The sequence below is a fragment of the Pisolithus orientalis genome (genome assembly GCF_024613125.1).
Source record: "Pisolithus orientalis strain OTSU chromosome Unknown F5J12scaffold_22, whole genome shotgun sequence".
In the NCBI taxonomy this organism is placed as follows: domain Eukaryota; kingdom Fungi; phylum Basidiomycota; class Agaricomycetes; order Boletales; family Pisolithaceae; genus Pisolithus; species Pisolithus orientalis.
Genome location: NW_026260803.1, coordinates 356,776 through 483,819, shown reverse-complemented (window position 1 = coordinate 483,819; position 127,044 = coordinate 356,776). Strand labels below are relative to the sequence as shown.

Here is a 127,044-nt window from a genome sequence, read left to right as displayed (position 1 = left end):
TGAGAAGACGGCGGAAACAACTACATACACGATAGACAACCGCTTTTGTGGGGCTCGAGAATTTGATGCGATTGAGCAATTGGTACCATTTAGTGAGTGCGGGGCCAAAAACGGCACCTAATATCACCAATAGTTAATTTGTCATCGGCCGAGACGTAGCTTGAGTACGGACCTCCGTAAAAGGTGAGTCTAGCAGTCCGCATGAACTATCCATAAGTGTTGGTTAGAACGGTCGAAGTGCCTGACGCCGGAAGCGAGGAATCTTACATCGTGGTTCTTCCCCCTTTGTTCGATAGCTTGTTGTGCGATAACGTCCCCTGCGCCAAACAGGAAGGCCGCAGTTGCGCACTGTGCCAACATGGGGCGGCGAATCAACGCTGCACTGAAGATGGAGTAAATTTCAAACAGCAAATCACGATGTGTGTGCACCAGACGGACTTGTAAAATTTCAGGAAAGATGCCATGTCCTGTCAATAACGCGAGAGAAGGATGGAGCTTGCACCGGTCGTCGACAATGGGCCTCCAACTTCGTTTTGTGTGTATTGGTTGGAGGTCAACTTATGAACAGTGGCTCGCGGAGGGCCGTCGGTTCCCATTTGGACTTTGGTCCGGCCGCTGAACGCTAATCACTTCAGCCGGCTCCACACCAAGCAAGCTCTAAACCCTTTTGAGGGTCGACCACCTTCATCCCCGCAGAACATTTGGTAAGTATTAGTTGCACATATCGTCAGTTTACTGGTTCGGACTACTATGATTGAAATGTCAATATTTGACAATGCTAACTTACAACCCCATATACCCGCAACCTCGGACGCTTACCAGTGGTGAGTGAGTTCAAGCGTCCAAGGTTGCAGTGGTATTGTGTTATGCTGTCTACAACTAATGCCGGCGGATATACTATATACTGCAGACAAACTGACGTTGCCCTGTGGCTGTCTAGTCTAGTCACCAGACTAGAACCAGTAGTAGTTATAACTTGGGCAAGTCCGAGTCCCGCTTTCCCAGCGTATGCCAAACGTTACATTCGGAGTGCAATTTTGAATTGACATATCTGCCCAGGTTTGCCCATGGGTGAGAGGTTGGTAAAGTCTTTGACTGTCTAACTCCTTCTAGGGATGTTGCCGGTATTTCCCATCATTGAACGGGGGAGACGTGGCAATTTGATTTCACAAATTTGCGCTCATTTATGTTTGGAAAGAATGGACTATGAAAGAGAACATTAAGCAGATATGTGGTCGTGAAATGAAAAGCCAAGAGGAAGTGTCCCAAGCAAACCCGGAGTCCTGTGCCTAGTGGAAAGGTATGTATGATAAAGTAAAGGTGAAGAATGATGCAGATCCACAAGAATCAAAACGTAGGTTTCTATGTAATGCGAAGTCCAAAGGGTGTATGTCCGTGACCAAAAGGGTGGTCCAAAACGCATAATGGTTCATAACTACAAAGTACGTACCGTAACGAGGCGTATCCATGAGCATGAGCAAAGGTCGCAGGTCCCGATTACCTTGCAATCGCCGCAGAGATGCCAATACAGCGTATTCTCTAGGATTATGCACAAAGCATGCTGCCCACTAACGCGACAGTGAGGACTAGCCAACCCACTGATTTGACAGGAACAACTTGAGCAGCATTCGTTCCTGCAGTAGGAGTGCTTGATGTCGCAGTTGCGGTATGCGAGGCAGTCGAAACTGTTGTATTTGCGCTATCACCCGCTGTCCCATTGGCACTCCCAGTGATCGACCCGACATGTGTGCCGTTGACGTCTGAGGAAGAACGTTCGTGTCGATACAAACACGCATTCCATTTGAAAACTAATACTTACATTGCGCAAAAGTGGGTAAGGTGTACCCATCCTCGACGTATGGCTTGGTTATGTTGAGCGCCACACCTACAGGAACGAGGTGTTTGAACACGGATGTTAGGTTGCTATACCACTTGATTGCCTCAGACATCGTAAAGTTCGATAGTTCGTGGGTAAGGAAGATCGTGCCAACCTGCAGAATGGAACAGGTGGAGGGCATAAGATTCATTTGCGGTGTTAAAAAATGGTCACGTACATCATCGAAAGTACCGCTTGCCGCTGCGTCGACGAGGGCTTGGTAATTGCCATCGGTTACTGTGGCATTCCCAAGCCAGTCACTTGAATCATACTGCCAAATGATAGTTCGTAAACCCATAGCGTCCGCAATTGCCCTAATGCGATCGTCGACATCGCCATAGGGTGGCTGTAGCCTCGTACTTCAGTGAGCGAATCGTCAAGCAACCGTGCAGTCCTTACCCTCCAGCAAGTTGGCGTTACGCCAATAACCAGCTCCATCAGTTGCATCTGGAACAATGTCAGACGTCGCAGGAGTAATCATATACATATACCGCACAGCTTAAAATTGTAAGACTGAGCAATGGTGCAAACAAAAACGATGTCTTACTGTAATAGAGTTCAGCGAAAGCCTCTTCATTCGTCAATGCAGTCACTGTATAAAGGCGGAGTCAAGGAACATCACGTGCAAGCATCTAGATTTACGAACTATACCGGTGGGACCAAGTATCTGTGTGCACTTTCAGCGCAAATACGTATGTAACTTAACAAAAGCACTCACGGACGCAAATTTCGTGACCATCAGCTAACCCACGTTGAGCTTCTAGGGGTACGTTCATGATGTTGCTACCGATGTAGAACATAGCTATGACACTATCATGAAGACGGCGTATCTTCCCCAAGGGTTGCAACTCACTAGCTGTCTGGTTCTGCGATTGCAAAAAGTCATAGAACCCGTTGTGTCCACAGTATGGACCGTCGTCAAAACCGTAGCCCAAAGTACCCGGCTGGTTGTGGCACGCGTGCAATTAAATTGTGTGTCCAGTTGCGTCGATAAGACACACTAACCTCTGGAACGGTGACGATATCATCCGGAATTCCTGCCATTTTTGGGGTCACACAATGACTAAAAGTCCACCAACAGTCTGGGTCGTTCGAAGGGTACGAAAAGCCACCGAAGTCGCCAGAAAGGGACTGTGGCTGAGTTCCCTTCGGCGAGATGTTTGGAACCTGGCTCTGAATGCTGTTGTACCGATTCTGTGCCGCAGAATCATTGGGCAGGATGGTGGCCACCGTCCAAGTCGGGGGAAACTGGTTTTGTGCTTGAGCAACTGGCGGGTAAGTGTAAGGGGTACATTCTACGTTGGGATCTAGTGTTGGAGTGTGAGCGATAAGCTGGTAGAATCCATTTGAAAAACGTAATGGCGTGAGACCGACGCGCGGACACATTTCTGTCAGCATATCGCACAGCCTCATAGCGTATACACGATCACGGCGAACTGTCCTTATGAGTGATCATCAGGCGCAGCACCGCACTTGGATCCGATTCGTATTGAGCACGAGTTCTGGTAAGGCAAGAAATACGTCCACTCGTTCTGGAGCCACATCACCGAGGGCGCAGCGATGACGAGAAGTGACCCACGAACATGAGGTGCGCGACCACCAACTAGCCAGGTCGTCCCCTCAACCCACTCTCAAAAGAACTCGTCAAGAAAAACCATCACAAACCTGAAATCTGAGCCTCTCCCTCCTCAGTAGTGCGATCCTGAGCGACTGTCTGGGGCAGAAAAGCGAGTGCACCGATGAGGATTGACAGTGCTGATGACGAAGCAAAGAGTGACAGGAAATGCATATCGTCCGTGCGGTCGGAAGTCGCAAAGGATCAGCACAAGGGAGAAGACACCTGGTACGTGGAACCCGGGCGAGGTAGAGGTGGGGGGGACCAGAAGGAGAAGTGACAGACATACTGGGATAATATGCGGGGCGTCTCATCGGCGGCCACCCGTCAGGGCCGGCATCATGTCTTCCGGGAAGACGTTCACGATGTCACTTGAAACTTACGTGCATCGATCGAGTAAAACTTTAGCAGATATGCAGTCCGGGGGGCAGGTCCTATGAGGTCTTATGAGGTCCTGTTGGTTATGTGATAGATGTCGATGAGATGCGGCTGCCAGTACGCTGCTTCGGCAGTTCGATGGCTAAGCCCGATCGGTACCTTGATACTGTAGTTCTAAGGTACATTATAGTCAGTGGAGGCACGGGCTGTGTCCTGTCTAAAGTCTAGACACTTGTTGATCACCGGACAATGATGTGAGAGACACGCGCAAACCACCTGGCGTTGGGCTGGTCAGGCAAAGCCAGAACAATTTGCAGCCACTCACCCGTGGGCATACTCAGGCCCTCAGACGGAAGGACATCGTAGGCCCAATAGGCCTCTGGACGACCTCCAATGCGTGCCGCTGGGCAACTATTCCCAAGCTCGGGCCCTTCTCGCGAAGTCGACGTCGTAAAGGTTGCATAATAAACGTTACGTACACAATACGTACCGTGGAGGTTGCCTCAGGTTACATAATTTCTCCCAGCCTTCGTTCGTTATATTCATTCGGAAAAATATTTGCGCATCATGCGCTCAGCGGGACCATCGCGGGTTCCCGACTGGCCAGACTGCTTCTATAAGTATATAGAAAAGGAACGACATGCACCCGCAAATGGTGCCGGCGATGTCCGAAGGCTCTGCTCCTGTACGACTGATTCGCGCTTTTTTTAACTCTCTGCTCAGGTGACGGTGATCGTTTCCGACTGCCATCATTCGCCATATTCTATGATGGAAGGATGTCAACTGTATGAAGGGCCGGACTGGGCAAAAACAAAGAATCTGCGTAGTCCGGAGCCACTATAGAACTGCAGGTGCATGAGCGACAATGTTCTAAGGGTGTATTGGTATGCTAAAGTTTGGTTCACGAAAACAAGAATACTGTCATTTTAGAGCCAGAGCGACCACGACAGGTCAACGAACGTATACACTCGACGGCTTGCGCCTTGCCTCAGAATTCGCCAGGTTCGTTTGCCAGATGACGTAGTCATTGTTCCATGGTGCCTATTTACACTCTTCCATGGGGTCGGGTCCAGGGTGACACTTTTGTTCACCATGTGGGCATTCCATATATGCAAAGGTGAGTCCATCTCTGTCAGGATTACACCCTTTTGTTGAACATGCAACAATAGCCTGGGGTCGCGTGCGAAAATTGTGTGCGTACATGCTCGTGGATCGTGGTATGCCAAGTGCAAATGAATCTTGGCACAGAGTGCCGAGGTTGCTCTGGTTGTTTACACGTATGTGGCCTTCATTTCAGAGGGCATCGACATTTCGATACAGTATAATTATGGAGTATACGTGGTCATGAAGACAATGACGAAACTACATCTGGAAAACAGCTACGCGACGCGGCTGTTAACAGCTCTTTCGCACTTGAGCGAGCCCTCTCATTGGCCAACAGGTGTCTTAGCGAGTCTTACGACAAGTCACTTCCAAACGGAGGCAGGTATAACCTGCTCATTCCCTCGGGTAGTTTTGCAGATGTAACTTTGACATGAATCCATTCAATCAGACTGCAGTCAAACGATTTACTGCATAGGTAAGTACTATTTAGGTGTCGACCCTGGGCTTGGACTGTGCGGTCAAGTTCGCACAGCTACGTGAACATAGTTGCCTTTGCTGTAACCTAGAAAAAATTTTCTGCAATGTGCCGAGGAGCATCCGATGATATGGCCGCCAGAAAGAGCTGAGCGGTTGTGGCAGTACCCGAAGTTTGTGGTCCGTTGTTCATACTGCATATTCTATGATTTTTTTTTACCCAATCAACCCTTCACCAATCAAAATTCTGCGCCAGAAAACAGGTGCTTTGAATAACACTGTCACAAAGTGGCGGGATCCCGTGTGAACACTCACCAGCTTAGGAAGACATGTTGAAGCCAAAATTTCGACATACAACTGGTGAATGTATAGTATGACAGATGCATTCCTTATCCAGGGAGCTCCTTGCAGATCTTTGGTTAACACTTCCACTGTCACATTGTGGGCCTCCCATCCAGTAGACGTGAACAGGTAGCAATGCAGTCATTGGGAAGAGTCTGCCAAATGAGGGATGTGACACATGCTTCATGCAAATGAACATTGTCAACCTCCAATGAGACTGTATGCATTACTTCCTGTGAATGTTGGGTGCAATCACTGGACAAGTGCTACTGTAACAAGTGGCAGTAGTGCCAGGATGAGTGAACCAGTGAATGTCAAGTGTCTGGCAGGCTTGCATCTGTATAACCTTGAAAAGAAGTGGTACAGGTTCAATTCCTGCCTTTCACCCTTGTGATTGCTCTTCTCTCCTTTGCCTGCCTTTGCTACACAAGTTCTTCGTCATGTCTTCCAGCTTGATCACAGCAAAGAAGAGCATGGTGGACAACTGTTACATTGAGACTGTGGACATCAAGGCTGTGATGTTGGTATGCTCAGTTATGCAAGTGTTACTTTGTGTTCCTCCCTTCTAACCCTCTGTGCAGGGAACATGTACATTCCAAACTTGCTTCCCCTTTTTGCTACCTGGTAAGAGTAAGTTTGATAGCTTGGCAGGTGGCATTTCTTCTGACATGATTTGCATAGGAACATTTTGCACTTGTGAGATGGCTAACTCTTGATTGTTTCCAGATTGGTTTTCCTGACTTTTGGTGCATTCAACTTCAGCTTTGGTGCACTTTACATCTTAAGCTTTGGTATATTGTCAGTGCAAATAATTCACCCCTCTGGCATTCTGCTAACACTTGTGCAGAGCTACTTATGCTCCCAATGGTATCCCTACTGAGGAATATTACCATGCTATAGGGCTTTTCCATAGTGTGTGGACATAGGTGCTTTGCTCGAGAGTAAGTGGACTGTGTTTTGCTTATTATTTTGGCTGTTCAGTTTTGTAACCTTCATCTTTATGTGAGTGCCAGTATCTTTTGCTTGAAGTTCACCCAACAAATGTTGATGTAGGATTGGTGCTCTTTGCACTACCCTCCCCATCATTGGGACGCTCAGGTGTACTGTTTTGTTGCTTTCATGTCTTACAGCCAACACATTCACTGGTAGGATATGTCATCTAACCCATCCCTAAGCAAAGTAACTCACACGGTTTGTGCTTTCTAGGCATTGAGAGCCTTGCTACAGCTGGTGGAATGCTTGGCATATTTTGTGCTTTTGGTGCCTATTATGGAGGGCTGTCCATGTTGTGGACAAAGCAAACGACTTGCTCATTCATCAGGCTTCTGCATCTTGCTCTTTCTCCTTCCCATGCTTAAAAAATCATGCAGTGCTCTTTAAAAATCCTTCCTGTTGTATGTCTCAATAGAAAGTCACTTTGTTCCCATCGAGTTATAACACTCCATCCTGATGATAAATTTTCTCCAGCATTGTGGCTGTGAGCCCATGTCACTTTGCCTATAGTTATGGTGTGTCTGGATCAATATTTCAGAAGGGTGACTGAGTAGTTCTATGGCATGATAGAGGGAGGCATCAATTTCTACATGCACATTATGTTCCAACTGAGCTGTAACACTACATTCATTCTTCATGTGTACATGAAAAGGGGAGTCACCTCTACCAGTATTACACTCTTGTACTGAACATGCGACGGTAGCTGTGCACGGTCATGAGTGGAAGCTGTTTCCCCACATGCCCCCACATGCCTCACGCCCAGAACAAATGAGTTCCATTTCTCTGGTTACATGCCGCCTTCCCTTCACCAGGGGCGAAACAGCAATTGAAATTTCTATACGGGGTATACGCTGTCACAAAGAAACGAGCTGAGCTGGCTTCTGAGGGCATTCAATTACAGCCGAAAATAATATCGTTAGTAGTAAACAAATTTTGTGATCGCGGGTGAGCCCTACCAAATAAAGGAATAGTGCCTCTTCACGTCCTATATGCAACCCATACCCCTAAAACTGTGTAGGAGTTACAGTGGATTCCATTAAAGGATGTGCCCAAGATAGACGAATTACAACTGGACTACAAGATGGGAGTTACCTCCCAATCCTGGTCATCCTACAATATAAGACAGTCTAGACAACGAAAGAGGTATGCAAAACTGATTTCTACACTACAGGAAACAGGTGTTATTTCCTTATTTGGGCATACAGGCTTGCGAAATTACCGGTTACCAACGTTATTTTCGCAAACAGCCGGCAGAATCTCGTGCGAAGCTCGGGCCGGAATCGAAGGTTCGTTCGACTCCGGAACATCAACTGGTGGACGAATAGTAAGTACGACGGACACATTCTTTACCTAGGGAGCCCTTTGCGATGGATCTATGGTTAACATCACCACTGTCAGGTGGTGCGTCTGCCATTCACTAGTCGCGAATAAATATTGATGCAGTATGGGAAATATGCTTCGGGGAGGGGAAGAGTCGGCACTGTGAATGTGTCGTCAGAGCTCACAATGCGACCGAGGGGCGTGACACATGCTTGGAACGAGTGAACCAGATTAGCTTCTGATCAGACTACGCGCACTGTTTCCTGCCACGAATATCATTTCATGCCACGTATGTTATTTCCTACCGCGAATGCGCTGGGCAAACAAACAGATGACAGTATCAAGCAGCCGGGATATGGATGTGCCTCCATATAATCTTGAGAAGAAGTGGTGCAGGTTTAATCCTTCCCTTTCGCTCCTTTAACCTCAGTTCTGCTCCGCAAATTCTTCGTCATGTCTTCCAGCTCGATCAGAGAGAGGAAAAGCATGGTGGACGACTATTACGTTGACACTGTAGATGTGGAGGCTCTCCCACAGCTTAGGCAACCTGTCCGTAGGTATGAAAGGACGTTCGGTAACCCGGTGAGTGTAGGGTGGCGATCGTAATGCGGTGTTGCGTGCTGAAGTGGATAATAGGCCCCGGTTGGCATGCTCAGTTATGCGACTGTTAGTTTGTGCTCCTCCCTTCTAACCCTCCATGCGGGGAACGTGTACACTCCAAACATGGTTCTCCTATTTGCTACCTTGTGAGAGTGCTTGTAGACTTGGTTGATGTTTCCTTGCTGACTTTGGTTCTGATAGCTATGGCGGAATCACGCAGACCCTGGTAGGTTTGATGGAAATGTATTTGGGGTAAGTTCGCTTCCTCGTCCGGCCGCGTTTATTCTGATATGGCTCACATAGGCATACGTTCCCTGCGTAAGTTGATAAGCGAACGTCTTGTATGTCTGTTTAGATCGCTGACATGTGGTGACTGTTTCCAGATCGGTGTTCTTGACTTTCGGTTCATTCAACTTTAGCTATGGAGCGATTTACATCCCAAGCTTCGGCATATTGTCAGTACGAATAATTCTCCCCTCTGACATTTTACTGACAGTTATGTAGAGCTGCTTATTCTGTTGATGGTACCCCTACTGAGGAATATTACCACGCTATGGGACTTTTCCTGTGTGTTTGGAGGTTCGTGCTTTGTTCGAGAACAGGCGACCCATGTTTTACTGACCATTAAATCTGGCTGTTCAGTTTTGTGGCCTTCATCTTTTTGTAAGTCTTGGTATCGTCTTATTTCGAACTCGGCCGACCAATGTCGATGCAGGATTGGTGCTCTTCGCACTACCTTGCCTATCGCCGGGTCGCTTGCGTGTTCCGTTTTGTCGTTCTCGTGTCTTGCGGCTAACGCATTTACTGGTGGGAGATGTCTCCCAACCTGTCCTTGATCAGGCAGCTCACAAAGTCTGCGTTTTGTAGGTATTCACATTCTCGCTATGGCTGGCGGAATATTCGGCATGGGTGCTGCTTTTGGTGCCTACTATGAAGGGCTGTCCAAGCTGTGGACAAAGCAGACGACGTTTTCGTTCATTAGGCTTCCGCATCTCGCTCTTTCTCCTCCCGATAGCTGAAAAGCTATGCGATCTTTTTTTTTTTGATCCTTCCTGTTATATGGCTTGATAGAAAGTTACTGTGTGCCCGTTGATCGAGGCACGTGTAACAATTTCTACAGCCACGCGTCATGTTCCCATTGAGTTGTAATACTCCGCCTCAATGATGGGCCACCTGTGGGTTTGCCTATAGTAGTGTGCCTAGATCGAGATTGCGCGGGGGATCAAGTAGGAAGGGGTTCCCCACACGCTCACATGTAGAAGTACTTTGTAAATGTCCGTCGTCCTATTGGTCCTGCTACCCTCCGTAAGCACTTGACGAGGTCCCAGACTCGGTTCTTGCCACGTGTGTTCGAGCAGATCGTTTCCAAAAATGGCAAGTCACAATGAAAGTGGTTTTTGATTTTGTCGACGTTGCTCTGCGCGTGAAGTTCTGCCAGGCGAGAATATCAGGCCAGTGATACCCCGCGCCAGCATCGGAAGCCAGTCTCTGCAGCACGCAATACACCGAAGCTGGCCTTCTTGCTGCATGTTGGCTTATCGAATCCTGGTTGTTTCTTCGTCTCACGCTGGAACGTCCTCAAAACCCTGCTGTGTCTCAGTTTGAAGATGGCTCACCATTCCATCCAGCGTTCCCCGGGGCATTCTTCCATACCAACCAGCACCTCACACCACTCGCGCAGCTCCATCTCCAGTGGGCTTCCAGTATCTCAGGTCGCATTTGGGCTTCAGCCTCGTCGAACGTCTGAAAGCAGCTCACAGGCCAGCTCCGCTTCTACTTCCGCGACCCTGGGTCCACAGACACCTCAGTCCTCTATTCCATCATTTCGATCATTGCGGAACCTCCTCCCATTTGGGTCAGGCAAGAACTCGAGCCCCAACACCCCCAGTCCAAACACCCCGAAACCACCATTTGTCGGCTCCTTGCGTCGCTCGATAAATCATGAAAGAAAGACGTCGGTGGTGCTTGCCAGCCCCGATGATTCAGAAAAATTTCCTGTGATTTCTATTGCTCCTGCTAGTCAAAATTTCGAGGAAGAAATGATGGCTCGCAAAAGAAGCCGCGACCTTGCAAGGTCGGCATCTGATTCAGTTACACCTTCCCGGTCCCCAGCAACAGGCAATGATGATCGATACGGTAAGCCGACATTCGTCCTCGTTAGTACAAGTTTATGACAACGCTCTCTAGTTCTTCCAGCCCCCTCACCTGTGTCCCCACTAGGTGCAGACTTATCCACGATCATTGAAGCCGAGAGTTCGGGAATATCAAAGCACATTCCCTATATCGATGAAACCACAAGTCCGGACGACCGTACCAGTTCTCCGGGCTCTCCTTTCTGCTTGGATAGACATGTCAAAGACCAGCTTCCATCACCAGACTCAAGAGACGCTTCCGTTTTGGACTTGTCCACGTCAAAGTTGAATGCAGAGGTGATGGATGCCTTGACGGAGAAAGATGCAATTAGAGCTAGTGAATGGCTCCGCGCCGCGGACGGCATAGTAGTGGAGGATCACACGGATGACATAGCACAAGATGTGCATGGCCCCAATGAGGATCCGGACGCCACGTTAGACTTCGATGTATTGGACCCGAACCTAGCCCAGCTTCTCAGCCCACACAGCCTGAATGGAAAGCCTCATCGTTCAGCCCCTCTCAGCAACCTTAAGCCCCCCCGGGTGCATTCCAGAAGCCCAAATCCTCCCATCACACTGTCACCTCAGGTCACACCCGGCGCAGAACGTAAAACGCTGACGCCATCTCCCCGACTCGGCACCGTCATTCCGCCCTCGCCTGCGTCGCATGGTGTTCAACAGTCATCACCCCAGCGGCGTTCCGTGTCTTTATCCAGGTCATCCATGGCTAGACCGGCCGGATCTTCTCTTCCTCGTCTCACCCGTGCCGTAACAACGGCACCTTCTGCGGACCGTCCTTCACCCAAGGAAGCTGCTGGCTCACCAGGTCTCCACGGTGCGCCAAAGAAGCGTCATCAGCCACCGTCACCTTTGTCTTCGCAGACACATTCAACTTCAGGCACACCTTCCTCAAGTTCTCCCATATCCACAGATCTCCCGTCAAGGCGGCTTCTCAGCACTCGCCTGGGATTGGCGAACCGCCATGTTTCATCATACTCCCCGAGCAGCTCCCGCACAGACCTCCGGGCTGCGGCAGACAACGAATCACCCTCCTCGGGCTCTCAGATATCGTCTAGGACTGCGTCAGATAATTATCGGCAGCGGACACCGGGGCTGAGCCTGGAGCTGGGAGGTCCATTGGATGTGAATAGGCGGAGACGACCACACTTATTTTCCAATCGGAAACGGAGTATGAGTGTCGAGGAGGCGCATATATCTTCGACATCTAGTTCTTCGAAGGTGTCGCCGATACGACCTTCGTCTTCGCTTTCGAATCATCCCCCCGCGATGGACTGGCTAGGCCCAAGGACGGCGAAAGCGTTCGCCGCAGCTGGGCTCTTGGACGTCGACCGGGATGGAACTAACGGTCTTGGACGATATAACTCTTTGAGAGGAAACAACGAACGAGAGGATCGCTATGTTCCCTCCAGGATGGCATTTTCTGAGGTGGCTTCCACGTGTTCCTGGGGTCGGAGTGGCAGTATCTCTCGTGTAATGACTCCTTCGGAAGGTGTCACGTGGGCCGGAAGCCCTACGTTCTCCGCTCCACGTACAACGCTCTCTGGTGGATCCACCGCACCGACGTCGATATCTGCCTCGTCGTCGGCGCACCAAGCGGCCATGCAACTTTTGAAAGATAAGCATGATCTGGAAACGGAGGCGCTGTTAGCTGCCCTGTCGGATTCTCAACGAACGACCAAGACTTTGCGGGAAGAGAATACTCAACTCCGAGATCGCATCCAAGAACTCGAGAATGAGCTTGAAGCCTTGCGTGATCAACTCCGTCGGCTGGCGAACGGGACGCAACCTTCTCGACCTGCCTCTCAGGTTGCATTCACGAAGTCCACCCTCGACAGGAAGATCGGTACACCGAGTCTGCTGTCGAATGGTGATGTTCCTCGTCGCCCCGTTGTGCAGCGATCGCATTCGTTTCTTCCTGCACAGTCGATTAGTAGTGTGAGATCATCTGTGGATCTTGGCGGAGCCACGCGCGAGGATTCGCCGACCCGATCCTCTACTTTCCTTGATACACTTCCGCGATCGACTGGCCAGCGACGAGCAAGTATTGCGTCATCGATCTTCCCAACCTTGCCAAACAATATGTCACTGCTAATGCTGGAGGAGGCCATGCATGATCATGGGGCACTCTCATCCACGTCGGTGTCCCCACCATCTCCAAGTCGTCTACCAAAACGGCTGAATGGAAGCGTCCTAAACGGTCAACATATCAGCACGTCCATCCCTACTCCTGCCACACCAGCGACTACCGACTTTTCGATGACCGAGGTACCTGGATCACCCACCAGTCTTCAACTCCGGCCGGAGCACGAACTCCACCTTGGAGATATGGCCAATCTAAGTTTATATGCTATGAGTGACGATGAGGGACAAGCCTATGACCTATGATATCTTCACCACTTTTTTTCTTTTCCGACTTCATTTTGGTTTCGTGTTTTCGCTTGAGCACTGTGTCATCATCTTTTCCGTATCGCCTTCTTGTTTTCGCTTTCGTTCGTGCAGGGATATCCTTTTCTTTCCTTCGACCAACCTGGCACTCGGCTGTTTCTTGATACCCTACTTTCAACAACGCAAGATGTACTATACCCCTACATACAGTTGTTCGCATTTCCCGCAGTTAACACCGTAGATACATACAACCGTTCTGTCTGCTTTTACAGGCCAGCGTTCTTTTGGTTCTGAGCCAACCGGGTATGTAGCTAGCTAGATGCAGTAATGAAACAAGACCAAACCGGAAAGGAAGAAAAGCGTGATTTGTGATTTGAGTAGATTAGTGCAGCACTGTTGATCGTAACCTAACATCAGTACCTTTCTGTCATTATTAGCAAGCCTGACGCACGTAGACCTGCGAAGATATATTGGATGGGGTGGATATGTCTAGTAGTACAAAGTCTAGATCAGCTAACTGCGAATGGTGACTTCTTCCGTAACCGCTCTCCAATACGGTAGAAAATAAATCTGTACAAGACAGGCGTCAGTGCACGCTGCCAGGAAAATCACCTTCAACGTACGGTAGTGGAGCCATGATTGTCGTAAGACCCGCCAAGAGCGCCGTTGCCCCGACTGTTCCTAGGCGGTCGTACATTGGACCAACAAAAAGGGGGAAAGCGGCGGCAAATATACACCGGAGGGCAGCATTACTCGCCATTGCCGAGGCTGAAATAGGGCGGTATGCAGTAACGAGGTACATAAAGGTCGACATGAAGGAGAAAAAGATGCCAGCCCCGAGTGGGACTGAGGCAATCATGGGGACGATCCAAGGAACACCGGAATAGGTGGTGAAGGCAAGCCAAAACAAGCCTGCAGAGAGGAGGGGAGGGGAGTCAAATACTTTGATGTTAGCAATTGAAACAACGTGCCGATTGGTACAAGGACGCTGCCAACTTGACCCATGATTAGCCTGATCTCTGGCGGATACGCCCTACCAAATTGCTTTGCTTTGCGTGCAAACAATCTAATCCCATAAACGCGTCTTCAAAATCGCCGTTTGCAATGCTTACAGGCATAACATACCTGTTCCAGAACGGTAATGTGGAGAGAGCAACAAGCATTCCGATACCAAGTCCAACGAATGAGAGACCCGTCATTTGGACGTTGAAATGATGCTTGTCTTCGAATATAACCGGAAACGCTTGGAACGCCAGGTACAGCACCCCCAATAACAACGCATTCCTTGGGTAATAGGTATTGAGAGTGATCCGTAATAACCACTTAGCATCACGTACCACGTATTCAGGAGGAGTGCCATTCTATCGAACAGCAGGAGCTCTAAAACGATGCTCAGATGACTGGTGAGTGAACCCAGTGCATGCGAACTTACGAAAGGGTTTATAGCAACTGATCAAGACCGCGGAAGCTAAGCTACCCTGTCTTCTGTCCAAGGGAGCACAATATTTTGGATTACCCGTTTGCTCTCGTAGTCTAGGGGGGCATTGAAAAATAACTTCTGGTTTACCACCACAAAGTACACTCACCTGGCAGCTTTCCTCTTGAGTAGGACAGGCGCATAAGTTTCAGGGACAAACTGAGAGCGCTAATTGACAAGTGTCGTTATTCAGCATCGAAGACCAACTCACAATGAACAAAAGGATGCACTGTCCAAAGATCCAGCACAAGTCTATGCGATAGGTCCATCGCCAATCAAGGTTCTGCAAAGCTCGGGCACGAGACGAAGGATCCAACACAAATGAAGTACTAACCTGGTTGATGAACCTGACAAACAGTGTCAATACCAACCAACCAAACGCAAGGCACGTCACACACCCAGCAATCAATGGACCGAGGGTCGGTCCGATAAACGGTGACCTGATAGCAGACTCAGCACTTCCTCTACCGTATCTGTTTTCAGCCCGCTTACACCGTGTAGACACCCATGGGACTAAAACTTCGGTAAGAATAGAACATTGATGATTCATCATTTTTCACTCACTTGACCACCTCCGAGTCCGGAAACAGGTCACTTACAGAGCCACCAGCTACGCTCAAGAACGCCGACCCGCAAAAACCCGTCAATAACCGGAACATAAGGAAGACGGCTGCAAACACAGCAGTGCGCAGTAGAGCGCAGCACTGTTTGGTAAAATATGGAGAAACGGACCAACGGTTCCCTTACCGATGTTCGGAGCGAAGGCGACCGGGAATGTCAAAATAAAGAATGAAATATATGAAACTCTGTATATGATATTCCGACCTTCATACCAAATGACTGTTTCAGCAATAGTTTACCAGCCTGAGTAGTCATACGTGCCATAAACTTCGGAGAGAGGGCCGACAAGTAGCGGCCCAATACCAAGCCCAAGAACAAACAAGCTAATGCCGAGTATCGCGACCTCATGCGATACGCGGAAAGTTTCAGCACTGCCCGTCTCCGTGAAAGCGTCCTAGGGGATATTCCAAATCAAGGGCGGAAAGGGAGCGCATAATAACTCACCATTTGAAGACGCCGAGGTGGCGCACAGAGCGCCAAGGCCAATGACAAAAACGGCTATCCAACGCCTTAAAGAGGACATCTTTTGAGGGTCTTCATGTCTTTTTAAGGTTGCGAGAAATGGATCATTCTGCATGTGCTTGTTCGATATCCTCAACTGCTGTCTCCGCGGATTTTCCCGACGTGCTCGCCCGCATTTTGCTCTTAACAAAGTTCGTTGTGTGTTGCAGACGGTGAATACAGACACAAGAACGATGAACTCATATAACACCCTGTTGAAACACGACCTTAAAATGCGATACATTGGAGTTGAAATGACCCGGACGGACTATGTTTGTTCCCTTCGTACCATTTATTAATGGACCCTGACGCACTTACGAGACTGCTCAGTCAGCTTCACTGATCAGCCTGTTCGCATACTTACGTGAGCGACGAACGAAGGAAACAGCTCGGACTCTCAGCCTGACAAGGATCCTACGATTGTCTGCTGGGACATCGCCAGCTTAAAACGACTCTGGTAAACCCTGACTTCAGTTACATGGTTGTCGTCAACAAACAAACAGCTGGACGCCATGTGTAGGATTGGTCAAGTTTTGCAGTACTTACAGTGTGCCCCGTTTTGTCTAGTTCGAGGCATCGGCTTAGGAAGATGCCAATCCGTAGAAGAGCGTCGCTATGAGCTATTAGTAAGTGGATGGGCTGAGTGGAGTTTCGGCTCGGTGCGCGGGCCGCCGGCCCGATGGTTTGTGGATACTGTACATTAATGTACATCGGCGCGGTCGGAAGGTTGTATGTGTTGGAGGCACTATGTCTCCGGTCTCCGGTATTAATCTAAAACACAACTAAAGCAATATATGATTATCTGTGAGGGATTGGGTATTCGGTGGCGGTAGGCCCTTGGGCCCGCCCTGGCCCACATGCTGGAAACCGGAGTCTGCCGGAAGGACAGCGGCTGTCCGCCACCCGAGACGGCCTGCGTGGCCTGCGTTTAATCTTGGACCAACACCACGTTCTGCCTGCTTGGCTGGGGACACAGTAGATCCTCGTCCCTTCCACTAGGAAGTGCTGTGCCCGTATCTGACCCGGAGGTCCAGCACGGTTCAGATGGGGCGAATCAGAAGTGCTCGCGGTCTCCCCCTTGAATCCGCCCAAGCTTCGGATTCTGACGTCTCCATGACACCCTTGTCATTTTGCTGAGCGTATGTGAGACCACGCTACGGGAATTGTAGGTAAGTACATAACCAGTGTCTTCGGACCATACTAGCATCGATGCTGGCCCCCCTGCCTACTTGCTGATTTGACCATAATTGCCATAAGGCATTTTTAAAGATATCTAGTAACCGAACGCATTCGTGAGCGCAACTGATCGTTAGTCTGCAGGGCAGTCAAAATTCTCGCAATGCTTAGCTAACCCCGGCAATCTACGAAAGCGGAAGCGGCGTGCGTATCGCACGAGGCCCCGCCCCTCGGGCGCCACTTAAGAAACCGGTGACATATGTATCTTGCGCGACTATCCCTGATTCTGGGCGAGCCAAACGGAGACATCATGCTCCTCGACCTTGTGGTAAAGTGGCACAAGGACATGCCACCTGCTCCCTTGTTTGATACCCGGACCCAGCACCCAGTGCAGTAGTGATCAGCTGAACACGCAACTGTCGTCAAATCTCAGGCAATATGACAGCGGAAATGTGCATGCAGGCGACCACGTGCACTGAAATTTTACAAGGGTATCAGAGCACAAGCTCAACTGCGGTGATATTGATACACTGTTGGACTCAAAATTTCCAGAATTCGATACTACTGGCGGCTCTTTCGAAGGGGAATTCCCCGCCCCAACTTTTCACGTCCGCCAAGCTTTCCTGCACGCTGACCCAAAGTTTGTTTACTGCGTCTCGAGCAGCTGTGAGATCATTCACGCGCCCGCCCTCGAGTTCTTCTTTGCAACTCTGCCTCGTCTATCAGCACAGAATTCGAGCGCCTGCATCCTGTGACAGTACAAACCTGAATCGCTTGGCTGATATCTGTGTCAATGACCGCTAGCATAGCGGCCATGGACCCATCCCGACCCCACCTCAATCCTATGGTCGCTTTTACGATGGTCACAAGCAGTCCGAGGCTCGCGAAAACCCATACCAGCTCCGTAGAGGGAGCGGATTCGAGCCAATGTATTATCGAGGCTTGAGGAAGGAGCAGCATGGATCCCGTCTAATTCTGGTTCAAACAACCCGTTGGTATTTGCTATCCGCTTTGCTGACTTGTCTGACGGAGACGGATGCGTGCAGCATCCGTGAACGCAGATGCGAGACCAGGGCTCCCCGAGGCGAGCAAGTTCCTAGTGATAGCACGTAAACTGGGAAGCGGTGTGAGTACTAGTGCTCATAAGTGATCGAGTAAAGGGTAAGACTTGCTCTTCGATCGTAGCATTGGCGATAAGCGTATCGACCTGGACGTGACCCACATGGTGAACACGATACCCCCAGGGTTCTGTGGGTGACGTACCATGAGATTTCTGGAAGGAGACCATATCAGGCGTAGTGGAAGCGTAATCGTTGTAGACACTTACACATGCCCAAAAGCCTTAATACCGTCTGGTGAATGAGCAACGATCTGTGGTGCTGGCATTCTCGTTGGTGTTAGCGCTTAAGCACAGAAACAGGCCGAGGGGGGACAGGGGAACAAGTCGCGACCGTTTGGACCTTGAATTTATTGGCAGAATTTGTTTCGGAGCCCATCCGGTCCACCAACGCTGTGCATCCGTGCAGGATATCGTCATCTCGTGGCAAGTACTAAAAATTTACAATATGGTAAGCTACGAGATCATCGCTGATCATCTGACAGCCTCAACTCGAACCAGTGCTGTCACTGCTGGCACCACCGCTATTGAAATCCTGGTTTTGTATGGGTGTGCTGATCGTGCGGCCAGCGCCACGTCGTCGTCAGGCCCCGGGTGCGGTCTGTAACTTGTTCGCCGCCGTTAACCTTTGATATGCAACACTCCAGCCGTCGGTTCATGTCTGGGGAGGTGTTTCACTAGCATCTCTACTGTCAGAGTCATTTTTTATGCCCGCCCTGGGCGCCGCTTCCTAGGATGAGTCGGAGCTTAATCCAACTCCATTAAATAAACTATCAACATTTATCTTGCTCATCCTCGAATCGCCCCCGATGTCGTGCAGCAAGACTCTACAGGAAACATTCGAACTCGGTCCGTTCATCGCTTCGAGGATCTGGGTCGGACTCTGGCAGCTCTCCAGCAATGCATGGGGTAGTGCCCCAGCACCCAAAATTCGACAAGGTATGGCACGGCACGTTGAGCTGGGTTACAATGCATTTGGTGCGGCGCGCTTTCTTGTCGTCTATTGTTCATGGCAATCTGAAACGTCCTCGCCCCCAGATATGGTGCGATCTGATGGTCTCGTTACTTGATTTCCTTCTCACTAAACATGTGTGCCGATTCCTATTGCTTAGGGTAATAATTCACCTCAATCATGGCACGGCTATTCGCATTGGCTAATGTTCGTTTTGCAGCGGACCACTATGGGAGCGCCGAGATCCTCTTCGTATGCCATGCAGCTCGATATCACAACTTGTCACTCAAATCACAGCACCATCTAGGGACAGTACAGAGAAACCCTTTCCGAGCCAACGAGTGTCCTGGGCGCTACGAAATGGTGTGTTTTTAGACCGACGGAACCCTCTCGTTCTGTTGTGGAGGCCGCGTTGCGGGAGCGCATGAGTCGCATGCGAACCACGTCAGTTGATCTGCTTCAGGTACATTCCTCAATGTCTCCGTTGGTATCACGTGCCTCCCTTGGTGATAACCTTGACATGCAGTTCCACTGGCAAGACTATTCAGACAAAGGTTATCTTTCTGCACTGCAGATCCTTCAAGATCTGCAACACGAAGGTTTGATATCGACTGTGGGTCTATGTAATTTCGACGCCATTCGGACGGACGAGATTTGCACCCAGCTTGGGCCAGGATTTATCGTTTCTAATCAAGTGCAAGTGCGAATGTTGCCGCTGATTTGTTATTGCTATTCACTCCCTCTTCCCTATCCAGTTTTCTCTTATCGACACCCGCCCCTTACATGGCATGGCAGACGTTTGTGAGAGGCATAATGTTAAATTGTTGACATATGGCACACTAGTGAGTTTATTTGCAAACATTTTTTTGACAGTTCGTTCCCATTACGTTCCTTTTTTCAGTGCGGCGGATTCTTATCGGATAAATGGCTCCATAAACCGGAGCCAGACTTATATACCGGAGACTTGACACCATCCCAGCGCAAGGTACGTGTATACAGAGTAGAATGCACACAGCCAGACCGTAACTCACTGGTTTCGTCCCGTTCCACCTGTTAGTACCTCGACGTCATCTTAAAGGCATGGGGCTCCTGGCCACTTTTCCAATCGCTTTTGGCGGTGCTGCGCAAAATCGGGGACCGTCATCGCCGGAGCATCGCCAACATTGCCACACGATGGGTTCTTGATCATCCCTTCGTCGGAGCTGTGATCATCGGTACGTGTACACTGCTTGATTCTCAAATTGGATATTCGATTGTTTTTTAGGTGCTAGATTGGGTGTTTCGGAGCACCCTGATGAGAACTTGCAAGTTTTTGGATTCACGCTGTCGGAACAAGACAACAAAGATATCGAAACCGTGCTCGAGTTATCCGATGGACGTCGGATGATATCCACAATTGGTGATTGTGGTGCCGAATACCGATAACTTCGACAAGTCTGTTTATTAATTATGTACTGCAAACCACGAACAATCGGGCAAATCAACGTTACATACTGTCTTGGCTCTCACACATTGTGAGGTCGCATGGCAGTTCCATGTGATTCAAGCTTAATCCGTGCTTCGAAGGGCGTTGCTCTATTAGGTTTTCTACCGATCTGGTTTAGGTTTCCCCGGTTTCTGGTAGGTTCCCTGTGGCAATCTGGAGTATCATATCCAAAGAAAGGGCGCGTGCATCCTTTGCTGGCCGTATGATATATAGTTAGAACTTCCAAATCTCCTAGTACAGGGCTGGGGTATGCAAGTGATTGATTGTACAAGATGTTAATTTATGGGCGCTGTGATGCTGGGCCGAAAAGAGCCTGATCTAAGGAATGGAACGCAAGTGATTATTGATGAATATGTAACGTGCCAGTATGTTCCAACAATGTCTTGCTGCGGTGCTTCAGAGAATGACGTCAGAGCTTGCTCACAGGATGGTCACGAGCTGATATCATCGAGGCCGATAGGCGCTGGATGGGCTGCAGCTTGCGCTTGAGGTCTCTTTGGACGGCCGTCTTGGGATGCCAATTTCGAAAAGCGTCTCGTAAAGCAACCAGTTCATCGGAAAATAAACGTGCAACCCTATCATCAGCGATCAAGTCGCGGAGTGCCCAGGGAATCTGAATGTGAAGAATAAAACGAGATTGAGCCTGATGAGGATTCCCCGTCGCCGTCGGAGATGAGCAGAAGACGTACTTCGTAATCATTCTGTTCTGTCAGTGCGTTAAATGATTCTGTTGTTAATTCTGCTTGATCCTCAAGACCATTATTGGCGAGGAACAAGTAGTTTATGGCTAAGCTATAAAGATAAATGATAAGCCAGATGGCCATAAGAGGGCAATCTACATGCTTACGTATATGTACCAAGCTCTTCATACGGTGTGGAATGGCCGATGCCGTTCAGCGAGCCTGCAGTTGCTTCAGACAAATGAGTAAGCAATCCACTGTCCGACAGGCCAGCATTCCGAACGCGAAGGAGCAGCGCGAGTAAGTTAGAAAGAAAATCAGAAGAACTACAGGAGAGGTCAACGAGGCGTGAGAAATGATGAGCAGTGCTACCTACTGGTATGCATCTCCGTCTATGTAGAGCGCACGAAGAATCAATGGATGGGAGACTGATGTGAACAACCCAGAATACAGTCCCACGACTTGATCATTCAGAGAGGCGATGTAGACCATCTTGATCTGGTTCGAAACGATTCACAAAGGCTGCTGCGACGAAAATTCTATGGAAAAAATGCTTACCCCATTGTTCAAGACATTTTGCAATGCCCTCATGTAGTCTTTGGATGTCGCACTTTCCGTGTTCTGAAGAATCAATCAGAACTGAGCGTGTTTGCGGCTTCGGAAGATATTACCTGAAACTCGAATAGCTCACGGGCCGCCGTGGATTCAAAATACTGCGAGATCAGTGAGTAATGTACAACGTATTAGCATCCCTGGGAACCTACTTGGATGTAGGGGGAAAGTAAGGAGCTCGTATTCAGGTAACGGAGAGGTCCTAAGTGAATGCCACACAGGGCCAAACAACAGATACGCTGCGGAGGTAATGGAACATCCCCAGGCAGAACACCGTTGTTTGACGTCGTCCGAATATGGCGGTCAGCAATAAGGCGGTCCAGGATGTGGGTAGATACTATGGACCCCTGAGAATGTGTCGCGACAAATATAGCGTCTGCTTCACGAAGAGCATCCATCCATTCGTCGTTCGAGATCAGGTTCTGATACAATCTGCATCAAAGGGGGGATGGTCAGGGTGAGCGTGCCGCTGAAGGTATTGACAAATCCATACTTCTCAACGCGGCGATTAATTGTTCCCTCGCCCTCCAGGGGAATCTTCGTAATCTTTGTTAATTTCACATTGTGCTTTTCCTGGAACTCGTCTAGTGTTTGCACGACTCTATTGACCAACTTGGAGCTAGTGCCTGTTGGCTGCAGGCCGCGTTTAATCACAGCATGAGTAAGCAAGGTTATCAATGTGTACTAACCTCTCCAATGAAAGTCCGCGCCACAGCACCTTCAAGGAACGATAACAATCAGTAGATTTCACTGATAATAGGCCGTGACATACCCGGGAACCATCCATGGACGCCGATGACAACTACCCGTCGGCAACCCCTCAAGACGTCCGTGCTATTATCGCCGAGAACGTTCCATGCGCGTGGAAGAGCCCTCTCATACGGGGAACAATGATCTTCCCGTCCTTTCCCTTTCCCTTTCTCCGCGGGAGCCTCACTTCGGGAAAATAAAACCTCCGTGACAGACTTGAGCGCCTTCGCCAGGGTAGATGAAGGCGCTTCTGGGATAATAGATCTAGGCGGAGCGTGAAAGATATCCTCCCAAGTGGGTAGAACTACGTTGGGCGGAGGTGGTGTCACGGGTGTCTTTACAATGGATTTCTTGGAAGGCGAAGGAGACGACTGTCGTACCACAACTTCACGGAAACCTGCCTCTGAGGTGGTTTGGGTGGTTACTTTCTGTTGCTGCCTCACATCAACAGCAACGGGAGATCCTCGGCCAGATGCCGAAGCGAGCTGGGACGGTTTTGTCTCCTTAATCGATGGTCCCTGGGTGCCCGCCAAGCTCGGTAATGAAGAACTGCCAGTACCTTCGGCGGCGCTGGCATCCTCATCGATATCCATCACTTCCATTTCTCCTTCTTTCTCATACGTGATACTGTTCATTGCCACAGCCCGAGTAGAGAAGAAAGACATCCAGCCTGTTCGATTTTGGGATATCGATGACTGGATAGGATTGATAGATCCGGTGGCGGGAACGTTGGCATCCGGGCCCTCTATTGAAGGAACGGACGGTTCCTGGTAAGTCGGCTCGGGTTTCTGATCAATTGATTGCTGGCAAGCTGACTTTACACCAGCATCGCCATCTGACGGCACCACCGAAGAGGGCGCTTGGTACCGGGACCACGGAGCATACCATGCAAAGCCCTGGGACTTCTTCGTATCAGCGGACGTTGTAGGAACCTCATCTTGATCTTGGGCTTCAAATGGTATATCCTTGTCCTTGCTCTCCGATTTGGAAATTGGGGCAGGCTGGCACTCAGTCCCAAGCTGTGTAGCAGACGAAGCAGGTGGCGGTGCATCGACATCCTCCATCGGATGCGCTGGCGGGTGTTCAGTTCCTGCAGCGCCGGAGAAAGGCTGGCTGTGTTGATCACTGGCACCGCGACCCCAGCCAAGATATGACCACCAGGTGCCTGCGCTATTATCAGTGCTAGCTTGTTCGGAACATTCGTGGTCTCCTGGGGCCTTAGGGGCATCAGGTGTTTCCGTCTCTGACTCAACTGTAGTAGCCGGCACATCCATGGAAAGAGAATCAATAGGGGTTGCGGCAACTACATATGCTAAGGCAAATGAACAAATCAGCTTTACGCGACTTACCTGTTCTATGAGTTTCCTGGGCTGGAGTTTCTCCATAGTTCTTCGGTACGTCCTGTGCATTCTCTGAATGTGATGCCGCAGCGGCTTTATCGAGAGGAGGCTTAGATCTGCTTAACAGAGAGATGCCGAGTGTAAACCTGCCGGAATTCAACGAGGCAGTTGAGCCAGAAACGCCCGCTGGCTGGAGTGTGGTCAGTGGGATAGCTTGCGCCTTGTTTGGAGGAAGCTTTGAAACATCCGCGCTCGAATTACCTAAGTCAGGTTTGGGTTGTGACAGCGACTTGTCCTGTTGCTGGGGTGCTGGCTCCTTTGAATGAGAGTCTCCTCCATGAGGGGTTGTCGTAGCGTTAGAGGGGGAGGGCTCTTGAGATGTTGAGGATACTGTCGAACCGAGGGTAGGAGGTAACTCAGAGGAATCGGTACAGACGGGGAGCGCGCTTGAGGCCTCCAGGGCTTGCTCAAGCTTAGCTTCGGACTCCTGGCCCTGCAGCCAAGTGAATGCACTGAACCAGGACCGTTTGTTCGATATGGTACGATCCGATGCACCGGACTGGAGAGGAGGCGGAGCTGCAGCTACGGATGGATCTGCGTCCTGTGCTGGCACGGAAATACCTTCGGCATCACTGCCTTGAGCGTCACTGGTGCCGGTCGTTGTTTCCGCCGCTACATCTACGTCTGAGATGAGGATACAGATTGGATTAGTCACTAGCGTGTCGAGAGTGACTGTAAACACAAACCAGATCTACCTGGTGAGAGACCCCGACAGACCGACTCCGACTGCGCAGATTCCTCGCTGACTGGCGACTGCTCTACGGTGTCCACTACGGCTTCGCTGACTCCAGGTTTCATTGGGATAGTCTCGAACGGTTCTTTCGGTGGGGAAGCGTTACGGAGAATGCTGGGTAACTTGGTCGTCGCTGAGTGCAAGGCTGATGCCTGTTTAGGTTCCGCAAGTACAAAAGCGACAACCGGTGAGTGAGCAGATTTCAAACTAGTGTTATACGGCTTCTTCCAATGAGAACGAGCAGGACGCGAGGACATTGAATAGCAAGAACAGCACAGACCCTCAGGCAGACATGCGGCAGAAGCGCCTCACTCAAGTGATTCATGCACTTGCCTCGACAAGACGGCGCGACCACATGCATACGTCAATTCGAATCACGTGATCGCTCACACATATAGACGACACTTGGCTGCTGCTACTTCCACCACTAAGTAATACTGTTCAGACGTTCAGGTGCGTGCCAGTATGATTAACTAGCATTGGACAGTGCAATATCTGCACGTTTGTACAGAACGCACGTTGTTGAGTTGCCGAGGTTGATAAGATAATCTCTGTCTAGACTGCGAGTCCAAAATTGGTGATTAAAAATATTATTGAAGTCTTTCGGCGACTTTTTCGAAATCCAGAGGAACGTGTGTAATTCCGCAAGGACACCCGTATTTACGGACTGAGATGGCATCGTAACAGAGGTCATGAAGCTGGTTACATACAGGGCAAATAGTTCAAACAGCGGGCGTGCTTCCGCGGTCATTAGGAAGAAGCGGTTATCATTCATGAGAAGCAGTGATAAACCGTGGGTACTGCCGGATTTATCAGCTGCGTGGTTGTGGTTCCATTACAGTACTGTAATATTTAGCCTGGAGGCCTGGACTCGTTCCTACCCTGTGTATAGGACGAGGATGCCTTCTGCTCCTATATGAACTACAGCTGGCCTATTACAGCCACTACCGCCCTGAAGGCCTGATCAATTATTGGCTGAGCTTGTATCCTGTGGATCTTTCCGTCTCCGTCGAATGAAATAGTGCAAAGGGGCGAAAATAGCAGGCCACTGAACAAACAGAAGTACAACTTGGGCATTTGGGCGTGGCGCTGGATGCATATGTGCTAAGCTCGATTAACACTAATTCTCGGAACTCGGTATCCTACACTACCTTACAACTACATCTACATATAGCGCCAGTCTGTCATGAGAAAGGAAAGGGTAGTCTTACACGCAAAAGGAGTCGTCAGTTGGCTCCCGTGGGAATCGCGGGCGCGGTAGGACCCTTGTAAGCAAGGTCATGTCGTGACGTGCAACGATGCGGTTCACTCACCGCCAGTAAAGACTAAGGACACTGTGCTGAAAGCGCACGAAACCCACCCAGAGAACTCCGGTTTTTACCGATAAAGCCGCACACAAATTTGACCTCGGGAGTCAGCACTGAGGATGGTTGAGGCAGATTGGAAAAGTGTCTCGTGCGTAGGTAGCCGGCAATTCCACAGACAGGTGCGATAATGGATAGGCCAGAGCGGCAAAGACTCAACGTTACCTGTCAAAAAATGTAAGACTTATGTGGAGGCACGACTCCAGACGTTCCACGGGAACGAAAGGTTTCAGTCGACAACATAACAGCAGCCCTGACTAAGTGTGTGTTGAGCAAAGGAGTGTATAAGCGCACTCACTGGAATGGACTGAAAGTAGAGGAAATGGGGAAAGTGCCATCAGTGAAACCTATTGCTCAAAAATAAGACCCATCATTTTTGAAACCGGTTGGCAAGCCTTCGCTTGGATGCACAACCACCAATCAGCAACACTCCATTCCAGTGAGTACATGTGGACGTAACTCAGACGACCAACCCGAGCAACGAGAGGTAGAATCAGACAGGGAGTTTTGATTTTACCAGCACATCGTGAATTTGTCCAATCGGGGTTTGAGGGTTCGCCAGTTCATAAAACCATTTCGGCTACAATACGTACTGCACTACTCACTTCCACCTTCAGCACCCAGCATGAATCGTCCCCCACCGCCCGTGTCGCCTACATATACCCCAGACAAGGCTCTAGATGATCTTCCAGGGATACACTGGGCTCTGTATGAATTCCTTCACTCGCGGATGCTGGAAAGTGAGGAGTACTGTGACCGCATGGACCCCAACAAGTGCGGCCGGTTCTTTCCTACTTGGCGTCTGTGCATTCTCAGTCCATTGTTGTCTAGGGAAAGGTTATGTTTTGCTACTGGATATGGGGTTATACAGGGTATCAAGGGTTTGATGTCTTTCGAAGACAAAGTATGGGGGCGCTGTGTTATCTGTTCTGTAGACGCTCATAGGTGTCTAGGACCTTCTTAACGCTATTCATCACATGAAGCGGGGAATTACCGTTGCAGCGGCTCATAGGAAGCCTCCTCCATCACTAGCAGGGCGTTTAGCTGGTTATATCGTTCCAGGTCTCAGCTACTCGGGTCCCGAATGGGTTGCCCAGATGACTGACGTGGAGAAACACGCTGAACTTATGTATGCAGAAGGCCTCTACTACAAGGTGAGAGCCAGCCACAACGTAAGCTGAACGCCAGCCGTAATTATGCATTTTTCCCTCCAGAGTTTGGTGGGGATTGTCTACTCCGGTGACTGGCTCTCGTTTATCAAGGAAATGTGAGTGCCCCCACCGACATCCTTCCCGCGACGAATTCCGATCGTGGGTTCAGGTTGAACATGCGGACAACTATGTCAATATACCGGCAACTTGGACGATACCTTGAGGTGGCTGACGCAGCTTACGCGGCCTCGCATTATCAAGATTCGGAAGAGTCTTTGAATGTGCCGCTTGAGGATCCGTCCATTGACCGGCATTTCCGGTCAGGAGTTTATATCGGACTAGGCTTGTCACATCTCGCTTTGTCTCTTATGCCGTCGCGACTGCTTACTTTCGTGGAACTGTTTGGGTACCGAGGTGACCGGATGGAAGGCCTTCGGATACTGGAGAGAGCTGGCGGTTGGACTTCAGGCGACGACCGAGACATCGTTCCGCAAGGTAGGCTCACACTATGCGTTGCGCGAGAGTTCTTTCTTGGTGCTGTATGTCTGAGCGTTATTGCAGAGGATGAGGGTCTTCGCCGGCCCATGTGCGACATGATGCTTCTTGTCTTCCACCTCGTGCTCTCGGCATATACCTTTGAAGGCATCGATGTCAACATGGCCCGGAGAGTAGTGGAGTGGAACTTGGAGAGGTACCCAAACAGTAAGTCGAGGCAGCATCTTTCCCACGCTTGCGAGTTCCGGCGAAATATAGGTCTTTATTTTAACGATGTGACCACTAGGCGTGTTTTTCTTGTTCGGTGCTGGTCGCCTTGCTTTGGTACGTTCACAACCGGAGCGTGCTCTTGAGCACTACGCTCGGGCAGCGCAATGCCAGTCGCAGTACCGAAGTATGCATCATATCAGCTGGTGGGAGAGTGCAATTGCCAGTTTTGCTTTGTGGGATGTGAAAGCGAGTAAGGAGTGGTGGAGTCGCCTGAGGGCTGAAGCAACTGTAAGTGAAAACTTTTCGTTCTGCAATAACGACCAATAGGACATCGCTTGTAGTGGTCGAAAGCGACGTACACCTATGGCGAGGCTGCCTGCCTTGCGTCTCTTGGTGAACACGACGCGGCGGCGGACTTGATGGCGAAGGTAACGGGTCTCAGGCAGCGGATTGCCGGGAAGAGCATACCAATTGAAGTGCGCGACGACTGCTGTATATCCTGTTTAACCTTCCAACTTATCGAACTTTTTTTCGTAACAGAAATTTGCGGCTCGGAAAGCGCGCAAGTATCTCGCTCAGGGAAATCAGTTGATGCTTCCTGCCATGGAACTCGCCTACGTTTTCTCTGCGATCGCACATGCACCGCAGAGGATTGTGTTAGAGAAGATGATACCTGATGTGCAGAAAGCCCTTGAAGAGCTTGACCTCACGGAAGCTGGATGTGATTCCTCTGGAAAACCTCTCCGAAATGGTTCCGTCACTGGATCCGATTATAGTGGAGAGGAGAAAGTTAAAAAGGCAAGAAATGGAACAGCGAAATCGACGTGTGAAGGATACTGGGATAACGTGTGCCTCGCTCGTTTCCTTGAAGGTGTTTGCTGGAGATATGTTGCCTATCCAGTACGTCCCGCGGTCCCCAGATGCCGTGCTATCTTCGGGTGATTTGTTAGGCATTAACCTATTCCTGTTAGGATCCAGACGTCGATCTTGACAAGAACGGCAGTCTTCCCGTCACGATCGACGACGCAGGGCGGAGAGCTGAACAAGCATTCAAGGCTGTTTTTAAGCATGGACCAAAGATAGAGCTAGATCATTACCTCGTATACTACGCTCGTGGGTCTTCATTGTTCTCCGTTGCCGCTCGCTCATTGCCTTGGTCCCCGTTCGATTTGGGGTAGATTTTGAATATGGGAGATTGCTTGCGCGCTCGGGCAAAATGGACGAAGCTAGGACACACTTCGATTTGGTTCTTAGTGGTAAAGCAGTCGAAGTTAGCTCCGCAGGGCGGAAGGGCAAGTACAGTCTAGAGGTAGGATCTATTCCATTGTCTTTCTTGTGTGTCAAGTAAGTTAATGGTTTTCGGATAGAACGCGCTGCATGTCCGGACGTATGCTGCGCTTGATGCCCTCAAGCAGGATAGATTGCTTTGAAGTATGGAGCATGGTCAAGACGGCAACAGACATTTACATTCGTATATCCATCACTGATCTACACAAGTGCTTCATGTAGCTTTCCAACATTGTAAACCTTGTTTTTGCTTTGGTGTAAACTTCGATACCAGATAGCGTTGACTAAGCATAGTCTTTGTTTGCGAAACTTTGTGGCATTCCTAGTGGCGACTTGATCTTGTACTATTACTTTGTTCCTTAGTTTTTCTACAATATAATCTACCAATTCTGCTACTGAAACAGACCTATGGTACGTGCCAATAGAGGGTTCTACGTTTCCGCTCATGACATGGATATCAGTCTACGAACTGCAGGAGACGCCTTATCCGTGACTTCAAACGTCTTTCGAGCGATCCACCAAGTGGCGTTTCTGGGAGCCCATGTCCGGATAATATTATGGTATGGAATGCGGTAATCTTTGGTCCAGGTGAGTTGGTGTTGCTTGTTTCGCTCGTCTTTACTGCCTGCTAAGTCGAGAGAAGCGGACACGCCGTTCGAGGATGGAACCTTCAAGCTCCTGCTTACGTTTGACGAGTCGTACCCCAACAAACCACCGACTGTAAAATTCCTGTCGCGAATGTTCCACCCGAACGTGTATAATAATGGCGAACTGTGTCTCGATATACTGCAAAACCGGTGGTCGCCCACGTATGACGTAGCGGCGATCCTCACTTCCATCCAGAGTCTCCTGCACGATCCGAATCCAAACAGCCCTGCCAATGCAGAAGCAGCTCAGCTGTACCGCGAGAATATGAAGGAGTACATAAGGAGGGTGAAGGCGACGGTTGAGGATAGTTGGTTAGATTCGGAGGAACAGCAGAGTATGGGGAAGGATGGTGATGGGACGACTGCTAGCAGCGATCCTGTCCAATGATTCGTTCTACATACCTGTCTTTGCTTTTTGTCTTTCTTTCTTGTTTTGTGGAACCCTACGATGTTCGTGTTGTACCATCTATCCTTGATATAATCGTTCGAGTGTTTGTCGGTAGTTTGGGGACGGAACAATTTATCTTCCCATCGATCCTCGAGTACGGTAACCACATGGAGAAGCCGAGATCTAAGAGCTTACTACAAGGGTTTTATTGAGACCTCCACCAACGAAGACGATTTGATGAATTAAGACAAGACACTGTCATCGAACAACGAAGGTACGGATTAATGTATGCAATTTGACATCCAGCTGCATATCGTTGGTCGCACGCAGATCAGCCTCCGTCTTTCTCCTGGCCTGAGCCGCTGCTGCAATGGGGTGACCATCGTGGTCATCTTGGCTTTGGCAGTGACTATGATTTGTACACTATTTGGCACTGGGCTCACTTGCTGTACTGGGGTCTTTCGAGCGCGTCTTCCCAAAGCCCCTACCAACTCGAATGAATCCTAACAGTGCTGCCGGCTCGTCCACGAAGCGGTCGCGCATCTTAGCTGCGCTAGACAGCTCCAGCCTTTTCTCTGTCCCTTCCACGTCCGCTAGTCCTCCGTTGGACCAGCAGCAAGTACTGGGAAAGAGATCATACGAGGATGTTGTCAGCGCCGATTCGTACATCGGCAGCGTCCGCGAAGACCTTTCTGCGATGCCGGGTGGCTCGAAAATTCGTGCGAGGAGAGTTCATTCAACTGGTAGGACACATAGTTCGATATTCTCTGTGCTTTCTAAAGCTGCAATTGTGTCATGTCTGGCGCCCGCTTAGTCCTCTCCCAGCAAAAGTCACAAATAGCGAAGAAGCTTGCCGACTCCGGCTTCCAGTTGAATTACGACTCAGATACACCTGTACACCGGATAGATGTCGGCGGTCCCGACCAAGCAGAAAAGTAGGCAGCGGACTCGTTGCCTTATTTTCCTCCATAGCATCAGTCGACCAACGCTTCACTTGTTAGGTTGGCCCAATTTGTGTACACTTCTATCGAGAATTTAGGTGAGGGGAGGACTGTACGCGAAGCTGTCCGTAAGCTCGGTCTGCAGAGGTCGGTCCTCCTGTCCACTTGCTGTGGTGATGGTCGTATGATGCGCTTGATAGCGATAGAGATCTCCTTCCGGGTTTAGAAGTACGTTTACTGCCACACCAACTCATTGGTGTTAGCTGGTAAGGTTTACACGCGCATATATAGGTGGCTGCTGATGCTGCTGCGAAGGATGGTAGACCAGGAGAGAGCCACTCCGCACAAAGGAGGTATTCTTGCGTGCGTCAATGCAAATTCTTTGTCTCGGTAACTTTGTTCCGGCTGACTCGTTTCAGTGACCAAATGGGCCTTGGCAAGTTCATGCACATAGTCACCTTGTGAGTGTTGGACTGACTGGGGGCATAGGTAAAACCGTGCAGATGATAGCAACGATGGCCATCAATCTTCCGAAGGATTCTTCATCTTCACAGACAACACTCATCGTCGTTCCCTCCGCCCTTTTACAACAGGTAGGGATACTCATCGACCATACATCCACACTATCCACTCAACCTGCCTATACAGTGGAAAGAAGAAATAGAAACAAAGACCAACGATTTGTTCACCGTTCACATCCATCACGGCCGCGACAAGTTACTGACGACAGCAGATATTGAATCAAAGGACGTGCGTTCCATGTACACAGTTTACCCTGTGAAATTTCACAGAATGCTCTTAGGTCATTATAACCACGTATCAGACGGCGAGCAACGAATTATCAACTCCAGCTGACCTTGATGAAGGTGAAGAGTTCCGGTGGCTCGAGAATCACGGGTCCGTTGGAACGTTTCATCCAGTATTTGTGGTCTTATATCTGTTGTTTCAGAGGGGTCCTATCCCGTGTGAAGTGGCACCGCGTGATTTTGGATGAAGCACATTTCATCCGCAACAGGTGGGTATGGGCGTCTTGGGTGATTAACCACCCAATATACTTATGAGTGCAGATCAACCGTCGCGAGTCGTAATCTCGCCTTACTCCGTGCTAACTACCGCTGGATGTTGACGGGCACCCCTGTCACGAACTCGCTGTATGTGACTATTTGCCGTGTCGATCTTTGCGTGCCATTTGGCTTAATTTTTGCACAGCGCCGACATATATGGCTTGATTCGTTTTGGTCGTTTCAGGCCTTGGAATGATTGGAATGACTTCAATAGATACGTGGTAAGTAGAAATCAAATTGGCCAGTGTAACAATTACGAATTGAAACCCGGATCATTACCTTCAGGCCAGAGAGCAGCGACAAGATCCACCTCTGGCAGGTATGTTTGAGACCGTTATTTTGAAGGCGACCTGATCCACTTTCGATTCGTGTCCTAGCCATGCGAGCTCAGGAAATCCTGAAACCTTTGCTTCTGCGTCGGACCAAGGATTCTCATCTGGTTAGCCATTCCGTAACGCTTCCAACAAGTGCATTGACGAGTTCCTAGGACGGGGTACCCATCTTGCAACTGCCCCCGAAACACATAGATCTCGTGGCGCTCGAATTTTCGCCCGACGAACGGGAGGTTCGTGATTATGGACGCCAGCCCGATCCTTCAGTGCTAAGTTCCGTTTCTCAAGCTTTACGACAATTTCGAGAAGCGCAGTCGTATCCGAATCAACAGATACATACACAATAGAACACTGCTTAAGAAGTAAGTCAGCTCCATATACAATCTCCGCCAGCCTAATACATCTCGTACAGTACTTCTGCAGTTCTGGTAAGGCAGATTTTGGTCGCTTCCTCGCCCGAGTAAAGTTCATTTATTTTTAGACCATGATTTTACGACTGCGGCAGCTTTGCTGCCATCCAAACCTTATTCTTGTTGGTGATCCGAAATTTTAGGTTCTCTGATCATGGCACTCACATCCACTTTCAGAGTCAAGCGGAGGATTACGTAGATCCTACACTAATCATGTCGGACGACAAAGACAAGGAACTTGGTAGAGCGATAAAGACTATGGGAAAGGAGTGGGTAGAGAAGGTGAGTGCTCAGCTTTGGCGGCGGCGTTCCCCAGTAATATGTCAACCCTCTAGATCAAGAAACGGTGAGTGGATGTCTAGTCAACTCAGCGTTGACCATCAGCTGATAGGGGGTTGCTAGGTTCTTGGCACGTGCCCTAGCCAACGATATGTTTATATTCTCGGATGAGCTGGACGAAGACGACTTTTGTCCCGTATGCAAAGATAGTGAGACATGTCTTTACTGGTCTTCTTTGTATTCACATGTGTGACAGTATATACGAGGGACTCAGGCCGAGTGTTAGCGTGCGGCCATGAGTTATGTTTCGGTGGGGACGTCTGCTACCTGTTCTCTAGGACATACTAAATGTTTTATCCGGAATCCAGACTGTTTGTTGGAGCTTAGCAATTCGGCAATTATGCATGACGGGGAGTTGTAAGTGACTTTCGGGACAATTCTGTAGCCTCCTCAGTGAATCGATTCTCCCAGTGGCCTTGGCTCCGAGCAAGAAAACATGCGCCAGGAGAAGGAATATGAGATTGCGTCTGCGAAAGGATATAGACCTTGTTCGCACAAGTCACCTGTGCTCGGAATTCCACACTTACTGAAGGCTCATTCTCTCCAGGTCCTGCCTGCAAGAAGATGAGCGATCTTACGCAGCAGTCGGTTTTCAAGTCGTGTGCCTTCGAACCCGACAGAGATGAAATTCGAGAGGCTGCACGTGCCGCCAAACGTGCCCGAAGGTTAGAGCGTGCCCCCAAACTAGCACCGGTTAAACCAAAAGCCGTTGATTCCGATACCGAAGAGGATAAGCCTCTGCGACCCGTAAAATCTAGGTTCCGCGGTGGCACCCCTCTAGGTGACAGCTCGGAGGACGAGATGCCAGACTTTTCCCAGCTATTTGCGAGTAAAGGTAGCTTGAAAAAGAAAGCGAAGAAGATAGACAAGGCTTCATCCGAGGTATTCCCATTCCTTCATGCTCCATAACCGTCTCGTTCCGCGCTAACTTTTCCCAGGACGATCTTGATGACTCTGATGACATTGAATTCATTGGTGGATCAAGCAACTCGCAGCAGCAAACTGTTGAAAGTCAAAAAGGGGAGGAGAAAACTAACGGCGATGAGAGGGAGCCAACCGCCCTCCCTAATGCCCTCCTTGATGTGTGGAGAAGGGGTGATGACGACCTCGAGCCAAGCGCTAAAATGCTTGCGCTCATTGACTCACTCAGGGAAGCTGCAGAGTATGGTGACAAGTCTATCTGCTTTTCGCAGTGTAAGTCACCCCGAGTGTGTTGCATTGCATTTCATTCTTGATATGCGCGTTTTGTGCAGGGACTTCGATGCTTGACCTGGTGGAGACTTTGTTCCGAAGATATGGTATTCAGAGTCTGAGATATGACGGCAAGATGGATCGTGCCTCTCGCGAGAAGGCACTGGCTACATTCAAGGGGCACGATGGCCCAAAGGTAATCCTAATCAGGTATGTAGGCGGGCGTGACGATTACGAACGTCTTCACTAATATTCTCGGTGTTGCACAGTACAAGGTCTGGTGGTGTTGGACTCAACCTAGTAGCTGCAAATCGCATCGTAAAGTAAGCTTCCCGGACTACTACTAACGAAGTACCCTGACAAGTACCTTTCTGATAGCCTTGACCTCTCCTGGAATTACGCGGCCGAATCCCAAGCCTACGACCGCGCTCACAGACTGGGACAAGAGAAAGAAGTTTATATCAAGCGACTGGTCGTGCGAGACACGATCGAAGAGCGGTGCGTAGTTTCTTGTTAAGCTGAACGTGCTATTTCGTCTGTACTGATGAGTATTGTCACACAGGATGCTGCGACTTCAGGAGGTTAAATCCGACCTTGCAGATGCGGCGTTAGGCGAAGGGAATGGCATTAAGCTCCACAAGATGAGTGTGAAAGAGATTCAAACTGTGAGTGTATCCTTCACCTGCCGATTTTTGGGGTTGCAGTTTAGTCCCATTGCCTTTGAAACAGCTTTTTGGTATGAGAACGTAGGGTAAATCGTTGAGGTAATGCAAACTGTGAAGTATATCTTATCAACTACCCAATGTTCGTGTAATGTGGTACGAGACTCGATGACGTTTTGTATGAAATGTACATGTTCAAACATGCTTACGTATCTTGCCTGTACTCCGGCCATAAGCAGAGGGGACTTGGCGAGCCAGGGTAGCTCACCCCCGGAAAGGAAACTGTTCACTCTAATTTTGCCATCATCTGATGAGAAGATATATTTTTAGACTTTCGTCTGCGGCTGCCATTAGAGCGCGTACCCGTCAGTAAGCCACGACAGCAGCGTATTACCCCCAGCTTTAAGGGAACCTATCACCCGCCTCTGGGCTAGTAAACTAATGTACAACATGTCCTACTTGCAAGCTGACGTTGCAGGTCCGTAACCCTCCTATTATACCTCATCCATAAATGCCCCAGTCGTTGTGTCCCGGATTATTTTAGAAAAGCGCGACCACCGTACCGAGTACAACACTGGTTATCACGCTCATGCCGACAAAACCGTAGTTCTTTCCTGCCGCCATGCCTGTAGTGCCCGAGGACGATGTCCCACCTGGGCTTGTTGGTGTTGGGGATGACGTTATGGAAGTAGGTGTTGCTACCGACACTGACGGTGCCGTAGCTGTAGCCGCAGTCGAGTTCGAAGTAGACGTAGGGGTGGGCGTAGGGACTGAGGGCGCAGCAGCAGACTGGGAGGATATATAAGAGGATAGAGCAGAGATGAATGATGACGAGGCGGTCGTGTCGAATGGAAGAGTGCTAGGAAATGCACTTGTACTGTAGCAAAAAAGGTGAAACTTAGCTGGAGATCACGATGGAAGGCCGTCTGTGGTGTCCACTCACCCGGGAATAGCTGTTGGAGGGAGTAAACTCGGGGAGTCCTCCGCGGGAGAACCGGATGCACTGCAGCCTGTGAAGACAAGCGTGCAGGCGGCGGCAAGAGCGGCCTTGAGTTTCATGGCGAGTCGTGGGGGGTATACGACTTGTTGGTTGCGAAACCAACAGTGGTCACTATGGACTCGAGTTGTGGAAAGTGCGACGATTCAATAATGAAATAGACAGGTCCCCGTGGCCCCGGAAATTATTTATGGTATCCTGAACCTTCTTCCGCAGCAGCCCAGCGTCAGAATTCAGGTACTCGTCATTTGCAGTGACGCAGCATTGCAGCCGTTGTCAACGTTTGACGTTTCGGATTTGCATTTCACAGGATGGTGGTACCGAGCCTCCTTGTTCTTGATCATCAGTGTCACTGCCAGAGTTCTGCACAGAGTCCAGCGACTCCGGCGATTTACTTGTACCAATACAGTACTGGTAGGTATACTATTAGAGGCTCAGCGCTCAGTCGCCAGCATGTTATGGCGTTAGATCTGCACATTTATTCCCGCACGCGTTGAGTCTGCACATTTATTCCTTCGCGTTTTGTAGCGCCATCCCGCTTTTTCCCCCAGCTGGCCGTGCTGACATAATGCATGTGCCGCACATTTTGTACCCATCATCATTGACTATTTTGTGACTATTGTGACTTTTTTTGAAGGAATCTACTATCCATGCTTTTTTTTGACTGAACACAGCATTGAAGAATGAAGAGAGAATGGAATTTATTAAGACAACTCAGGAATACTAAGTAGATGATATATCTAAGCCAAGAAGACTAGAAAATGTCTCAAAATTTAGAGATATTGAGCCATTGGTGTGATACACATTCTCTGAGAGAAAAATCACAATATCTCTTTGAAACCTCCATCAATTTGAATGTATGTGGTATCTACTGAAAGCTATGAATCAGGTGGTTTTAATGAGACCAAAATCAGTGAGAACAGTGCAGTCATACCTGTTAGAGATGGTTAACATACCTGTGGGAACAACCAACAACATTGTTGGTTGTTCCCACAGGTATGATTTCCATGTCCCACAGGCATGGTAGCACTGTTCTCACTGATTTTGGTCTCATTCAAACCACCTGATTCATAGCTTTCAGTAGATACCACATACATTCAAATTGATGGAGGTTTCAAAGAGATATTGTGATTTTTCTCTCAGAGAATGTGTATCACACCAATGGCTCACTATCTCTAAATTTTGAGACATTTTCTAGTCTTCTTGGCTTAGATATATCATCTACTTAGTATTCCTGAGTTGTCTTAATAAATTCCATTCTCTTTTCATTCTTCAATGCTGTGTGCAGTCAAAAAAAAGCACAGATAGTAGATTCCTTCAAAAAAAGTCACAATAGTCACAAAATAGTCAAAATAGTCAATGTGTTATTTTCCTGATGTTGCTGCATTTTGCCTTAGTTGCATTGTAGTGTATTTTATGCTCTACTGCATTGCTTTTGTACTTAGTTTGCATTCAGACTTAGCAACTTGGAGAATGCAACACAGTGTATTTGATGAAAGGAGGGACATATAGGAAGCTATCTAGGAAAACCAGTCAATGTTAATACCTAAATCATTTACAAGCCCTTGACAAATGTCTGTAATGAAAGTATTGGCATACTTAAAGGCAATGTCACACACCAAAGGTGTTTGGTGATGTGGACACAGATAATGCTGATGAATGGAGATGAAGACTATAGCCCTCATGTAAAGGACAACAGCCAGGAATGTTGGCAGTCATCCATTGCACAAGAACAAGTTGTCAATGCCAAAGAGAAAAGAAGGGAGCAAGTTAAGTGCCAATAAAAGTTCTTAAGCACCCATGTATGGCATTCCAGTTTTCAATGTATCTCCACCAATTCTGCAGATACTGACACTGTTCCCACACTTACTTATAGTGCTCAGCCATGTGATCCTACCTTCCAAAATTGGGAAGGATCTGTGCACTCCACACATTTCTACAGCACTCCCTCCAGAAGACACTCATTTCACTAATTCTTCTGATATGGCCACCTCCACATCAATTATTTTGCTTGTCCCCTTTGCTAGGGACCATGGCTACATATATCTACCAGGAGTTCCTACCAGCTTCTGTCCTGAAGCATCCTGGTACATTCCATCCTTGTCTGCCTCCTCTCAGCCCATCCAGCTTGGACAGCATGTTCCTTTTGTCAGTATGACCTCTAGGAGGACATTCTTTGGTTGCCTCAGGTCTGTCATTCAGTTAGAAAGGTCTTATGTGGTCATTTCAGTCTCTACAGTCCAAGAAGCATATGGATCCTTCCTCCCTGCTCCCTGCAATGTCTTCATACCAGTCTTGTCCATCATTCTTCCAAAATTGTGACAGCTACAGTATAATCTACTGTTCTCCACTCTCCCTGATCATGTCCATGACAAGTATGATGCACATCTTGCCTTCTTATTGCAAGATACAGCAGAAGATGCTCCCCCTTCATCCTCTCCTCCAACAGAGCCTCATTCATGAAGTTTTTATTTGCTTCACTGAGAGGACAGTTGGGGGGAAAGTTGTGATCCCCTATGTTCCTGTCACCCCCACAGACCCCCAAAGCTTGACCCCTGTTGACATCTGACTCACCCTGTCTGCTTTTGGATGTCCTATATTGGCATCAGATCAGTGCTGCCTCTCTGTCATCCCACCTTGGCCTAGAAGCAATCTCTTTGAGATGTGACATGCACAGCCTCCCCCTAATGTGATTCCAGTGCACTTACCCAGTTTCTGACATTACTTGACTCATACTTTGAAATTCTGATTGTCCTCAACTCACCTATTACCAATACTTACCAATCTTTTGACTTTGCTTACTGATTCTTTGCCTTTTTGGGTTACTCATCCTTACCAATGCTCACCAATGCTTTCTAAGATGATTACTCACTGCTTACATTCCTTACTTATCACCTACCAATCACTTACCAAGTGTTTGCACCTTGTTTTCTATAGGCAATGCTCTTGTACTGTATATAAATCACTGTACTTAGATAGCTGAATAAGAAAGAGACATCAGAGGGCCCCTCTTGCTCACATTTCATCATCACTCAAGTAATTCATTCATCAGCTTCAATAGTTGAGACTTTATTAAGGGTCTAACTATTGTCTACTTTGCCTATTATCATCTATCATCAATATACTTTGCTTCAAGTCCTCCCTGAGCTCAGTGCAGCTCAGAACATCAAATTAAGCCATCATCCATTCTTCTGTAGGCTGACAGCAGTCTACCCCATCACATTCTATTGCATTCCTGCTCCCTCTTTGTCAGGAGCACCCCCAACCTTAAGCACTCATCTTTGAGTGTTGTAGCTCACAAAAACCACCCAAATAAAAGGTTCCATCATCTAGGTACCACATAGGCACACCACCACTCACTCTTATTGTCTTTTGTGTTGGTTTTGGTTGGTTTTCACCACTGAACCACACTTTGACTCACAGCAACCCCACACTTGAGCACCTGAAACATAGGTTTTTGACAGCTGGGAGCCATTTGACCAAACTGCATCTTCCAAAAATGCTTAATGGCATTGAAATATTGGTGTGGGTGTCTTCCATTGAGGAGGAAGTGGCCCATTCCATTCCACCAAACTGCATGTCAGTCTTCTTGACATGCTGTTGGGTTTTGGCAATCATCTGCATGGGAGAGGATAATGGGTTCTTTGCAAGCAATAATCTTGTAGTGCTTGTTGAGCATGGCTTTTGCATACATCACCACAATGAACACCTTCTCACCTATCAACCAACAATGCTCCTTGCTAATCTCCTTGAGCAGAAAGTGGAGGAGCTCCTTGAAACCATGGGTGAAAACCTTTGGGATGTGGAAACTGCAACCTAGCCTGACAAATTCTGATGGATGATAAGCAAATCTTTTGTGCAAGATGTGAGCAATGGCAAAGTGTTGTGTGGCTCCACATTGGTACTTCTGGATGAATCCCAGCAACTCTTGCACTTCTTGGTGAGAATCAGGCTCCTTCCCACCCCTCCAGCAGTGGCTGGCACAACATAGTTCCAAGGTTCATTTGCTGCCACATGCCATTCTCCACTCCAGTGAGAAAAGTCACATGACTAGGGGAAATTTAGGGGGATGAAGTTAGATTATGACAGTATATGCACACATTTGGAAATGGCAAGACAGTGAAAAAATATATGTAATTATCCTTTCCTACTACAGTCTGATATCATGCTGGAGTCACCTTCTGGAGTTCCTAGTGTCCAAGATATTTAAGTCCATTGGAAAATTCATCTTTGAACAGATTTTGTGCTATTGGGGTGCCATTGCAGAGATAGTCACAGATAATGGGGGACCATATGTCCTTGCCCTCAACTGGCTCCTCAAGACCTTTGGAATCCATCACATATGCATATCCCCTTATAACTTGCAGGCTAGCAGAGTCATAGAGTGGCAGCATGTTGACATGAGAGAGGCACTGGTGAAAAGTTGTGGTGGGGAAGTGTCAAAGTGGTCAGAAGCTGCCCCTGTGGTGTTTTGGGCAGAGAGGGTTATGGTCCACAAGGCAACCAGGTATTCTCCATTCTATATGGCTCGTGGTGTCAAACCCAGACTCCCTTTTGATATAGTTGAAGCAACATTCTTAGCCCCTTTCAAAGTGGAATTTTACTTGACCACAGATCTCATTGCTCACCACACTTTCCAGCTCCAGAAATGCCCTGAGGACTTCACTCACATTCATGATCTAGTCCTAAAATCCTGCTTTGTGTTGTGAGGAAATATAAATGAGAGGATTGAGGATGGAGTACCAGAATCTGAGAGGGATTGAGTAAGACCAAAGGGGCTCCTATAGCCTGAGCAAAGGAAAGATGGGGTAGGGGACTGTCCAGGGGCAGTCTAGGGCAGTCTTGAACTTCTTCTCATCTTTGGGGATAACTCATCTATTGGTGAAAACTTACAGTATGAACTAACTGTAAGTAAGTGCTGACTAAGCACAAAAAAAGCGCACTACACAACTCAAGTATAGTACCCACAACAGTAAGTAAAGAAACAATAAAACAAATAAAATAGAAATTAATACTCAATCTCTTAGTAAGGAGATCTCTCTCCTTACAGCATCAGCCAAGGAATTTGTCAATTGCTTCACACATTCTATCAAAGACTTTGACTTTGAACCAGGGTTGCTCATCCTCATATGAAATTCCCACATTGAGCTAGAACTCAACCATAAAACAAAACCACTGTCACACACCAAAGGTGTTTGGTGATGTGGACATGGATACTGCTGATGAATGGAGATGAACACTATAGCCCTCATGTGAAGAATGACAGCCAGGGCCATTGGCAGTCATCTGTCACACAAGAATGAGTTGTCAATGCCAAGGAGAAAGGAAGGAAGCAAGTTAAGTGCCAATAAAAATTCTTAAGCACCCATGTATGGCATTCTGGTTTTTGACATATCTCTGCCATTTCTGCAGATACCAACACCATTCCAACACTTGCTTATAGTGCTCAGCCACACAATCCCACCTGCCAAAATTGGAATTGGAAAGGATCTGCACACTCCACATGTTTCTATGGCACTCCCTCCAGAAGATGCTCATTTTGCTAAATTCTTCTGATATGGCTGCCTCCACATCAGTCATTTCACTTGTCCCTTTTGCTAGGGACCATGACTACATATATCCACCAGGAGTTCCTACTAGCTTCTGTCCTGAAGCATCCTGGTACATCTCATCCCCATCTGCCCCTCTCAGCCCATCCAGCCTGGACAGTGCATTCTTTTTGTCAGTATGACCTCTAGGAGGACATTCTTTGGTTGCCTCAGGTCTGTCATTCAGTTAGAAAGGTCTTATGTGGTCATTTCAGTCTCTACAGTCCAAGAAGCATATGGATCCTTCCTCCCTGCTCCCTGCAATGTCTTCATACCAATCTCATCCATCATCCTTCCAAAATTGCAACAGCTACAGTATAATCTACTGTTCTCCACTCTCTCTGATCACATCCATGATGAGTATGATGCACATCTTGTCTTCTTATTGCAAGATACAGATACAGCAGAAGATGCTCCCCCTTCATCCTCTCTTCCAACAGAGCCTCATTCATGAAGTTTTTATTTGCTTCACTGAGAGGACAGTTGGGGGGGAAAAGTTGTGATCCCCTATGTTCCTGTCACCCCACAGACCCCCAAAGCTTGACCCCTGTTGACACCTGACTCCCCCCTGTCCCCTTTTGGATGTCCTATATTGGCATCAGATCAGTGCTGCCTCTCTGTCATCCCACTTTGGCCTAGAAGCAATCTCTTTGAGATGTGACATGCACAGCCTCCCCCTAATGCAATTCCAGTGCACTTACCCAGTTTCTGACATTACTTGACTCATACTTTGACATTCTGACTGTCCTTGACTCACCTATTGCCAATACTTACCAATCTTTTGACTGTGCTTACTGATTCTTCACTTTTTGGCTTACTTATCCTTATCAATGCTCACCAATGCTTTCTAAGATGATTACCCACTGCTTGCATTCCTTACTTATCACTTACCAATCACTTACATACCAAGTGTTTTTGCAGAACTGCCAACTATTGACCAGCCTGGCAATGGGCAGTGATAGTCTTCCCTTGGACACTTGTGCTGAGGCTCTGGCAATGTTTTCATTGAAGAAACTGGCTGACTACAGGAAGCTTGTGAAAGGTCACCCTCCCACTGACCCTACAGCTGCTAAAGGTTCTTGCAAGGTGGGTTTCTATTCCTATCAAATTTTATCAACCGTAACAGCTAGTCCCACAGGGCCACAACTTAAGTGTTGGATCCAACTGTCAAGCCACAGCATCCAAGTCCAGTATGATCTTTCATGTTCAGTCTGTTGGTATAGTTGTTTGTGGAATTGGTGTGCATTTCACAAAATCAAATAGTACTAACAAGTAATGATTACAACAGAAGGACAGATATCCAAAGAATCTGATGGCTCCTGCTGGCAAGAGCTACTGGAGCAGTATCTAATTAATGAGAAATCATGACTGTTTCATCTCTGCTGCACCCAGCATTGGTGGCATTCAGATCAACTTGTCATGGATGCACCCTGATGTCAACAGGCACCTTTGCCAATGGTTCCCACAGGTCTTTGACTATTTCAACAAGAATCCAAGCTGGAAAGGTAATAGATCAGCTTTGCTATCCATGACTCCAGATTGGTGACTCCTTACTATCAATCACCACTCATTCTCAATTGTTGAAGTCACTCAACCTAATGGATCCACCCTTTATGAGAATAATGGTCATGGAAAGGCATGCATTGAAGAATGTGCATTGTGGTTTGGTGTCAAAGTTGCACAACACCCCTGACTTCCTCTTAGGGCAGAGTAGGAGCAGGTTGGGCTGTGGAGTACAGTGGTCAAAGTCCAAAGCAAATCTGACCACTGGGTGGTGAGATATGTGATGAACAGGGAGCAGAGGAGTATGGAGGGAAGGCCTGGGGACAGAGGTTGGAGTTGGAGTTTAGAGGTTGGATGGGAGGGCATTGGGTTCAGCTAGTGCACTGCCCCCTTTCATAAGCTCAGCCCTCATATTTCAGAGGTAGAGCAAACTCAGAGGAGTGGAGATGAAACTCTGGAGGGAACTCAGAGGGAGCTGAAAGTGGGGACTTTATTGTCAATATTCATACTGACTACATCAGAGTACTATGCAGCCTTATGTATGATGTAGGTCAAGGGCAGGGCAGTGTAGAATGCAAACCAATAAATGTATAAGAGGTTAGCAGTACCTCCAATCACAAGGGACAGACAATAGGGATGATGGGGACCTGAACTGAGACAAGGGAACTACTACAATGAGGGAGAGAGGGTAAATACTGAAGGAGCAGAAGAATGGAGAAAAACTGACACAAGGGCAGAACCATATATAGAATGCAGGGTTGCAAGTCTGACATGCCACTGAGCTGACCAAGGCCTCAGAGGAGGCACAGATGAGTGGAAGCAGTCAGGATGTAGACAGGGGATCTCAGAGAGGTGCAGAGATGTGTCAGGAGGGTTGGAGGAGCATGGGAACATGTCAGAAGAGGGCAGAGAAGTGTTAGGGGCTTATGCTGATGTCATGGTCATGACATTTGGTATAGTCACCAAAATAATTTATTCATCATCAGACTTACAATAATCCACAGTGAGCCAAAGGACCATTCTAGATGATAGTTATGAGTTATGGGATACAGAGCCACTTGTCATTGGCTCTGATAGTGAAGTAGACTCAGATGCATCTGGAGAATCCTTCCATGGCACAGAGATTGTCTGTCTGTCTAACCACAATCATGATGGCAGCAGTAGCAACATCAATGTGAAGCTCTCAAGCTTGATGATTGAGCTTGACCTGCATTGTGGAGATGATTGCATCATTGCTAAGGTCATGGATTAAGGCAAGGGTGTTGAAAAGTACTGTCTCATCCTGGAGATGCCCCCCCCCCAACAATCCAGTCAGTCCCTTTATATTTTTATGCTCATAACTACTACCATACTGACATTTCTCCCACCAACTGTCAGGAAAGTGGTGAAGGAAAATTATTTTGAGAGTGGTTGGGGGAGGACAGTAGAATCTGAGGGGAGTGAGTAAGTCCAAAGGGGCTTCCATAGCCTGAGCAGAGAGTGAAGGTGATGTCTGAGTCTTCTAGGGCAGTCATGGGCTCATTCTTGTCTTGGGGTAACTTGTCTATTGGTTAAAAAAAATTAACTACAGCAAATGCTAGATAGGGCTGACTAAGCGACCAAAAAGCGAAATTTAAGTATGACCAGTAGGAAAAATTATCTAGAATCAGACCAAGTAAAATGAACAAAATAAAACAATTCCCCTAGTAGGGAAATTACATTCCCTACAGCAGTCTTGTGTTTTACACTTGCCAATACAGTCTCCCCCTGCAGTCAAGAAGCTCAAGAATGGTACATCTTCCATGATGTGTGTTTCTAACAGCTTGGCATTCACAGCTTCATTGAAGCTGGTACCATTATTCCTCCCATCAGTATCTCCCCAGTGTAATTCACCTCAGGCTCAAGTCTCATCTGCACCAGAACATGTCAGCATCAGCCAAGATGATGTCTTGTAATGGAGACACCATCACCCTGATTGCCAAATGCTGATCCCATTGTCAACCCTTGGATTTCTGACTCTGAAAGTTATACCATTCTCTCCTTGAAAGATTTTCAATCATTTCTTTAGCATGGGTTTAATGACTTTGTTTAGGCATGGTTTATACTTTGATTGTATATACTGTGTTGTGTTCTCCAACTTGCTAAGTCTGAAAGTGAACTAAGTACAAAAGCAATGCAGTAGAGCATAAAATACACTGCGATGCAGCTAAGGCAAAATGCAGTGAGGGTACAAAATGTGTGGCATGCTATGTGTCAAAGTGTGGTTCAGTGGTGAAAACCAACCAAAACCAACACAAAAGACAATGAAAGTGAGTGGTGGTGTGCCTATGCAGTACCTAGATGATGGAAGCTCTTATTCAGGCAGGTTTTTGTGAGTTACAACACTCAAAGACAAGTGCTGAGGGTTGGGGGTGCTCCTGATGAAGAGGGAGCAAGAATGTGAGAGGAAGTGATGGGGTAGACTGCTGTCAGCCTACAGAAGGATGGATGATGACTTAATTCAATGTCCTAAGCTATTCTGAGCTCAGGGAGGACTTGGAGTGAAGCTGATTGATGATAGATGATAATAAGTGAAATAGACAATAGCTAGACCCTTAATAAAGTTGCAACTATCAAAGCTGCTGAATGAATTACTGAGGGACAATGAAATGCAAGCAAGAGGGGCTCTCTAACATCTTCTCTGTTTTTCTGCTATCCAAGTACAGTGATTTATATACAGTACAAGGGTCTATGGAAAACAAGGTGCAAACACTTGGTAAGTGATTGGTAACTGATAAGTAAGGAATGTAAGTGGTGGGTAATCAACTTAGAAAGCATTGGTGAGCATTGGTAAGGAGAAGTAAGCCAAAAAGTGAAAAATCAGTAAGCACAGTCAAAAGATTGGTAAGTATTGGCAATAGGTGAGTAAAGGGCAGTCAGAATTTCAAAGTATGAGTTAAGCATTGTCAGAAACTGAGTAAGTGCACTGGAATCACATTAGGGGGAGGCTGTGCATGTCACATCTTGGAGGAATTGCTTCTAGGCCAAGGTGGGATGACAGAGAGGCAGTGCTGATCTGATGCTGATATAGGACATCTAAAAGGGGATGGCAGGTGTCAGGTGTCAAAAGGGGTCAAGCTTTGGGGGTCTGTGGGGTGACAGGAGCATAGGGGATCACAACTTTCCCCCCAACTGTCCTCTCAGTGAAGTAAGTAAAAACTTCATCAATGAGGCTCTGTTGGAAGAGAGGATGAAGGGGGAGCATCTTCTGCTGTATCTTGCAACAAGGAGGCAAGATGTGCATCATATGTATTCATCATGAATGTGATCAGGGATAGTGGAGAATAGTAGATTGTACTGTGGCCATTGCAATTCTGCAAGAATGATGGATGAGATTGGTATGAAGATGTTGCAGGGAGCAGGGAGGAAGGATCCATACACTTCTTGGACTGGAGAGACTGAAACAACCACAAAAGACCTTTCTAACTGAATGACAGACCTGAGGCAAACAAAGAATGTCCTCCTAGAGGTCATACTGACAAAAAGAACATGCTGTCCAAGCTGGATGGGCTGAGAGGGGGCAGACAAGGATGGAATGTACCAGGATGCTTCAGGACAGAAGCTAGTAGGAATTCCTGGTAAATATACATAGCCATGGTCCCTAGCAAAGGGGACAAGTGAAATGACTGATGTGGAGGTGGCCATATCAGAAGAATTAGTGAAATGAGTGTCTTTTGGAGGGAGTGCTGTAGAAATGTGTAGAGTGTGCAGATCTTTCCCAATTTTAGAAGGTGGGATTGCATGGCTGAGCACTATAAGAAAGTGTGGGAATGGTGCCAGTATCCACATAAATGGTGGAGGTATGTCAAAAACCAGAATGCTGTACATGGGTGCTTAAGAATTTTTCTAGGTGCTTAACTCACTTCCTTCTATTTTTCTTTGGCATTGATGAGTTGTTCTTGTGTGAAGGATGATGGCTGACATTCCTGGCTGTTGTTCTATGCATGAGGACTATAGTCTTCATCTTCATTCATAATCATTATTCATGACCATGTCACCAAACACCTTTGGTGTGTGACGTCATGTTGCATTATCACCTGACAATCTCAAGCACACCCACTTTCAGTTGCCTTGCCATCTGATAAAAGCAGTGGTTCTCCATGCAAAAAGGCCAAGAAACTGAATGGTCAGGAAATCTTGTAAATGGCTAGACTTCATCATTGACAATGAGATACAGATTACAGAATGGCCCCAAGCACACCTCTAGGAGAGCCCAAAGTTGGTTGGAAGAACAGGAAATCAACCTTCTGGTCTGGCCTGCACAATCTCCAGGCCTAAATCTCACTGAACATACATGGAATCACCTCAAGAGATGCTTCTCAGGTTATGAGAGTGCTCCTACAGGCATTCACTGACTGTGGGAAAGAGTGGTGGAGGAGTGGGGGTGGTTGATTAGGTGCAGTGTCAAAAATGGATAGAAAGCATCCCTAGAAGGATTGAGGCAGTTATTAGGGGCAAAGGAGCTCATACCAAGTACTAAATACTTAAGTCAATATAAAGTCAAAAAACTGACCACATGAATCATCATTTTGAAATGGCTGCCATTTGAGCAAACCTTATCCAAAACCATTGACCCCTGCACCAATAGAGAGCCAATGGTAAGGGCTTTGTTTCATATGCTTATAGGTTAGGGCTTAGGTTAGGGGTTATGGGGCAGTATTGACTTTAGTGAGAAATGTCCAAACATGTGGTCAGTTTTTTGAGCCACTGTATCTCCAGAGGTTGCACTTCAGTCAACCCCCTTTGGAGACCTATTAGGTCTGGAGATTTTGATATATGTATTAACCTAATAGGTGTCATTTTGTCAGGAATTCCCAACTTTTGGGGATTCTCCAGCACAGCAATTTAATATGGCTGGGGAAAACATTTTCTCCATAATATATATATATATATATATATATATTATACATCAAATGAAAGGGTGGCTGGGGTCCACATTGGGCTTTCTCCAGGCTAAATAGACCCCCTTTCCAGGTTGAACCTGGGCTTTCCCCAGGCTAAATAGACCTGCTTTCTAGGTGAACCTGGGCTTTCCCCAGGCTAAATATACCTGCTTTCCAGGTGAACCTGGGTTTTCCCCAGGGTGAATAGACCTACATTCTAGGCTGAACCTGGGTTTTCCCCAGGGTAAATAGACCTGCTTTTCAGGCAGAACATGGGCTTCCCATAGGCTAAATAGACCCCTTTCCAGGGTGAACCTGGGTTTTCCCCAGGCCAAATAGACCCACTTTCCCAGGCCATGTCCTGGTGGGGATTCTCCATGCATCAGGAAAACAGTGATTGTTCTAACTGTTCTAATCACAACTTATCTCAGAAAGGTAGATGTATACTTATTCATTTGATGAATAATATATATATATTTATGGAGAAAATGTTTTCTCCAACCATATTAAATTGCTACTCTGGAGAATCTCCAGCTAGGGAATGGAGAATCTCCAGGCATGGTGGTGGAGAATCCCCAAAAGTTGGGAATTCCTGACAAAATGACACCTATTAGGTTAATACATCTATCAAAATATCCAGACCTAATAGGTCTCCAAAGGGGGTTGACTGAAGTGGAGGTTGAGGACCTTCACTCTCATGACATGCTGCAGCTTGCTCAGGCCAGCCAAGATGTGTTTGCTGCAGGTGTCAAGTATCAGTGCCTCTACCTTCAAGAGATTGAATTGATGTGAATGATCACTATGGATGACTTTGAGGAGGCAAAGACTGTTCTGAATGTTGTTGACTGTCAGATTGGGGAGGTCAAGCATATCCTTAGTTACAAAGGAAGCTTAGGATTATTTAACCCTGGTATCAAACTTTTACCAGTAGACAACAGTAACACTAGGGACAATGACTTTTTTGGGTCAGAATGTGAAGGTTCTGCCTCCCCCATCCCTTCCAGTTTTGATGATGCTTGAATTCTTTATGCCCATCATACAATGTAGTATACTTGTTGTTTGTTCTATATGTCTATGTGCTGTGTTATGCTGTAGCTGTGTGATGTGCATCTTAAGTTTGTACTAAGCATTGGCATGCTGGCATGAATGCAGCAATTTTGAGGCAGTTCACAATCACACCACATGTTGCAACTTCTGCACCACACCCCAAAGTTGGCATCCTATATGGTCTTCTGTCCATGGAGCTTCAGTAAGTTTAACCTACTATGGCACTGTTTTCATTTTTTGCCCAGCCAATTAGGTGTAGGGTACATCATGAAGCACGCCTGCAAACATGCATCCCCAGGGCTTACTATATATACTATCCTACTGGTTCCTTCTAACTATGGTCTCCCAGAGATGCCCCCTCATGAATGTGCACTGTTTTATGTGAGTTTGATCCTGATGGCCCACCCCTCCTTCATTCTACAGGCTCAAATCCCCCTTCTGAGTTGAGAGGGCACAGTAGTAATGCAGGTGGTCATGGCTGTAGTTGCAATCAAGTGTCAAGTCCATGATGTCCAGGTTTGAAGCTGGACCAGAGACTAAAGCAGGTGCAAGGCCAAAGGGTTGGGGTTGGGAGGAAAGCAGAGAGACAGATGGTGGACTGTTTGGACTTAGTGACTGAGGGTGCAGCACTATTCCCTTGTGTGGGTTTCAGTCCAAGTCCAAGGCTAAGACAGGAGATTTCAGATAGGACTTATTTGATTTCAGACTGGAGAAGTACAGGCTGAGCAACTACAGGTTTATATACTGGAGACAGACTATAGTATGGAGACCAGTAATGCCAGTCTCACAAAGATTGGTAAGAAGATTGGTAAGAACAGTATTAGTAAGGTAATGACTAAGGTGACTGGAGACCAGGGACAGAGATGAGAACAGACTGGGGACCAAGCCAGGTCAGGCTTGACTGAAATGACATGCACTGCAAAGTGTTATGCCCAAGCCGAGTGACTTCATCAAATGGACTAGTCACAAGTGGTGCAAGAGGGAGTCTACAGGCTGAACTTGTTGTAACCCCTATGGCTCAGTTATTGCAAAAGTCCAACAAAGGTTCTTTCCTCTGGTGAGTTCTTCTGAGATCACAGCAGGGACAGAGCAAGGACAAAAGTGAAGGGATGAAGCTGAGTTGCAAGCTATCAAAAAACTGATGATACAAGGTACAGTATGGTTGTATAAATACCTCAGGACAAGAGTACCATACCAGTCATGCCATCCAGGTGGTGAGTATCCACAGCAGTAAATGATGAAATAGAAATGAGTCAAACAGAGTCACACAATGTCAAAGATGGGGGTAGGGAAGGAAATGAAGGCTATACCAGCTGCACTATCAATGTGCAGTGAGGAGCCTGACACCAGAGCAAGAAGTAAACAATCAAAGCAATAAATATGAATCAGAGATGAAGTATGAAATTGACCATTCATCAGAGATGGGGGTGGAACACTGGGTCACCTACAGGTGTGCAGCATCAGAGGGTATTGGAAATACCATGACTGCCAGAGATCCAAGGGTTCCTTTGAGCATGGACATGCCCAACATGATGATGGTTATTAGAGATGTGACAAGACATGTGATGCATGTAACCACAAGGAAACAAAAAAGGAAGGACCCCTGATGCAGGCATAACATCACCCCCTCTCTAAGGTCCTCAGACCCATGAGGACCAGGCTGATGTGTTAGCAGGGCACAAGGATAGGGGTCAGTGAGTAGTGTATGTGTGGGAATGAGTGCAATTGGAGATGGGCAATGGAGGCAATGGAGTTGGTGGTTCCTCAAGGGCTGGTGTATACTTGGAACTGTATCTGTTGCAGCATGACCAGTGTCCCAGGTAATGACACTGGAAACAGGCATGGGGATGAAGGGGGTGTCCATCAGGGACCAGTGACTGGCCTCCAAAGTAGAACTGAAGTTGATCTGAAGGGACAGGGATGAAGGGAGTCAAAGGGAGAGGGTTGGTGGTGTGGATGGTGTTAAAGTAATGCTTGTGCAATCCCACCCATGACACATCCTGCAAGAGCACCTCCCAAGTGGAGTTGTAAGTCCTGGTACCAACCCATTCACCAACCTCTTTATACAGGGATGCACTGTCCATGAACTTCAGTTCCAAATCCTTCCAGGCACATTCCTTTTCCTGTTCTGCATTCTTCCTGTCTTCCTTTTGATCCACTTTCATGTCCAACATCTCCTCTTCCTTGGGGCAGATACAATCAAGAAGTCAAGAAGCTGGGGTTGCAAGGAACTCTCTGAATTGTTGATTGAGTAAGTGATGATAGGTGCCACTGGTGACAGCTTCTAAAACCTCCAGGTACCCTTGTTCAAGCATGTTGATCATTATGTCCTCTGACAGAGGGGTGGTGCCACTTAATTTCTGGGTGCATATCTTGCTTATGGATTGACTGATTATGTCTGACACTCAGTAGATTTCAGACAGCAGCCCAAAATACTTAACCTGTTCTGGTGAGCACCCATCATTGTTGTCCCCTTCATGGAAGACATCAAGTGCCCTAACAATGTCCAGGTAGTCACTTGCTGCAATTGGTAATCACAGCTTGTCATCCCTGGCAGTGGTGACTGAGGCAAGGAGGTCAAGGGTGGCACAGTGGGTGCCTTCAGAGTAGGTGGTAAAGGCAGAGCAAACATTGGAAGACTCAGAAGCATTGGTGGCACCAGTTGCAACTCCTTGACCACTGGTGTCATCATGAGGCTTTTCTTTATCCTTTCCCTTTCCTGACTGGTTACTGTCCCTCCTGGCAGGGACTCTGGCCTTTGGGATGGGTACTCAGTGGACCATAAAGGCCTTGTGTGGACACAGTTGGAGAGGGTGGGTGACAGGGGGTGAGGGTACATGGAGCTGCAAGACTGGGGATGAGGAGTCCAACTCAGGAACACTGGTGTAGGTCAATGGGGGAGGGGATGTTGTATAGATGGAAATGGGGGGACAAGTAGCTCAGGCCAGTCACTTGAGGGGTCATAAAGGGATTCATGGGGGAGATCGGTGTAGTCATTTTCAGTATTGACAGAGTGAGGGGAGTCCATTTAACTTTCGAGATAGCAAGCAAGTTTGTACTAGTTGAGGGCTTCAGAGGCATGATCTTTTATGTGTTCCTCAGGTTCCCACATATTGGATGAATGGGGAAAACCCTTCCACTTGACCAAGTATTTGTGTTTTCCTCAGTGACCATCAGTTTTGTGATTTATTATCGACTCCACCTCCCATTCAATCTCATCATCCACTAACTTGGGTAGGGGTGCTGTGGGTGCAGCACCATAAGTGTCATTTTCAGTATATGGAAAGATGTGGGAGGCATGAAACACTGGATGGACCTTCTAGGTAGGTGGCAACTCCAATTGGAAAGTGACTGGTGACACCACTTGAGTCACTCTGAAAGGTCTGAGACATCTGGGCACAATCTTGTTGCACTGGTTTTTGATCCTAAGATGGCCAACTTCCAGGAGAACTTGATCTCTTACTTTTGGCAGTTCATAGGACCCTTTGCTATGTGAGCACATCAAATCCTGTGCTTCCTTATGTATGAGTATCATGACATCTCAGTTTGAGGCCAGCCTCTCCAATCTTTCATCAACTGAGGGGACAGGGGTAAGGCATTTTTTGGGGTAAGGCAAGGGGTTGTATCTGAGCAGAAGTGAAAACAGGGTCATCTTGTGCACAGAGTGTATCCAGGAGTTATGAGTGAACTTGACTGAGGGCAACTTGGTGGACCAAGAGTTTGGAGCCTCTGCACAATATAACCATAAGTACCCTTCTACCTCTTGATTTACCCACTTGCTTTCACCATTAGTCTTCAGGTGGTATCCAGAGGAGAGTTTTGGAGTAACCCCTATTGCTTTGTACAGCTCCTTCATAAAGGAAAACATGAACTGGGGTCCTTGATTGGAGATTACCAATTCTGGAATACTAAAGCAGGAGTAAATGAATTGATGGATCAGTCAGGCAAGCCCAATGGAGTCAATGGTTTTGTGACATGGAACAAATAAAGCAGCTTTAGTAAGGCCTTGATTGACAACTATGAGAATGGAATCATATTTTTGTTCTCCTGAAACAGGGAGATCCATAATGAGATCCATAGATATCTGTTGGAATGGGAAGGCAGTTTTCAGAGTTGTGTGGGGTACAACAGGCAGAGTCAGCAGATGCATAATGACCTTGGTTGTTTGACACAGAGGGCATCCTGCGATGTAAGCCTTAATGTCTTTTCCCATACCTTCCTACCAGACTTCCTTCTGCATTTTGGTGAACATGGCCTTTTCTCTGGGATGGCTGGCAGATTCATGGTTGTGGTATGATCACATACAATGGTGGCAGTTGTTGGGGGGGATATACAGCCTAGTAGTTCCAAACTGTTTTGTTCTGTCTTCTTCAATTGTTATGTTACCCTTTGGTTCTGGTCCTGTAAAGTTCTTTGTCATATTGTTCTTGATGTGCTCATACAGTTCTGCAGAGATCACATATACTCCCTGAGCTCCTTTGTCAGTCTTCCTCAAAGGGCAAGCATCAGGCAGCCTATTCTCCTTTGATTGTTCCTCAGGTGGGTGAGAATACAGCTTTGAGTGATCTTTGCTGCAATCTATCCTGGCTGGGAGATGACCAATTCAGGTAAGACAGTTGATTTTCTGTTGTTTTTGTATTTTTGTAAGTGAAAAGATGGGTGAAACAAGACAAATTTGGGAATTCACTCCCTCCAAAAGCCAAAGGTTTGCTGGGAGAACTGTGGCTATGGGGGCTGGTTCCTCAAGAGTGCCTTTATGAGACAGAGTGTCAGTGGGGACCTGTGGGCAACCTGCCTGCCAGGAGAAGTGAATGGGGTAGGACTGGATAGTTGCAGCCCATTGGGCCTGCCATGGGGTCAGTTGTTGCAGCTCACAGTAGTACTCCAAGTTCTTGTGGTTGGTAAAAACCACAGTAGGTTTGACTGGGGACAAAAGATAGGGGCAGAAGGCTTTAAGAGTGCAAATGACTGCAAGCATTTCAAGGTCATAGACCTGGTAGCACTGCTCTGCACCTACAAGGGACTGTGAAAGGTAGGAACATGGGTGCCATTCATTATCAACCCCTTTTTGGGCAAGGACCACACTGGTTCTGAGCTTCAAAGTGTTTGTAAAAAATGCAAAGGGCTTCAAGAAGTCAGGAATAGTGAGGGCTGGAGAGGAGCATAACAAAGATTTCAGCTTTTCAGAGGCTGTGTTTTGTTCCAGAGTCCACTGGTATGAAACCCCTTTCTTTGTCAGGTCATGTAGAGGTCTAGTGATGCTTGAAAAGGAAGGGATGAATTTTTGGTAGAAGTTGCAGAACCCAAGAAAATGACAAAGCCCAGTAAGATTGTCAGGGGCTTCCCACATGGAAATAGCATTGGTTTTCATTGGTGAAGTTTCCATACATCCTTTTCTGATAATCATTCCAAGAAATTTGATTTCTTCAGCCTTGAAGCAACATTTACTAATCTTGAGGCAAAGCTCTTCCTTTTTGCAAATCTTTAAAAACTCCCAAACCTGTTTTTGGAGTTCCTCCAATGTTTTAGCATGAACTACAATGTTGTGCATGTAGCCCACTTGCTTTCCTTGTTGAGACTTGAAGGTTTTATCCATATACTGCTGGAAAGAAGGTGGTGAGTTACATTGACCAAAGAACATCACTGTTGGTTCAAAAAGTCCTTGAGGGGTAATGAATGCCCCTTTCCACTCATCACCTTCTTTGACCCAGGGATTAGTAAAACCCCATCAGATGTCAAACTTAGCTTAATATTTTGATTCAACCAGCTCATCAAACAGAGCTTGGGGATTCAGCAATGGGTGTGCATCTTGGATGGTAAATGAATTGAGATAGTGGTAATCTTGAATCAGCTGCTTTTTCCCATCTTTCTTTGTGACAAAGAACACTGGTGCCACTTGTGGTGAGGTTGAGGGTCAAATCTTTTTACATGTGAGGTTTTCTTCCAAGAATTTGTCTGGCACCTTGAGTTTGTCTGGAGACATAGGGTACACTGCTGCTTTCTTTGGCTTGAAATCATCTTTCAACTGGATTTCATGGTCCAATCTGGGTTGGTGTTTTGGCAGCAGAATATTGTCTTCAGCAAATACCTTGACAAATTCCTTATAATGTTTGGGAAGTTTAACTTCCTCTTTTCCAGAGGCAATTGCTGCCTCTAACTCTGTGGATAAAGTAGTCTTGTTAATTGTTACCTGTGGGGGTTGCACCAGAGCCCCTTTTACCACTTCTGGAAACAGACCAGAAGATTCCTTTGTACTGCCCATGTCCAGAGACACCACCTGTTGAACATTAGCCTTCTCCTTTTCTGGGTATATGTACCCATCATCCCAACACATAATTTTCCCAGTTTCCCAGTTCATATGTGGCTTGAATTCCTTGAGGAAGGGCATTCCAAGGAGAACATGTTCCTTTCCCACTTGGGGACTGATGTAGCACTTGACTCATATCATCCTTTCCTTGATTTCCATCCCCAGGGTTACCTTGTGAGTCACCCATTCCTCATCCTTTCCAGTAAAGGATGTGGTCTTGAACTTCTGTTCCACCCAATGTGTCAGGATCTTGAGTTCCTGGACCATTTTCTTGGAGATTAAGGAAACCTTGGCACTAGAGTCGATGCACACCCATATACCTGCATTGTAGTCAGGTAAGATGACCAATCTGAGTGGAGAATGGATTTGCATATTTGACTTGTCATCTATAGTGGTACATTTAGCCAACAACACAGAAACAGGACTGACTGTAGCAGGTAGTTCAGCAGTCCTCTTTAAAAACCCAGCAACTTCCTTTCCTCATCATTAGCTTCCTGGTTGCCTACATAGGCAGTCTTGGTACTGTCTTCCACAACCACTAAATGAACATTGGAAAGTTGCTTCTTCTTACAGTCACATTTGAAGTGACTGACTTCTTGACAATTGTAACATTTAATTTCTGAACTGGATTGATGCATGTTTTGTTTGCATTTGTCCACATCCATTGCACTAGGATCTTGGTGATTTCCATGGTAGGAAATGAACCTTCACTCATATCATGATTCTTTTCCTTCCAGGATATGCTTTGTGGCCAGGGCTGTACAGGCTTCACCAGCACATTGGATCCATTTGACTACTGTTGTTGGTACACATCTGGAATTTAAGATCCAGTCCCAGTACTCCTTATTCAGTCCCTTTCCAAAGAAGATTCCAGCTTCATGAGACTCTTCCTTGAGTTGGGCTTTGTTAACCAACCCCATGAATTCTGCAATGTACACTTCTAGTTCTCTTTTCTCCTGCTTGATGTCCAAAAGATGAAGGATAGCCAGAGCAGTTTTATCCCCCAACTCAAAGGTGGCTTTGAGTCATTCAATGAACTGTTTGAAGTCATTGAGATAGCATATGGTCCTGTCAGCTAGCTTGTGTTCATTTTGATAATGTTCTGCAAAGGATACTGCTGCTCCTTTGGTCATATATGTGAGAGCAAGAGAGATGTTCAGCAATTCAGTGTTGTAGACATGCTGGTTCAAGGCTAAGTAGCTTTCCACTTGGGCAAGCCAAGTTTGAAGCCCATGGTGGCTTCCATCAGATTCTCCAGGTCACCTGACATTAAATTCCTGACCTCCATTTGGAGGCCTTTGATAATAGTCATCATCATCATCATTGGGGCAGATCCTCCCCTTACTGCCTCCACCAGCAGGAGGCTCTGGGGTAGGGACCTGTTTTCTGAAATTGTGATGATACCATTCTCATAAAGCTTCATCAGTAGGTGCTCCTTGAGGAAATGGGTCATTTGCAAGTATTGACTGATGGAAACCCTCTGTCAACTGTGCCCATAATTCCTCCATCCTCTGTTCCACCTCCACCTCAGAGTATTGATGAGGGGGCATTTCCAGAACAGATTCTCTGTGACCTTGTGTCATGGACATACTTCCTTGTGCTTCTTCCTGTTCTATTTTGAGGACTGAACCATAAGAAGTCTTGGAATTCTGATTGTCTTCTTCTTCTGAACTAAGCACAACCTCAGTTTCTTGGAACCAACTAAGATAAGATAAGCATGGATTGGTGGCAGTAACCAAAGGTCCTGATTGACATGGCAGAGGTAAAGGGGGATTTAATCCTAAACCTTTATGAGCAAGAGGTCTAGCAGGGACTGGAGGTTTCTGTTTAGGCAGGTTAGACACTTTAGCAGAAAGTGACAACAGTGGCTGAGGGAGGAATTATTTCTCAAAAGACAACCTGTCAGCAAAGTTTAGAAAAGTTGTGGACAAGCAGCTTTTCATGAAGGGAGATGTGAGTCTGGACTCTAGGGAGGTGATCTATTAAAGCCTAGTGGCTGCCTGTAGAGCAGTGTATTTGGTTGAGATAAGAGGGGTGTTCTTCTTGATTTGGAATTGCAGTAGAAAAACACAAGCAGGTCAGTCTTTACACATAGGGAGACCAACAAGCCTTGTAAAAGAACTGCAAGGGAGAAAGGTTTTGTTGAAGTTCAGTAAACCAAGGACAAGTTGCTTTATGTGTAGGGAGCAACAAGTCTGATAAAAGCTGCATGAGTTTTCTGATTTTGTTATGCCTGAGCTGAGTGACTTCATCAAATGGACTAGTCACAAGTGGTGCAAGGGGGAGTCTACAGGCTGAACTTGTTGTAACCCCTATGGCTCAGCTATTGCAAAAGTCTGACAAAGGTTCTTTCCTCTGGTAAGTTCTTCTGAGATCACAGCAGGGAGAGAACAAGGATGAAAGCAAAGGGATGAAGCTGAGTTGCAAGCTATCAAAAAACTGGTGATACAAGGTACAGTATGGTTGTATAAATACCTCAGGACAAGAGTACCATACCAGTCATGCCATCTAGGTGGCAAGTATCTGCAGCAGTAAATGATGAAATAGAAATGAGTCAAACAGAGTCACACAGTGTCAAAGATGGAAGTAGGGAAGGAAATGAAGGCTATACTGGCTGCACTATCAATGCACAGTGAGGAGCCTGACACTGGAGCAAGAAGTAAATGATCAAAGCAATAAATACAAGTCAGAGATGAAGTATGAAATTGACCATTCATCAGAGATGGGGGTAGAACACCAGATCACCTACAGGTGCACAGCATCAGAGGGTATTGGAAATACCATGACTGCTGGAGATCTGAGGGTTCCTTTGAGCATGGACATGCCCAACACAATGATGGTTATTAGAGATGCAACAAGACATGTGACACACATGACTGCAAGGAAATGAAAAAGGAAGGACCCCTGATGTGGGCATAAGACCAAGGCCAGCTGGGGTCAAGGCATGGTTATGACATCAAGCATCATCAGTGACCAGTCCTGTGGAATGTCTGCCACTGTCCATCCAATTGAATACCATGGCCCTGCTCCATCTCAATGACACCAATGCAACCAATATTGAAACCAATGGGTATGGATCCTTCACTCATCATAATCACCTTGGTAAGACTCAATTGAGTTTGATTCCACACTAACTGACAACCCCTGCAGGCAATGAGCCTTATCAGTTTGTCCCACTGACCTTCCACAATACCATTCCCCTCCCCCCACCATGTTCACACATATCAGGCTGATATGAGTATGATTGATCCACCCCCAGTATCTGAAAATCTGAGAACATTCATGCCACAAATTACCTTAACCCAGCCTCCAGCAATGACTGCCACAAACAGACTTCAAGCAGCTGCTGCAATGATCCAGGTAACATCCAATCAACTCTAAATCAATATGCCCTTATGACAACTCATTACCAGGTCACAGGGCAGGAAATGGATATCCTGGTGACCCACCAAAGGCATTGTGGGGCTTCTAGAGCTCCATCACAAGACTGACTTCACACCTTTGCAGATTTGTCCATCTACTCAGTATCATCATGATGAATGTCATTGCTTGGAACATTAACATTTTCAAGAACCCTGTCATCAAGAGCCACTTCAATCCACACTCCAAGCCAGGTGTCTACATACAATGAAGATGGTGGGGGTGCATCCAGGTGTTGGGCACCACACAGCACCCACAAGAAAAATGTTGATGCAGTGTGCCTTGTGTAGTATAGAGAAGATGTTCAAGAAGTATTGAAGTACACATGCCAGGCATTAGCCAATGAATTAATTTTGAACATCAGTTGGCCCCATGGCCAAAACACCCACACAATCTGGAAGAGTACTGTGCACAAGAGTTTGTCACATGCAAATGTGGCATTGCAGGGCAGTAAGTCTTCCTGAACCTTTGTGAGCCATCAAGCCCTTAAACTACCACATAGATGTAGCAATGACAAAGGATATTGAAATGCTGGGAAGTTTTCATAAATTTTTTGATAAAATCCACTAATATGCCTGTCAGATTCTGAAGGTGCATGGTCTCATATGGTCCAAAGCCATAGAATTTGGTGAAACTTATGCAATGGAGTTCTTCAGAACTGATGATACTCAACTTCTTGCAGACCCTCCAGCATATACCTTATGGAAAGCTTCACTATTGGAAAAACTCAAGGACCAGGCTGATATCACCAACTTTTTTACACATGAGCATGACAATAATGTGTGTGATTCTACAACCAATTGCATTTAACTGACACACCTCTAGGGCCTTGTCATAAGATGGTTCAGGAACTCCATTTTTGAGAGATTCAATATAAACTTCTGGTATATGTAATCAGTCTCCCCAGTTAAAACATTTGCCAGCAGCTACAAGACTACACCAATGTGCATGTACACACTCTCTGCCATGGCAGTAAGCTGGTAATTATTTCTGTGGATGCCTCCAGACTAATTTGTAAGCAATTTACCTGTTCTCTCAACTGTGTTGCAATGGGGCAAATGCATAATTCTGGTAGCACAATCCAGTGAACTGGATTGGAGTACTGCCCTGTATTCAATATGTACTATGAGAGATTTATTGGAGAATTGCAGAACACTGCCATTGGTCCTGCTTTCACTGCCCACCTTGTGTGGTTGAATACCCAAGGAATGTAAGTTGCCTTGCTTGGTGTTTTGACTATGGAAAATGATGACCACTACTAGGAAATTCATTTCTTCAAACCAAACTGTCACATCTCCAAAGAAGATTCCACACATGTTCATACCCCATGCAGATGAGGTAGCAGTCTATAAGGCTGCATTGTCTCCAATGCTGATGTATGGCACTCCATCCCACTCAGAGGCAGCTCCCTTTGACCTGAAATCTACTGCATTCACATATGGTCACATTGATCTAGAAGGTGATCCTCCATCTGGGGAATATTCATGGACTGGATTATTGTGAGTCAAAGTGAGGAAAGGTGGTGGAAACCAACCAAAACCAACACCTAAGACAACAAAGAGCAAGTGGTGGTTTACCTCCACAGAACCTGGAGGGCAGAAAAATCTAAGGTGGGGAAATTTCAATGGCAGGTGCTCCTAGTGCAAGTCATCAATGAGTTATGCAGAAGTAGGCAAGTGGATGATGACTGTGAGAGGGATGCTGAATGCAGTGAAGGTATTCAGCCAAAAGGACTCCTGGCACAGGTCATCAACAAGTTATGCAGGAGTAGGAGGATGACTAAGCTTATGTGCTGACCAAGCACAGATGATACTTCAGTTAATGAATGGAGGTAGATAGACCCTTGATGGAGCCTCAACTACCAAGGATGATGATTGGTGACAGATAGACTCTTCCAAATGAGCCTCAACTGTCAACAATGAGTTACTTCAGAGATGAGCTGAACTGACTGTTGACTGGATTCCTGATGATTCCTGAGGATGATTTTGTAGCTAAGTACAGGGGGTTTATATACTGCAGGGGGAGCACAGCCTATGACAAATGAGGCACAAATGCTTGGTAAGTAATGAGTAAGGACTGTAAGCAAGCAAGGAGGATTGGTAAGTATTGACAACAAAAAAGTCAAGGACAATCAAAATATCACTGTATGAGTCAAAGAATGTCAGAAACTGAGTAAGCACACTGGTATCACATTAGGGGGTGGTGATGCATGTCAGATCTCAGCAGAGACATCACCAGATCAAAAGATGGGATGACAGATGGACAGTGTTTCCAGATAGGGAAGTATTAAATCCAGAATTGAAGGGCATGAGTCAGGCATCAAAGGGCTTGGGTGTTGGGTGTCTGTGGGACAACAAGAACATAGGTGATCATGTCTCCCACCCATTCATCCTCTCAGTGAAGTTAACAAAAATCTTCATGAACAGGGCTCTGATGGAGGAGAAGGAGAAGGGGGGACATCTTCTGCTGTGTCTTGCAGTAAGAAGGCAAGATGCACATCATACTCATCATGGATGTGATCAGGGAGGGCAGAGAGAAGTAGATTATACTGCAGCTGTCACAATGTGGGGAGAATGATGGATGAGATTGGAAGACATGGCAGGGAGCAGGGAGGAAGGATCCATATGCTTCATCAAGTGGGGACACTGAAATGACTACATAAGACCTTTCTAACCATGTGATGGACCTGAGGTGACCAAAGAACATCCTTCTGGAAGTCATACTGACAAGGAGAACATGCTGACCAAGCTGTATGGGATGAGACAGGGTTGACAATGATGGGATGAACCAGGGGGCTTCAGGACAGAATCTGGTGGGAATGCCTGGTAGATATATGTTGCCACTGTCTCTGGCAAAGGAGACAAGTGAGATGATTGATGAAGAGGCAGCCATATCTGATGGACTTAGCAAAATGAGCACCCAACAGACAGCATGCTGTAGAAATGCATAGGGTGCAAGGATCCTTTCCAAACTCAGAAGGCAGGATCATGTGGCTGAGCACTTTAAGTGAGTGTGAGAACAGAGTCAATATCTTTGGAAATGGTGGAGATACAACAAAAACTGGAATGCCATACACAGGCACTTAAAACTTTTGATGGGTGCTTAACTCACTTCCTCTTTTCTCTCTAACACTGATGACTCATTCTTGTGTGAGGGATGACTGTTCATGTCCAGAAGTCTTTCTACACATGAAGACTTTAGTCTTCATCTGCATTCATGGCATGGTGCACAACTTGTTGATGAGTTAGGCAGAGTCAGCTGTAACCATGTCCACAACACCTTTGGTGTGTGACATCATCCTCACAGGCCTTTGAGGGAGGGCTGTCTAAACCTCACCAATATCATCAAATGCTTTGATTTACACATCCACATGCTTTGATTTGCACATCCATATACTTTGATTTATGCATCTTTTTGTTGATACTATTGAAAATATTGATATGATAGTTTGGATTCCCTGAGTGTTATCATGTACATCTAACCATGATATCTGTGATTGAGAAGGCCAGCCATCTCACTCTGCCAGGCATTCCTACCAGCTTCTGTCCTGAAGCCCCCTAGTACATTCCATCATAATCAGTCCCATCCCAGCCCATCCAGCTTGGTCAGCATGTCCTTGTCAGTATGACATCCAGAAGGATGTTATTTGGTCACCTCAGGTCTGTCACTCAGTTAGAAAGGTCTTATGTGGTTGTTTTGGTCTCCCCACTTGATGAAGCATACAGATCCTTCCTCCCTGCTCCCTGCAATATCTTTATTCCAATCTCATCCATCATTCTCCTCTGCTTTGTCAGCCTTTGCCACTTGACTTCTACTGCCCTGACTGGTGTCAGAACCTGGTGGCTTTCATTGGACTACTCTCCTTGACTCTATCTGGATCAGAGAAGGGCAGTGTTGGACCCAGTCTTAACAGTCACTTCAGTCAACCACCTTTGAAGACCTATTAGGACTGAAAATTTTGATAGATGTACATATTAACCTAATAGGTGTCATTTTGTCAGGAATTTCCAACTGTTGGGGATTCTCCAGAGCAGTAATGTAATATGGTTGGAGAAGGTGATTTCTCCATAATATATATATATATATATCAAATGAAAGGGTAGCTGGGGTCCAAATTTGGCTTTCTCCAGGCTAAATAGACCCCCTTTCCAGGGTGAACCTGGGCTTTCACCAGGCTAAATAGACCTACATTCTAGGCTGCACCTGGGTTTTTCCCAGTGTAATAGACCTGCTTTCCATGCAGAATGTGGGCTTTCCACAGGTTAAATAAACCCCTTGCCAGGGTGAACCTACATAAATAGACCCACTGTCCCAGGCCATGTCCTGGTGGGGATTCTCATTCTCCATGTCATGTTGTGGATTCTCCATGCATCAGAAAACCAATGTTTCTAACTGTTCCAATCACAACTTATCTCAGAAAAATAGATGTATAAGTGGAATAGATCCAAAGGAACATACAGAGCAAGTGAATTAGGCAAGAAATAGATCTACAGAGCACTATAAATCAAGGGTTACAGTACTATAGTGGCATGAAGATATCAATAAATCACTTATAGACTACATTAGGATTACAGAAAAGAAGTGTGTCAGTAAGAGAGCATGAAATAGATGGTGTTGGACAATGATCACTAAAGTGGTGGAGATATCCAGACATCATTAGATGCAGTGTAGACTATTGGACTGCTTAGAAAGAGAAATGTGCCAGTGAGGCACTTCTTCCTCTAGCTGCCAATCCCTGCAGATTTCCTGGTTATGGCTATATCATATGGTGATTGTAACTAGTACATTGTCAACCATGTATCCATCCTTGACCCATGCCTCTGGCACATCCACCATGAAATCCTGAAAGTCATCATGAATTTGATGACTAAGACTATGGACCTGGTGGTAGGCCATCTCATGGATGTTCTTATCTTTTGGGTCATTTCCCCTATGGTAGACACACATTAATTTTTATGGTCCATGTTATCTACAAACCTGCCCCCATTGCATTTATGCTTCTTTTGCATTTTATTATGCATGCACAATTGGAGGAAATGTTGTAATCTGATGGGAAGTAACACTAACAATATGTTTGTCATTTTTTGCAACTGCTTCACTGTTTATTCATTTGGGTACTTCTCTCCTTGGAAATAAATATCCTTGTGTCCATCAGTTCTCATCAGCTGTGCCAGGAATGTGGCAAACATGCAGAAGTGTTCCTCCTCTATCCCAGTGCTGGGCATGTCCAGGTGTATCATGTTGTTGCCTCTGCATCTGTAAACTGGCATGCAATTGGACAGTGCTGGACAGCTCTACAGATGCCCAGATAGGTCCAGGGTTGACAACACTGTCCAATACACACATTTACTGTGGGTTACTGTGGGTTGCTGGACTGTTACATTTCACCCTTGTTTTCCTTGTACATTTACCTTGTGTTTGTCCCAATGGACTTGTTTTCCTTTCTCAGCCATCTTCCCTCTGATCTGATGGCCTCCTTTTTCCACCACTAGTGTTGCTACCTCCTTACATGCTTGGGACATGTGTTGTCATTGTTCAACCAATGGTGTAGTTAGCCCATTACATGCAGATGCCTCATGGTCCATTTCCTTGTGGTATTTAGACTGCCAGCTCAAGTCTTGGAACCCCAGACTTGAGCTGCTCAATCATATGCAGTGTTCTCAGAACTTTGCCCTCAGTGTCCCTTACCAGGACCACTCATACAGGTGTTGCCCTAAATCCTCTGTCATTTACAGAGGTTACTGCAACCATTTCTCAGTAGAAACCTTTAGTCTGTGGCTGAGCTCCCTTTGCACCTTGGCTTCAGTCTAAGTGTAACAAAAGCTCAAGTCTCTACAGCCTATTGGCCAAAGGACACTGTTTAGTGCTCCACCATGAACCCCCAAAACAATCAATGTTGGGCACTGTTGCAACCCATACAAGAAGAATCATCATCAGACAAGGAACAGGAGAGCACTGTCACTGACACCTCCTCCAATGAACCAGAACAACTGGATAGAGGCTTTACCTCAGGTATCCTCTTGAACTTCTTCAACCAGTCTGTTGCTTCACTCAGTACTCCCATCCCACCTGTACCAACCCCTACCACACTTCCTGTACCCCCACCCCCACCCAGAATTACAATGTCTGGTTCATTGTTGAAAGCAATGACTGGCACTACTGCCATCAAAGTCACCAAATTGAAGATTGGTGCCCCAACTGACTTTGATGGGGACCAAAAGAATGCCATGAGCTGGCTGTTTTCAGTCCAGACTTACCTCTTGGTAAACAAAGAAGTCTATGACACAGAGACCAAAAAGGTTGCCTACACATTGTCATATATGAAGAAAGGCATTGCTCACTCTTGGGCAGCAACCTTCCAGAAGACATCTCTGGAAAAGAAACCTCCAAGCTTTGGTACCTTTGACAATTTCACAAAGGACTTTAAAGCATCATTCACCTCCCCTGACTCTGCTGGTGCCACTATCACAAAGCTACACACCATGAAACAAAAGGAATCAGCGGAACAATATATCACTGATTTCTGAACTGCTGCCACTGACTCTGCCATCATGGAAGATGTTGCCCTAATTGAGTTCTTTTCCCAAGGACTCAAACCTTCCATTGCAAACTGAATCCTCATGATGGAAACCACCCCTGCCAGGGTCAATAGGTTGTATGAATACACTCAGAAGTTTGATGCCAAGTGGAGGAAGGTAAATGAGCTTTCTGGAAAGAAAGAAAAGAGGACATTCTATCCAAAGAACAACCTCTCCAAAGAAAAAGATCTAACTGCTATGGATGTGGATGGAGTGAGACTCTCCAGAGAAGAAAGAGACCAACACATCAAAGAAGATGTTTTGGATGTGGAAATAAAGGACATCTCTGTAATAACCAGTAGACTTTTCACTTCTGCATTTCCTAGTTACCCATATATATCCACCCTCTGGTTAGGGTTCCAGTTTAGGGATGCTTAGTCATCTCAGACTTTTCCTTTACTTATCCTGGAAAATATACAAGTGGTGCAGTGGCAGTGCTGGCCCCATGCAGCAGGTGGGGTCACACTGGGTCACATGACCTTAACCCTAACCTGACACATGCTGACAGCTCCTGAACAAGGTGGGGACATGCAACCTTAACCTTAACCCTGACCCCCTGCCTCCTTGGCCCAAAATGGGAAAGGGATGGAGCAGCAGTGTGGGACATGCAACTGTGTCAATTAACAGGTGTGTGCACAGGCCATGAATGTAAAGGGTAGCGGTAGCAGCTAGTAAGTGCATAAATGAGGGATGGGATGTGACAGGAAGTGCAAGTGTGAGTGTGCTAATGGGCACACCAATTGTGAGACAAGTTAGATGAGAAAAGAGGTGTGAAAGGATGGGCAAGAAAGCGAGGGTGGCAAAGCAAAGAACAGGAAAGAAGAAGAATAGAAACAAATGGAGAAGAAGGAGAAGGAGAAGGAGAAGGAGAAACAAGACAAACAAAGGAAATGATGGTGGGAGAGCAAGTAGGGGCTGACAGCTGGAAGCAGCAAAGGTTGGGAGCACAACTGCAAGTGAGCTGTGGATGTGATTAGAGGAGGTGGGGGTAGGCTACATTGCAGTTCTGAAGCTCAAACATAACAGGTTGGGGTCAAATATTGATGGAATGGAATGGTGAGCGGGAGTGGTGGACACTGCAGGTGGCCCAGCAGTGCTTCAGGCCTGCAACTCCAGCTGCCAGCACTCATATCATGCCTTGTTGATGGCATGGAGGAGGTGCATGTGCCCTTCTTCTGCCTTGGGGTAGGCTGCAAGGAAGCAAGCCTTGTCACACTTGAAGCTGTCATATGGCAGTGGATGTTGAATGTTCACATCAAGTGCATGGGAAGCATTGGGTGAGCAGGCAGGCTACTCAAGGAGAGGGCTGGATGGGGGCACTCACATGTCAATAAACTCCAGTGCGATTGTGGCCTGCTGGCTGTACTTGGAGGTGAAGGTGCAGTTGCAGCCCTGGTACCAGTCTGCAGGCCAGTCCTTCAATGGGCCACTCAGGCCATGTGGGGGATCGCTGACAAGCCAATGGGTGATGGTGTCCTGCCAGGAGTCCCTTCTGGGATGTTGTGAGCCATCCAGCAGCTCAACAGGTATGTTTGGAATCCTGAGCCCAGAGAGCAGTGGCTGCTTGGCAAGGGGGATGATGGGGTAGTCATGGCAGCTTGCTGTCTGGCTCAGGCCAGCACCAGCAGTGACAATGCGATTTGCAGGGACTTGGGCCATTGGGCCAACTGGCAGGACTAGGGCAGAGGCCTGTGCCAGCTGGGGGACAGGTGTGGGTGCAATCGAGCTGGGATGCCCATGTCGCAGCTGTGACTGTGAGGGTGGTGCAATGGAATGGGGTACACTAGCATAGCTACCATGAGTTGTAGATCCAGCACAAGGCTGCCACAGAGCACCAGCCATACCTTGGCAAATGACAGTGGCAAGCTCGTATGGGCTGTGTGAACCTCCTCTGCAGTGACAGGTTGCATGAGGGCAGATTTGCCTACCAGAGAATCCTGCACATCCTGTACAATTGGAGCAAGCGCATCACTGTAGCCTGTCTCATAACAGTAAAGCTCATCTAGGAGGTATCAGATGAGGGTGTTATGCTGGAGGCCATGTCAGAGCAGGTTGGTAGTACAGTACCAGGTGTGAAGCATCCAGGTCAATGCTATGAACGATGGGACACTTGAACCTGGGACTTACATGCTCCCCCTCAGCCCAGCCCCCCCACCAGTGGACCTTTTTGAGGGACCAGCACTCACCAACAGGGGCCAGCATAAACCTGTACTGTGCTCCACCCTGTCAAAAGCAATGGGTCGAGAAGGAGCCTTGAATTCCCATGCCAGTTGTTGCTTCATTGATCCACTGTTGCACAGCATCATGTGAGATTGGCTCACAGGGCTGTACAACACCATTAGCCCCCATCGCAGGGAAGATGTTGTCATCAGGGTCAAGTGGTTGTTGGTAGTGGACACATTCAAGCCAGTGTACCCAGAGTGGCAGCCATAGGAAGCAGTCGGCTCCTGGGAGCTCAGGCTGGGGGAAGATTTTATACCAGTTGCCTGCAGGGAAATGCATGCTCGGTTTGATGTCAGCTCACTCACAGCCTCATTGTGTGCATTACCAATGAGGTGATCAGGCTAATGGTGGACTCACTGTGCAGATCAGCCTCAGTCATCCCCTTGTCAACCTTGCACTGCCACCCCTTTCAGTTTGCTAGGTAGACCTCGAAGTAGACAGACCTGTTGGACAGCATCAGTAGCTCATTTCCAAGGTACTTTTCCAGTGTGTGGTCCACCATCATGCAGTCGATTGTGATGTGCCTCCACTTGAGTCAGATCAGCTCATAGCACCTGTGTGACCATGTGTATCTCTCAGATGGGGGTCACACAATATGCTCCACAATGGAGTCACCTCACTGACCTTGTCCATAGTGTCCATGCTGTGGATGCAAATGTGAGTTGCTTGAGGTGGTGTGTCACCAGTGTCCACACCTTGAGACCAAGAAGTTCTGACAGTGGCTGTTGTGCAGGCCCACTGCCAGGCATGCTGAAAGTCATTCAAAGGACACTCAAGGCAAAATCAAGGTCAGGGCACACCGTGCATGCCCACTGCAACATCTGATCCAAGTGATCCTGCATGATGGGCAGTGAGCACTTGCAATTGCCTGCTTCTGCACTTGCCTTGTGCTTGATCAAAGTCAGGATGTCTTGAACATCAGCTGATTCTGCTGGGTTCCCCTCCCAGCGCTGCCTTGCCTCATTGAACCCCCACTTGCCTCAAAAGGTATTTCTGTCCCTGTTAGATGGCAATGGCATGGTATCCACCAATGCCCAGTCAGTGGTCTGCACACCTGCTGGCTGTCTGAACACTGGGACAAAGGTCTGCTTACGCATTTGCCCAAACATCTTTGAATGCTGCCCTGATGCTCTCCACAGTGCTCTTGCCTAAATTCTCATGGAATCCCTTCCACATCATGTACAAGGCCAATGCCTTGTCAGAGCAGCTGTTTGGCATGCTCTCGAAGGCTGTTCTGAACTCTGGGTTGCTGTATGGGTCATTGGGCACCATGGGAGTCAGGGCTGGGCCAGCATCCTCAGGCTGGCTCTCCATTCTGGAGGCAGCAAAGCTGCTGAGCCACTCTCGACCTCAGTGGACATGTGCAGCATAGGCAGTTCTTGTTCTTGCTGCCTTGAGGTGCATCTGCTTCCCCTGCTCTTTCAGCTGGTTGATGTCCTTCAGAGACACAGCTGCAGCAGTGCTGGTGTTGACTGCAGGGGTCTGCCTCTTCCAACTCGACTTCTTCTGTGGTGACTGCAACACCACCAGAGCCTTCTTTGACTCTTGATTTTGACCCATCAGGTCAGATATATTTTCTGGGATAAGTCAGGGGTTTAGAAGGAGCTGCATCGCAGCTGGGCACTGAGCACTGAAGGCCAGAGCAGAGGTCACACCTGAAGGGTTCAAGTCAGGTAACTAGTTGCAGCCACACCACAGGCCCACACAACTATGGGGATGCATAGCACACTACACACATTACATGGATGAAATGGATAGTGAACATATGTACAACCAGTGCTGCCACTATGGTGTCTCCATCTTGTAATTCATAATTCAGTTGATCATGGGGCAGAGGCCCTTGAGCTTGGGGTGAAGCAGAAGGGGCTCACATGGAGATATTAAATATGTATATGCATGGGTCATTTGGCACCAACAAGGCATTTCCATTTCCATTTCCATGCACCTACAGGGGGTGATCAGTGTGTTGAGATGTCCAGCACAGATGTTTGACTCAGCCATCCTGTATTTGTTGAGGGCTCATGCCCAGATGGCAATCACAACCATACTGCACACAGGGGAACTGGAAGCAAGAGCAGCACAACTTGAGGACCCAAGCTCTTTGTGATGTATCTGAATGAGTCCACAGCAGCGTGACAAACAGCTTTCTTGTGGGCTTTCAAGAGATCCAATGACTTGAAGCAGATACCCATCCATTCTTGGGCTGGAATGAACTTGGCACCACAATCCATGATATGACCAATCAAGTTCATAGATGCCTCTTGGGCCTTCTCATGATGGCTACAAAGAATGGGGGTCATTTGAGGAACTATATGTTGGGTCAGACATTGAGTAATCAAGAGGTAATAAATACTTGCAAAGATCTTTCACCAGGGGGGGGGGGAGGTTCAATTGTGTCATACTGACTGCATTTGCAATAGCACCCTCAGCGGCAATGATACTACTGAGCATGCCAAGGTACTCCTCTCCAAGTTGTTTGAACAAGACAAGTCCAAGCTTGCTCAAAAGCTGGTCCTTGTCACATTGCTTGATGATGATGATAGTGGGTCACATGGTGAGATCAGCAGTCTGTTGACAAACTTTGGTGCTTTTGTTGTTCAATGCTGCCAGAGGATAGTAGAGACAATCTGTGTAAGGTACAGTTTGACACAGATACCCAGAGCATCAACAACAGTGCTGAACCCATCCAGCATGACTTGGCCTTCTGTAGTCTGCTCCTGGAAGGAGCATGTGATGCCATTGACCAGACAGACCTCCAAATGTTTGTCAATATCAGAGTCACTGAGAGTGGTGATGACTTTCATGATAGTCTCCATGACCATTTTACAGTATAGCTCTGCTTCATCTTTCAACTTGTTCATGATCCTCCCTGTGATCTTGGAGACCCCAGCTCTTTGCATCCATTTGACAATAGTTTCACCTGTCTAGTGCCATGCGATGGACCCAGAACGACTTGAAGAAGTCTGGAAGAACATTGTCACACACCAAAGGTGTTTGGTGAGGTGGACATGGATACAGCTGATAAATGGAGATGAAGACCATAGCCCTCATGTGAAGAAGGACAACCAGAAATGTCAGCAGTCATCCCTCACACAAGAACAAGTCATCAGTGCCAGAGAAAAAGAAAGGGAGTGAGTTAAGCACTGGCTAAAATTCTTAAGCACCCATGTACAGCATTCCAGTTTTCGACATATCTCTGCCATTTCTGCAGATACCAAGACCATTCCCACACTCACTTGTAGCGCTCAGCCACACAATCTTACCTTCCAAAATTGGAAAGGATTTGCACACTCCACACATTTCTACAGCACTCCCTCCAAAAGATGCTCATTTTGCTAACTTCTTCTGATATGGCTGCCTCTACATCAATCATTTCACTTGTCCCCTTTGCTAGGGACCATGGCTACATATATCTACCAGGAGTTCCTACCAGCTTCTGTCCTGAAGCATCCTGGTACATCCCACCCTCATCTGTGCCCTCTCAGCCCATCCAGCTTGGACAGTGTGTTCTTCTTGTCAGTATGACCTCTAGGAGGACGTTCTTTGGTCACCTCAGGTCTGTCATTCAGTTAGAAAGGTCTTAAGTGGTCATTTCAGTCTCTCCAGTCCAAGAAGCATATGGATCCTTCCTCCCTGCTCCCTGCAATGCCTTCATACCAGTCTTGTCCATCATTCTTCCAAGATTGCAACAGCTACAGTATAATCTACTGTTCCCCACTCTCCCTGATTGCATCCATGACAAGTATGATGCACATCTTGCCTCCTTGTTGCAAGATACAGCAGAAGACACTCCCCCTTCATCCTCTCTTCCAACAGAGCCTCATTCATGAAGTTTTTATTTGCTTCACTGAGAGGATGGTTTGGGGGGGAAAGTTGTGATCCCCTATGCTCCTGTCACCCCACAGACCCCCAAAGCTTGACCCCTGTTGACATCTGACTCACCCTGTCCACTTTTGGATGTACTATATCAGTATCAGATCAGTGCTGCCTCTCTGTCATCCCACCTTGGCCTAGAAGCAATCTCTTTGAGATGTGACATGCACAGCCTCCCCCTAATGTGGTTCCAGTGTGCTTTCTCAGTTCCTGACATCACTTGACTCATACTTTGATGTTCTGACTGTCTCTGACTCACCTATTGCCAATACTTACCAATCTTTTGACTTTGCTTACTGATTCTTCGCTTTTTGGCTTGCTAATCCTTACCAATGCTTACCAATACTTTCCAAGATGATTACCCATTGCTTACATTCCTTACTCACCAGTTACCAGTCACTTACCAAGTGTTTGCACCTTGTTTTCCAAGGGCAACACTCCTGTACTGTATATAAATCACTGTACTTAGATAGCAAAAAAAAAGAAGACATCAGAGAGCCCCTCTTGCTCGCATTTTATCATCTCTCAGTAATTCATTCAGCAGCTTTGATAGTTGAGACTTTATTAAGGGTCCAACTATCATCTACTTTGCTTATCCTTGTCTATCATCAATATACTTCGCTCCAAGCCCTCCCTGAGCTCAGTGCAGCTTAGGACATCGAATTAAGTCAACATCCATCCTTCTGTAGGCTGACAGCAGTCTACCCTATCGCATTCTCTCACATTCCTGCTTCTTCTTCATCAGGAGCACCCCCAACCCTCAGCACTCATCTTTGAGTGTTGTAGCTCACAAAAACCCTCCCAAAGAACAGGTTCTACCATCTAGGTACTGCATAGGCACACCACCACTCACTCTTTTTGTCTTTTGTGTTGGTTTTGGTTGGTTTTCACCACTGAACCACACTTTGACTCACACCATCCCTGTGGACCATGTCCTTTATCAACATGCATGCTTCCAGCACCATTACTTGGGACATTGGTCTTGCCACAATGGATGTGGCTCCTGTTTTACTCCAGCCCTCAAGGAACTGATGTCTCCATCACCACCGTCACCTGTTGCCCATCGAATGTGTTCCCACATCTACACTACTTGCCAACCCCTTTCTTCCCACCCATCTAACGTGCCAGGCCTGTCCTCAAGGGTCTGAGGACCTTAGAGGGGGGGTGATGTTATGCTTCTGTCAGGGGTCTTGCCTTTTTTGACTTCTCGCAGTCACATGTGTCACATGCCTCGTTGCATCCTTCATAATTGTCACCATCCTAGGGGTCTGGATGTTGAAAGGCTCCTTCAGATCTCCCATTGGCACAGTATTTCCAATACCTGTCAAAACTGTGCCTCCTCCTGATCCAGTGTTCCACTGCCCTCTCTGATGGACAATATGTTTCCTTCTTGATCCAATGAGTCTCTGACTCATTTCTGATGTTCACATGTTGTACTATAGTTCCAGTGTCTGGCTCCTCACTGCACATTGATTGCACAGCCAGTATAGCCTTCATCCCCATAGGTACCCCCATCATATGACACCATATGACTCCTCCTGACTTATGTATTTGACTGATTGTTCTGTTGATTACTGCAGATATGTGCTGTGTCATGACTGGTATGGTACTTGTACTTAGGGGTATATAAACCCACACTTTACCTTGTGTCCTCAGTTTTTCGATAGCTTGCAACTCAGCTAACTTCCTTCTCTTTTGTCCTCGTTCTCTCTCCATGTGACTACCCTAGCAGATCACCAGAAGACAGAACCTCTGACAGACCTCAGAGATAACTGAGCCATAGGGGTTACAACACGTTTGGCCCAAAGACTCCCCCTCGTGCACTTCATGCCTATTCCATTTGAAGAAGTCACTGCACTCAGGCATAACAATGAGAGGTGCTTACCTAAATGGCATGCTGAAAGAGGAAGTGTATATGAGGCAACCTGAAGGCTTCAGACACCTTTGGTCAGACCCTTGTGCATATGTCAGACAGACTGTGGAGCAAATAGAAATCATTACCATATGGGTAGATGACCTCCCATTCACAATAGCTCAGGGGCTCATGATATCCCTAAAAGCACAACTACAGGCTGTGCTCAAAGTTACTGACCTCAGAGACCCCAAGAAAATTGTTGGTATAGAAATCACATGAGACCATGCCAAAGGAACTTTGTTCATTGGGCAAACATGGGTACTGTAGGAAAAGAGAAATAACTGTGAGAAGACTGGATGATGCAGCTAGGATTCTGAAGGGATGAGTAAGGCCAGAGGGGCTTCTATAGCCTGAATGAGGGTGGAGGGGATGTCTGAGGGCTTCTATGGTTGTCTGGGTGCAGGGAAACAACCTGCTCAAACTCGTCTCTCATCCTAGGGTAACTTGTCTATTGTGTTGCAAGGAAAAAACTGTACACAAGTAGCACTATGCTGACTAAGCAACCAAAAATGTGAAATCTCAGTACAACTCATAGAAAAAAGTACCTAGAATGAAAATCAAGTAACACAAGCAAAATAAACCAATTCCCCTGATAGGGAAATTACATTCCCTACAGTACATAGATTCTATACTAAGGGCACAAGGACTTGAAGACACAAATAGTGTGAAAACACCTGCAGATATGAAAGTTCAGATGTTGATGTTTCCCAATCAGGAGAGAGAAGAAGAGTGTAACCAAAATAAATACACTTCCCTGATTGGATCTCTGATGTATGCTGCAGTTGCCACATAGCCAGATATCACCTTTGTTGCAAATAGACTAGCCTCATTCACTTCAAATCCAGACCTAAGACACCAGACCACAGCCAAACAAGCACTAAGGTACCTACAGGGAACAAAAGACTATGGAATAGTGTATAAAGCAATGGAAGGCAATACTGCTACCCAAATCTTTACAGGGTAGGTAGATGCAAGCTTTTCCAACACAGAAAACCAAGCATCTGTCACCAGTGGTGACTTTGGAAAGAGTTGATATTTATGAGGGAGCCAATAGGAATTAGTTCAAACTCCTACAGGACAAAAGATAGTACTAACTGGTACCTTGACAACAAGGGCTTTCTTATGTAATTTGGTTGACATGGCACCAAGATATAACCATTTTAAAATGACATGTCATTGGGACACTTTTTTGAGCATGATGTCGTCAGTCATTATTTAGTAAATAACATAAAGATTTGACAACTTCTGAGGGATTTTGTGCTTCAACCCTGACTGATTATGTAATGTACATAATCCTGAGCTATAAAAATGGCTTGGGTCCCACTCAGCTAACCCTACTTCACCATGAAATGCATTTTTGCCTCCACTAGAGCAAATATCCATCTTCTTTCTGAATCTGGCCATTCTGCTCACCAAATCTCCTCTACAACTGGTCAGGGGAGCTCTACTGTGGCCAGGGTCATCAAAGAGTTCCAGCTGGATTAAGGAAAACCTCAAACTAGAACATCCTTACCAACCTCCTTCTCCTGGCAGAGGAGAATATTCTCTAGTATGACCTCTGGAAGAGCTGAAAATGCTGTCTAGGCTACCCATATAATGTTTGTGGCCCTTGCCTCTCCTGTCACTTGCCAAACTGTTTGCAGTGTGCTCAATTCTGCATCCAAGAATATTCTCCTCTGCCAGGAGAAGAAGGTTGGTAAGGATGTTCTAGTTTGAGGTTTTCCTTAATCCAGCTGGAACTCTTTGATGACCCTGGCCACAGTAGAGCTCCCCTGACCAGTTGTAGAGGAGATTTGGTGAGCAGAATGGCCAGATTCAGAAAGAAGATGGATATTTGCTCTAGCAGAGGCAAAAATGCATTTCAGTCAGGGTTGAAGCACAAAATCCCTCAGAAGTTGTCAAATCTTTATGTTATTTACTAAATAATGACTGACGACATCATGCTCAAAAAAGTGTCCCAATGACATGTCATTTTAAAATGGTTATATCTTGGTGCTATGTCAACCAAATTACATAAGCAAGCCCTTGTTGTCAAGGTACTAGTTAGTACTATCTTTTGTCCTGTAGGAGTTTGAACTAATTCCTATTGGCTCCCTCATAAATCTCAACTCTTTCCAAAGTCACCCAACATTGGGACACTTTTTTGAGCCACCATACCCTTCATTTGTCATCCAGGAAGTTTTACCTGAAAATTCACAAGTCTCCATATGTCAGTTCCAATTCTGGTTACTGTACCTCCATAGTAGAATAAAAGCATGTATAGTACTCCATCATTCCTCAGTACAAATATCACCAAAGTTTCTACTCCATATCTCTTCTGTTTTCTGTCTGTTGGAGTTATCTCTAAACTTCTATTTGGTCTCTACTTCTGAAATACAAGGGCTGAGATCATGCAAGGGGGTAGTGCATGAGCTAAACCTGATGCCCTCACTCCATTCCACTTCTGCCTTAGCAGACTTCATTCCTGATGATCCTCTGCTAATCAGAGTTCCATTCAACTGTGTTGGACTTGCTTCTGTACCTCTCCCCAGACCTTAATAGGCATCAGAATTGGTCAGAGTAGGTCCAGACTTGACAAGAGACATACCAAAGAAATGGGTATGACTCTGGCTTGAGGGGGAGTGTTGGTATCATAGAGTAAATACTGGCAATTTCCAGCAGTCCTGAGCAGGTAGTAGAGCACAGTAGTATCTGGTAGATTGTTCTAGAAGATAAAACAAAGAGTATATAAGCCCACATACATGAGCAAATGGGTAATCAGTTTCACCAATAATCAACTACTCAAGTGAGCCCATAGCCAACAGTACACTCATACATAACTTGCAATGTATATGGTCTGGGTGATTAAGGATCAGTTCAATCAACCAAGCCTCTCCAGGAAGTGCAGATGTGTGGTATGGCTATATATTCTTAGGGATCTCTCCAGAGAGGAGATTGACCATTAGCTTGGTAAGAATCTGGATAGTGGCAAATTCTCTTGTATGAGCTCTCATGATCAATGCACTTCTTCATTGCCTACAGTTGAGCACTGAGCATTTGATCAGCAATGTGAGCATGATATGAGCATCACAGCTGGCAGTCAACTTTCAATTTCTGACCATTCTTACTAATCACCTAATATATCTCTGTAGAATTGTCAAAGAGTGTAGTGAGACTACATGAACATACCATACAGACTCTAACAAGCTATCACTGGCTGCACTTGAAGTGTTACAGATCCTCAAGTTTTCATTCAAGCAGGACCATCTCACATTTACAACAGAACTCATTTTCAACAAACAAGACCACTCAATTGCTGGACCTGTCTCCCCACTAGTTGTCAATGAGTTGATAAGTAGGGGGTATTTGGAAGAACTTAGCAGCTTTATGCAAACAAGGAGGATGCATACTAGTATTTACAGCTTAATATAACATGATTATGCTGAAATTTCGTAGCGTAGTGTTGTACGTGTGCACGTTGACTGACGATACAACATCGTTACATGTGGCTTGGCTAGCCAGCTGGGCCCGTGGCCCGCCGTCCGCCATTTGCCACCTCGTCGAACCCATCCAAACTCACCTTGACCTATCGAAGTCAAGTCAAATTGGTCCAATATTTTACCTCGGTCCACCTTGGTTAACCTCGTGGCAACACTAGGTTAAGACCAAGAGTGACAGTGACGATCGTGGACATGTCGATTTTGGGGGGGTGACCTTGGTATGTGGATAGCGAAGGAATGGAGGGATGGATTGATGTTGCTGAAACAATGGTGACGGCGAACGCTCCAACGATCCTGACAGCTTCAGGGAGTCAAGCTAGTACTCATTAGACAGGTCCTCTGAAAACATCTTCGTCATAAGGTGGTTTCAGAATTCAAGATTTGAGAGTTAGTAAGTTAGCAGAGTGAAAGGGCATTCGCAGGCAAAAGGCCTGGATCCACATCTATACTGCATTGACCACACACCAGAAACAGATCCAGACAGGTCACTCCCTGTTAAATTGTGTTTGATCGTGCTAGATGGTCGGGAGCTCCGTCATCTCGTGATTGTTGTACGACCGTGTCAACCACAACCGCAGGTGACACCTCAATATACGAATTACGCTTTAAAAAATAGCTATATAGGATCAAAGGTCACCTGAGTGGCCTACCCACAGAGGGGGTTCTAAATGGTAGTTAATTTGGCGAGCCAAACACACGCATGGTGCTGGGAAGACTTGGGCCAAGTAGGCGCAGGGGTCATCATTCGCTAGAGGGAGGTGTTGATGCGTGACGTCTCTTGTATTCTGCCGGTGTTTCACCCCCACCACCGGATTTCCACATACCTCGTCTTGCAGCTCTGTTAGAGAAACATGGGAAGTTGATCAACGTTAACAGATGTGACTGAGATGAGTTTCCCCTGCGGTCCGCGCGGGCATATACTCATCATGGACACCTCACCTTGCCTTGGCTTCAACACGAAGAAAAGCTTCTCGACTCCAGGGGCCATATTCAGCTCCTGCTTGCTCGTAAGTCGTAACAGTGCCGGCCCGCAGCATTTCTAGAGCGAGGGGACTGGCCCACCGTTTTCCAAGGAAGGAGGGCAGAAAACGCCGGGGTACGACAGGAACCGCGACCTACAGAATTGCATGGAAGGGGGCAGAATTTATCAGAGCTGGTTTGAGGTTAGCTCGGAAGATGAAAGATGTTAGTCTGGGATGAGCGAGCTGACTTACTACACGACCATACTGATCCTTTCGGACAAGTTGACAATAAACCGATCTGCCCTCGAGGCGATTTTTCAGCCACGAGAGGCTTTCTTCGGCGTGGGGTTGTGCAGGTCGACCAAAATGGCCACACTAAGGTACGTTGTAAGATCAGTTCGTCAGAGCACGCGATCATCAAGACACCCACCTCCGGGGCGTCTACGCCTGCAATACGGATATGGATTGTCTGATCTTTGAGATCTAAAATGCTCCCTATCACACGAACAGGAAATGGAAGACAAGAACGCAAACCTTTGGCCGATGACGGCACTCTTCTAAACCAGCGCCATCCAATGCCAGGCGTGTGGTATAATCGAAAGTTGTCCGCATCTCCCACACTGTCCACGTGTGAGTCAGACGGCCACAAATTTGTGCATGACCAGGAGTTCCATACCTCGTAACGATGCCTTTCACCCATCTTCTGCGAGTGATGATATCTGGCGTCACCCATTCTGCTGTCCTAATCCTCCTCAACCATCTATTCCATATGAAAACGCCACAAGCACCCGCGGCAATGCCTGTAATGAATGCTACCGCTACATACGGTGTCGTCAATAGCTCGGCATGGGGTATTGTGCTCTCCAGAGAATACAGAAAGGAAATGGGATCCGACCGACGCGTAGACTCTTCCACAGCGTGTTGTTCCACTTCACGACGTAGATCTGGCGAACCGGAAGCTGACGCCAGGGAGAGCGTTGATTCTTCTGCGGGTTTGACATTGTCTCCGGAAGATTTCCATGGCAGCTGGAAGACCATCGGTCATGGATAGGTATGTTGTGTGCGGAGGAGGCGGGCTCGGCTGTAGTCCTCAAGACCTCAAAAACGGCAAATATGGCAAGCAAATGCAAAGACTCCCAATTTGACTGACGTAACAACAAAAGCATAGCCGTATCCACTACAAGGGTATAAAGCCACTCAGCCGCATTGGCGCGGTGCTGGGGTCCGAATACATTATATACACCTGTTGAAGAGTGTCCGAATCTAACCCACGAATCCTGAGACATTTTTGGAACAATTTTTTGTCGATGGCAAAGTTCACTCGACTGGCAAGGTGTTGGCCCGCAACCAGGTCTTTGATCACCTCTGCGATAAGACGTTGTTTGTGAACGTTGATTAGAGGCTCGAGTTGCATAGAAGGTGGAAGTGGCGTCAAAGAATCGAAAACATCGGGGTGCGCGGGTGAATCGAAGCTGAAGGATTGTGAGTCCATACCCACGGGATCGTGAGGCGAGGTAGGATCGATTAAGTCAGGTAATTTGCTGTAACGACAGAGCTGGGACAGGTAAATGCCTATTGCACAACTATTAGCCAATGGCGAGTAAAGCGGGTCATAATTCCTTACCAATGAAAGGCACGCATGCAGATGGCATGTTTTCATTGGAGTGCTTCACCTTGGAGTGGGATTCCGAAGTGCTTCCACTCATGATGGTCGACGCGCGAGACCTAACGTCGATCGGCTTCGGGTCGACCATGGCCCTGACCGCTTGATGCATAGCCTTAAAATTATCTTCAGGCGTGACGAATTGACGGAGTTTCTGGAAGATTTGCATTTCCCAAGGTCCAACTCGGTGCCACTGACGATACATAGCCTTCTTGACCCACTCGCTAAGAAGCCCCGCCAGGATGGCTGCGACGGTATGGAAATTACTGTAGCTGTACGCTTTCTAGAAACTGACTTGAGCACAACAATAACGCGAAGAGGTAAGAGTCGACACGTACGATTGCAATACGAATGAACTTCGAGACGAGCGTGTGTCTCTCGCTGGGATGCGTCAAAATAACTTCGGAAATGACAAAGTTCGCCATCAAATTGAAGCGACCACGAACGGCCGCAAGCGCGCTTGTTTTGTGACTGAAACGCGACTCCGCTTTCCACCGCGCCCTGTCCTTAAGATACTGCGTCCAGTCAAGTACGTTTACCTCTTGACAAGACATCCAGTCATCGAGGATGAGCTCCTCAGGTTTGACACTCAAAAACAACTCTCGGTCAATCATGGAAAAGTGATGGACGAGGACGTCAGCCTTGAAACCTAGGATCCAGCATCGGTGCGATTTTCGTCCCGCAGGCGGTAGGAACTTGGGCGGAGGCGTGATAGGAGTTCCGTGTGAAGATGGCGATAACGGGGAGTCATGCGACGTGGATAGCCTTGAGGAGACACGACTCTGCAGTATCTCCAGAGGAACAGCATCTTCCACAGTAGGTTTTGCATCGTTCGTCTTCAGCGGCGAGGTGGAGCCAGAGTCCTCCATCATTGGTTCACTGGGAGGCGTCACGACTGGCTGAATTGACGTGCCTGCGACTGCAGAACCAAAATAATCATCCTGGGCTGCGGAAGGAACGACACGAGAGGGTGTGCCAGAGTTGGCGGTGTCATCAAGCTGTACGCTTTGTAAGACAGACCCAGTCTCGTGCTGATCGATAACGTAGTCACTCTCATCTTCGTCATCCTCGTCGTCCTCATCAAAGAAGCGCGGTTGTTCGTCACCAAAATCGCCAGCAGCCATACGTTCCTGGATAGCTCGAACCCACCCGTCTACCTTGATCGCCTTCTCTTTCCGTCGCTGAGGATTTATTTGGCCCTCGAGTCGCCGCAAAGCTGCTTCGACACCGCCGTCCTCGCCATCCTCGGTGAGGGAATCCACGATTGCGTTGACCTGCCACTGCTGAATGTTTTTTCCTAACCCCCCACCCATAGATACAGACGATACTGCAGAACTCTCTGAGGCCACAGAGTCGCGCGAACGTATGCCCATGGACGATACACTTTGTCCCGACCTGCGGACGAATTCGAAATCGCGCCTTAGAGGCAATTTCCGCGGCGCCTTGCGAAGAGCTGAGGGTCCGGAGGGGCTTTCAATATGAGCTTCGGTCGAAGAGTCCGACAAATCCAAGTCGTCAAGGGAGACGACGTCAAATTGCCATGGAGGCCGAGCTTTCACTCGGGCCACCACAGGGTTCACCTTCGACTCCGAAGTAAGCACAGAACCGAACGACTCGGTGGAGCGCGTAGTTATTGACGACCGAGATTCGGCCATGGAGATGACCCGGTTCCCCATGGTTGCGGTTTCGGTTCCTTCTTCCTCTTCTGCCACCTCCACCACCGAACGCAGCGATCGAGAAGACGGAGGTACGTCGATTTCAACAGGATTCTCTTCGGTCTGCTCCGGCAACGAACCACTGACTGTTGGCTCCTGTGAAGTCTTCAAGTCGACGTTGGGGTGAACTGGCGTTCTGGGAGGGTGAGGCTCGATCATCTTCAGATACTGCTCTACACCACCCCGTACTGTCAGCAAATCATTCGTGGCACTCATTTCCAGGTCGAATGCCGAAACATTGGCGGGGACCGCAATGCCCGTATCGACGGACTGACGCGAGTTCAGCACGCGCTTCCATCTGCCCAGTCGCCCAATCGTCTTCACGAATGCCCGGGACAGTGCACTATGGGAAGACGAAACAGGAGGAGGGTTGAGTGCGGCAAGGGTCTCGGTTACGGAAACCGATATACTCGCGCGGCTTTGCTGGAGAATATTCCTCTGCAGAGGCTGTTGCAGAAGTGCAGCTGAGGCAGAGGGGATGGCACCTGTTCGGGAGGATGCGCCTCCCGCAGCACCGAAGCTGAAAGCGTTACCAGACTCGCCGTTGCCAAGATACACCGACATGCGGTCGTCGAGAACGAAGTCGAGGTCAACATCGGAATCATCTTGGTTCTTGGAAATAGCTTCAGCGAACTTTTCTCCGAGGAGATGCGTCGGACGCGGTTTAGGTGTGTTTGTCAGGCTCTTGCGAGCCGACTCCAAACCGCGCTGTCTCCGTGTGTGTGCCTCCTTGCAATCTTTGACAACTTTGATCAACTTCCGGACGATGCTCTGCAAACGGTTCAACCAAACTGTGGAACGGGCAACCAAATGAAGATGACTCACCAAGCCATCTTGGTGCTTCTGCAACACCGGATCACGTACCAGAGTATTCAACCAACTAGCGAGTAGAAGCCTTAGTTCTCGATTGGGAAGAAAGTCCATCACGAAGAAGGTCAACAACCAATATCTAATTGCCACAAACGTTCGCACTCTCACAATCTTGCGCACGTGATCATCTTCCTTTGTTGCATGACCGCTCAGGCTCCAATGAAAACGACAGATGAGCAAATGGCAAAGGTCAACGGCAGATATGTACGTCCGGTATGTCAGGAAGAAGTTGAGTAGTTCGTCGTAGTTAAGCTCAGAAGTCAATTGGGCGATCCATCGCTCAATTGTGGCAGCGATGATCACCCTGCGACTGCCAGATTTGCAAGCAAGATCGTCGGTAGAAACGTTTAATTTAGGGACGTCTCCAGATTTTCCGCGGCGAGAGGCTGAGGGAGATGACACTCCTGTACGGCTACCCTGCGACACGGACGTGTCGTCGCCATCGGAATCAGGGGTTTGATGGACTTCTCCCCACAACACAAACCGAGGGTCGTCCCGAGGGGCCGCATCGTCATCGGACCGAAGCGACATTTTGATGGTCGTTTCTCCGGCTGAATCTGGAGAAAGTCTGTCGAGAAGAGGAAGCCCCCGATACGTTTGCAGGACGTCGAAAACTTCAGCAGAAGTAACGCGAATGCATGCACGTCTCGGGGAGTGGTGCAAGAGTTGGGTCGGGGGGTGGAATGTCAGAGTCATCACCAAATTGTGGAACTGCAATGCGAGTAGTAGGAAATAGGTCATCGGGAGAATCAGGGGCTGGTGCCTCTACAATGGAATCTGGGGTGTCGGCACGTTTTGGAGTGTCCCCGGCCCGAGCGGTTAGACAGGATTCAAATGATTGCATTTCACGAAGAGCCCGAGGTAATGGAAGGAAGAAGGCAGGAGAGCGCCGCGAAGGTGCGTCAAAAGAAACCCCAGGACCGAATGGGTAAGGAATGTATCCGCCATCAGAAGTACAACATCTGGTGTGGGGAGAAGGTATCGCCGATCCATCGGACCATTGCATGGCCTCGGCAAAGATATCACTTGTGTACGACGCTGTTACATCTAGGGCCAGCTTCGGCAACGGGCATACGGCGAGGCATGTCTGCGCCTGTGACGCTGTAGGAGTGAGTGCGACCGGTTGGCGTGGGCTGTCTGGAGGGTCCGGCACTTCCAGAAGAAGCAGCTACGCCGAACATGTCGGGAATGGAACGAGTTCTTCTCAAAAGTTTGCGACCCGACGAGCTCGCGTCCTGCGCTTGACCAAGCTTCAAGGTCGACCCGCTCTTGAGTTTGTTCTGAGAGAGAATGTTGTGTACGCTCAAACGCGACCGACCCCTGAGCGAACGAGTATGAGACACGTCTATGGAGGACGAGACCTTCGACTCTGCCTCTGCGGCTGGCGCGGTGGCATCACGACGGCTAAGTCATGAGACCATTACGTCAGTGATGACACACGGCAAACTAAGTTGTAAACTAACCCCACGCGGTACATCTGCTTCCCATGCTGGTTTATGAATGCAGTGATTGCGTACGGAGACCGTATGTCTTTACCAACGCCAACGTAATGGTCATACCTTCTTTTGAGTTCTCGCGCGGCGGGACCAGAGGAGGTTTCGACGAAGCTTCCGTCGGCTGGAGACAAAAGCCAGAGAACCAGAATTTCGTCAGTAAAATGCATGAGAAGCATTCTCCCCCTCTCTTCAGCGCCGGTATTATGCCGTCCTCCAAGCATGCCCAAGAGTTCCAAACTCGGCATGGCATGGACGAGTCATACTACAAAGAGCGGAGAATGCAATGAAAGACACTGGTACACCACAGAGATGCCCTTGGCGATACTTTGAACATAAGCGAACTTACGCGCTATGGATATATCTGCGTTCAGGACTTCGGGTGGGAGAGAAGTCCAGTCATCATTGTCGGTCGGAACAAATGCGCGTGAAAATGGAAAGGGTGACTGTGATTGATTGGTAGAAGGTGTAGGGATGGGAAGGAGTATATGAGAAGGAGAGAGTTGTTCCACAGTGGTGGCGGCGGTAGATGGAAGTGAAGAAGTGGACTGGTCGGGCGGTGTTTCGGTTGTGGTTGTGACAGTAGGATGATCTATAGGAAGTACAGTTGCAGAGTCTGGATTAGATGCCACCGGGGTTGCTGGAGAGGCATCTTGCTGGTCGTGAGAGGTCATGTCGGACATCGTGGATGAGTGATTTTAGTAGGCGGATCTCATGCGGGCGAAGAATGATAAGTGTCTTTAAGTAAAAAACCGATCTGCATGAACTTGTCGATACTCTTCGAAACAAAACATGGAGACTTGCCTTGTCTTGTCTTGGATTCGGTCGGTCGGTGGACTGCGATGTCACCAGCGGACAGTCCAGTCCCACGTCCACTGCAGACCCACGTGACCACACCTGTACATACCCCCCGTCTCAGATCACATTAACACATTACTGACACAGACATGTCGATAGTCACGATCAGAGTGCGTAGGTCTGCTCTTGTTCGCGTGCTTCTCATGTCTGTTCTCCGCCGGTGCAGAACGTCGAGTGGTTCAACAACCCCGCCCGCTTCCTGGACCCATACAAGTTTCGCGTCACCTTCGAATGCATAGCACCCTTGAAAGACGGTTAGACACCCCACCATGCACGTCGAGAGAGAGAGAGAGAGAGACGAACTGATCTTCTAATAGACTTGGAGTGGAGGCTTATATACGTGTCCTCTCCCGGTGACGAAGCCCTCGATCAAGAACTCGACGACTGTCTCGTCGGTCCTGTCCCCGTCGGTGTCAACTCGTTCGACTTCGAGGGCACACCTCCAAATTCCTCCAAGATACCCCCGGACGACGTCCTCGGTGTCTCAGCTCTGATTCTCACTGGATCCTATAAGGACCAAGAATTCGTGCGCGTCGGTTACTACCAAAATACTGAATATGATAACGACGAGATGAAAGAGAACCCGCCCAACCCAATCATTTTCGAAAGACTTGTCAGAGATATACATACAAAAGCCCGCGTGACTCGCTTCCAAATCAAATGGTTCGCCCTCCAGTTTCATTTGGGCGAGGCGCGACTATTGACTCTTGCTCAAAGGGATGTAGCACCACTGCAACATGCAAGGCCCACAGCAGCTGGAGCCGCTGCTTCTGCTGCAGTTCCCTCTGCAGATGACCTGGATACTCCAGATGACGCAGGCGCTGACCTCAGCCAGAAGCCAAACGGCGCATCGTCATAGCCCCGGTCCACCTTATAAGTGTATCTCATATGCCAGTGTTTTCCTTAGGACGTTCATGTTGGCGAATGCTGAGAGGCATGTATTCAGTACCAGTTCAAGATACCGTCATCTGTATCGCAAGGCCTTTGTATGCCCGAGTTCGAGCAGGTCCCATGTCCCAAAGCATAATGGACGCCGATCACTCACAGCTGTCACCTAGCCACAGAAGCGGGATCATCCCTCTTGAGGTATAAGTCTAATTTGCATTTCTGTGCGGAATTCCTACGCTCTCGAAGGTATGTGCTACCATCAAAGATCGTCCATTTCGCTGGAATCCGAGACCGTGCGTCGTTCAACTATCGAAATTCTTCATGAGTACATCCGTACATTGACTGAATAACAAACATGTGTGGTAGCTTGGCCTTCTATGTATTCATACGTACGCATATAATGACACAATTACCCAAGTGTTTTGCTCTTGTACAGGAGAACATATGCCGAGGAATCCTCGCCTTCCAAACCAGGCCATATGTCAGTACAATTTAAATGCAAAAGGCTCGAGTAACTCACCTCCGCCATCAATCGTTCCCAACTTCTCCTTGGGGAAGATTGACACCTTGTCATCGTCAAACTTATACCAATCCTCGTCATCCTCGTCGAAGCCCTTGTCAGGAGTAGTCGCGGAGCCATTTACAGAACTTCCGCCATGGAACACGCTCTTCTTGACAAAGCCCATGTAGTGGCCAGCGTCTGCCTGTGCGCCTTTGTGGGTCACAATAGCTGGAGACACGTACTGCTGAGAATACGACAGGGAAAAAGCGAAGAGATTAGACACACCCACGAGGTCATACAAGCCTGTCACACTGCATCCGAAATCCTCTTTCAACGATGGGTCTACCAAACCCTCTAATTCCGTCAGTTCTCGTGAACGATACACGTCTTCCTCTTCAAGCTCTCCTGGCGCTGCAGTTGACGCTGATGCTTGGGGTTCGTCGACATTCATGTCTGATTGAGAAGTGTTCGGGGCTGGAGTAGAAGCCTGCACCACCTTGGTCCGCTTACGGACCTTCCTCCGTTCTGTGCGTTCCTTCTCAATTTCTTTCAGCCTCCGGGAAACGGGCGTAAGTTTCTGCGCAAGTTCCGGGGTCGCTATATCGAGAGCATCGAACTCCGTCATGAACTTCACTTTGCGCTACAAGCTCTTACGTTAATCTCAAAACAGGCAAGTTCATAGACAACTAACCATAATCTTCGTTTTCTTCCCTATATCACGACGCCATGCGAAGCGAACCACATGTACGCTAAGGTAACTTGGCAGGCGGGACATTCGAGAAGTTTGAGTATACATGGCCGCACGCATCAGGGAAGATGAATTCTTCTCGACTTTCTGGTTCAAGGCCTGGATACATCCATCACACGTTAGCATATCGTGAACGGGGTTTGGTAAGTCCAACACGAACATCCATGATGCCGGTATGCATGTAATTTGTCGTGTTTGATATGTTGCACTCAATCTTAAGGACCCGTTCAGTGGAGACAGTCGGTGGCTCATTTTCATCTTCATCACATTTGAGTCTATACCAACATTATCGCGGTTTTCCCAAAGAAAAAACGAAGAAATACATACTCTCTACGCATTTCTCCTGTCATGAACTGATCTACGAATTTCTTCCCAGATACAGAGGAGCCGTCAGCACCAATGCCAGGCACTTCTTTGAGTGCATTCGTCATTTGCGTCCAACATTCCTCCGCATCTGCTTAGGGAATGAATAAATTGTTTCATTGGCCGAAAGCTGAGATGAAAACCGACCCTGCTGCGCATAGCCTGGCATCATACCCGCCTTCGATCTATCCAGCTCCCCGAACTGAGGCACCACCCGACGAAGCTCGGTCAAAAACGAGATGGGAACTACGCTTTCCGTGGTATTCGACATGTTGTTGTACAAGTCACGCAACGCCTTCGGTAGGACGTCTAATGGGGATGACCTATTTCGCAGAGGTAGCAGTCAGGATATATGCGCGTTAGACGCAGCATGGAACTGAACGTACGTGCCAAGGGCTATTCGGAGCTCCGGTATCGCCCGCATTGCTTGTACAGTCGCGTTCATGTAACAAGTATTACCAAGACTTTAAATGATCAGGGACGTGTCTGGGTTAGTTGGCGCAAATACCCACTTCTTTAGTCCTACAGGCAGTGCGAGCTGTGAGCACAGTCAGTGAAAACGCTGTTCCATAGCACAGTAACCCTACCGCCTGCGCTAACTCTGATTCGTCCATGTCTGGTAGGTATAACGTCTATCAGTTTCGAGGATGACGCGTATATCACTTGACGTACCTTCGAGGAAAACTACGGGCTTTTCGGGCGGCTTGGGAAGTTCACCTGCAGCACCGATCATCATGAATGTTTGACCCTAAGAGAGAAGTAAGAAGGAAAAATCAGTATTCGCCATTACCATGCCACGGGTCCCTGGCAACGCACGGCTTTGGGTGCTACTTTCTTCCAGTCCGTGTCGTCCTTCCAAGGAAACGCATAAGTTTAGGATCATAGTGGGGGGTGTCAAATGCACATACCTTGAGAACACCACCTTTGACCATCACTTTCATTCTGTCAAGAGGCACACCGGTAACCTGGTATACTGCCTCCTTGAACGCGGTAGGAGGCAGATCGGGATCGAGCTCGACATCGTGCACCTTTCCAGCATGCTTGATGTGCACTGCGAGCGGTGCCATGTTTGGTGTTCGGTTTCTATGTAAACGAGACCCGGTAATAGTCCTAATAAGCAGTTCGGTGGGTGCGCCCTTTTGTATCTTTCTGATCAGAGGCGGATGATCTGACGCGTCGAGTCGCGATCTACGGCGATGGGAAAACATTAGATAAGCATGGCAATGGCTATGTGTGTGACGTCACGCCTCACGTGCACGAGATATACATGCAGCTGACCACGTCTGCAGGTACTCCAGCGCATTCCTTCCACCTCATTTGTACCGAAGATCACTCCAACGATGACCATCTAGTAAGACTATTATCATGATATTAGAAAGTGCTTTCTAACCGTCTACCGCTCAGCTATTCCTTGACGTTCCTGCTTCTTGCGGCGGAGGTGCGTTGCGCAGTCTACTTGGTCTGGCACGACACTTCATGGTATCATCGCTTCGCAGATGGTGACGTTCTGTATCCTGGTGTTCCCCCTTCCATATACAATCAGGAAGAAAGTGTTCCGCTTCTTGTCTGAGAGCCCTATAGTGGCAAAGATCGCATATGCCCTCAAGATATCCTTCATGTATGTACATACATCATGTTCGCCACATATATCCCGTATTACTTCCGACTTTGCTAAAACTCATTCCCCCACAGCTTCGTTGGAATTCTCTTCATGGACGCTCTCCAACGAATGTTCCGGGTCACCGAAGAAGCAGAAATGTTCAAGAAAGGCCAAGCGATGCAAGACGTAAGAGCCGAGTCCTCTGTTGCAGCTCGCAAGTTCTAGTACGCCGCCTTTTGCCAAACACGTGTTCATGGGCGTTTCTGATTACGTGCTTCTCTTCGATGAATGCAGCGCCCAGAGGAATATGTATCTCACAGGATTCTGCCTCTTCCTTTCGCTCGTGTTGACGCGCACGTTCTACATCATTCTGGACCTGATCCACGCACAGGAGGAATATGCAAAGCTGAAAAAAGCGGCAAGTTTTCCTTGAATATGACTACAATCTTTCGTATTATTGATGCATTTCCCTTGCGTATGCAGACTGCAAACTCCTCCAAGAGCACCGCCGTCCTTGAAGAACAATCCAAACAGATTGACGATTTGAAGAAGAAATTAGCAGAGAGTGAGACACGGTCTCGTGATTTTGGTTAGTAATGCAATCGACATTGCCAGCGCCGTTCCCATTGATAAATTTACTCCCCTGTAGAAACCTTGAAGAAGCAGGCAGCTCAACAGGCCGCTGAATACGACCGTCTCGCGACAGAATTCAACAAGTCGAATGGTCTGGTGTCGGACAAAAAGGCTGACTAGGCGGACGGATATTTCGTTTGGGATTGTAAACTGTGATTAGTGTCTGAATTTCTTGCTCCCCAACGGCCTTTATTCCCTCATTGCTGTGAACTCCTTCGTTTCCCAACGGTTACCGTTGTTCGTCGATCATCCGTATCCTCGTGTAAGCTAGGTATAACGTGATATCTAATATGCTTTGGGTCTCATGAATCACTGTCCAAATCCACCAAAGCCTCATCTCCCGAATGCACATTGTCGGGACTTTAGAGTATGTCTCCATTCGTCGATATCCTCTGCCTTCCCCAGCATAAAAGCTGGAACGGACACACCTGATCGAACCTTCGGACCGGGTCGCGGACCGAGGTCTATGTTCTTCCTGGTTGACTGGACTGCAGTCAATGCATCTATCTGTTATGAAGGCACAGTAAGAGTTGGGGTGGGGGATTTCTATCGTGTCCCGATTTTGACGTACCTTCTTCTGCAAGCAAGGATCATCCCCCCGCTTTCCAACTTTAGCAGCGGGATCAAATCCAAGCTGTTTTATTATGCTCGCCGAGTATGCTTGCTTCACAGATGAAGACGAAACTTCTGCAACCGACGTGTTCACCTCGTCACCTGTTGATAATAGGTCTCGCGCCTTCTGTTTGCCCTTGTCAACTTTCCCTTTGGATGTTGCCTTGGACGACTTGGACATCTGGGCAGCGTATTCCCGGGCTTTTGTGACTGCCTTCATGCCCTCCTTGTCCCGCTCCAGTAGTGTCTTGAGTTCCCGGTCAGCATTCTTCTCCAACTGACGCTTCGCCCTGGCTTGTGCCTCACGGCCCAATCTTTCCGAGACAAACAAATTACCCGCTGACCCGCCGACTACATGACCAGATACGACATAAGTTGAATCATTTGAAGTCGGCTCAGGTTTCAAACCCCATTGACGGGATGGGTCGTAATCCCCTTTACGTTTCCGCGCTGCAGAGGTTGACATGCCCGACGTTCTGCACGCAAAATTGTAATTATAATATCTCGTAAATCAATAGTGACTCACCCTACAAAAAATTCTGCACGACCTGCACGTTGTCTCTGAACAGCATTTGTCAAGTGCCAGTCGCACACCTCGCTCACGCGCTTGTCGGTCCAGCTTCCACAAACGGTCCCATCGCGCTTCGTGACTTTGCACATGCCAAGGTCCCTCGCACGTCCAATAAATGCGATGGAACCTGCAGATTCCGGAGTAACAGCAAGAATGTTGTTTGTCGGATGAGGATTGTCGTCAGAGCGCTAGCCCAAGAGTCAGTATGAATGGAAGGCTGCAACTCTGCCCGGAGAGGGTTACCTGATATGGTTTCAATACCCTGGGGTTCAAGATTGCGATCACATCCCCTTCTTTGAGCTTTGACATGGCCTCGTACGCCCCTCTACTGCCACCTTTGTATATCTTGCGTTCCGTCCCATCATCTTGCTTGACCTTATCGAAACCATCCGATTCAAACAACAGCAACGACAAAAATGCGTCCCCTCGTAGAGTTGCCTTTCCCCCCGTTGCCGAAGATCTAGAACGGGCTCCAAAGTCTATCAGCTTCATATTCACGTACTTTTTCCCGTGAGGCTTGGGTGGGTGATTTTGTTTCTTGGTCAGCCTTTCACGGGGCTCTAATGCACTACTAGTTCCGTTGTCCGAAGCATGACCGTCATCCCCAGGTTCGGCACTGACGGGTGCACGGCTGACGCGAACCGGCCCGCGTTCAGCGACTACAGCAATCGTCACCCAGTCACCCTCCACCGGAACATCATACCCTGATTTGTTTGGGAGGAGGCGAATGCAGGAATATAGGCGAGACGGAGAAAGGTAGTAACGGCCGCGGAGATATTCCTGGAGGTCTTCATGCGAAAGTGACCTCGTGCTGTGGTCGACCAGGGACACCCGGCGTTAAATTATGCCGGATGGAGAGTTGACTACTAAGTACGTACGAAAGACGGATGCCGGAATTGGGCTCGAAGTGGTCGAAAAGAGGGTCGTCCGGTGGTGCTTTGTGATCCATAGGGCCCATCCGCAGTTCCTCCACAATCGCGAGACTGTCATCCCTTTCGGGTACAGAGTGGGAGGACTCATGAGAAACCTCGTGGACGGGTTGCCTCGCCACGGTCACATCGGATCGAGGTTGGGGCTTCTCAGATAGACTAGAGGATCGGTTATATAAAGGTGTTGACTGTTCACCAGACTGGTTGCGGAGATTTGAAAGTTTCTGAAGGACGTTTGACGGTGGAGGCTTCAAGTGTTGGGGGACTACAGGCGGTGGCGCAAATGTATGGCTGGTCGTATTGGCCTGTTCGTTTGATTCCTGTGGCCGTGGATTGCTCACACTCCCTTTGGAGGCCAGCTTACGTCCTGGATCCGACCCGTGTCCAAGTCGCCTTTTCTTCCCTATCACCAAAGCTGACTTGATATCATCTCAACACAAGACACGTAATACTCACTGGGAGATGGCGTAGACGGTGCAAGCAAAACGGATCCAGTGCGTTTTCGCTCGGGCGACAGCAAGACGCTGTCACTGGGAAGATCTGTCAGTTCAGCTTGCAAGGCTTTGATCTGCCTGCGAATCTCGAGCCGCCGCTGACGCTCTGCTTCGGCTCTCTGTGTGGACGACTCCATCTTAATAATTGTGGGTCCCTTCCGACCTGTGATGCACCCTCACGGCTATGTGACGGAGTGCCTTTGTTGGCTCAGCGCGATGGAGACGTAGTAGACACGCCTTTGGGCTTATAATATTATTAGACGCGTTGTTTGGTGGTCGTACGTAATTCCGATTCGCACGGGAAGTTCGTATGTACACAACCATCGCGAGTACCCCTAACATGCACAGTTTGGTCGTTCCAGGGCTGAAAGAAACACAATAATGATGGAGACTGTGAGCATGCGGATCAGCCCGACAGCCTACACGCTGTTGCCTCCCTGCGTGATGTGACTGTGAAACAAGAGTATTGCAATTGCTGACGTAAACAAGTTGTCTCTGGCCAATGAGCTCTTGAGAAACGAGATCTGTCCGCGACGATTATTAACACGTGACTTGCCTTGCCCAACAGGGCTGAGCCGAGTCGAAACTTCGAAATCAAGGGTGCTCAGAGGGCATGGTCTATCTTAGGGAAAACAAAACCAGCGTCTGGAAGGTTCCTTGGCAACGGTGATCACTTTCCGAGGGAGTAAAAATGGAAAGTACCACTAGTGGTTGGAACGTTGGCCGACCAGCAGTTGGCGCTGAGTGGGTATCAATCATCCAGGCCCGTTCTTCGGGATGTACCGCGCGACTTTATGCCAACTATAATATTCTCGGTGCCTGCTGGAGTCTTTTAATACCGGACTACTGTGCCACAGCACACACCTCTGCTTCCTGGCCCTTCCCTCTTTCTTAGTTCCGAACTTTTGTTCTTCCCTTTCAATTTATCCCCGATGTCCGACGACATGCCACTTCCCCCTCTAAACATTCGCGAGTTTGCTATAGATATAGCACATCGTTTGTCGTCATTACGGGATTTCTTAGAGGCGGCGGAGCATCTTATGAAACATAACAATTTATTCACTGACGCCGTCGTCAAACACCACGGTAGGAAGGTAGGGATAGTTTTGCCACTACGTCATGAAAACACTTCTCACCGACGGATGTCGTCAGTTACTTGCCATAGTCGAGGTATGTGATGTTTCCACCCCCCGCTGGTGGCTCTCGACCGCAGTATAACCAAGGTAATTTCAAGGTGGCACGGATGACTCTCACTCAAGTCGGCCTCAAGCTTCACCTATTTACGTCGTGCTCAGCCGAGTATCAGCCATTCAAATCTGCTTATTTTAAAATGCTTGTCCTTCTGCGACAACATCGGGAGGAGTTCCCGGCCGAACTTTTAGGTAGCTTAATTCATAAACAGCCTTCCGAAGTGTTCGTCCTAATAACTCCTTGCAGAACGAGTAGATAGACTGCTTCTGCCGCTCACCACCCGCTTGGTCATTTGTCACAACAGCGATCCCTATGCACAACTTGGCATAGCGGAGTCAATGAGGAACTTCGCCACTGCTCAGGCGAAGCGCACTGCACCTGTGCTACAAACGCCAACCGATCAGCACAGGCGTACGCCACCGTGGCCAATCAATAATATTGCCGCATCGATGCCTCGTAGGTTATACATATTATGGACCAGGGGGCGACCAAGTTGACACTGTACAGCACCGGATGCTTTCCCTTCGAAACCCTCCCCTCACGAAGAAAAGCACTGCCGGCAATCAAAGAAGAAGACTCGATTGAATTCTGGTCACTCTCGACCTGTCCACCGACAGCATCCTTCCCACCCGCCTCCCGACCCTGACCCATCCGGCGGTGATGATGCAACGAGTACGCCTAGAGTTTTCACACGCACCCCTCGACACTTTGGAATTTTTTGCACCGGAAAACCTCAGTCCCAACAATCTTGGAAACGCACATGCTGAACGTCCCCATGTCTCAATCACAATCATCTACCCCATCTGTCTCTCTGGCTCTCGTTGTTACTTACATTTTATTTGGATCTCTCTAAAGCAAAGGGGGACGTCTAGTTGCTGTACGAATGGGAGAATTGGCTTGCATTTTTTGCTCTGTAAAGTATCGCACCATTTTTGTTGCACGGCATAGTGCTACAATGTATTATATACGACATGAAATTATACGAGTCATACAGTGGAATCAGTCAACGAAGAGACCACCAGATGCCCCAGATTGAGGCCGTTCAGGGTAACTGCCAGGCAACCGATCCGCGTGTACGGCCCGCAATTCCTCCCTCCAGCCCTCGAACTTTTCTAGAAGGCTAGTCGCTTCCTCGGAGTACCCGGTCGCCTTTTGCTCGCTTCCAATTATCTGAATTAAGTTGTCCAATGAATTTTCCAGCTTCTGAAGGGCATCCTCGAAAAGATAGGGATTCCCGATAATACAGGAAGTGCCGGGCTCGTTCCCTGAACCTGGAATGGAGCCAGCTGGTGCGGCTATCAGAAAAATGAGCTGGGGTCGTTCCGACATCGTAATGGGAAATTACCGTGCAGGCTGGATTTTGGATAAACCTGTGCGTGATTACAGTCCGTTAGTTGTGACATATATAAAAAAGCGAAGTGGATGCACCTGTCCGGGGTTAACAGCAGAAGGTGAAGGGGGTAATCCTCCACCCTCCTGACCTGGAAATTTGGCGTCTGCTGCAGAGGGAAAGTATGCTAGTCAGCGAGGTGGTAACTTCCATCTTCACCGTGCACGATGTCCTACCTTCACCAAGCATGATTGGTATGCTGCTTGATGGTAGTTAAAAAATATTTGGAACGGGAGAGGAATGGGACACGACGATCTAGTAAAATGTCATCCGCGGAGCTCCATGAAATATGACGTATTCTGCCCAGATGCTGCCTGTGGAGCACCAGTATTTGCCATGTCGCAGGAGAGATCTAGCAGAGAGGCAGTTTTGCGTATCTGCCTGGATTTTTCATCTGGAGCGTTTTCGCCCTCGCATAGCGACGTTCCCACCTCATTCGACTGGTAAAGCGATGCCAAATGCTAACGAGCCCCCTAATCTAGTCATGATTGAAGCAGGTCAAGTAACCCCCTGAGGAGAGGTTTCCTTATCCGATCAGTGCTCCGTGACGCTTTGGAAGATTTGACTCGCTTGAACGATCATATCGTCTATCATATCTCCAACTTCACACGTCGGTCACAGACAGACAACCGACGAAAAAATGTCAGACGAGGAAACACTGCAAAAGCGCCACGACGATTCAGAGTCAGAAGACTCAGAGGACGAGGTCGAAGATATTCCACAGATTGACGTTGATCCTTCAACTCTGACACCTCTTTCGCCTGAGGTTATCTCGAAACAGGTGCGTTTGATGAGTGGGCAGGAGGTGTGTTCGGATGTAGTAACTGAGACCTGTATGTTGTTCAGGCGACAATCAACCTTGGTAATTGTTATCCTCAGACCCCGGTGGTGTTGGTGTTGATCAGAAAACGCGTGCTATTTGCAGGTACCATAGGGCACGTAGCTCACGGAAAATCAACTGTCGTAAAAGCTATATCAGGCGTGCAAACGGTTCGATTCAAGAACGAGCTCGTCCGTAATATCACCATCAAGCTTGGTTATGCTAACGCTAAAGTAAGTTTCAATCCCTCCCAGCCATTTCGTCAATTCAGACCGACTCCCATGCATCGGTTAGATCTATAAATGTGAAAACCCAGCGTGCCCACGTCCAGGATGCTATAGATCATACCGTTCAGATAAAGAGGATAATCCACCATGCGAACGACCAGGCTGCGGACACCGCATGAAACTCATACGCCACGTATCGTTCGTCGATTGTCCAGGACACGACATTCTGATGGCTACCATGCTTAACGGTGCGGCAGTCATGGATGCGGCGCTGCTACTGGTTGCCGGCAACGAAACATGTCCTCAGCCTCAGACCTCGGAACACTTGGCGGCAGTGGAGATAATGAAGCTGGAGAATATAATTATCCTCCAGAACAAAGTCGACCTAATTAAACAGGAACAGGCCCTTGAGCACCAGAAGAGCATCGCCGCTTTCGTTAAAGGTTTTTATTTTATTTTTTCCCGTCGAACGTTCCACGGCCGCTGATCAGGCACAACCCCTCTAGGCACTGTCGCAGAATCGTCGCCAATAGTCCCCATCTCTGCTCAGCTCAAATACAACATCGACGCAGTGAACGAATACATCGTTAAAAAGATACCAATTCCTGTCCGCGACTTTACCTCGGATCCGAGGCTCATCGTCATTCGATCATTTGATGTCAACAAGCCCGGTGCGGAAGTGGATGAACTAAAGGGAGGAGTAGCGGGAGGATCGATTCTTACGGGTATCCTACGTGTCGGGCAGGAGGTTGAAATTCGACCGGGAATCGTTACAAAAGACAGTGCTGGACGGAATCGTTGCAAGCCCATTTTCAGCAGAATCGTATCGTTGCATGCGGAGAACAATCATTTATCGTTTGCTGTACCGGGTGGTCTCATTGGTGTCGGAACGAAGATTGACCCTACACTTTGCCGTGCCGATCGTTTGGTGGGACAGGTTTTGGGCGCAGTTGGCAAGCTGCCCAAAGTGTATACCGGTAGGCGCACTGTTCCCTCTTGTGATTGAACACCCAAATGTTATTTACGATGAGCAAAAATCAGAGTTGGAAATTAGTTTGTTCTTACTCCGCCGACTACTCGGTGTCAGGACAGAAGACAAGAAACAAACTAAAGTCTCCAAACTCGCGAAAAACGAACTTCTGCTCATTAATATCGGATCAACGTCGACAGGTGGCCGTGTATTAAGTGTTAAGGCGGATCTTGCGAAGATCCAGCTTACATCGCCAGCCTGTACCGAGATCGGCGAGAAGGTCGCACTATCGCGTCGTATCGAGAAGCATTGGCGACTAGTTGGTGAGTATCGTCCACGTGCAGCCCTTGAAGTATTGACGTTGCTCTTGTGTAGGATGGGGAAGTGTGCAGCGTGGCACGGTCTTAGAACTGGACTGATCTAGAGGTTCATACATCTGCTGTATCCCAGTGCATTTGTTTCTGTACCTTGTAGCATCACCAACGATGAACTCATTTGACACAATAACCACGGGACAGCACTTGCGGTATGTGATGGGTTATATCAAACTACGGAGTGTGTGTATGGACCGCGAACAGACAATCACGACTTGAAGGAGAGTAGGCCAATCGAGAATGCAACAAAATCACGAATAAACAGATGGGTTAATGAGGTCCAACTCCTGAACGTCAACGTCCTCAAAAGACCTATTTTTCACTCGACGACTCTCAAGTTCGCGCTTGGTGAGCCAAAGGTGTAGCAGATGAACACAGTCCTTTGCCTAAATTGCGCCTTAAAAAAGCCGTCAACAATACGATGGAAAGCTGGCCTACCATCACGAAAACTCCCAAACCCAATGAATTCCTCCACCTGTTAGTGGCGTTAGCTCACATCACTAATTCGCTGTTATCCAGATGGGTGAACTGACCAAACCGGGTCACATTCAGCCCATGTCATGGTTCCCCTCCATGCAACGGTCAAACCTAGGTACCCCACATAGCTGATTCGCTTCAGCAAGCTCATTTCGGACCACGCCTTACCATTAAATAGAGATCGCGGTATCGCGGGGGGTACCACTCCAGTGGGAAGCGGTGGTCGTACCGCGAGTATCTTCCGTAATATTCTCGAGTGCATCGATAGGCGAAGCAACAGCGACCCCATGAAGCTGGATATACGGGGAATGATAAGTGCACCGCCGATTAGTCGACCCAATGAAGTCCCAGAAACGCGGATGGTATTCTCTGCTGCTGCAACAGCGTCTCCGGCGGGTGCGTTTGCTTCGTTATCGTTGTTTGCATCAAGCCCTTGTTGGCCCGGCGGCTGTCCATTCACATTGGCCTGTCCAATTGGCACATCTTCCTCCACATTAGCATTCACTCTAATCCGGAGAAACGGTTCGTCGTCGTTGCCGTTGAGGACACGCTGCATGTCCTGGCCGTGAGGGGTGTTCGAGTTGAGCAGCCACCGAGTGAAGTTGCCAAGCATGCGCTTGTAGGCCTGCCGAACTGCTGGGAATACAAAAAGACCAAGGATCATCGGCGGTGGTGGCCAGCGCGGGAGGGGATGCAAGAATTCTCGTGGGTCAGTGCGAAGGAATGGATTTCGCCAGCCGTCAAGGATGATGCTGTTATTCGCGCGAATAGGAGCAGACGTTGGCCATGCGAGCAGAACTGGAACGAGTGGTGTAATTGAGGACTTGGTTGGAAGTCTAGACATGATAAGAGAGAGTGGAATGAGCGGGAGATTGATAAAACTGTGCCAGGGCCATCTAGCGGGATCATCTGACAGTAGTATGTCGAACATCCTTGTTGAAGCTTAGTCAGTCTGGCCCACACATCAGAGAAACTTGCAATAACGAACTCGGGTCCCAGAAACTCCCGAAGAGCGTAGGCGCCATACGTGGTACAGAGAATATACATGCCTGGAAACAGATGTCAGCCATTCATTACCATTCCAAACAACCACAGTGAAAATCACCCGTGCCAATAGAGACCACGACTACGGTGAAACTTGCGACAGTGACAATCTTTCCTATCGCAGAGAGACCCTTGTTGGCTGCATCCAGAAGACGTAAAATGATGGGATTGTTGCTCTCTAGCACATAAGGCGAGCTACATTGAGGACACTTGAGAGCATTTGGCGCACGGGACCGAGTCTGCTGGGAGGACTGGATCCATTGAAGGAGACACGATTCGTGTGCGACCAGTGTACATCTGCACGGGTGTGTCCATGCTCGCGGCGGGTTCTCAGGTGCTGAACAGTTGCGAGACATGAATTTTGTGAGCGAGATACGTGACTCAACAGACCTACCATCGTACCGTTCTTCTTCCCTGCAGATATAACAAAGCTTAACCTGAGGAAGGTATCAATACCAAAAGCATGCATGTCTAGAGAGACAGCGATACCCTGAGGTCATCGATAGTTGGTACCCGTCGTTGTGCCATGATTGTCAAGTAGATACATTGACCACACGGCGCCAATATTTCCGCTTCCGGCCCCGGCACAGCCACAGCTCACTTACGAGCTGCAGTAGTGTCGATTCTACAGCAGGTTAGCGAAAATACGAATGAATACACCCTCCCTCCCGGCACTCCAGGACGCAGTGATGTGATTTTTTTCTCGTGCTCATCAAGGATCACAATCTTCCGCATTACAATTACAGTATTTATGGTGTTTGTGGACCATGCGGATAACGAGAACCGTGTTGACGAAGATATGCATACTCTATACTAATCTCGCCCCCATCTGCGGGGACGTCTCGCACCAAACGAGACACTGAATCGCTATGATATGGTCGTCACTTTCAGTCGACAAAGTATAACCGGGAGTTATTAAAATCTCAAAAACAAACCACAGAAACCATCGAAAATCACCTTATCACGTCTCGCTTCAACGAAAACTTGATCACACGGAAACCAAACCAAATATCTCAAAAATAGGGAGAAACTACTGTAAACAATCTTTGTCATGCGAATGCATTGCCAATCATTACGTCTGGACGTGCTCAGGACCGGCGGACCGGAACGGAGGAGCGTTACTCAAAGGTCCTCACTCCAGGACTTACTTACGCGTCCTGGGATAATACTGCGTTGTAGTGTTTATGCTAATCGGTAAGCCAGCTCCAAATTATAAATATCTAGAATTACATCAAGGAATATCCTGAGGGCCCTCGTTGAGATGTCTGCACATGATGTTTTCTTGTTGTGGCTGCCTAGCGCCGAAGCTGGGTCTCATGCGTCCTGTTTCGACTCGAGGGGGTTATTTCAAGCGCCCCGTTTTCTCTCTGCCAGACACATAATCCCCACCATCCGAAGAGCCGTCCTGTAGTCTCGGATTCCCAGGCGGTATGTGCAATGATCTGCGGCTTGCCCACTGCTGTTGATCTAGCGTTGATAGGTTGAACTTTTCCCTCGCCTCTTAGGAAGATGCGACTGTTAGATATAAGCGCCGTTCTTAACAGGGAAAGGGACATCCAAGGAGCCGACCCCGAAATCGAAGTCCTGAAGGAACTTGATGATAAGAGGACAAGTTATGCTATACTTTCACATCGTTGGGGAACTGAGGTCACTTACAAGGAGATGACCGGGCTCGTTACAATGAACGCACGAAGAAGGGAAAATGTCAGGGAGCGCGATGGCTACCAGAAGATCATTAGGAGCTGCGAACAGGCGCAGAACGACGGTTATAGGTGGTTGTGGATCGATACATGTTGCATCGACAAGCGGAGCAGTGCGGAACTCTCGGAGGCAATCAACTCGATGTACCGGTGGTACCGCAACTCGCAGAAGTGCTACATCTACCTCAACGATGTCGATGAGTTAGCCTTTCCTACTGAACAAGACTTCGGGAAGTTTGGGAGGACCAATGGTTGGCCGGAGTGGTTTTCGCGAGGCTGGACACTCCAGGAGCTTATCGCTCCGAGGACATCCGAGTTCTTTAACAAGAGATGGGTGTCCATAGGCACCAAAGAGGACGTGACATCCACCTTGGAGCAGATCACAGGAATTCCATGCGATGTTCTGAGGTTTGGCCTGGACCCGCGGCATCGACCCAATGTTGCCCAAATGATGTCTTGGGCCGCTCACCGGAAGACGACGCGAGTGGAAGATCGAGCGTATTCGCTGTTGGGCTTGTTCGGCGTGAACATGCCGATGTTGTATGGAGAGGGCTCGAAAGCTTTCCAGCGTTTGCAGCTGGAAATAATGCGAGTAACAAGTGATCACAGTATATTTGCGTGGAATCGAAAGGGACGGTTCGGGTGGTACAGAAGTGTCCTTGCAGATGACCCGAGCTGTTTTCGGGGACGTCAGGACATGAAAAGACTGGAACCCCCGGAGTTCGTCGATGAACTAAAGGAGTACATGCGTAAAAGCGGACTCGACGTTGACGCAGACCACGACAACCTGGAACCATTGCAGCGCGGTGCACACTCTCGTCGACTTTATAGATTTGATGTCACCAATCTCGGCATCCAAGTCTGGTTGCCAGTCATACCCGATCGCCGCGGCCCTCATCACTTCAAAGCCATATTGCCATGTCTCGACCGTCATGGAAACCTCATCACCATCGAGCTGGAATCTCGCGGACTTAGCTCTGCCAGGTGTTTGAACCGTGCATGGATTCCCGACACTTGGCCAGAGTTTACACTACTTTATCTCGACTGCTTTCAAGACGTCGAGGAGCAGCACTGGGATCTTATGCTCTATGACAGGCACGCCTTGTGGCATGGTTTCACCCGCTGTGGCACCTTCCCGGAGAAGATCGCAGGCGATACAGTCACATTTTCATCCCAAGGAGACACTCTCATCGTTCTAGTCTATGCCAATGACAATGCCAGATCTCGCTTTGCAGTTGGATTGGGATACTACCTTGGTAGATTACGGGCGCGCATCGTCTGTGATCGATACTCTGCAGATCAACGGGTCTGGTCATCGTGGGCAAGCTTTGCTAACCATGTATATGATTTCCTGTGGAATACAACTGTCGACGGCTCCTATTTTCGCAGCTCTTCCATCGCTATTAAGGACGCTCACCTTCCTCGATCCATTTGGGATGCAAGGGTTGTCTGTCGTACCAGCAATAGTGGTTCCACAGACGTGATGATTGATGTCGAGCCATGCCCTGGTTGTCGTACCGGGCCACTTAAATACATGCCTGTTAGTACACTCTCCCCATGTGCATTCGGATCTAACCATCCATCAAACCATAGTTGGACTGTGAACTATGGCTCCCGTGGAGACGAGATACTCCGGATAGGTTTAGATTAAGATTGGATGACGAGCTTGCTTGGTTTGACAAGTGTTCTGGTCCGGAGATTTTGGTGAGTTGTGACAGTTATGTGTGGGCTGGTAGCGAGCCTGACACAAATAGCTGGGCGATTATGGCGACTCACCCAAACATTACAATTTCAAACGTCGCGGGAACATATTCGAAGATTTGCAGAAACTTGGTATCGATCCCACGAATTCGGTTTGTCGGCCAGTTGTCTCTCGTGTATCCAGCTGCAAAGATATGGTTCGTCGCATGCGGGCTCAGCACGATGTTGCTGTGGCATCTACAGGTCAGGATAAAAGCTGGGTGCTGCATCAACCAAGGGGTCACTCGCTTCCGAATAATGAAGAATTCGAGCTACTGCTGAAAGCCTTGTCCACCAATCTTGCAGGCAACCATCTCGTGACAACAGTGATACAGTGTTCAGAGTTCTATGAAGTGGATCGTGAAGGCAGGCGAATAGACGTGGGAGGTTGTGAGTTTTCCCAAAGGATGGTTCCTACTTTAATGTTGACCCTGGCCCCTCAGCATCAGATATTCGGTCCGCAAACCCAGACGCCTTCGGTGCCCTGTGCACAATTGCAATTCCACTAGCTTGGCATAAAGAACCGGCTTGTAAACGGAGAAAGGAACAATTCCGGAATATTAGGTGATCTCTTGGTAGATCATGTTGTGGAACATATCTGATACTAAGTTCGGAATGTAGGGAGCACTTTTATGTCTTAGCGAACCTGGTAAGTCACTACATCAGCTAAGCTGCGAGCGTTTGTTTATTTGACTAATCCGTTATCCAGCATCACCTTGCGGGCACCGAATCTCGTCTCCGGTCTACGGTATGTTGGAAAACTGCGTGAAGTCCTCAAACACACCCTCATGATGGTATCAGGACAAACGGAAGCTGGGTAGAGTGGTCGACTTCTCAGTCATGTTCGGTTTAGAGCACTTGAAAAATTTCGTGCGTGTTCGCTGTGTAATATCTCAGCCTGTTCATACTGTCGAAATGTAGGTTGGGGAGGTAACGTTCTTCGAAAGGCTTCCCTCGATAATGGAAACTCGGCTACACAACGGTGGTTCTGTAGGCACTGGAGGTCAGTATAGCACACCGAACGTGTTCGTCGGAAACTTATCACAGCGTAGGGAGTGGTTTGCCGGCTCACTCATTCAATCTGTTACTTGTCAGTTCGGTGGTGACACGGAATCTATTTGATTGCTGACTTGAGGTAATGCAGAATGCACGCCGTGAAGTTGTGGTTCCCCGTTTGCTCGAAAAGTGCAACGTCCTTGGCCAACAGACTGGACGGTCGGTACTTCGCGTAATGCGAAACGCGCAGGACGAGGTAGCATCGATATCCCAAACTCTTAGCGCCGGGGTAGGTGTTGCTATCAGCTAAAATGAACCTGAGTGCCCATTCTAGACACAAAAAGTTACTCGAACACATTCGCACCACCCTCCTTGATGTGTGTGAGGGCAAGCCGTGAGGACTTATTTTTCCTCATTCTTCGTCTACATTCTACTATTATTTGTGTCCTAGTTCCAGGCGAACAGATCAAATAGGCCACACTGATCACGATGCGGTTGGTGTGAACCTCTGACGCTCAGTAGCCTAATTTCTGGACACTGCAGACAGGCTAATGCCCGTTCCACGGTACAAGAGATCGTGACGCTCCAGATGACACTGCAAGGAGCAGAGGACGAAGATGAAAAGCGAGCGCTAGAGGAAGATATAACAGGAAAGGCGAGGATATCCTCTTTAAGTCATAACCTCTTGAAGCTGACTATTCGTTCGTTAAAGATTCTGTGGCTGCTGTTGGCATGCAGTCTTTTCAGAAGTGGACCAACTATTAAGCAAATGTAAGTCAATGCTCGTCTCCAGTTACGTTGTTTGACACGGTTCAGGTCGTGGAGTCCGTTCAAAAGAAACAGTATTCAGATACTCTGCGTCAGGGTTTCCGTGAGGTTGCAGAGATTATCAAGGGAGCCCCGCGTATACACCCAGATGATGATATAGCTCACTTGCAGCAGTAAGCGACGACGCCGGGCCCACAGTGTTGATGTACTAAATTATTGAATAACCGTTGTTCTAGAATCATGCTTGATGCAGGTGCAGGAATATCGAGGCACGAATTATGGCTTGCCGCCCGAGCTGGGGAGAAAGCCAGGTTTTCAAGAGTTGTGGGAGGCAAACCCATACTCGGCACCGCAAGCCCTAAAGTGCCTTCCACATCAATTATTCAGCAACCACTGGCCACTGGCAAGACGAGGGAAAGGAGACGCTAACTTCGCCTGAGTATGTTCAACCTGTAGACAAGGATTGTGATGTTGATGGCTGGTCCTAGGTTCTAGTTTCGCTATTGCGAACGTACATATGTACAGAAGATTTTGACATGGTGTGTTGCAAGGGGTTGATTCCCCGCTCAATATCAAAGCCTCCCACCTATCCACTTTACTGTTGCCAGGAAGAGCAGGCGGTACGCCACAGTTGGAGGCTGTCTTCCAAGCGATTGACGTGTCGATCCACTCGTAGCTGTTAGTCGAAACATAAGATTCATCAGAGGGACAGGGAATGACGGAACCGCGGTCACGACCAGTCAGTGACGGGTTTAAACAGATCTAAACCATTTATTCGCTTCCTGATCCCTTGGTTGGGGCAAGGAACACGATCACACTCATGCAATCGAAGAATGGCACATATGACATGTTCATGAGTAATCATGGGTAGTTAATATGAACTGAACGCCCAGCTCACCGACGCTCGTACCTTCAAGATCGTACGTGATCCCTTCCCTTCCCTGATCTGATAAGCTGGCGCGATGACATACCACGGTAAACATGTACTCCTAGACACCTACACTACATAGGTGGGCCAGAACGACATTGTAGCCCGAAGGTTTATAATCCCACAAACGATGTGGTCGATGTCATTTAAGAAGCTTTATATATTGAGGTTTCTTGGGTGTTAGCGTGCAGTAACATCGTGACTTCGGAATGATGTTCACTTGATTACATAATCAATTGGAGCGTATACCTTTCCCTTCCGAAGTGGCTTGCTCACTATCTGACTTGTATCCATTATTTCTAATTTTCCCTTCCTGCCGCCACCCTCTCATCCAAACGGCATGCACTTCTCTGAAGTGATGATGATCAGTAGATTTCCTGCGAACTGGGCCTGCACCGGATGACACCGTCACATGAGTTTGATCCTCTGCCAAAGAATTCAATACTCTTCGAACAACAGGTCATATGATCCACACCCGCCGTGGTTTGATTGATGTGGAAAAGCAGGTCTGCCGAATGTCTCCACAGCTGTAAGTGTCACGCCGATGTATACTATCTATCGCACAGGAACCCAGGGTTGGAACCTTTATTTATTTATTTCCATGTCTGTATTAAGCAGAGATGAATGGCGGGCGCTCGAGGATATAGCAGGAAAGGTAAGTATATCCCAAGGTCAAGTAACTTCTAAATGCTGATTGTTTGTTCGTCGTAGATCCTGTGGTTCTATTCGCGTGAAATCTGCTCAGAAGTGGACCAACTATTAGCGAAGGTAAGCTATCACTCGTGTTCGTAAATGTTTTTGTCACATGGGTTCAGGTCGTGGATTACATCAAGGGCGAAACCCTGGCAATGTAGGTGTGCCAGAGATCGTAGAGGCTATTAAGAGAATTTTGCCTATAAACCCGAGGGACGACACGGCTCATTTGCACCGGTAGGCTACTTCATGAGTCACTCTGGTTGTAGCATTGCTACTTATGAATTGCTGGATATCTATCCATTATTCCAGGATGATGCTTGATGCACGCGCAGGTATATCGAGACATGTATTATGGCTCGCTGCCCGAGCTGCAGGGCAAGCCAGGTTATTAAAGGTTTTTGGAAAGCCACACTCAGCACCCGGAAGGTTGCTTCAAGTACAAGCCATGAAGCGCTGCCTTTACATTTGGGTGAACATTGCACACTTGAGGTTGGCAAGGAAACTTTGACTTCGCCTGAGTATGTTCAACCTGTGAATCGTGAGATTATTGATTCACATCATATATTCAAGCCGCACAATAACCTCTCATGCTGAGTTGAGGCCGTCCCAGATGTTAAATATATCTATCCTGGTTGTCAATCCACCCACTCTATCCACCTCGCATCTCGGCTCAAGATTCGGGCCGGCCAGTTCGGGCTGTCACAATATCGCCATACCAAAAGGACTGACTACTCGTGTCCCACATGGACTATATTAGCCCGGATACCAGAAGTACGTATTGCGTGACTTACGGACAACTATCTACCACTTACGGGAGGGCTCTAGGTCCTATCACGTGGCCAATTCGAAAGGCGAGAGCAAGCACACAAAAACACCGACAACTCTGCCGAGCTCAAAGTTGACGTTGAAATATTGTTTGAACTAAAAACTTTCCGGAGTCGGGGATCGGCGCTCGCGCCGCCATAAATTAGGGGCCGTCCATGTGGTACTTCCCAGGTCGTTTTACTCTCGAGGACCATGTCAAGTGCGGGGTACCTGGACGGAAAAGACACTGTCACCTCAGTCGACCACGTTGAAAATGCTCAGAGTGTGCCAGGTATTACAAATTACAGGCTCTATAAGCGGCGATTTTCAGGGTTATTAGGCTTCGTCAGTCTCTTCTATTGGTCGTGTTCTTCTTACTGGCTCAACTTCATCCCGGTTCTGTCAGATTATACTCGGAATCGTCACTGGGATGCAATGGTCATGGTTCGGACCTATTGCAACTGACAGTGAGCCCCACCGGAATCACTCCACTTGCGCAAGTTGATGCCGTCTCCGTCAGCTGCCAATGAGTTTGATATCTCATTGGCTCAGGTTAACTGGCTTGGAAACATGGCACTTTGCGTATCCCTTCCTGCTTCATTCCTTGTGCCTGTCATTGCTTCCCGCTATGGCATACGGCGATGCGTGCGCGGTTTTCCATTTATTCGGTTTATTTGCCTCCAGTCTCATTATTGTATCCTTCCAGTCAGAAATTGGGGGAGTCATGTTACTCATCTCTGCTTGGGTCCGCTATGCGGGCACTATTCGTTCATTATCTCCACACTCTGCCTATGTTCTCCTCTTTTTCGGCCAGGTTGGTCACTTCTATTCAATGAACTATTCTGTGCCCTGTCACGCTCTGAGTTCCACTATCATAGCTCTTCGGTGCCATCTCGAAACCAGTATTCCCGATATTAGGGCCGGTGTTTTCGGAGAGGTGGTTTGATCTCAAAAGTCGCACCACGGCAACGATGGCCATTGCTATCGGTAGGCCAGCTTCACTTGCTCCTAAGGTCCGTCTAATCTTGGCGCCTAGCTGGTCCGATTGGGTCGGCACTCGGCCAACTTCTCTCCCCTTCCATGAGCACGGTACGACAATCGGTTAGTTGATGTATTGAGGAATATTGCTTGGTTACTCACCTCCTGATTGAAATAGATCGTTGTACTCAGTATTATATCCACTGCAGCGCTTCCAGCTGTCCTTCTCATCCTCGATTGGCCCCCTTCACCACCTAGTAAGTCCGAGAGCGTGCCCCCAATCATACCACACTGACGCTGGCCCGCAGCTTACTCAGGCTCTAAACAACCTCTGTCTTTTACCTCTCTGTTCCGTGCCACGCTAGGTCTTGCAGTTTCCAAAGAGGCGTATATGTCGCGTCGTGAACGTATTGATTTTGTGATCTTGACGCTTGTCTTTGGCAGCTTAGATGGTGCAATCAACGTATTGAGCGTCCTATCAGCTCAGTGGTTTGTATGTGTCTTCTCATCCCTGTTTCTGAGTCTGCCTTAACTTCTATCCATTTGATCTATGTGACACAACTCACGTTCAGCAACCCGTCGGTTATTCAGATACCACATGTGGCCTTCTGGGTGCGACCTTGTTCCTGTCCGGAATTACTGCAGCTGTATTCTCTGCGCCGTTATTTGACCGCGTGTTTACGCATAGTATGGGAGTGACGTTCAAGACCCTTGTTCCTATCGTGTCTTTATTGTGGTTATCGCTGATCTGGGCTGGTAAGTGAAGTGACCCACATTTAATCGCCAGGTGCTTTTTTCTGACCTTCCGAGACACAGCCAAACCAAACAATGCTGCAGCTCTTTTTGTTTCCATGGCCGTCATTGGGAGTTGCTGTATGACCATACTGCCACTGGCAATAGAACTTGGGATTGAACTGACAAGAAATGCAAATGGAAGCTCTGCCATCTTGTGGTGTTCGTAAGTATGCTGGCCTCTTTCGCTTCAAGAGCTGTTTCGCTGATGACTTCGATAGCGGAAATTTGTTTGGTATCATATTAATCCTGGGTAAGTTTCTGCTATCCATGTACATTGAATAGCATGCACTAATATCTGCATTCATTGACGCACTCCTCGCAGTCGAAGGTGCTCTCCGCGCTCCGTCGACTGCCGATCCGCCTTACAACATGCGTGACTGCACTCATCCTCCATGGGTGTGTGGTCATGGTGTTCAGCTCGTTAATCTTTTTCCTCCGTGCTAAGCAGGCCCGACGTGAAGTCGATGAAGCCATGATAAAGGCTACAGTCCTGGGTGCTGTCAATACCGGTGGAGTTAGGTTGGTCTTACAAGACGAGCGTGCCAATATTTGGAGATGTCGGTTGACCCCACGAATATAACGGAGGACAAACAAATACATCACATTCCTTGACTTATTTTTGCAGACTTGTGTAGGCCGTTAGAGTAGGTCTAAATTGCACAAGTGCTTAGTGTGTTATGCGCGAGCCAATTTCCTAAGTGCCCACTTCATACCATGGCAAAAACTTCTCTTCGACTTTGCAAGTATTGCACGGCTTCCACCTCCATCTCCGCCTCCCGAGAAACTTCGCTGATTGTAGTGACAAACATTTCACCAACGTCAATTAATTCTGCCTCATACATTTAACTCGTATAAACTCTAGCTCGATGTCCCAAGCAGCAGAAGCTGGATGTGACTGTCCAGCTTACGATTTAGCCTTTCTGGTGAAATCAGGTCTGACCGTGCTAGTGCGGGAGACGATGACACGGCAGAGCCGAGCTAGGTGTCTCGGACCGGTTTCGTACGATTACTGTATGCCGTGAGGTTACTGGGAGCATTTCCCTGTTTTCTTCTCAGCATGCGCCGACAATGTGTGGGAGTGACATGTATGTTGCCTTGCAGAAAGGTCTCTCGAACACCTTTCCGATGCATTTAACACCTGGTTTTCGTCATCATTCTCATAGTTCTCAGTGGAAAGGATTAAGATAATGACCTGGACCAATTAAGCGGAACTTCATGCCGGGGGCGGTACATCAGAATACACTATTGGCCTTGTTAGCTCCTCGAAAATAAAATTGTAACTTGACCTGGACGCACAGTAGCCAACTAACCCAAGAGGTTTGTTTAGGTATGGTCGATGAAGGTGCGTGTCTACATCTGTTTACATAAGTGTAGGGAGAATGTATCTCGGAAGCTACATTTACCGGTTTGGCGGTCGAAAATCCGGATAAGGGGTTTTTATAGCCCCCTCCTTCTTTGGGCATCAGGATAGAGGAAACTACGTACTTCTAGTCTTCCCTCGAATTGAAAAGTAAATCAGGCACTACTAGTCACTTTAGACCTTCGACGTGATCGCTCGCATGTCGAAAGATGGTCCCCTCAAAGCGAATGCTGTGGGGCCTAGGAGCTCTTTCCAAAGTATTAGACTTGCAAGAGTCCGTCAGCATACAGCCCAATAGATTTGAGTCATTGACAGTCATGATGAGGGGAAGGTGTTTGCAGCAGAAGTTTTTCCTGTGAAATTTAAATCCCTCGGTATGTGCGAGGATGCACGTTGTGAACGTCCAATTTATTGTTTCTGCCTTCCGTGACAGGGCACTTGTCTCCCCACTTCCGGGTACCGTGCTAGGGGGCTTGCTCGAACGTTCGGTCCCTTATGAGCGGGAGGGACCTAGGACTGAGTGCAGGTAGTTCGCCTAGTTTTGGGACGCTTCGATGCTTCCAGTTGTTGCGCTGGCTGGTGGGTTTGTGGAGGCCCACCACCACATTGTCAGTTCCTGAAGTTGTTACAACCGAACAGCTGGAAGCCTAGGTGTTGCGGCACTGCAGGAAGGAAAAGAACGGAACAAAAGGAATAACGAGTGGGCGACAAGGTGAAGTGAAGGAGCCCCTTGGATGGTGGTAGCGAGTTTACGTAAGAGGAAACCGATGTCTGCGCTATGCCAGCATCCGCTTCCCGAGCGTGTTCACTCAGGGCAGAGACGACTCGCCCTCGATAATACCCGTCAGTGTTATGTGAGTGCAAATGAGGAGGATGGATATTAATATTCATAACTAATTCGACCGATGATGTGACATTATTGTTGTTAGCATGATCTCACTGACTAGTACATAGGCCGGACTGTACACCATACCGTACCTAAATGGTCCATTATTTGTTAACATCTCGGTTCAACTTTGCGGCAACTACACTCAGGACTCTGCCATGTTCTAATAGAAGTGTGGTGGATCCGAATAATCATGGGGTGGGACCGGGGCGAACACCACCTTAAATTGAAGTTTGATGAGTCGTATCCCTCAGCTTGTTCCTCTGCTCAAGGACCATGTCAAATGTGGGGCACCCAGATAGGAAGGAAACTGACACCTCAGCTGACCACGTTGAAAATGCCGAAGGGTACAGGCTCTATAAGCGACGATTTTCAGGATTGTTAGGTTTCGTCAGTCCCATTTTTTGGTGGCAGACTTGCTGACTGAACTTCATGTCGCAATTTTCTGCCAGGTTATACTCGCAGTCGTCACTGGGATGCAGTGGTCATGGTTTGGACCTATTGCAACCCTCAGTGAGCACCACCGGAATCATTCCACTTTCGCAATTTGACACCATCACTTCAGCTGCCGAAGAGTTCAATATCTCATTAACTCAGGTTAATTGGCTTGGAAACATAACACTCTGTGCATCCTTTCCTGCTTCATTCCTTGTGCCTGTCGTTTTCTCCCGCTATGGCATGCGGCGATGCGTGCGCAATTCTCCGCTTGTTTGCTTTATCTTCCTCTTTACCTCATTATTTCGCTTCCAGTCAGAAATGGGAGGTGTTATGTTACTCCTCTCTGCTTGGGTCCGCTACGCGAGCACCATTCGTTCACTATCTCCACAGTCTGCATATGTTCTCCTCTTCTTCGGCCAGGTTTGCCATCTCGATCCAATGCCCTTGCATGCTCTGAGTTCCACATTTATAGCTCTTCGGTGCTGTTTCAAGACCAGTGTTTCAAGTACTTGGGCCGTCGTTTTCAGAGAGGTGGTTTGACCTCAGAAGTCGCACTACTGCGACAATGGTCATTGCTATTGGTAGGTTAGAATCGCTACCTGCCATTATCCAACTAACATCTTGACGCCTAGCCAGCATAATTGGGTCTGCACTTGGCCAATTTCTTCCACCTCTCATGAGCACAGTACGACAATCGGTTGGCTAATTGCTGGACATTGGATTATTGCTCAGTTACTCACCCTTCTGATCGAAATAGATTCTCGTGCTCGCCATTATATCCACTGCAGCGCTTCCAGCTATCCTTCTCATCCTTGAATCCCCCCCCTCACCACCAAGTAAGCTCGAGAGCGTGCGCTCACTCATACAACACTGATGCTACCCCACAGCTTACTTTGGTTCCAAGCAACCATTATCTTTCATCTCTCTCTGCCGTGCTATGCTCGGTCTTTCGGTCTCCAAGGAGGCATATATGTCGCATCGTGAACGTATTGACTTTGTGATCTTGACACTTGTCTTCGGTGTCTTAGATGGTGTGATCAATGCATTGGGCATCTTCTCAGCTCAGTGGTTCGTACGTGTCTTCTAATCCTTCTTTTGACTCTCCATTTGACCGAGGTGATGCAACTTGCCCTTGTTTAGCAACCCGTCGGTTATTCAGACACTACATGTGGTCTCCTGGGTGCGACGTTGGCATTGTCTGGAATCCCTGCAACTGTGATATCTGCCCCGTTATTTGATCGCGTGTTCTCAGGAATTATGGGAGCGACATTCAAGACCCTTGTTCTTCTTGTGTCTTTGGCATGGTTATTACTGATCTGGGCTGGTGCGTGACGGTCTTGCATGACTTTAGTATTCCCACGTTTTATTGTTGGATACATTTTCTGACCTGCGGAGTCACAGTTAAACCAAACAACGCTACAGCCCTTTATGTTCTCATGGTCATCATCGGGAACTGCTGTACGATCATTCTGCCGTTGGCGTTGGAACTTGGCGTTGAGTTGACAAGGAATGCAAATGGAAGTTCGGCTATCCTGTGGTCCTCGTAAGTATCTAACCTCTTCGATTTGAAAGATCGTCTTCCTGATGACCTTCGATAGCGGAAATCTATTTGGTATCGTGCTAATTCTCGGTAAGTTACCACTATTCATGTATGCTGTATAGCATGTATCCACAATTTATTTTCATTGATACGCTCCTCGCAGCGGAAGGTGCTCTCCGTGCTCCGTCGACTGCTGATCCGCCTTACAACATGCGAAATGCACTCATTCTCAATGGGTGTGTGGCGATGGGGTTCTGTTCATCCATCTTCTTCCTCCGTGCTAAGCAGGCTCGGCGTGAAATAGATGAAGTCATGATAAAAGGCTCGGTTTTGGTTAGTTCCTCTGATGTCCCCAGCGCAAGCGGAGTATAGAATCATGGTTCAGCCCATGGATACAGTTGAGGATGAATAGACGCCAAATTTCTTGACGTCTTGTTTGCAGAAATGAATTCAGTCAACTCTAAATTGAATGCTTGGTGTCTTAGGATTGCACAAATCGATTCCTTGCAAGGTTACTTCCAACCTGTAACGAGATTTTTGCCGGTGTATAAACCCTGCGTTTAGGTACTGTACAGCTTACCACGTTTCCACTTCCTCCCGAGTATCGCTTCACTGATCAAGTGCACACTTCCCCAACGTCAACTGATTTCTCCGTCATATACTTTAACTCAAATCTGGGAGCAACAGCGTGTGTCATCACACCCGAATACCACATAGGGGGCTGACCTGCGCGTGTAAACAACAAAAGGTTTTGCCGACAAACTTATTGTATCCTCAGTTTGATTCTGCTGCAAGCATGCAGTTTTCTCTAAAGTTACTGTAAGTGGTAACTTGATTTCTTGTCGCGCGTAGAGGGTTATAGAGCAACTCTGCTTACATAAGTAGGCTACATAACATGCCAGTAAGGTTCGCGGGCTCGAGGCTCAATATCGCAGGTCCTGCAGGGTCCAAGACTAAGGTCCCCTCACGTTTGTCCTTCGCTGAAACCTGCTACCCACAACGACTGTGTATCACGTTGTTTCTTTTGTTCTTTGCCAGACCCATAGAGCTCACCCTTTGAAGTACCGTCCTGCAGTCTCGCCGTCTGGGACGCTAGGCAGTGCGTATGATGACCAATGGTTTTTGATCCAGTCTCGAGCTCCCCATTAGAAAGATGTGGCTATTAGACGTAGAAGCTGTCCTTGAGCGGGAAAAGGTTCCACGAAGAGTGGGTTCGAAAATCGAGGTCCTGAGAGAACTCGATGTCAAGACAAGCTATGCCATACTTTCACATCGCTGGAAAACTGAGGTCACTTACGAGGAGATGACTGGGCTCATCAGGATGAACTCGCGGAAGAGGGTTGACGTCAGGGAGCGCGACGGCTACCAGAAGATTATCAAGAGTTGCGAACAGGCCAAGAAGGATGGTTACGAGTGGTTGTGGATCGATACATGTTGCATTGACAGGCGGAGTAGTGCGGAACTCTCAGAGGCGATCAATTCAATGTATCAATGGTACCGCAACTCGCAGAAGTGCTATGTATACTTCCACGACGTCGAGGAGTCGGTCTTTCCCACCAATCAAGATTTCCGGAGGTTTGGGGGGTCCAACGGTTGGCCAGAGTGGTTCTCGCGAAGTTGGACACTCCAGGAGCTCATTGCTCCGAAGAAAGTGGAGTTCTTCAACAAGCGCTGGGAGTCCATTGGCACGAAACAGGAGCGGATATCCACACTAGAGGATATCACGCAAATTCCGTGGGACGTTCTGATGTGGGGCCCGTCGCATTTGGGCCGGCGTAATGTTGCTCAAGTGATGTCTTGGGCCGCTGACCGAAAAACGATGCGAGTGGAGGATCGAGCGTATTCGCTGCTAGGCTTGTTCGGTGTGAACATGCCAATACTGTACGGCGAGGGCTCAAAAGCATTCCAGAGGCTCCAGAAAGAGATCATCCGTGTATCTGGTGATCACAGCATATTTGCATGGAATCCAAGGGGACGGTTCAGGCGGCACGCGAGTGTCCTGGCAGATGACCCGAGCTGCTTCCGGGGCTGTCATGACATAAAATGCCTGGATCACTCCACGTTCATCAAAGAACTAGAAGCATTTATGCGCCGGAGCGGACTCGATGTGGACGTAGACCGCGACAAGATTGAACCGTTGTGGCACGGTGTGGAGTCCCCTCAACTTTTCAGATTCAATGTTACCAATCTGGGCATCCAAGTCTGGTTGCCCGCCGTACCCAAGAGTCGCAATAGCGGTAAGCAAGGCTTCAAGGCCATACTGCCGTGTCGTGACCGCTATGGAAACCTGATCACCATCGACCTCACATCCCACGGACTTACCTTTGGCAGGTCTTGGGGTTTAGACACACCAAACACATGGCCGGAACTCAGGTCGCTCTGTCTTGATTGCTCTCAAGACACTGAGGAGGACTACCATCAGCTTAGGCTCCATGACAGGCGCACCTCGTGGCGTGGTTTCACCCGTCGTGTCGCCCTCCCGGACGAGATTGCAGGTGATACAGTCACATTCTCACAAGGGAACACTCTCGTCGTCTTAGTCTACACCAATAACGATGCCAGAATTCGCTTTGCAGTTGGACTTGCACACTACCTTGGTAAATTGTGGGCACGCGTGATCTGCTCCACGAATCCAGAGGTCCAGTCATCGTGGGCCGACTTTGCCAAGCAAGCATATGGAATCCTGTGGAATGCACCTATCGACAATTCCTTTTTTGACACAGATTCTATTCAAAAGGTACATATTCCCCAATCCATTTGGGATGCAAGCATTATCCGTGGCAACAGCGATACAAATGTGATGATTGATATCGAACAATGTCCTGGTTGTTGTACTGGGCGGCTTGAATACATATATACGCCTGTTAGTATTTTCTCACCTATACGCGTTCGAATATAATCGTCCCTTAACCATAGGTGGATTGCAAGCTATGGCTCCCGCGGGCAAATGGATACAGTTCGGATGGATTTGAGTTAATACTGAATGGGCAATTTGCATTGCTTGACAAGTATTCTGGTCAACAGATTGCGGTGAGTTGTAAACGGATATCTTTCGCTGGTGACGAGCCTGACTTAAACAGCTAGGCGATTATGGCGACCTATATGTGAATTTCAAACGTCGCGGGAATGTATTCGAAGATATGCAGGAACTTGGCATCGACCCCACGGGTTCAATTTATCGCCCAGTCGTCTCTCGCGTATCTGGCTTTGTGGCGAATCGCGCGCAGACTGAACCTGTAATTGCCGTGGCACGTGCAGCCTGGCGTAACTCCTTGGCACTGCATCATCCACTGGGTCTCTCGCTTCCGAACAACGAAGAGTTCGAGTTGCAGCTGAAAGCCTTGTCCTCCCGTCTTGCGGGCAACCATCTCGTGACAACAGTCATACAATGCTCAGAATTCTACGAAGTTGATTGTGAGGGAAGGCGAATGGACGAAGGAGGCTGTGAGTTTATTCAGTGGATGTTTCCTACTCTGCTTTTGACCTTGGGTGTATGGCTCAGCATCGATGGGCAGTGATCGGTCTACAGACTCAGACACCTTCACTTCCCTATGCACCATTGCGAGACCACTAGCTTGGCGTAGAGAACCAGCTTGTGCGCAGAGAAAGGAACAATTCAAGAATATTAGGTGGCTCCTTTGCAGATCGTGTGTTGTAATTTCACTGACACTATGTAGGGAGCACTTTTACGCTTTGGCGAATCTGGTGCCTACTTAGCCAGCCAGGCTGGTCTATCCGGCTAACTCTTATTGTCTACAGCATCACCTTGTAGATACCGAATCTCGCCACAAATCTGCGGTGCGTTGCATAACTATGTGAAACCGTCAAGCACACCCTCATGATAATATCAGGATAAATGGGAGACGAGCGGAATGGTCGACTTGTCAGCCATGTTCGGTTTAGAGCACCTGGAAAATTTCGTGCGTGTTTGTACTGTAATGCCCCAGCCTGCTCATATCGGCGAAATCCAGGTTGGCGAGATAACGTTCTTTGAACATCTCCCTTCGATGATGGAAGCTCAGATGCGCATCAAGGGTTCTGTAGGCACAACGAGAGGTCAGTTAGCTAACAACAGCGTCTTCGCCGGCAAACTTACACCACTGTATAGGAAATCGTTCATCAGTCCAGCCATCGAATCCGTCATTCGTCAGTTAGGCGTGATACGGATTCTATTTGAGTGCTGACTTCGGCCATGACAGAACTCACGCCGTGAAGTAGTGGCACCTATTTTACTCAACAAGTGCGAAATTCTTGGCCAACTGACGATCGACAAAGTGTTCCTTCGTGAGAAGCAACACACTCAACGTGAAGTAGAGTCGATATCCCAAACTCTTAGCGTTGGAGTGAGTGTTACTATCAGCTAAAAGGAGTCGAAGCTGATTCCAGCCACAAAAAGCTGCTCGATCACATCTGTACCGCTTTCCTCAATGCGTCCAAGGGAAACCCGTGAGGACTTGTTTTTCCCACTATTTTGTCCTTATTCTACTACTCTGTGTTCTGATTCCAGACGAACAGAAGTAGGTTACACTGATTACAGTACGGTTGGTACTATGCTTTGACGCTCAGTAGCCCAATTCCTGGACGCTGACGCTGCAGATAGACTAATGTCCGCTCCACGGTACAAGAAATAGTGATACTTCAAACAACACTCCAAGCAGCAGAGGACAAAGATGAACGGCGAGCACTGGAGGAGGATATAACAGGAAAGGCAAGGATATCGTCATCTCATAACCTCTTGAAGTTGATTATTTGTTCATTATAGATCCTCTGGTTCTATTTGCGTGCAATCTATTCAGAAGTAGTCCAACTATTAGTAACTGTAAGCCAAGGTTCATCTCTGGATATGTCGTTTGACGTGGTTCAGGTCGTGGAATCCATTCTGAAGGAACGGGATTCCAGTGTTCGGCGTCGCAGGGGTTTACATGAGATTGCAGAAGTTGTCAAGCGAACCCCGCGTGTGGACCCAGACGATGATATAACTCACTTGCAGCGGTAAGTGACGACATTGGGCCCACGGCATCAATATAAAATACTGAATATCCATCGTTCCAGGATCATGCTTGATGCAGGTGCAGGCATATCGAAACATGAGTTATGGCTTTCTGCCCGGGCTGCAGAGCAAGTCAGGTTGTCAAGAGTTTTGGGAGGCAACCCCATAGGGACTGCTTCGAGTACAAGCCCCAGAGTGCCCTCAACGACGATCGCTCGACAAACACTGGGCACTGCGCTGACAAAAAAAGACCGTGACCTGAACTGTGCATGTTCAATCTGTAGACGTGCACGCAGTGTCAAGTGATCCTAGGGCTGATTGCATTTGATTGTATGTCCAGATCGTACCATACCCCCCATTGTTTTACTATGGAATCGGAGTTATTGTCATTCAGTTTATTGGAAGAAGTTACACCAACGGGCCGGCGTCGTTATGTGAGGTGGGGATGGTGATAATGGAGAAGATGTTGTTGGCGTACCTGCAGGCGATTTAACGTGATGGTTGGACGGGTGTCGGGTCGCGCTCAATTCCAAGCCTTTCTTTGTGTCTACCCGCATTTCCAGTACTTCCCTCCGATTTCCCAGTCCTCCCACGTCAATGATTACCTGCCCAAAATCCAATGTCCACTCGCGTGCCTCAGCAACTCTCTGTTGCCATGTAATCATGTAGTGCTGCCGAGAGCTTCTCCGAAGTCCGAGTCTCTTTTAGTCTTACGAGCAACCAATGCACGTGTTAGTAAACATAATATAACAGTGTTTAAAAAGTGTACATATATGGTTGTCAACATCGGATTAATACTGATTTATTATGCACGGGGGGAAGTGGCAAGTTCGACGTGGTTTATACGAGTCTCGCAGTTTGCAAATTCTGACGAAGGACGCTGTCTTGCACTGCGAAAAAAATTCAAAAGAACTGGTCAACCTTTGTGCCGACTCCTTGTCTAGAGGCGAGCACTGAATTAGTACCCACCCATGGCCAACGTAGCCGCAGTTGCCTGAGTATCCTAAAAGTAACCAATTTACATTAAAAACACGGTACAACGGTCTGTGTTGGTACGTGACTCACTATTACCGATGTGAAATATACAAAGAAAGGCCGTGGTTCCGGAGAGCAGCTTTTGAAGATTTCCCTAAAGTGGTGCTGGAAATCTGGCGTGTAGATCAGGTTCCGTCCATCCGTAGCAACAACAAACAAACAAAAAAGACATATCATAGTTACGTACACTTCATTGCGGTGGCCGCGTCATTTTGACGATCGCCAAAACTGGGGACGTAGGTCTTCACTAACACCCCGCGCTGCAGCTTATTGCGGAAAATATCGCACTTGTTGAGGAAGAGTATGATCTGCGTCTTGGCGAGTATGCGGGAAGAGCAAACGGTGCGCCACAGTTGGAGACTATCTTCTAAGCGGTTGACGTTCCGATCCTCTCGTAATTGTTCGTCGAAACATGATATTGGGGCGAGGAATATGATGGCGTTCATGTCGTCAAAGAATGGTACCCACGACGCGCGCTACGTATATACAACACACGAGCCACTTTTTCATGAGTATGAAATGAAACTCAAAGAGGAAGTTGTATCCGCGCTCACCGATGATCTCGTGCCTTCAAGATCGTACATGATCCATTCCCTTCCCTGATCTAAATAAGCGGGCGTCTAGGATATGATGGAGAATGCATTACGAAATAATGTACCGACCTGCATCCACGGTAAACTTGTGTTCCTGAACACCTACGCTACGCAAGCGGGCCCGAACAACATCGTCATCCGAAGGTTCGTAATCCCGCGAAACGATGCGGTCGATGTCATTCAAAAAGCTTTATTAAAACTCCCATGTCAGTATGTAGTAAGAAAGGTGCCGCGGCAAGCCAAGGGATACTCACAAACCGGACGAGTCTTCAATCCTCACTCTCCTCTGGCTCAAGATCTCCTGTACCAATGGGTCCTCCCACAAGCTTTTCATGTCTTCTTTGCAAGCCAGAAGGATATCTGTAATTTCGTCGTGGTCGCCCTTTCGCATTTGGAGCGAGCTATTCCGCCCCTCTCGTGTCGACGGTCGGCCCTTACCCGATGACTTCCATCCATTATTACTTGAGCCGATATTCCCCACTCCACCGCCGCCCTCTCGTCCGAATGGCATGCGCTTCCCCGAAGTTGGGCTTGTTGACGATGACGAGTAGGCTTCCTGTGATCCGGGGCCAACACGTCTTTCGAGATCTGTAAGGACGCTTCGCAACGGTGCCAAACGAAGCTTCAGCAAAGAATACTTGTCTGGGAACTTGGTGGTTGAAGATTGAGAACGACGTTCTCTGTCGGAGTCTGGGGTGTTGGCGGATGATGTTGAGCGCCTCCCACTGTTTGCTTCCATTGCTTGGACCAACAGATCCAGAACCTCTACAACATTTCGGACGAGATTGAGGTAGATGACGGTTCGCCAGGATAGGCGCTCCGCCATCCATTGATCTCGTGCGTAATGAAGCTGGAAATCTGGAGAGAGAGAGAGAGCAACGTCTATAAATTGCTTGTTATCGACTCGAGCAAAAAATAGAAAACGCACTCTTTATCGTAGATGATTTTCCTGGAGAAAAGCACCGGTTGATATCAATCGAAGGCCAAGGAAGGGGGAAGGATTTTAAAAAACTTCGAACGTACCGCTCTCGCTTTGGCCCAGGAGAAGGACTTTCACGGGACCCTTTTTTCTGAGTGCCATTCTTTCCTGGCGGATTTGTTCATCAATGGCTTCGCTGATCTTGCGCGCCTCTGCCTCCGCACGCTCCCTGGCCGCCCGTTGCTGGGGGGTTTCGTTGGGGGGAGGTGCGAGGATCGATGCTAGTGGATCCAGGCCGAAAGAATGTATCATTGAACAGGGCTAAAAGGTGGGCAGGGATTGCAAGAGCGAAATGGTTGGGTGGTTTATGTACAACTAAAGGTGTGCGTGTCCTGTGCACCCACGATAAGTGTCACCCCTGGCTTGACGGCTGTCCTATTAGCCTGTGACACAACAGCAATCGGGTGGACACCGTTGTCATGCTGCCTCCTGAATTTTTACGGGAAAAAAATAGTCATCCCATGGTCCGTCCACTTACTTTACATACATTTACATTTTTTGGACCCACTGGACGAACGGACGCTGCGGAATCTTCTTCGGAACCAAGTGTCTTACGGGAATTACTTAGACGCGCGTTTAAACGTTTAGCACACTCAGGGAAGCTCATAAAATTCAAAGAGGTAGCAAAGTAACGCGGAAAATATACGGTATTATCAATTTTGCAGTGTTATTTTTGGTCTTCGAAACTCAAAGGGTGCAAGAAAAGCAAAAGTGTTCGGCGGACTTAACCTTAGTGATCATAAGGGGGAGTCTGAGCACGAGCCCTTTCACGATCATCATCCTTTTTGATGTCGTCCAAGGGAGGCGTGCGACCACGGTCGCGGTCGTCCCTCCTCCGCTCGGGAGTGAGGCTACGCCTCCTGTCGGGGCTCCTGCTCCGCCTCCTTCTGTTGTCTCTGTCATCTCTACCTTTATCGATATCCCTGTCCCGGTCATCTCTATAGTCTCTCTCGGAGCGGCGGCGGGGGCTGCGGGAACGCTCGCGTTCGCGTTCGCGGGTGGACCGTTGTGGCGGGGAGCGTCGGTCATAGCGCCAAACCGAGGAGGGAGGGTTCTTCGCCCACTGGAACAGTGTGATCAGCAAGGGTTGCGGTAAGGAAATCACACATCACGTGTGCTGACCTGGATACTCAGCCGACAACCCTCAAAGTATCGCCCGTGCCTGGAGAGGCGGGCATCAACGGATGGCCAGAGACGAGCGAGGAGGGCACGTACATGTCGTAGTAGGCATCTTCGGCGTCGCGCTGGCTGCGGAACTCGACAAATGCATAGCTATACAAGACAGGAGACACGCATGCGAGATTTGAGGGTGAGCGATCGTGTTACTCGAACGTGCGAAATGCGAATGAGGTAAATTCGGAAATATTGAGAGAACGCGTGAAAACATCGATCGACATCGAACACAATGCCGCCGTGTGTGAAAATTGCAATCGCAATCGACGATGACGAACCCGCGAGCGGAGGATCGAATCGTACGAGGACGTTATATGGGGCTCGCGTCCATTTCTTTTTTTAGAGGCACGTATCTCGTCACGCCATCGGAGCCATCGTCCCTCGATCCCGAGTCGACTGGGGAGGCTAAAAAAACAAACGGCATGCAGTGGTACTTACGGGTTGGAGCTAGCGTGAGGATTGCGAGGGGCAGGAACGTCGCAGCGCACCAAGGGTCCATAGCTGAAGGAAGAAAGTGTGGTAAATATTCAGCCGAGTAAAGAAGAGTGGTTGCGCTGACGCACCGTTCGAATTCAAAGGCCAAGTCGCGGGCGCGAGTCGACGGATGGAATCCACTGACGAAGAGGATGCGATTACGAACGTTGCTCATTTTTGTGGTGTTGTCCAGCGTGTCGAGCGTCGGGGCTGGTCGTGGTTGGCAGCAAACACGCAGAGGAAGCCGAAAAAAAACCAGCGGAGCACGAAAACGCGCTGTGTTTGCACGTGTTTGGTCTGTGGCACCACATCAGCACACAAACGAAGATTACATAATACTCATATGCAGGCAAGCGTCGTCCGTTGCAGTCCACAGCAGCTGGCGCGCCTCCACAAACGGACCCGAGCTTATTTGAACGTCGCCCGTGCAGCCACCAGCGACCCAGTGTGGAATCTGATACAGCGTCTGCGATGGGACAGCAGCGAGGCAGACGAGTGGACACACACGGCTTTGCGCAAGTGTGGCATATCTCGCGACGACTACTTGCAGTGGAAGCCGGCTGTCTTCTCCCCGTCACTCAGGATTGCACTAGACATACTCAGTGTCAGGAGTACGGTCCTGCGATCGACGTCAGACGATAATTCACAGGTGCCTCCATGGGTCCTCTTGGCACTAGCATGCCACAAGGTCCATACACCTTCGGACGCACAGGATCACCTGTTGAAACTGACGTTCGGCAACATAGGCGCCATCCACACCCAGTACAAACCTCCCCTTCTCGTACTTACTACCCTTTCCCTCGCGCACTTCGGAATAATCGCTCCCATGCGACCCCTAGTAGATTTGTTCTTGGTCCATACATCAGAGTCCTCTGTATTCCATTTCAACGCGTTCCTCCACGCGCTCTCTTCTTTTGCCAGGTCGGAAGAGGCCGCCAATCTGGCATTGACGATTCTCGAGACCATGACCTCTCGCCAAATTCCCCTCCAGCTTCACACCTACCGCTCCCTTATGACCGACCGTTTTGTCACCCTTCAGCTCACGAAATACCTACGCACCCGCATGACTCACGAGGGCGTCGTCCCCACAGCAGACCACCTTGAGGCCTATCTTAGGATCTTCTCAGACCACGGTGCCATCCACGAGGCACGTCAATACTTGAGAGCCATCCAGGATTATTGTGTAAAACATTCTTTGACTCCCCCTTATGGTCCCGTCGATAGGCCAGACGTGCAGACACAAGGTGCCGTGCATCCAGCCGATACCCTCTACCTGAAATCATTGCAGAGCGATCGTGCCTCTGCATTCCACTACCTGCACAACCTGCTCCAACTGGAGGGCAGAAAACAACCCCTGCAGGGTCAGTCTATATGCACTCACGCTCGCCATCCTCCGGCGCAGACGACTTTCTGGTGCAGCAGAAAGCATTCAGTTGACATCTACGACTGGACCACCGCACTAGTCTCTGCCGCGAATGATCGGAAAATCACATCGTCGGCCCTGCTACGTTTGTTTGAGAATGCACGTGCAAAGACAAAAGTCTTCCGACCGACCGTTGCGACGTATACCGTCCTTCTTCGCGGACTCATGTGGCGGCGGTCGTACAACGAAGCTCTGCGCATATGGAACGAGCTAGTCGACAGTGGACTGTCGCTAGACAGAAAGGCATTGACCGCCGGTGTCCAGGTACTGACTCGTTCTGGGTATCCACAGGACGCATTCTACTTTCTGGACCTATTTTCTGACGAACAGTCCTCGCACTCGAGGCCCGCTCGTGCTCCATCGCAATCACTAGTACTGACCGTGAGCGACCCTTCCCTTGGTACACGTACCCCCTTATCGCGACCGCCGTCCCCTTGGATCAATATCATCGTGATCAACGAATTTTTGGTTTCTCTGCTCCGCATTGGGAGGCCAGATATCGTCTTTAAGATCTGGGACAACATAACGCTCCTGTACGGTGTTCTCCCGGACGATGTCACGATGAACATTCTTCTCAAAAGCGCGCTGCTTGCTGTGAAGATGGACAGGGAAAGCGTAAGAGGTTCCGTGGCACACTTCGCTTTGCAGACACCCTTTCGTCGTCAATGGGCCACGTCGTCATCGGTGCACGAAGACGGTGGGAACGATAAACGGGCCATGATAGTGAAAGATATCATGGATTCTTTAGGAACACCTGAGCGTCCGTCGGTCCTCGGGATATGGAGGGGTAAAACTGCCACCGACGTGGCCCGCGATATCTTCAGGGGCATGATCCTTGGAAATTGGCCCCAGATGCAACGTGTCAAGGCACCTGTCAGTGCCATTCGTCCGCCTGGCAACGAAGGCGCACCCATCGCACCGATTTTGGAGCTGGCGAAGAGTCTTGTCGTCGGTCTATCTCACAAGGCCGCCGTGAACACTCCTCAGGAGGAGAAAGCAGCAGGTGATAGCGGGAGAAATAATACCATTCGCGACCCCGCATATCAAGCTGAGGGTATGCTGGGACCGGGGGCTATTCCGTCTATCCACCCGTCCTCGTCGACGTTTTTGGCGTATATCAAACTCCTCGGACTTTCCTCTCCCTCATACGCACACGAGATACCACTGGCCCTAGCGTGGATGCGCCACCTATCTGTCCGCCCGACTCGTCAGATGCTTTCTATAGCATTGGTATTTTGGGCCGAAGTAGGGCTGCGCGGACCAATATTTGAAGAGTGGGCTGAGAAGGGGGGATATAGCGAGTATGGACGGTTGGAGAACTGGATTGAGGATTGGGTTAGGGAGGAGGGGTTGTCGAAGGAGGGTGACGAAGCCTTACGGCCGACGGAGGAGGACATGTACAAAGCAATATGGGCTGTTGCGAGGATGAGGGATAGGAACTTTGGGAGGAGCACCCGATAACAGGTGTTCTCGAAGTGCACCGACCCGACTTACAATATTTTAGTGCTCGTAGTGACCTTCGATGTATCCGTAACGGACGGTCGAACCCCTTGAAGTCACACCAATCAACTTCATTCTGGAAATGTATCCAGTGCAACATTGCGAGGACCGACGCAGTTCATTATGATACAGAGACGTTCTCGGCCTCGTTTAGCGACGCTGGGGAGGACCGACAACTCGGCGGGTTGTCGAATGCCATCTATCTGGGACACGACGCCGTTCCCAAGCGCGGTCCTCACTACAAACCCGTCGCTATCGTTGCCGGTCATGACACCTGTTTCCTGTTAATGGTCTAGCAACTTGTTGTTGCCTTCAATGGCATGCCCATCATAAATTTTGGTGACAACATGCCAATAACCATCCCTAGCAAGGGCCTGTTTACATACAATCAGTGGAAGACACAATAATAACAGGCTAAAATGGGTGATACAAATGAGCTTCTTAGTAGCTTGATAATTTCGAGGGGCCTCTCCCAAGATGTTCTTTATCTGATCTGCAGCTTCATCAAAGGATGATTAGATTATTGTGCAGAGGAACAGGAGGACAAAGAGCTAAAGACAGAACACTTGCCTTTATCTTTAAGTTGAGACAGTAGGTTTGAAGTATGGTTTAGAGTAGAGCTGGGGCTTGATACAAGTAGATTGTTCTGTTGGTAGAATGATGGGGAGTACAGCAGAAATCCCTGAGTTTATATACATGTAGACCTATGCATGGACCAGTAGCATAAAAGGAAGGTACTACTATGTATGGTAAGGAATAGCAGAGAATGTCATGGAACATGATGCAGTAAATGATGTCATATTGATGTCATTGTGGAGCTGAATGACTGAGCAAGTCATGTGACACTACACATGTATCAAAACATGTAAATCTAGAAGTGTCTAGATGGTTGGAACTATTAAGATATTTTCAACAGAGATGAGTCAGATGAAGGCATTCATGTGTGCCTTTTGCTAGATCTGACTTGGCTGGTTAAGTATGTCCAATGCAAAAGCTGTTAACTTGGAGGACACACACAGTTGAGTGAAAAACTGATAGAAGTGCTGCCCTAACTCCAACAGTTTTTTGTCATTGGAACTGATTGTGGAGATCTCCTGAACAAAGTCACCATTCAACTGGTGACCCAGAGAATGGTGGAAGAAGTAGCCAAGTATTCAGCAATAAATCATCTGCTTCTCCATTTTCTTCCCTGAGTCAATCTCACCTTGAATTGTTTTTTCAAGTCTGAGGATTACATTGTATACATTCACAACATTGGCTTGGTTGTGATAGCATTCCAGCATGGGTGGAAGGGGAGGCATGAGGATTGAGTGATAAGAGTCATGCCATACACATTGGTGGCAAGTACTAAAGTTATCTTCCTCACATGAGTCACTCATATTTCCATGTAGGAAAGCTACCAGCAGCATACATTTATAAGGGTAACAATGGTGATACAGCCAAATTCTATGTTACTGTGGGAAGCCTGGCATTTATCAATTTGCTGATAGAATCTTTGATAAAAAGGCATTAAACACATCCTCATCTGATTCCTCCTCAAGTTTATGGTTGAGTTCCATGATTTCCTTCTCTGCATGCTCTACAGCAGTCGCTGATCCTGCTGATGTTGCCTCTTCCAGATGCAACTGAGCAATTCTTTTACATAGCTTGAACTCCACATGAGTGTAGATTTTCTGTGCAAGGAAGTCTAGGAGATGCAACACAAGCAACTTGTTGTTGATGTCTTCAGGCACTTCAGTGGAAGTCAGGAAACACATCTTCTTCATAGTGGATCCACAGGCATTAACTTTGGCCCATGAATCCAGGGGTCCTGGGTTCAGTGACTTGCTGTCCTTGTACTGCAGGGAAATCCAGATGAATATGTAGATGAATAATTCCATATCATGGTGGTATAGGTGCTCCACTCTGCCATCCTGGCCATCTTCCTTGAGGAGGTCAATTGCCATGAACAGTATCATTCCAGTCCACTCATTACCCAATGGGTTGGCAGAACTTGTTAAAGATGAAAGGTCATAATTGTTTAAGACCCCCATCACCTTGCTGTCCACCCTATAGTACATCAGGTTTCCAGAGCTCATGTCATGATGATGGATCCCCTCCCTCCAGAGGGCATAGTGGCCTAGAATACAATGACTGTCAGAATCAGGACACTGCAAAAACAAAGCAGGGCTTACACAAAATACACTGCTGCCATGTGTCAACCAGTTCATTGCCTTGGAGCTCTTTAATTGGAAAAAGCTTCTTGAATATGAGCAGGACAAGCCTCCAGCTGCCTTTCTTGGGGTTCTTGAGGCTAAGAGCCCTCCTAATTGTGGATGTGAAAACCAGAAACATCTTCAACAAGAGCAAAATCAGCATGTTGTTATGCCCGGGCACGGTGACTTCTTCAAATGGAATAGGCATGAAGCGCGTGAGGTGGGAGACTACGGGCCGAACTTGTCATAACCCCTATGGCTGAGTTATTGCGATAATCCAACAGAGGTTCTTCCTGCTGGCAAAGCCCTAAGGTTGTTTGCACGGAGGGAGAACAAGGATTGAAGCAAAGTAATTAGCTCAGTTGCAAGCTATCGAAAAACTGCAGATACAGGTCGAAGTACGTAGGTTTATATACCCCTAAGTACGAGTACCGTACCAGTCACGATGGACGCGTCGTGATGCGTATCTGCAGTAGTCAACAATGCTATCAACCAAATAAATAGGAGTCATCTGGTGTCAGAGATGGGGGTAGGCAAGGAAACGAAGGCTATACCGGCTGCGCAATCAGACATGCAGCAAGGAGCCAGACACCGGATCTACA

At 48.0% G+C, this 127,044-nt stretch overlaps 34 protein-coding genes across 34 annotated transcripts in view; 16 read left to right on the top strand and 18 right to left on the bottom strand.

The window, feature by feature from the left end:
* The window catches only part of F5J12DRAFT_227578 (uncharacterized protein), a 1,400-nt gene extending 779 nt beyond the window's left edge, over positions 1-621 (bottom strand). The window contains exons 1-4 of the mRNA XM_051738481.1: positions 439-621; positions 268-382; positions 173-206; positions 29-117 (exon numbers count right to left, since the gene is read on the bottom strand). Of these exons, the coding sequence (XP_051598498.1) occupies positions 29-117; positions 173-206; positions 268-382; positions 439-464 (264 nt within the window). The 5' untranslated portion in view covers positions 465-621. The remainder of the gene's footprint in view (positions 1-28; positions 118-172; positions 207-267; positions 383-438) is intronic.
* A 924-nt stretch (positions 622-1,545) lies between these two features.
* On the bottom strand, positions 1,546-3,665 carry F5J12DRAFT_723376 (carbohydrate esterase family 4 protein; the record flags this gene model as incomplete). Its single annotated transcript, XM_051741447.1, has 11 exons — positions 1,546-1,760; positions 1,820-1,991; positions 2,055-2,222; positions 2,276-2,323; positions 2,373-2,374; positions 2,424-2,468; positions 2,523-2,543; positions 2,595-2,678; positions 2,730-2,820; positions 2,882-3,183; positions 3,542-3,665. 11 exons carry the CDS (start codon positions 3,663-3,665, stop codon positions 1,546-1,548), a joined length of 1,272 nt encoding a protein of 423 aa, XP_051598497.1.
* Positions 3,666-6,469: 2,804 nt separating this feature from the next.
* On the top strand, positions 6,470-8,165 carry F5J12DRAFT_928258 (uncharacterized protein; the record flags this gene model as incomplete). Its single annotated transcript, XM_051749435.1, has 9 exons — positions 6,470-6,580; positions 6,690-6,730; positions 6,771-6,791; positions 6,843-6,887; positions 7,257-7,297; positions 7,595-7,704; positions 7,801-7,925; positions 7,988-8,106; positions 8,137-8,165. Coding segments are annotated over exons 3-9 (471 nt in total). The 5' UTR covers positions 6,470-6,580; positions 6,690-6,730; positions 6,771-6,789.
* A 390-nt stretch (positions 8,166-8,555) lies between these two features.
* F5J12DRAFT_928257 (GPR1/FUN34/yaaH family-domain-containing protein) lies at positions 8,556-13,240 on the top strand (the record flags this gene model as incomplete). The annotated part of the gene is made up of 11 exons (XM_051749434.1): positions 8,556-8,684; positions 8,739-8,848; positions 8,904-8,954; positions 9,006-9,020; positions 9,086-9,157; positions 9,207-9,281; positions 9,345-9,365; positions 9,418-9,509; positions 9,570-9,675; positions 10,141-10,838; positions 10,923-13,240. 11 exons carry the CDS (start codon positions 8,556-8,558, stop codon positions 13,238-13,240), a joined length of 3,687 nt encoding a protein of 1,228 aa, XP_051598495.1.
* Positions 13,241-13,660: 420 nt separating this feature from the next.
* F5J12DRAFT_226621 (MFS general substrate transporter) lies at positions 13,661-16,049 on the bottom strand. The gene is made up of 15 exons (XM_051738480.1): positions 15,783-16,049; positions 15,600-15,732; positions 15,465-15,542; positions 15,282-15,387; positions 15,210-15,230; positions 15,116-15,157; positions 15,052-15,064; positions 14,929-15,000; positions 14,827-14,876; positions 14,673-14,773; positions 14,578-14,620; positions 14,366-14,524; positions 14,212-14,306; positions 13,864-14,152; positions 13,661-13,810 (listed from the first exon to the last, which is right to left on the bottom strand). The coding sequence occupies exons 1-15, from the start codon at positions 15,783-15,785 to the stop codon at positions 13,750-13,752; spliced, it is 1,266 nt and encodes a 421-aa protein (XP_051598494.1). The 5' UTR covers positions 15,786-16,049; the 3' UTR covers positions 13,661-13,749.
* Positions 16,050-17,554: 1,505 nt separating this feature from the next.
* F5J12DRAFT_906387 (uncharacterized protein) lies at positions 17,555-18,401 on the bottom strand (the record flags this gene model as incomplete). The annotated part of the gene is made up of 6 exons (XM_051748784.1): positions 17,555-17,725; positions 17,781-17,866; positions 17,907-17,990; positions 18,035-18,129; positions 18,188-18,222; positions 18,345-18,401. The coding sequence occupies 6 exons, from the start codon at positions 18,399-18,401 to the stop codon at positions 17,555-17,557; spliced, it is 528 nt and encodes a 175-aa protein (XP_051598493.1).
* A 540-nt stretch (positions 18,402-18,941) lies between these two features.
* Positions 18,942-20,509, top strand: F5J12DRAFT_723293 (NADP-dependent oxidoreductase domain-containing protein; the record flags this gene model as incomplete). Its single annotated transcript, XM_051741442.1, has 8 exons — positions 18,942-19,110; positions 19,305-19,336; positions 19,392-19,547; positions 19,611-19,784; positions 19,840-19,926; positions 19,986-20,069; positions 20,142-20,298; positions 20,349-20,509. 8 exons carry the CDS (start codon positions 18,942-18,944, stop codon positions 20,507-20,509), a joined length of 1,020 nt encoding a protein of 339 aa, XP_051598492.1.
* A 470-nt stretch (positions 20,510-20,979) lies between these two features.
* On the bottom strand, positions 20,980-23,676 carry F5J12DRAFT_723395 (uncharacterized protein; the record flags this gene model as incomplete). Its single annotated transcript, XM_051741448.1, has 10 exons — positions 20,980-21,183; positions 21,260-21,362; positions 21,418-21,576; positions 21,627-21,748; positions 21,809-21,871; positions 21,922-21,963; positions 22,015-22,294; positions 22,356-22,495; positions 22,552-22,580; positions 22,635-23,676. 10 exons carry the CDS (start codon positions 23,674-23,676, stop codon positions 20,980-20,982), a joined length of 2,184 nt encoding a protein of 727 aa, XP_051598491.1.
* Positions 23,677-25,071: 1,395 nt separating this feature from the next.
* On the bottom strand, positions 25,072-25,509 carry F5J12DRAFT_842121 (uncharacterized protein). The gene has a single exon (XM_051746157.1). It carries the CDS (start codon positions 25,494-25,496, stop codon positions 25,215-25,217), a length of 282 nt encoding a protein of 93 aa, XP_051598490.1. The 5' UTR covers positions 25,497-25,509; the 3' UTR covers positions 25,072-25,214.
* A 1,216-nt stretch (positions 25,510-26,725) lies between these two features.
* On the top strand, positions 26,726-29,586 carry F5J12DRAFT_744473 (uncharacterized protein). The gene is made up of 10 exons (XM_051742063.1): positions 26,726-27,013; positions 27,063-27,263; positions 27,324-27,376; positions 27,430-27,962; positions 28,042-28,253; positions 28,307-28,441; positions 28,506-28,865; positions 28,937-29,078; positions 29,144-29,274; positions 29,333-29,586. Exons 1-10 carry the CDS (start codon positions 26,735-26,737, stop codon positions 29,393-29,395), a joined length of 2,109 nt encoding a protein of 702 aa, XP_051598489.1. The 5' UTR covers positions 26,726-26,734; the 3' UTR covers positions 29,396-29,586.
* Positions 29,587-30,431, top strand: F5J12DRAFT_842088 (ubiquitin-conjugating enzyme). Its single transcript, XM_051746156.1, has 3 exons — positions 29,587-29,663; positions 29,714-29,840; positions 29,896-30,431. The coding sequence occupies exons 1-3, from the start codon at positions 29,661-29,663 to the stop codon at positions 30,285-30,287; spliced, it is 522 nt and encodes a 173-aa protein (XP_051598488.1). The 5' UTR covers positions 29,587-29,660; the 3' UTR covers positions 30,288-30,431.
* F5J12DRAFT_842073 (SNF2 family N-terminal domain-containing protein) lies at positions 30,432-35,504 on the top strand. The gene is made up of 31 exons (XM_051746155.1): positions 30,432-31,030; positions 31,102-31,222; positions 31,289-31,375; positions 31,429-31,494; positions 31,544-31,591; positions 31,648-31,664; positions 31,718-31,821; positions 31,877-31,978; positions 32,031-32,125; positions 32,178-32,243; positions 32,296-32,379; positions 32,438-32,513; positions 32,578-32,611; positions 32,670-32,731; positions 32,780-32,857; positions 32,913-32,986; positions 33,037-33,052; positions 33,106-33,156; positions 33,212-33,316; positions 33,370-33,380; positions 33,437-33,522; positions 33,570-33,623; positions 33,682-33,730; positions 33,785-33,861; positions 33,921-34,255; positions 34,312-34,567; positions 34,627-34,774; positions 34,834-34,887; positions 34,943-35,062; positions 35,127-35,229; positions 35,294-35,504. Exons 1-31 carry the CDS (start codon positions 30,784-30,786, stop codon positions 35,312-35,314), a joined length of 2,847 nt encoding a protein of 948 aa, XP_051598487.1. The 5' UTR covers positions 30,432-30,783; the 3' UTR covers positions 35,315-35,504.
* Positions 35,505-35,525: 21 nt separating this feature from the next.
* F5J12DRAFT_842065 (uncharacterized protein) lies at positions 35,526-36,538 on the bottom strand. Its single transcript, XM_051746154.1, has 2 exons — positions 36,170-36,538; positions 35,526-36,103 (listed from the first exon to the last, which is right to left on the bottom strand). The coding sequence occupies exons 1-2, from the start codon at positions 36,283-36,285 to the stop codon at positions 35,767-35,769; spliced, it is 453 nt and encodes a 150-aa protein (XP_051598486.1). The 5' UTR covers positions 36,286-36,538; the 3' UTR covers positions 35,526-35,766.
* A 31,255-nt stretch (positions 36,539-67,793) lies between these two features.
* Positions 67,794-68,069, bottom strand: F5J12DRAFT_723184 (uncharacterized protein; the record flags this gene model as incomplete). The annotated part of the gene is made up of 1 exon (XM_051741437.1): positions 67,794-68,069. The coding sequence occupies one exon, from the start codon at positions 68,067-68,069 to the stop codon at positions 67,794-67,796; it is 276 nt and encodes a 91-aa protein (XP_051598485.1).
* Positions 68,070-69,826: 1,757 nt separating this feature from the next.
* On the bottom strand, positions 69,827-70,651 carry F5J12DRAFT_894347 (uncharacterized protein; the record flags this gene model as incomplete). The annotated part of the gene is made up of 4 exons (XM_051747734.1): positions 69,827-70,098; positions 70,193-70,316; positions 70,371-70,393; positions 70,447-70,651. The coding sequence occupies 4 exons, from the start codon at positions 70,649-70,651 to the stop codon at positions 69,827-69,829; spliced, it is 624 nt and encodes a 207-aa protein (XP_051598484.1).
* Positions 70,652-76,758: 6,107 nt separating this feature from the next.
* F5J12DRAFT_723240 (uncharacterized protein) lies at positions 76,759-76,989 on the top strand (the record flags this gene model as incomplete). The annotated part of the gene is made up of 1 exon (XM_051741438.1): positions 76,759-76,989. A coding segment is annotated over one exon (231 nt), but the record flags the coding sequence as incomplete, so codon positions are not given.
* An 809-nt stretch (positions 76,990-77,798) lies between these two features.
* On the bottom strand, positions 77,799-79,057 carry F5J12DRAFT_723306 (SNase-domain-containing protein; the record flags this gene model as incomplete). The annotated part of the gene is made up of 6 exons (XM_051741443.1): positions 77,799-77,895; positions 77,997-78,172; positions 78,272-78,394; positions 78,450-78,502; positions 78,554-78,639; positions 78,696-79,057. The coding sequence occupies 6 exons, from the start codon at positions 79,055-79,057 to the stop codon at positions 77,799-77,801; spliced, it is 897 nt and encodes a 298-aa protein (XP_051598482.1).
* A 47-nt stretch (positions 79,058-79,104) lies between these two features.
* F5J12DRAFT_842044 (uncharacterized protein) lies at positions 79,105-84,627 on the bottom strand. Its single transcript, XM_051746153.1, has 9 exons — positions 84,565-84,627; positions 84,110-84,498; positions 83,731-83,884; positions 83,343-83,671; positions 82,898-83,314; positions 82,223-82,824; positions 80,021-82,168; positions 79,644-79,965; positions 79,105-79,591 (listed from the first exon to the last, which is right to left on the bottom strand). Exons 2-9 carry the CDS (start codon positions 84,441-84,443, stop codon positions 79,197-79,199), a joined length of 4,701 nt encoding a protein of 1,566 aa, XP_051598481.1. The 5' UTR covers positions 84,444-84,498; positions 84,565-84,627; the 3' UTR covers positions 79,105-79,196.
* Positions 84,628-84,707: 80 nt separating this feature from the next.
* Positions 84,708-85,477, top strand: F5J12DRAFT_906376 (anti-silence-domain-containing protein; the record flags this gene model as incomplete). The annotated part of the gene is made up of 4 exons (XM_051748782.1): positions 84,708-84,728; positions 84,785-84,872; positions 84,936-85,281; positions 85,336-85,477. 4 exons carry the CDS (start codon positions 84,708-84,710, stop codon positions 85,475-85,477), a joined length of 597 nt encoding a protein of 198 aa, XP_051598480.1.
* Positions 85,478-85,795: 318 nt separating this feature from the next.
* On the bottom strand, positions 85,796-88,307 carry F5J12DRAFT_226076 (uncharacterized protein). The gene is made up of 13 exons (XM_051738479.1): positions 88,028-88,307; positions 87,936-87,971; positions 87,792-87,867; positions 87,707-87,735; positions 87,632-87,657; positions 87,506-87,583; positions 87,267-87,442; positions 87,084-87,210; positions 86,917-87,031; positions 86,700-86,855; positions 86,294-86,648; positions 86,027-86,236; positions 85,796-85,968 (listed from the first exon to the last, which is right to left on the bottom strand). Exons 1-13 carry the CDS (start codon positions 88,184-88,186, stop codon positions 85,916-85,918), a joined length of 1,596 nt encoding a protein of 531 aa, XP_051598479.1. The 5' UTR covers positions 88,187-88,307; the 3' UTR covers positions 85,796-85,915.
* A 70-nt stretch (positions 88,308-88,377) lies between these two features.
* Positions 88,378-89,861, top strand: F5J12DRAFT_226050 (B-cell receptor-associated protein 31-like-domain-containing protein). The gene is made up of 7 exons (XM_051738478.1): positions 88,378-88,470; positions 88,524-88,557; positions 88,616-88,737; positions 88,812-88,943; positions 89,014-89,137; positions 89,203-89,308; positions 89,369-89,861. Exons 1-7 carry the CDS (start codon positions 88,460-88,462, stop codon positions 89,470-89,472), a joined length of 633 nt encoding a protein of 210 aa, XP_051598478.1. The 5' UTR covers positions 88,378-88,459; the 3' UTR covers positions 89,473-89,861.
* On the bottom strand, positions 89,686-92,095 carry F5J12DRAFT_906373 (uncharacterized protein; the record flags this gene model as incomplete). Its single annotated transcript, XM_051748781.1, has 6 exons — positions 89,686-89,859; positions 89,924-90,440; positions 90,491-90,723; positions 90,779-91,346; positions 91,414-91,867; positions 91,921-92,095. The coding sequence occupies 6 exons, from the start codon at positions 92,093-92,095 to the stop codon at positions 89,686-89,688; spliced, it is 2,121 nt and encodes a 706-aa protein (XP_051598477.1).
* Positions 92,096-92,526: 431 nt separating this feature from the next.
* On the top strand, positions 92,527-94,042 carry F5J12DRAFT_226048 (uncharacterized protein). The gene is made up of 5 exons (XM_051738477.1): positions 92,527-93,052; positions 93,111-93,128; positions 93,193-93,340; positions 93,396-93,605; positions 93,657-94,042. Exons 1-5 carry the CDS (start codon positions 92,891-92,893, stop codon positions 93,914-93,916), a joined length of 798 nt encoding a protein of 265 aa, XP_051598476.1. The 5' UTR covers positions 92,527-92,890; the 3' UTR covers positions 93,917-94,042.
* Positions 93,996-94,993, bottom strand: F5J12DRAFT_842016 (uncharacterized protein). The gene is made up of 4 exons (XM_051746152.1): positions 94,716-94,993; positions 94,578-94,648; positions 94,495-94,519; positions 93,996-94,444 (listed from the first exon to the last, which is right to left on the bottom strand). Exons 1-4 carry the CDS (start codon positions 94,726-94,728, stop codon positions 94,149-94,151), a joined length of 405 nt encoding a protein of 134 aa, XP_051598475.1. The 5' UTR covers positions 94,729-94,993; the 3' UTR covers positions 93,996-94,148.
* Positions 94,994-95,102: 109 nt separating this feature from the next.
* F5J12DRAFT_842009 (elongation factor Tu GTP binding domain-containing protein) lies at positions 95,103-97,062 on the top strand. Its single transcript, XM_051746151.1, has 7 exons — positions 95,103-95,320; positions 95,386-95,401; positions 95,465-95,592; positions 95,654-96,029; positions 96,093-96,563; positions 96,628-96,879; positions 96,932-97,062. Exons 1-7 carry the CDS (start codon positions 95,180-95,182, stop codon positions 96,973-96,975), a joined length of 1,428 nt encoding a protein of 475 aa, XP_051598474.1. The 5' UTR covers positions 95,103-95,179; the 3' UTR covers positions 96,976-97,062.
* Positions 97,063-99,050, bottom strand: F5J12DRAFT_842004 (uncharacterized protein). The gene is made up of 7 exons (XM_051746150.1): positions 98,941-99,050; positions 98,846-98,888; positions 98,513-98,788; positions 98,396-98,456; positions 97,464-98,339; positions 97,369-97,405; positions 97,063-97,316 (listed from the first exon to the last, which is right to left on the bottom strand). Exons 1-7 carry the CDS (start codon positions 98,977-98,979, stop codon positions 97,182-97,184), a joined length of 1,467 nt encoding a protein of 488 aa, XP_051598473.1. The 5' UTR covers positions 98,980-99,050; the 3' UTR covers positions 97,063-97,181.
* A 729-nt stretch (positions 99,051-99,779) lies between these two features.
* Positions 99,780-102,454, top strand: F5J12DRAFT_225920 (heterokaryon incompatibility protein-domain-containing protein). The gene is made up of 4 exons (XM_051738476.1): positions 99,780-99,879; positions 99,932-101,691; positions 101,745-102,281; positions 102,335-102,454. The coding sequence occupies exons 2-3, from the start codon at positions 99,961-99,963 to the stop codon at positions 102,171-102,173; spliced, it is 2,160 nt and encodes a 719-aa protein (XP_051598472.1). The 5' UTR covers positions 99,780-99,879; positions 99,932-99,960; the 3' UTR covers positions 102,174-102,281; positions 102,335-102,454.
* Positions 102,455-106,296: 3,842 nt separating this feature from the next.
* F5J12DRAFT_894335 (major facilitator superfamily domain-containing protein) lies at positions 106,297-108,649 on the top strand (the record flags this gene model as incomplete). The annotated part of the gene is made up of 15 exons (XM_051747733.1): positions 106,297-106,428; positions 106,490-106,550; positions 106,604-106,728; positions 106,790-106,897; positions 106,962-107,070; positions 107,120-107,184; positions 107,240-107,318; positions 107,370-107,554; positions 107,634-107,817; positions 107,878-108,019; positions 108,075-108,106; positions 108,179-108,252; positions 108,305-108,413; positions 108,482-108,500; positions 108,556-108,649. The coding sequence occupies 15 exons, from the start codon at positions 106,297-106,299 to the stop codon at positions 108,647-108,649; spliced, it is 1,518 nt and encodes a 505-aa protein (XP_051598471.1).
* Positions 108,650-110,219: 1,570 nt separating this feature from the next.
* On the top strand, positions 110,220-112,733 carry F5J12DRAFT_841962 (MFS general substrate transporter). Its single transcript, XM_051746149.1, has 13 exons — positions 110,220-110,492; positions 110,555-110,615; positions 110,668-110,792; positions 110,853-110,960; positions 111,013-111,121; positions 111,173-111,237; positions 111,298-111,376; positions 111,428-111,612; positions 111,681-111,864; positions 111,942-112,083; positions 112,139-112,170; positions 112,244-112,591; positions 112,645-112,733. Exons 1-12 carry the CDS (start codon positions 110,379-110,381, stop codon positions 112,450-112,452), a joined length of 1,413 nt encoding a protein of 470 aa, XP_051598470.1. The 5' UTR covers positions 110,220-110,378; the 3' UTR covers positions 112,453-112,591; positions 112,645-112,733.
* Positions 112,734-112,897: 164 nt separating this feature from the next.
* Positions 112,898-115,219, top strand: F5J12DRAFT_225568 (heterokaryon incompatibility protein-domain-containing protein). The gene is made up of 4 exons (XM_051738475.1): positions 112,898-113,179; positions 113,230-114,943; positions 114,997-115,110; positions 115,165-115,219. Exons 2-4 carry the CDS (start codon positions 113,234-113,236, stop codon positions 115,186-115,188), a joined length of 1,848 nt encoding a protein of 615 aa, XP_051598469.1. The 5' UTR covers positions 112,898-113,179; positions 113,230-113,233; the 3' UTR covers positions 115,189-115,219.
* A 2,602-nt stretch (positions 115,220-117,821) lies between these two features.
* F5J12DRAFT_225422 (guanine nucleotide binding protein, alpha subunit) lies at positions 117,822-120,247 on the bottom strand. The gene is made up of 9 exons (XM_051738474.1): positions 119,722-120,247; positions 119,627-119,647; positions 118,953-119,556; positions 118,768-118,886; positions 118,660-118,709; positions 118,293-118,581; positions 118,136-118,218; positions 118,040-118,073; positions 117,822-117,960 (listed from the first exon to the last, which is right to left on the bottom strand). The coding sequence occupies exons 1-9, from the start codon at positions 119,927-119,929 to the stop codon at positions 117,911-117,913; spliced, it is 1,458 nt and encodes a 485-aa protein (XP_051598468.1). The 5' UTR covers positions 119,930-120,247; the 3' UTR covers positions 117,822-117,910.
* Positions 120,248-120,265: 18 nt separating this feature from the next.
* On the bottom strand, positions 120,266-121,560 carry F5J12DRAFT_841908 (uncharacterized protein). The gene is made up of 5 exons (XM_051746148.1): positions 121,414-121,560; positions 121,289-121,351; positions 120,893-120,949; positions 120,800-120,839; positions 120,266-120,740 (listed from the first exon to the last, which is right to left on the bottom strand). Exons 1-5 carry the CDS (start codon positions 121,497-121,499, stop codon positions 120,408-120,410), a joined length of 579 nt encoding a protein of 192 aa, XP_051598467.1. The 5' UTR covers positions 121,500-121,560; the 3' UTR covers positions 120,266-120,407.
* A 118-nt stretch (positions 121,561-121,678) lies between these two features.
* Positions 121,679-124,386, top strand: F5J12DRAFT_841904 (uncharacterized protein). The gene has a single exon (XM_051746147.1). The coding sequence runs from the start codon at positions 122,151-122,153 to the stop codon at positions 124,206-124,208; it is 2,058 nt and encodes a 685-aa protein (XP_051598466.1). The 5' UTR covers positions 121,679-122,150; the 3' UTR covers positions 124,209-124,386.
* Positions 124,387-126,124: 1,738 nt separating this feature from the next.
* F5J12DRAFT_708917 (uncharacterized protein) lies at positions 126,125-126,364 on the bottom strand (the record flags this gene model as incomplete). Its single annotated transcript, XM_051740607.1, has 1 exon — positions 126,125-126,364. A coding segment is annotated over one exon (240 nt), but the record flags the coding sequence as incomplete, so codon positions are not given.
* Positions 126,365-127,044: the final 680 nt, after the last annotated feature.

What these genes read in the sequence shown, in the direction of transcription:
- F5J12DRAFT_226621 (XM_051738480.1), bottom strand. An exon ending in CGCCTTCGCTCCGAACATCG is followed by an intron (nt 15,388 to 15,464) that starts GTAAGGGAACCG and finishes CTGTGTTTGCAG; the next exon opens with CCGTCTTCCTTATGTTCCGG. An exon ending in CTCAAGAGGAAAGCTGCCAG is followed by an intron (nt 14,774 to 14,826) that starts GTGAGTGTACTT and finishes ATGCCCCCCTAG; the next exon opens with ACTACGAGAGCAAACGGGTA.
- F5J12DRAFT_842121 (XM_051746157.1), bottom strand. Translation starts at nt 25,496, where the DNA reads ATGACCGCGGAAGCACGCCCGCTGTTTGAACTATTTGCCCTGTATGTA.
- F5J12DRAFT_744473 (XM_051742063.1), top strand. Translation starts at nt 26,735, where the DNA reads ATGAATCGTCCCCCACCGCCCGTGTCGCCTACATATACCCCAGACAAG. An exon ending in TTACCTCGTATACTACGCTC is followed by an intron (nt 29,079 to 29,143) that starts GTGGGTCTTCAT and finishes GATTTGGGGTAG; the next exon opens with ATTTTGAATATGGGAGATTG. An exon ending in AGGGCAAGTACAGTCTAGAG is followed by an intron (nt 29,275 to 29,332) that starts GTAGGATCTATT and finishes GTTTTCGGATAG; the next exon opens with AACGCGCTGCATGTCCGGAC.
- F5J12DRAFT_842088 (XM_051746156.1), top strand. An exon ending in TGCGGTAATCTTTGGTCCAG is followed by an intron (nt 29,841 to 29,895) that starts GTGAGTTGGTGT and finishes AGTCGAGAGAAG; the next exon opens with CGGACACGCCGTTCGAGGAT.
- F5J12DRAFT_842073 (XM_051746155.1), top strand. Translation starts at nt 30,784, where the DNA reads ATGAATCCTAACAGTGCTGCCGGCTCGTCCACGAAGCGGTCGCGCATC. An exon ending in CGGCCATGAGTTATGTTTCG is followed by an intron (nt 33,624 to 33,681) that starts GTGGGGACGTCT and finishes TCCGGAATCCAG; the next exon opens with ACTGTTTGTTGGAGCTTAGC. An exon ending in GCTGCAAATCGCATCGTAAA is followed by an intron (nt 34,888 to 34,942) that starts GTAAGCTTCCCG and finishes CCTTTCTGATAG; the next exon opens with CCTTGACCTCTCCTGGAATT.
- F5J12DRAFT_842065 (XM_051746154.1), bottom strand. Translation starts at nt 36,285, where the DNA reads ATGAAACTCAAGGCCGCTCTTGCCGCCGCCTGCACGCTTGTCTTCACA. An exon ending in CCTCCAACAGCTATTCCCGG is followed by an intron (nt 36,104 to 36,169) that starts GTGAGTGGACAC and finishes TTTTTGCTACAG; the next exon opens with TACAAGTGCATTTCCTAGCA.
- F5J12DRAFT_842044 (XM_051746153.1), bottom strand. Translation starts at nt 84,443, where the DNA reads ATGTCCGACATGACCTCTCACGACCAGCAAGATGCCTCTCCAGCAACC. An exon ending in AGGCGCAGACATGCCTCGCC is followed by an intron (nt 83,315 to 83,342) that starts GTATGCCCGTTG and finishes AGCTGGCCCTAG; the next exon opens with ATGTAACAGCGTCGTACACA. An exon ending in AGTTCATTCGTATTGCAATC is followed by an intron (nt 79,966 to 80,020) that starts GTACGTGTCGAC and finishes GTCAGTTTCTAG; the next exon opens with AAAGCGTACAGCTACAGTAA.
- F5J12DRAFT_226076 (XM_051738479.1), bottom strand. Translation starts at nt 88,186, where the DNA reads ATGGCACCGCTCGCAGTGCACATCAAGCATGCTGGAAAGGTGCACGAT. An exon ending in GCCCGTAGTTTTCCTCGAAG is followed by an intron (nt 87,736 to 87,791) that starts GTACGTCAAGTG and finishes TATACCTACCAG; the next exon opens with ACATGGACGAATCAGAGTTA. An exon ending in GGAAGAAAACGAAGATTATG is followed by an intron (nt 86,649 to 86,699) that starts GTTAGTTGTCTA and finishes AAGAGCTTGTAG; the next exon opens with CGCAAAGTGAAGTTCATGAC.
- F5J12DRAFT_226050 (XM_051738478.1), top strand. An exon ending in GCCCTCAAGATATCCTTCAT is followed by an intron (nt 88,738 to 88,811) that starts GTATGTACATAC and finishes ATTCCCCCACAG; the next exon opens with CTTCGTTGGAATTCTCTTCA. An exon ending in ATGCAAAGCTGAAAAAAGCG is followed by an intron (nt 89,138 to 89,202) that starts GCAAGTTTTCCT and finishes TTGCGTATGCAG; the next exon opens with ACTGCAAACTCCTCCAAGAG.
- F5J12DRAFT_226048 (XM_051738477.1), top strand. Translation starts at nt 92,891, where the DNA reads ATGTCCGACGACATGCCACTTCCCCCTCTAAACATTCGCGAGTTTGCT. An exon ending in GTTCCCGGCCGAACTTTTAG is followed by an intron (nt 93,341 to 93,395) that starts GTAGCTTAATTC and finishes AACTCCTTGCAG; the next exon opens with AACGAGTAGATAGACTGCTT. An exon ending in TATTGCCGCATCGATGCCTC is followed by an intron (nt 93,606 to 93,656) that starts GTAGGTTATACA and finishes GACACTGTACAG; the next exon opens with CACCGGATGCTTTCCCTTCG.
- F5J12DRAFT_842016 (XM_051746152.1), bottom strand. An exon ending in CTGCTGTTAACCCCGGACAG is followed by an intron (nt 94,520 to 94,577) that starts GTGCATCCACTT and finishes AATCACGCACAG; the next exon opens with GTTTATCCAAAATCCAGCCT. An exon ending in TCCAAAATCCAGCCTGCACG is followed by an intron (nt 94,445 to 94,494) that starts GTAATTTCCCAT and finishes TTTTTCTGATAG; the next exon opens with CCGCACCAGCTGGCTCCATT.
- F5J12DRAFT_842009 (XM_051746151.1), top strand. Translation starts at nt 95,180, where the DNA reads ATGTCAGACGAGGAAACACTGCAAAAGCGCCACGACGATTCAGAGTCA. An exon ending in GCTGCCCAAAGTGTATACCG is followed by an intron (nt 96,564 to 96,627) that starts GTAGGCGCACTG and finishes AGCAAAAATCAG; the next exon opens with AGTTGGAAATTAGTTTGTTC. An exon ending in GAAGCATTGGCGACTAGTTG is followed by an intron (nt 96,880 to 96,931) that starts GTGAGTATCGTC and finishes GCTCTTGTGTAG; the next exon opens with GATGGGGAAGTGTGCAGCGT.
- F5J12DRAFT_842004 (XM_051746150.1), bottom strand. Translation starts at nt 98,979, where the DNA reads ATGGCACAACGACGGGTACCAACTATCGATGACCTCAGG. An exon ending in CAACTATCGATGACCTCAGG is followed by an intron (nt 98,889 to 98,940) that starts GTATCGCTGTCT and finishes TACCTTCCTCAG; the next exon opens with GTTAAGCTTTGTTATATCTG. An exon ending in CGGGAGTTTCTGGGACCCGA is followed by an intron (nt 98,340 to 98,395) that starts GTTCGTTATTGC and finishes AGCTTCAACAAG; the next exon opens with GATGTTCGACATACTACTGT.
- F5J12DRAFT_225920 (XM_051738476.1), top strand. Translation starts at nt 99,961, where the DNA reads ATGCGACTGTTAGATATAAGCGCCGTTCTTAACAGGGAAAGGGACATC. An exon ending in GGCCACTTAAATACATGCCT is followed by an intron (nt 101,692 to 101,744) that starts GTTAGTACACTC and finishes ATCAAACCATAG; the next exon opens with TTGGACTGTGAACTATGGCT.
- F5J12DRAFT_841962 (XM_051746149.1), top strand. Translation starts at nt 110,379, where the DNA reads ATGTCAAATGTGGGGCACCCAGATAGGAAGGAAACTGACACCTCAGCT. An exon ending in GACAATGGTCATTGCTATTG is followed by an intron (nt 111,122 to 111,172) that starts GTAGGTTAGAAT and finishes CTTGACGCCTAG; the next exon opens with CCAGCATAATTGGGTCTGCA. An exon ending in GTTATTACTGATCTGGGCTG is followed by an intron (nt 111,865 to 111,941) that starts GTGCGTGACGGT and finishes GCGGAGTCACAG; the next exon opens with TTAAACCAAACAACGCTACA.
- F5J12DRAFT_225568 (XM_051738475.1), top strand. Translation starts at nt 113,234, where the DNA reads ATGTGGCTATTAGACGTAGAAGCTGTCCTTGAGCGGGAAAAGGTTCCA. An exon ending in TTGAATACATATATACGCCT is followed by an intron (nt 114,944 to 114,996) that starts GTTAGTATTTTC and finishes CCTTAACCATAG; the next exon opens with GTGGATTGCAAGCTATGGCT. An exon ending in ATTCTGGTCAACAGATTGCG is followed by an intron (nt 115,111 to 115,164) that starts GTGAGTTGTAAA and finishes TTAAACAGCTAG; the next exon opens with GCGATTATGGCGACCTATAT.
- F5J12DRAFT_225422 (XM_051738474.1), bottom strand. Translation starts at nt 119,929, where the DNA reads ATGATACATTCTTTCGGCCTGGATCCACTAGCATCGATCCTCGCACCT. An exon ending in CAAGTTTACCGTGGATGCAG is followed by an intron (nt 118,710 to 118,767) that starts GTCGGTACATTA and finishes CCGCTTATTTAG; the next exon opens with ATCAGGGAAGGGAATGGATC. An exon ending in TATATTTCACATCGGTAATA is followed by an intron (nt 118,074 to 118,135) that starts GTGAGTCACGTA and finishes GGTTACTTTTAG; the next exon opens with GATACTCAGGCAACTGCGGC.
- F5J12DRAFT_841908 (XM_051746148.1), bottom strand. Translation starts at nt 121,499, where the DNA reads ATGAGCAACGTTCGTAATCGCATCCTCTTCGTCAGTGGATTCCATCCG. An exon ending in TTGGCCTTTGAATTCGAACG is followed by an intron (nt 121,352 to 121,413) that starts GTGCGTCAGCGC and finishes TTCTTCCTTCAG; the next exon opens with CTATGGACCCTTGGTGCGCT. An exon ending in GTTGTCGGCTGAGTATCCAG is followed by an intron (nt 120,741 to 120,799) that starts GTCAGCACACGT and finishes ACACTGTTCCAG; the next exon opens with TGGGCGAAGAACCCTCCCTC.
- F5J12DRAFT_841904 (XM_051746147.1), top strand. Translation starts at nt 122,151, where the DNA reads ATGCGACCCCTAGTAGATTTGTTCTTGGTCCATACATCAGAGTCCTCT.